Source organism: Ammospiza caudacuta, chromosome 2, assembly GCF_027887145.1.
Source record: "Ammospiza caudacuta isolate bAmmCau1 chromosome 2, bAmmCau1.pri, whole genome shotgun sequence".
In the NCBI taxonomy this organism is placed as follows: Eukaryota; Metazoa; Chordata; class Aves; order Passeriformes; family Passerellidae; genus Ammospiza; species Ammospiza caudacuta.
Genome location: NC_080594.1, coordinates 107,628,439 through 107,772,617, shown reverse-complemented (window position 1 = coordinate 107,772,617; position 144,179 = coordinate 107,628,439). Strand labels below are relative to the sequence as shown.

General features: G+C 41.2%; 3 protein-coding genes and 1 non-coding gene across 6 annotated transcripts in view; 1 reads left to right on the top strand and 3 right to left on the bottom strand.

Moving 5' to 3' along the window:
- Positions 1-36,454, bottom strand: part of POLA1 (DNA polymerase alpha 1, catalytic subunit) — a 184,676-nt gene extending 148,222 nt beyond the window's left edge. Inside the window, 26 exon segments of the mRNA XM_058824903.1 lie at positions 4,179-4,301; positions 4,529-4,678; positions 6,445-6,569; positions 7,073-7,169; positions 8,252-8,371; positions 8,630-8,759; positions 9,154-9,329; positions 10,188-10,304; positions 11,846-11,935; positions 12,692-12,753; positions 13,559-13,643; positions 14,907-15,064; positions 16,107-16,245; positions 16,593-16,667; positions 23,512-23,628; positions 24,070-24,182; positions 27,580-27,758; positions 28,671-28,848; positions 29,070-29,265; positions 30,131-30,229; positions 32,149-32,211; positions 32,458-32,573; positions 33,348-33,428; positions 33,895-33,991; positions 34,894-35,018; positions 36,414-36,454. Coding sequence (XP_058680886.1) covers positions 4,179-4,301; positions 4,529-4,678; positions 6,445-6,569; positions 7,073-7,169; positions 8,252-8,371; positions 8,630-8,759; positions 9,154-9,329; positions 10,188-10,304; positions 11,846-11,935; positions 12,692-12,753; positions 13,559-13,643; positions 14,907-15,064; positions 16,107-16,245; positions 16,593-16,667; positions 23,512-23,628; positions 24,070-24,182; positions 27,580-27,758; positions 28,671-28,848; positions 29,070-29,265; positions 30,131-30,229; positions 32,149-32,211; positions 32,458-32,573; positions 33,348-33,428; positions 33,895-33,991; positions 34,894-35,018; positions 36,414-36,444 — 3,042 coding nt within the window. The 5' untranslated portion in view covers positions 36,445-36,454.
- Positions 6,732-6,862, bottom strand: LOC131555004 (small Cajal body-specific RNA 24). Its single transcript, XR_009274499.1, has one exon. It is a non-coding gene; the product is annotated as a small Cajal body-specific RNA 24 (non-coding RNA).
- A 12,425-nt stretch (positions 36,455-48,879) lies between the features above and the next one.
- Positions 48,880-80,670, top strand: PCYT1B (phosphate cytidylyltransferase 1B, choline). 3 transcript variants are annotated; one of them, XM_058825338.1, is made up of 8 exons: positions 48,880-49,046; positions 61,211-61,310; positions 62,624-62,740; positions 65,884-66,035; positions 66,933-67,011; positions 70,089-70,231; positions 72,384-72,572; positions 77,682-80,670. In XM_058825338.1, the coding sequence occupies exons 1-8, from the start codon at positions 48,945-48,947 to the stop codon at positions 77,886-77,888; spliced, it is 1,089 nt and encodes a 362-aa protein (XP_058681321.1). In that variant the 5' UTR covers positions 48,880-48,944; the 3' UTR covers positions 77,889-80,670. The 3 variants fall into 3 exon arrangements, with proteins under 3 accessions (XP_058681321.1, XP_058681323.1, XP_058681322.1); XM_058825340.1 differs by lacking the exon at positions 77,682-80,670 and adding an exon at positions 76,809-76,999; XM_058825339.1 differs by lacking the exon at positions 48,880-49,046 and adding an exon at positions 51,238-51,410.
- An 8,168-nt stretch (positions 80,671-88,838) lies between these two features.
- Positions 88,839-138,512, bottom strand: PDK3 (pyruvate dehydrogenase kinase 3). The gene is made up of 11 exons (XM_058800444.1): positions 138,314-138,512; positions 121,250-121,391; positions 114,182-114,253; positions 106,439-106,623; positions 104,242-104,331; positions 100,917-100,994; positions 98,740-98,816; positions 97,427-97,528; positions 96,713-96,823; positions 91,575-91,688; positions 88,839-90,570 (listed from the first exon to the last, which is right to left on the bottom strand). The coding sequence occupies exons 1-11, from the start codon at positions 138,417-138,419 to the stop codon at positions 90,427-90,429; spliced, it is 1,221 nt and encodes a 406-aa protein (XP_058656427.1). The 5' UTR covers positions 138,420-138,512; the 3' UTR covers positions 88,839-90,426.
- Positions 138,513-144,179: the final 5,667 nt, after the last annotated feature.

Here is a 144,179-nt window from a genome sequence, read left to right as displayed (position 1 = left end):
TTGGGTTGCCATTCTCCTATTTAAAAGCAATTAGAAACTCTTTGCCTCGCCTTTTGCCATCAAGTTCCATGTAATCCAAAATTGTTACGTCGATGTTGCATTCCCTGTTTAAATATGGATGGCATGCTTAGAACAAGACAAGAGGAGGCTCCTTTCCCTCTTTTAGCAATTCTCCTTCTCCCACAGTACAACATGGAAGAAACCAGGAGTCTGTCAATTGCCCCATTCACGTGACAACCCTTGCAGACTGTATAACCAATGCTTTAGGTGCAATCAAGAGAAAGCAGCTGATGATCATTTTCCCTGGATGAACAAGACTTGAGAAAAAAAAGAAATGCCTGGATTTCTTTACAGATCATAATTACAGTAGACGGCCATTAACCTGCTTACCTACCCTTAATTTTTTTTAAATGAGCTCATCTTTCTCCACTTCATTTTTCTCCTCCCTCATCCATTCTTCTCCCAGACTGCAGCAATAACATGCTTTTATTCTTTCCTTTTGACTGCCAGGGCCTTAAACTAATTATTAATTGAGAATGTATCTAAAGGATCTGAATGAGAAAGTTGGAATTAACCCAATTGCCTCTTTCCCCCTTTTATTTCGCATATTTGAACACCAGGTCTACCTGTCAGCACTGCTGAAAACAGCAAATGTGTTGTTTTCCTTCCAAAGGCAAGTCTGCTTGGGCAAAAATATGCAACAGCAAAAAACAACACAGAAAAAAAAGCAAGTACCTGGAAAAGGCCTCAGCACTGAGTGAAAGCCATTAGCAAGCAAGCTGTCTACAGTGAAATTCTCTCAACAACTTTGCTGTTCTGTAGAACCCTGCAGCAAACGGCATCCTGCATTTAGGAAACCAGACAACTGACACTTCATCAAAAGGCTTGTCCTTTAGAGAGGCTGGAACGGCATGACCCCACAGTGCCTCTGGTGCAGAGCTGGCTGCCTGCACAGCTCCGACTCATCTTGTTTCCAGTTGTTAAATTACATTAAAGGACAGCTAAAAATATATGAAATATTTTCCTATTACTTTTCCATGCGAGCAACTGCTATAGTTACAACAAGAGTAATGTCCAGGCAAAGGTTTAGTAACATGGGAGGTGGAGGGGAAAGTCCAGGAATCCCTCTAACTAATTCCTGATCAAAGGCTTGCAAATGTAGAATTTTAATTTTTTTTAATTTTGCTGAACTGAGAAATGCTGAGGCATTTCTCACAGTCAAAAAAGAAAAATAGTTACATTTGCCAAAACAGTCAAACAGATCTGAGCTACAGTTTTAACTCACTTCCACTGCAAATTTTTGCAGTTTTTTTCTTCCAAAACACGCCAGAACTTAGCAGTCTGCCTGTGACACCTAAATTCTGACAAGCTCACACTGATATGTCCCTGTTAAAGATTACCCACAAATGAAAAACAAGGAAGAGCCGCTCGGAAAAGCCGATAATCAAGGTTTGAACACTGACAAAAATGAGCGTTAATTGCTGAAGGATCTCCAGGTCTCTATCGCCATCTAGCGAACCCCGCCCGCCGCTATCGCACCGTCCCTCCAAGGCGCTCCCTGGACACAGCCAGGACAAACTCGGCGGGACCCAGCCTGCCCCTGCCCGGGGATGCAAGGCTTTGTTACATTTCTATTCCCTCCCTGAAGGAAAATAAAAATCAAGCACTGGCCCGTATCTCTCTACAGCTGACCGAAGAGAACTGAGCTTTTATGGATTACACTGTCACAGAATCATAGAATGGTTAGGGTTGGAAGGGACCCCAAGGATCATCTACTTCTATGATCTGGCTTTTTAAAAATTACTTTTCCACACCCTATTTAATACTTCTACCATCAAAATTAAGTGAACATGCCAAGTTCTACTAATATAGTTCAGAAGTTCACTAATATAGTCACACAAGTTTTTATAACAGCAATGTGCAATTACAAGTATTTTTAGTCACCATAAGGAACCCCATGGCAGCTCCACTGCTTTTACTGCACCAGCATCTCCAAACCACCAAGAAAAGTCAAGAGTCCAGGAGAGGTGGTACTCAGCACTTGGCATCAAGTGCTTGAATCTTCCCACAGCTTCAGTGGAAAGGTTGTCAGTCACACAGCTGAAAAGCATCCATTTACAGGACTCATCAAAACTCATTCTCACCTACATTAAAACTTGATGCTAGGATGAGCTTTAACAACTTCAACATGAAATACATATTTCCCACTTTCAATTATTCTGCTAAGACTCACGATTGAACTGTAATTGTGTTAGTGCAAATATTAAGTTCAGTTTTCATCCCACACAATATTTTTCCCACTTAGACTTCTACAAGCCTACCTGCATTTACTCAGGTGCCCTTGACAACAGTATAAAAAAAGGTATTAATTGCAGATCAGAAAAGGCTATTTAAATTTAGACCATGAATTTTCCATAACAGTTACTTTTTAATTAACCTTTTCTCACAGAGAACCCAAACCTCCAGATACTTAACATTTACTTCTTTTATATTAGAACTGAGTGGTAAGAGGAAACCTATGAATAGAAAGACTAATATAAAAATTTACAGTAATGCTTTTCCAGATCAGATATTTCAACTTCAAACAAACAAACAAACAAACAAACAAAAAAAAAAAACACATTAAAACCAGAAAACTAAGGGGTCCTCATGTCATCTCCTGTCGCAAAAACTCAAATGTGTGCAAAGGCTTGGCAGAAGCCAGCATGGGTCCAGCACCACCAGAGTTTAAGAGATAAGAAATCTTTTTCAACCAAAGATCAACTATGTAAGAGAAACCATCTCTAATTACTTCCTAGCACATTCTGTAGCACCTGTTTAAGATTTCCCCATTTCACCATTACTCTGGAACATAAAGCAGGAACACCAGAATTTCACACAGTTATCTCATGGCTGATACATTACAGACAAATCTGAATAAACTCCCTGTGTCCCTGTGCAAACAACAAGGATCTAAACAGAGGCCAAAAGCTTAAGTATCCATAGAATAGCAGGTTTGTGGCAGGTGGTCCATATCACACATGGAGATCATTACCAAAAAATTCAAAGAAAAAAGTAGAATTTGTCACTTTTAAAAGCTGCTTTGCATGCCAACCTCATAGAAAACATGAGGTTGAATCTTACTTCAACAAGCAGAATAGTTTATTAAAGGAAATACTAACTTCTGAATTCACATGGCTGCATGGCACATTTGCAGTTACCAAACTGGGAAATTACTTCTGAGTTAAACAGATGTGTAAGGTTAAACATAACTGCTTACATAAATTGGGAAGACAACAAATGTGCAGTTCTCTCTAGAGAACTGTTTAGATAGGAAGATAATTAAAAACAAAGATGTGTTACCAGAAATAAAACACCCCAATGCAATTGAGCTGGGAACTGTGAAGTGGGTGTGCCCTCACATCACAGAGAGGATGAGCCTGTCAGCAGGGATGAGACTTCACCCACCTCCCTGATCAACAAAAGGCTGACCAGCCATCCTGACACAACTGTTCCTGGCACCTTTGCAGACTCCTGCTTAGTAATCTCTTTTATAAGAAACTAATACCAAAACATCATTATGTTTTAAGACAATGAACGTATCTCAGTGGTATGTTTTGGATCATTAAAGCTTATTTTTCTCACAGGGACAAAACTGATGTGGTCTGTATTGAGCCACCATCCTAACCAACAGCAAAAGTAGTCTGGCCTATAAAGTCAAGTGCAACTCTTACAATAAAATATGAGGCTAATGAGAAACTTCAAGGAACAAAGAGTCTCCAAAAATAAGCCCTGATACATAATCCATTGGCTCCATTATTAATTTGCCTATCACAAACTTTAGGGTTTCAGGAAGTCATATCAGGCCACAGGAGAGTCTGGCTACAAGCAAGCTCATCCAAAGCTGAAGCATATCACCAAATCAAAGACTAGCCCATTAAACAGAACTACAAATTCATGGAAAATTAAGTGAATTTCATTCATGAAATTGAAAATGAAAGCAGCCTTGATTTTTTGTTGTTGTTGTCACCACAATCTGGCCCATTGAAACCAAACAGTTTCATAAGAAAGATAAACTTAAGAGTACTGAAATCAAAAGCAGGTTCAAGAACAAAACTGTTCTTGTATTCAATGAAAAAAAAGCAGGTGGCTTAAATTCAGCCTTTTTACATGTGTGTACAACCTGTTTAATGACTTACCTCTCTCCCTTTATGTGTCACCAAAGCAGCCAAAGGCTTGGCATAGAATCTGCTGTAGGAAAATCCCAGGCAGCCATACATGCTGTTAGCAGTGAGTTTCAAAGCTTTCTGTCTGATATCATACTGAAAAGAAACACAACCAGAAAAATGATCCAACCACAGCCATCAGGGAACAGAACTTAATGCTCACAATTACATTCACAGCTTTTTTATACAGTCTGCAGCAGTGATGGGCTACAAATAAAGCACATTACAATCACTGCTCACTACTAATCATCTCTATTCTACAAGGCTGATCAGGGCACTTAAGGGGAGAGGGGGAAAAATCAACGGAGTCCTAGAAAACACACCTGTAAATAGAGGTCAGGATTTAAATCTGGCTGTTTCATTAACTGCTTAACTTGGCGTCTTCTCTCCACCAGTTTCCTGATTTCTTTAGGCAAAATTCCCATTTCCAGAGATGGGTCTGGAAGCTCTGGAATTTCTTCTTCTTCTTCAACCTGTGAAATGATCACTGCTGCTTATCATTTTACTGCTTGGAGATTAGATTTTAATGCATTAAGTGAAAAGCTTGGTGGGAAAAAAAACCCAAAACTCTACAGCTTGAGCCAATTCCTGCAGAGCACCCAAAGCACAGTTTAGAGCAAGCATGAGAGGGTTTTTTGCAGTATTTAACAGTACTACTTTGCCCCTGCTGGGGGACAGGGCTTAAGTCTGTTTCACTCTTGGAGAAACACAAAGAAGGCATGGACCAGTAGCAGGAAGGTTTTTGGTTTTTATCAGAGTGTGTGTTATATATTTATATACATACATACATATATATATACATACATATAGATATACACACATATATATAAATACAGATAAATAAATAACACACACACATTCTCACTCTTAGGTATATATAGATAAATACAAAAATATAAAGAAAAGTACACATGCAGCAATTATTTCTGTGCTGAAAAATCCATCCATTTTTTATCATCATGTAAGTATTTTTGGTGTTCAGACCTGTCAAAAGGAGCACGTGCTCTGTGGAATTGATACTTTGAATGATACAACTGACAAAAGTAGAACAAAAACTCCACCCCGAGCAACTCTTGATTACAGCAAAACAACATAGCAGAAAGGACACACCTTCTTAGCATGACTGAAGAAACAGCAAAAATGGAAAGGTATTTCAAGCATAATGAAAGTGACAGAAATGTGCAAAGAAAGGGCAGTACAGACATGGTGAGGGCAGGTTTAGTAAAGCAGTCTGAGGAGAACTGTAACAAGAAATTACATCAAAGCCTGATTAAACATCATACAGTGAGAGAAATCAAAATTAGCTGCTTCAGGTTGAAGCACACTTCAGAAAGCAGGGAAAATCCAAAGACAACTTGAAGGAACTTACTGCCAGAACTCCACATACTTGCCTCCTCATTTCTGCTACTGTGTTCATATTTCAGTTGCTACAGGACTAACTAATTCCAACCTGTGAGCTGATACCAGTTAAAAATAAAAGCCTCTGCTTTAACCTTTAGACCTGACCAGCTCAATGCTTCAGTTTACAACACAGCTCCACCAACAAGTGTTTCAGCACAGCTGAGGAAATGAGAATCTCCAGCCATGGATAAGCCAGAGTCAACACAACTGTTTATAAAACAGCACATCCAACTGTACCTTCAGGAGGTTTTTGTTGTGTTTAACACAGCTTAAACACCAAGAGCTTTTGTGAAGCTGGTGCCACAGCTCACACAGTCACATCACCCTCCCAAGTCACACATTTGATTTTCCTGATGTCTAATAAGGCTTGAGCTCATAATCATATTCTTTCCTGTAGAAAGCATGAGACTTTTGCCTACCTCCATCAGGTATATCTGCATAAATATACAAATAGCAACTTAACTTCAGGAAGCCTCTGTCAAGCTAGGATGAAACCAGTAGAAGGGCTCAGAAATTGCTAGGGTGGATGTGAGGCTGAAAAGGGTCACAGAGCCTCAGTAAAAATCTTGTTTCATGAGGATACCAAGAACAGACGGAAGAGAACTTATAAAGATTCTCTAAGAGTATTACAGAAAGGAAGGTGACAGACACAAAATATTAAAAAAGTAAAAAGTCCCAACACACAAATTAACATATACATCTTTAAATAATAATCACTTTTTATGTGTGAAAGGAAAAAAACCCAGTGAAAAAGAACAGTTTCTTAAGGAGCTGATTCACAGAGAGCACTCTGAAGTTAAGACAGTGTAATTTAAGCCACAAGTTAAAGGACTCAAACCTCTGCCCTTTTCTGTGCTTCTGATGACAGTCTCTGCACAGTGGTGAAGCAGATGTTGAACTCCTGAATAATTGATGGGTACAAGCTGTTGAAGTCGAGAAGCAAAATAAACTTGTCATAAAAACCTAAAACAGAGTTTAAAACAGAAGTCATAATTAATCAAGTCTCCCAGAGGACTTCATACAACTCCACAATTAATATTTAAGTGACAGTAATACATTGTACCAGATTTCCATGATCTAAATCCCTTGAAGCAGCTGCTGAGATGCAGCACTGCCCTTTACAGAAGCTGTCAGAAGTGGAACGATCCAACCCCATTAACTCACCAGAGTTGAACAGATACCTTCTGTGTTACTATAGGACACTTGTACAGTTTTCCCCACATAGAGGAGAAACTGAAAGAAAACTTACGTGTCCATCAGACAATTATACATAAATGTACAGTCCTAATCCCTCAAAAGAAGCAATTCCACAATCAATGTTGGGAATTTTGTTTATGCAACAAGATTCCCCTCACAACCACAACACCAAACTCCCACATCCACAGAGTCCCCACTGCAATCTCTCTGTATTAATGTAACCTACCTGTCTCTAACTTCATTGAAGAAAGAAAATTGCCACATCTTACCGACTTTGGGTTCCAAGACTAAGCCCCCAGCATAAGCTGCTTTCTTTTTCCCTATCTTTGATTTATTCTGATCTTCAAAATCTTCATCTTCATCCACCTACATATGGCATTTAAAAAAGTCATTATGTAGTCTCTAAGATTTCTGTAATGTTAGAGGAGTTATTTTTGGCAAGTCAAATATAAATTTGGGAGCCAGTGCAGAATTCCTTTTAAAATATATGCAAAATATGGCGTTTTCATCATGATCCTTACTAAAGCTCTCTACATGTCAAAACAGCATTCAAACCAACTCTGACAGGGAAAAAACTGCTAACAAGAGATTACAAAGACCTTAAAGTATTGTCATTGTTCAACATGGCACCAGAATGCCTTTTACAACTGGCTGTAGAAGTCCACACTACGAAAAAAATTAACTCATGACCCAGAAGTGGTATGACTGCCCAATTAAAATGTTGGTTTTGCAAACAGAATGGCTGGGCTTGAATAAAACAAATAAAAACATTACTACTGACCTAAAGAATATTCTGTTATTTGTTATAACAAGAATTTTTCTCCCAATTGTTCAATTCTATTCTGAATCATTTAGAATTCCAGTGCTACTTTGATGCAACAATACAATCAACAGAAATCATTGCTTTCAAGTTTATGTTGAACTTATTTAAAACTAAAAAGCAATATATAGTGAAATACAAATACTTTGTCAAATTTTAATTTGTTCACTAACAAACATCTAGATATTTCTATAATTATTATTTACAATGGTATTAGACAAAGGAATTTTTTTAATACCTTTGCATATTTCATAGATATAACAATTTTTTCTTGAAATACTGTTCATCAAAATAACTAAATGCAAATATTAAACAACACAGATTTTCTTCTTTACCGTTTCCCCACACAGACAAGTACTTAGCTTATTTTAATTTTAAACTAACAGAAGAACTGAGTTTTTATAGATCTGTGCTGCAATGGAAAAGCTGTTACACTGTCCCACTCTCATTATGGATTCCACACAAAACCAATGTTTTAATTAAGCATATGCTGTACCCTTAAGTTATATCTGAGTAATACTTGGGGTTCTTAGTTTTCCACAGAACAGCAACATGCAGAAGATGGAAGAATTTTTTCTTTTTCCTTTTTTTTAATAAAAATTTTTAGGAAGAGAAAAACTGGACCCACCAGCTTCTGTGGAGGCTTTCTGAAAACCTGTTTGTCTGGCACAATGTAATCCTTCTCGTGAAAGGCGTGAAGCAGCAGGAACTCGTTACGTTCAGATCGTCCACCCATCATCGTCCTGGACTAAAGAGGGGGTGAGAAGAGAACTCAGAGCAAAGCACAGAGAACACGGACAGCAAAACTCAAATGTGACACTTTTAAGGAAGTTTTACATTATTACTTGATTAGAACATTGAACTCTCCTCATGAGAGCAAAAAAATTTAACAGCATTGTGTATCCTAAATTAGTGTTTAGAAATTAAACCCAGCAAATCAAACACAGAAAACATGGAACTGTTTGGAGGGGACAGTGGAGAGGGGTGGAAAGTAATAAAAATGTACCATGACATTCCCAGAGATGTTTGTTATCTGAAGAGCCAGTGGCAGAACATTCAGCTCACACATGATCTGGAGAATGAACTTGGCATCTGTCCAGGTGTTTTCCAGCATGAACAGTAAGCGAGGAGAATCACTGGGGAAAGAAGGGGCACAGCCTTGTACAGTAAAATCAATCTCCCTTGTACTCTGTAGGCTTTAGACCTATGTGCTATATGCAACACATGGTATCTGTAGCACATGACTGATGAATTTTATAGCAATCTCTTCTAATTGAAAAACCAGCCCAAAACTCTGGCTTGCATCTCCTGTTAGTGCACCTACACCAATGCTCCCACAAATCAATTTCCCTCATACACAATAAGCCACCACGAATAGCTTGAAACATTATTTCATCATGTTAAGACAATGTTTAACTTTGCAAATCCCAGTATGCTAAGTCAGCATCCCCACAATAAATCAAGTAAGCAAATGTAAAATTTTATGTCAGGGAATCAGAGAAGGATTAAAACTCCCAATCAGCAACATACCTGTACATATTTGGAATTTCCTCTGGTAGAATTGTTACCTTCTCTGTTTTCAAAATCTGATGGACCAGCTCAGACAAATGGTAACTTTTGCAGCGAATTAGTTCTTTAGCAGAAATTTCCACATCACAAATCATGCGACCACAGGCAGCATTCCTTTCAGCAAACCCTCCTCGGCCCTTCATGTATTACACAGAGAGAGAAAACACAAATAAAATTAAACATACAAATACTAACAAAAAACATCTACCCACAATGTATGCTTATAAGACTCAGTCAAGCCAAATGGTCACTAAGTACTTGAATATTCTATTAAATATCACTAATATAAGGACTTATAATTATGCCCTAAAGGAATCCATGGTACCTTTCACTGTATGTAGATATTAAAAATAGAGACTTAATTTTCACTACTGGTTATATCTTAACTCTTAAACTATCGTGCTTTTTCTTCCCTTCAATCATTAGAATAGCCCCAACAAGAACCTGGGTGTGGATTCTGTCTTTCTTCCATGGACACTTTTTGTAATAACAGCAGGATAAAAAAGTCACAGAACCATACAGAAATACCCAACTTGGCCTCCAGGAAGAACAGGAACAAGCAAGAGCACAGCCATGTTCAGCACTTCAAGCTTCAGACACTGTCCTCTAAATAAATATGTAATAGGAGCTACAGAATTATTAGCTTAGCAGCTCTCTATGGGATGATTCACCCATCAATCCAAATTGCCTTTTCTCATTTTACAGTTACAGCAGACAAAGACAGTTACAGTAAAGACTATTGCAATTAATCTGTCATTACTATCATCTAGTTGAGATAAGTAAACTAAATTAGCCTAACTTGAAAATCAGTTTATCCTATTACTGTAATAAAAGTCATATAAACACTCATAATTTCTGATCTGGGACCCATGAAATTCAGCATGACCAACAGTCAAAATACATCAGTGTCACATTTACAATTCCTCAGAAAAACTAATTCATTTTTAATCACATGCAACATAAAGGGGCTTAAAAGACTTAAGCAATCTTATTACCCCAAGCTTTGGCATATTAGACCTCCTCAGTCGACCTATCTTGGACCAATGAGGGACTTTGCACAAATTAATTCTTTGAAGCAGCACTTCCAGATCAAATCCATAAATATTATGACCCTTGAAGCAGAAAAAATAACAAAAAAGGTTACAACAAATGCAAATTGAAAGACTTACTTTCACACACTCAGTATTCCTTTGCCCTTTGTGATTTTTTCCAACTAATTGATGGCATTATCTCTCTTGTAGAAAGCACTTTCTAAGAGAATGTTCATCAACAGAACTCATTAGTCTTAACACTAACAATGCTGTTCAGTAGAATACCAAAATCAGCTCTGTAACTGGCTCATTGCACACACAATACAGCTTCATGCTTTGATACCAGAGATTAGGATTTAAAGCTTTCCAGAAAAATTCCACAACATTCTTCACAGAGCATATAAACTTAAGCTAAGAGTAATTCCTTTCTTCTCCACCTGTGAAAGTCACAATAGTGGCATCAAAATACTGTAGCTTTTTTCCTGTCATAGTACAACAGGAACAGCTGTTAAATCTGGATAGGAACACCTTGCAAGCAATATTTACATATCAAAGCACTCCAGCAATATTTTAAACAGTGCTAAATACACTGATGACACTGGTCTGTAGCCTCAGCTGAAAGCAAAATGCTGCCCTGAGGAACATGAGCCAGCCACCAGGAACTGCAGCTCCACTCCAACAGGTACCTCTGTGCAGTGCAAGACTTAAGATGGGAGCAGCATTTCAACAGTACTAATTAAACCAGGTGCAAATTAAACTGCACTAACGCAGCTCTGCTGTTTTCAGGATAGGAGCTCTCACACCCCTGCTCTTGGTATCTTCAATTTTAAGCCACTGGCTGCAGTGCTTCTTCTGATTCCCTGCCATAGGCACCAGGAAGCTTAGGTCACAGGGCAAACACTGGATACCAGCTGCAGTGAGCTGAAAACATCAGGCATTGACTGCTCATTTCATCACATTCTCATCACTTAATTATTTGTATCTACCTACAGAAGTTAGGTAAATACATAAAACTAACAAGTTGTATGTAATCAACCTCAGATTTAAAACCAACTTCAAATTGTCTTCAGAATTTTGTTATGTGAAAGTTAGTACTGCACATTAATTAAACATTAAAAAAAAGGAAAATAAGTAATTATAATAAACCCTCAGCTGCTAAAACAGTAGAAAACATAAGTATGCTTATTGCAAAATTTTTCTCAGATCTCATGTATTTGTATAGATGGTTATTTTGATTTACAGCATAAACACAAATTATATCAGCATCTGAATTGCAACAGGATCTTAAGTATACCAAGAGTTCCCATTTTTCTACAAAACCAGAGTTTTGTTGTGTTTTGTCTTTCTGAGGAAAGAAAAAACCTCAAACTTGTTTCAGGTATTGTGAAAATACTGCCTATTTTAGCTATTATAGGAAATAATAGTATGTATAAAATGCTGTCAGGGAAAATTCTGTATCATCTTTGTATCAAAATATACCTGCTGTCTCATAAGCAAACTCAATTCATAAGGCAGTCTAAGACAAGCATTAAAAAGCCTCTAAGGGGACAAAAGAAAAAGAACAAAGCTGACCAGCTGACAATGTGCTTGAATTTAACTCTCAGAGTCTCAGAACTACTCACCACAACAACATCTGGGTCAATTTTGTGAATCTTCGCAAGGAAAAATCCCAGCAGTGTTCTCTCTGTTGCAGCAATCTCTATTTTAGCATTCTAAAAGGAGCAAGAGAGCACCTGATTTCAATGACCCAATAAGTTTAAAATGGAAGCATCTCCTCTCCCCTACCAGTTACAAGACAATAACAAAGCACCACAGAGTTCTGCTTTCCCTTCTGTAATTCAAGGATTTTTTCCTCACTCCCATAGACATTGGAAAGCTTTTCTCAGAGGCTTTTTCCCTTTCTGCTTTTGAATGCAGGTGTGATATTTTAAGAGCCTCATAAGAATCAAGCACACCAGGAAAATGTTCCATATGCATCTTTCAATCACAGACTTTAAGATCACACAGAAATAGAGGAAAAACAAAAATAAGTTACTTTATTTTTCTGCCAGCTCTCCCACCTCCCCTCAGAAAGGACATCTTCTAAATTTTGAAAAAAATTTTAAATCTTTACTCCCCAATAAAAGAAGAAACAAATTCTCACAGTTTACTATGAGTACCATCAGGTATAATGAAAATTAACCACAATTTTAGGCCTTTTTGCAAAATCTTGCCAAGTCTCCTGCCTAACACTACTCTATTTTAAGAACACAATTAGCAGCAATACTGAAACACACAGAGCACACACCACTTTTTTACAAACAACACAGAACACAGAATAAATACCTGGATTTAAGTTTGCAGAGTGGAAAACTAACTAACTAATAATTCCATTCCTTCAACTATTTCTCTTCACCACTTATCAAAAGCACCATAAAGTTCATATTCTATAAGGTACTGCAATCAGAAGGGTAACAAAATGAAATTACCTTCTTTTTAATGGCTTCTTTGAAGTCATAAGGAAAAATGCAATCACTCGGTTTGGAAACAGCTGCAAAAAGTGATATTTGTATTTACATCCAAGTTCCTAACTGTTCCCTCCCCATAAGCACCCGTTCACAACAAAGTGAGCTGAGAAAACTGACCTCTGATTCTCAAACAGCAGCTTTAGGTGAATACTGTCTTTAAGATAACCAAGTAATTACTAAATTAGTAATTAAATTAACCAAGTAATTACTAAAATTCCAAATTACTAAAGCATTAATAAATCTGAATCAAGTCATATTTGAGGTTATTATTGGACATTAAAACTATGGGCACAGTTCCTCAGAGAGCTTCCTCTCACAAGCATTCAACACTTCTTCACTTTCAGGCAGTGTCTGAATCTCAAGGTTTAGCTGATATTACTGCAATGACACTACTGCAAGATTTTTTACCCTAAGAAAATTTGTTTATAAACAATTCCATTCAGAAGAGCTGAACAGAAAAATAATCAAAGTGACAGTAAATAAATGGTCTAAACTGATGGGCAGAAAAAGATGGAATACAACCAATAAAAATTACATGCATCTGTATAGAGCAGGGTTATAATCTCAAATTAAGATTTTTTTAAATTAAGTTTTCAATAAAAAGTCAGTAACCAGTGAAGTTAAAAATGGGGAGAAAAGCCTGTTTGAGAGTTGAAATTTTGTCAGTTGTCTATTTTAGGCCATTATTGCTGTAGTGACAGAAAGAAATAAAAATTTAAATAAATTAATTAATATAACCCCACCCACAACCAAAAAACCAAAACAGAACAAAAAAAGAAAAATCATGGAATTAATAATTTTTCTATTCAAACTGTTCCAAGTACATACCACAGAAGTGTGTTTGAAAAGGAGGCTGAGGTGGAGCCTTATCCAAAGGAAATTTCTGATGAACCAGAGCTGCAAGAGCCACAACCTATACCAAGGAGATATAGAACACACAACTTCATAAGAACAAATAAGCATGACTACTATCCATACTAATTTCTTCCATCCTTTTTTTTTTAAGTTTCTCATCTCTTTTCTCTTGTTTCTCCAACAGATCTTTCTTATTTTAATTCCAACTTCAAGTAGTTGAAAAGAAGTTATCAATTGATTTCAAGGAAACAAAATAGTACTTGCTCATAAATCATTATAAATTTGAGAGAAAAAATAATTCACTTTGAAAAACTTCTACTTTTATCAGTTTTTGTTCTCAATCTGATCAGACCCCACAATGTAAAAGATTCCCCATGGAGTGCAGGGGAGATGTGAGCAGGGTAGAGAATCCTTGCCTCATGAAGGGCTGCCCCTAAGCAAGCAGTCAACACTGCCAAGAAGCCAAGAGGTTTAGTGTTTGGAAGCCAGAAGCTTTAATGATGCTTCTGACTGCTTGGCCTGGCTTCTCAGACACTGATCAGGAAAACCCAACAGAAAATAAAGCAGAAAGGCTTTAAAGCATCTTGGCAAGCTAAGTCCTGTTGGTACCATGTGTATGTCCTGTTACTTTGGTCAGAAACCCCTTATTTTCCATACTTCCACCAAAAAAAATTTAATTCACTACGAGGAATAATTCTGCTTGAAAAATTAGCCAACATATTAGTCTTCAATTCAATTAGCCAGAAACAACTGTCCTATCCTATTTGTGAATACCAAATCTCTTCTCCCATTAATGAGAGTTATGTTAAAAAAAACCTGCCTAGTGCACATTGCGGTCTGCAGTCTACAAGTGAGAGTGGCCCCTACATCTCTCTTCCTTTCTCAGGAAAGACCTTACAGCAGAATAGCAGGTGCTCTAAGATCAAGACCAAATCCTCATTTTAAAATTAGTTTTATTAGCAGAAAAGCCTGGTTATTTTATCTATAACCTATGATTAGCTCTAGCTTAGTTAATTAATTAATACTAATCCATTAACAACTGTGCTGGGGCAGTCTCATTTATAACTATGAGGCACAACAGAGAAAACAGAAGGCTTGAAAACATACATGGGTCCACTGTCACAGTAAACATTCTCACCAAGCAGGACCCCTAGGCCAGAGTGAAATCCCAGTAAAAATTTCTTTGAAAAGCCCAGAGCAGAGAAACTTTTCAAGAGTAAATATATTTAAAACATGTTTTATGAGGGTCTTCCAAGCCTTAGGAGACTCTTTGTATATGCCAAAGAACAAAACCAAACCAAAATGAGAGCAGATTACTTACCTCATTCTGGTGAGTCTTTGGGTTCTGGATGGTCTTCATGCTGAAGGACATGACCACCAGGGGAGGAGGAGGAGAAAGCTCTTTAACCACGTTCACCAAGCCAGGCTTCATGGCCACAGCCTCCACTTTACACCAGCTGAGTGGCTGATTTGAAGGCTCTGAGGAAACAACACAAACCACCTCCATTCTTCTGGGAACCACAGACAAGGCTTCTCTGATGGCGTTGCTGCACAGAGCACACCCTTCAAATGTTTTGTCCTGGTGGGACAGTCCAAGACACACACTAATCCTGCCCCATTTTTGGTAACTCCCTGGACCTGACTTCCTAGTCAGCAGGAGCTCTTCAACACCAAATAAAAAAGAAAAGGTTTGGATCAAGGTCTGCATAACCCAAAAAATACTTCAGGAAGCTTTCTACAGAGTCATCTGTACTGGTATCAGTTCTGTCAGTGACTGAGCGAGCTGCTGAGAGGAGAATCCTCTGGTGTCAGCATTCATACAGTCAGTTCTGCACTGTGCCCCAAGGATACAGCAGCAACAGATGCAGCTTTTGTCCAGTATGATCAACATCCCTATGATCATGGGAATATGCAGCACACATTGAATAAAGGGTTCTTACCAAACCAAAATAAAGCAGCACAACCACCTCTAAGTGCTACATGCCAATCATGAGGCAGATTTAAAATTAACAGCTCCACACCACAAACTTTTCCAAGTGTCAGGAAAAAATAAATAAAAATCTAATTCACAAAGAAAAAAAAACATCTAGCAGCCATTTGTTCTAAAAATACATATTTGGAGAAAAAAACCCAAATCTTAAGTTATCAAGAGCAGAAAGATGAGACATTTCCAAATCACGTAAGTTTAGCTCCATATACATGGCATCAAACAGAGCTGCTAGGCACTGCACAGTCCCTTCTCATAGGCACTGAAAATTATAGTCTCATCTGTACAGTGCACAACTTTATACAGATATTTGTCACTCCGAAAAAGGAAGAATAACTTAAAATTTGTACCAGATAATGAAAATTAAGCAGTAAATTGCAAGGTTATAGATAATGAAAATTAAAGCAGTAAGTTGCAAGGTTAATGTGCAAAATTGTAATTCATCTGTACAATTTAAATTCCCCCTACTACCCTCCAATCTATAACTGTATGTGTTTCCTGGTAACCAGGTATTTCACATGCAAACCACCATACGTGGATTCTTTATTTCCAGCCAGCAGGGTCCTTTGATCTTCTGATTCATCAAGAGAAGTTCCAGGCTAGAGGTGTTGGTTCCAAAGACATGTGAGAATGTTTGTCCCTTCAGGTCTTGGGGAAGCCGAGGGCATTCAGCCTAACAAGTAACAGAGCAGGGAGTCATTTCACCCCACTGAAGTCTTCAAGGTTGAAAAACCACATTCAGACAGCACCTTCAGTACTGAAATCACCCTCATCCCCCACAAGCAAAGCCCTAACCCATAATACCCTACAGTAATTGAGGAAATCACACTATAAGCTCCACTTAAAAAATCAGGCCAGTAATGTAAAAACACACTGAAGTTTAAGTTCTTCATCCACACTGGACACATCAGCCAAGACTACAATGATCAGTGACCATTTTAATACAGAAACTGCTCACATTGTAAACTTAATTAGATAAAAAAGGAAGGTATGATATTTTATCAGATTAATTATACTCACTGAATATTTAACTTCTAGGTATTCAGATTTTGCTGGTACATCTGGAATCTCAAAAGCGTAGTGTTTTTCCACTTTCTATACAAAACAAAAGTATTATATTTTCATTATCTCCCAACTGAATATTCATTCTGTCCAATAAGAAAGCTAAAGAAAAAAAGGCCAGGCAAAACACACATTTCAAATATCATGGGCTTCATCATATATTACCAATTCTGCAATTCATTACAACCAGCTGAAGACAGTAAGAATATTTTAGTGCCTGTTTTTAATCTCTAAATGTTTTCTTAGCATCAAGAGTTTCTACAGAATTGACTTGCAAATATACTAACTACTACCAAAAAAAACCACCTAGCAGTTAGGCAAACTCAGAAATATTCTTTAAATTCACAGCTTTCAGACATACTCATGAGAACTGGTGCCTGCAGATCACTGCAAAATCCCAAAATGGCTGAGATGGAAAGGGAACTCCAGGCATTGTCTAGTCCAGCTGCCTGCTCAGAGCTGGGTCAATCACAGTGGGTTGCTCAGGGCTCTTTTCAACCAGATATGAATATTCCCAAGGATGGAGACTCCACAGCCTCTCTAGGGCAACCTGTGCTAGTGTTTCATCTCCCTTACAGTAAAGCAGTGTTTCAGGTTCTGATAAATTTCACCTGTTTCAAATGTTATCTGTTGCTCTTGTCCTCCATTGGGCACCAGCAAGAAGTATGCCAGTCATCTTTACTAATGCTCATCAAAGATTGATAAACAATTAAAAGATCTGCACTGTCAATCCCTTGCCCTGAACTTCCTCTTCCGCAGGCTGAACAGTCCCAGGTTTCTCAGCCTCTCCTCACACGACAGATGTTCCAGGCCCTGTAACTATCTTGGTGGTGCTATTGTGGATTTGTTCCAGTAGCACACATCATTCCTCACACAGAGGAGCTCAGCTGAACACAGCAGGTGCTCACCAGGGCTGCAGAGGGGAAAGGACCAGCTCTTGACACTGCTGGTAATGCCCATGGCAGCCTTGTCCCCAAGGCTACAGGGTTGGCTCCTGTCCAACCTCGTGTGTACCAAGATGAGCAGGTCCTTTCCTGCAAGGCTGCTTTCAGCCAGTCAGTCACCATCACCTACTAGTGCCTGAGGCTATTCCAGTCTTCATACAGGACCATTTCCTTTTGTTTTGTATTTGATGGGATTCCTGTAGGTCATAAGATATATCCAGCCTGTCTAAATTCCTGTGACAGCACATCCATCTGGTATATCAGCCCCTCCTGGTTTTGTACTGCCTGCAGACTTGCTCTGTGTGTGCTCCATGCAACCACCCAAATCATTAACAGGATGCTCAGCAGGACTGGATCCAGAATCAGCCCTTGGGGTGCACCTCTAGGGACTGGCCTCCACCTGGATTTTGTGCCAGTGATCACAGCTTTGAGCCCAGTAGGGCAGCTGGTTTTCAGCCCACCCCTGTGCCCACTTCACTGGCCCCCACCCCATCATTTGTCTGTGAGGATGCCATGGCAGGCAGCATTGACAGCCTTACTGGAGTCAAGACAAACAACAGTAACTGCTCTCCTCCTGTCCACCAAAGCAGTCCATGTCTTCCCAGAAGGCTCCAGCTTGGTGAAGCATCTTTTTCCCTCTGTGAATCTGCACCAAACACTCCCAAACACCTTCTGACATTGGCAAGCTCCTTCTGCACACAGGGGTGCATCCCATCAGATCCCACTTGCCTTTATCTGTCCAATTTGTTCAAATGTGCCCTAACCTGATCCTCCTCCTCTGAGGACAAGTCTTCTTTACTTCAGGCTTTCCTTCTGGTCTCTTGGCCATCAGAGACTGCTAAAAGTTGGACTAAGCAGTGAAGACCAAGGTGAAGAAGACATGCAGTATCACAGCTTATTCCATGACCTCTGTCACCACATGTCCTGTCCCTGTCAGCAGCACTTTTCTCCTAGTCTGCCTGTACCTACAGCAGCCTTTCCTACTGGTCTATGTCTCTCCCACCAGACCCAGCTCCAGGTGGGATTTGCCTTTCCTGTCTCCACCATGATGTCCCTTCCAAAAGCCCAGCCTCTAATCCTGACCAGCTCTGTGCCCACCTTCAGGCAGGCTCCATGCATTCCCACTGCCCTGATCCACAAAAGGGCTTCCCCCTCCTTGCTATCCCAGCCTGCCTTAACCACATCCTACCCCACCATGGCTGTGATCCCAGCCAGACTTATCCCTGTAACTGCACACAACCCCTCCCTTTACACTGCAGCTTTTGTGTACCAGCACTTCAGAGAGGAACCCAAGAGAGATGATTTCCCAACCATCTGCCAGCTTTTATCACATGCTCACAGCAGATCATTTCTGTGACACTAATTTATTTTTCATTTAAGTGACTTAGGTTTCACTAGAAAGTAGTCCAGTTTGTTTATGTGTCTCTAACTAAGACAGCAAAGAAGTCTGAAGTTAAGTATCACTTCTGCTTTCCTCAAGAACAGTAACAATTTTCTATAACACAGCTTATCAGTTTCTAAGAATAACTACTTTCATTTTCCAAAATATTACAATATCCTGTGCTCTGGCACCTGCTGAAATGCCATGCTCTACCATGTCATATCTGTGTTCTGCCCTGTACTACTTTACAAACCATCTGCACCATGTTACATACTGTTATTATATTATAACTATGCTAGCACATTACTTTCCTACAGGAATTCCTAGAGGCACCTTAAATTAAAAATCACATTTTTCACTGGACAATGCACTGTGTTCACCACTTTCTACACCAGATTCAGCATAATATGCCACTGGAGAAAGTTCAATAAGAAAAAGCAAAATTACCATAAATGGAAATTAAATTTTTAAATTAACAAATTAACACAGTTAGGCAAACTTGAAGTTATTTGGTTTGGGGGTTGAAAGGCTGGGGTTTTTTTCCTTGAATTAACAGCATCAGCAATAGCTCCTCAGGGTGCTACAAGAGGTGCTGTTGGAAGCTTGTTACTTCATTTGCTACTGCAGGTAGCTGCAAAGCCCAGGCAGGAGAGGCGAGGGACCTCTGCTATAAATAGGAGGCAGACAAATCCAGAAAATACTATGGCATCAACAGTTTCATGGAAACACAAGTGTAACATAACTTGACAGAAGAGCACCACTATGAACAGATCAGCATTGCAAATTAACCATGCAAATGTAGATCTGAACTGCTGAGCCACAGCAGCACCTAACAGGAGCAGATCAGAGCAGTAACATAATAGAAGGCAATAGAAAGAAAAAAGCAATAGATACACTGCTTTTAGCACATATCGCTGCTGCTCCCCTGCCTCTTTTTTAATTTTAATAAAAACCTCTCAGGCTTTAAACAAGTTCTTGTTGCAAACTAGGATGAACATAGTATAAAAATAGTCAGCTGTAGTGTTTCATCTGTGTTATTGCACAGAGCTCAGCTCAATTACACCAGTCTGGTCATAACTCAGTGAATGAATGCTTGCTGCAGAATAATCTGCCCTTCAAGTGGCCCTTCAGAGAGCAGAAATGAGCAGCAGTGATTAGCTGCTAAGTTCCTAAGTGGAGTAAGGCTGCTTTCAAATTGATTTGTGAAGACTTGCTAACTTGGCAGCAGTGCAACCCATTGAAGCTACAATTAGCAGCAGGTGCAGCAGGAAATTATACAGCTTAAGTGTGTTCAAAGGGACAAAGTTGGGTGCTGGCAAGGCCAAGAGAACAACCTGCCTCAATGTCTCCACATCATCACAAAGAGGGATATTCTGAATGAAAGAACTCTGTCAGTAAAAGAACTCTGTCAGGGATGTCAGTAACCCTCCTGATTTCCAGCTAATGATGGAAGAAGAGTGGTTATCAGTTTCACAGAGCTATGCAAACACTGAGACTTCACCTTACTCTGCATTGCTCACAAGTCTCACCTGAGCAGCACAGCCATTTGTTTGAAGTCTTTCAAAACAACAACCCTTAACAGCACAGCACTGAACCACTGGCTGCACATCACAGAGCAGGGGAGATCTTCTAAAGCACAGTAGCCCTTTACTACACAGAGTCACAACTGGGTGAAGATCACGTCTTTGGGGCATTCCTTTAGGTGAATGCCACAAACCATTTCAATTCAGAGCCCTGCACACCCCTATGGACACACAGATGCAAGGGCTATGTAACAACACCTTGTCTCTGGTGGTATGAGTACAATGAAAAGGAGGTTGATGGCTCCTTGTGAAAAACAAAGTCAGGTAAATTCAGGTATCTAAGGGAAGAAGAGAAAAAAAGGAGGGCACAGTAATGGGACAACCCCATTACTTCTACAATTATCTTGCAGAAAGCACAAAGCCTCCCTGCTGCAGAGGCATAAACCTGGCCAGATTTGGTGCCACTTGTTCAATTTTGTGTAATCTGGAATATCTGAGTCACTGCAATATTATCTTTGAGTACTCCTCCTAGGACCCCACTAACAGCCCTGCTCTACTATCCTGTCCTTTCTCTTACCTCCCATATTACTACTGCCATACCTTCCTACTATCTCCAGTTCTTATTAAACCCTACCAGAATGCAGTAACTATCAGAATTAGCAGAATATTACACAAGAAAAATAAAGCTGGATAGCTTTTATCCTTTTAATAAAACCCAGTTTACTTAAGAATTCAAAATAATTTGAAATCTTACTCTTCAGAAACAATTCTGGTAAGTTATTTCAGAGCTTCCCTGCACCAGCTATGCTGCCTAATTTATTCATGAATTAAAAATTACAAGTTCACTCTTTTGCTAAAACTCTCCTTTAAATAGCTCTCTGGCTGTTCATCCCCTTTTAATGTTTCTAGAGAGCAAACAGGTCTGATCATTATTCTTCACTTTACCAGCTAAAAAAAAATTAAAGCTCTTTCACAGTCATCTCTGGTATAACTGTCCTTTTGTCTCATCCTTCTAATTGCCATTTTTTGTACCAGTAGTCACTTGAGTTAATCTTTCCTCTTTCCTTTCACCCTTTAATGATGGTGATCAAGTGTTACAATATTTAAGGGAAAATCTCAACAGTGTCTTAGTGCTCCCACTTCCCCACTCCTGTGTTACATCCAAGGACCTCACATGTGCTGCAGCTGCAAAAGACCCAAAACTGTTGGGTCTTTTGCCCTGAGTTCTGTGTAAGCTCAGTAAAAATTTGACAGGTTTTACCTTGATTTTTAAGAGTCATCTTTGAATGTTCAACTACATTACTCTATTACCTCATTCACATTATTCTCACTTGGCACACCATGGAAAAGATGAAGGTTTCCCAAAATTCTGTAAGCAGAACTTCATCTTTTGAGATCTTTCTCCCTCTTTCCTTTCTAGAATACAAGTGTACTCCTTTCTTTTAATGAAAAATTTTCTTTGAGCTCTCTCCCTCATTCCTGAAAGGATTTTTGAACAGTGAGCTATCAGCAACTTGTTTTTTTATCTATTGTTAAATTTACTCCTTTCAGAATAAATTTACTCCTGATTCCACATGTAGTTATGTTATAATCAAGTATACAAGATAAAAACAGAAAACTGAAAAATCTACATTTACATCAGTTTTGAGAGAAAAAATATGCTAGAGGAAAAAAAAAGGCTTCACAAAGTACTGATGTCACATCCATTTTCCCTGAACTCAGTTCAATAACACACTAAGCTACAAGTTGCTGAAAAGATGTCCTGTCTTGCATGATTTCAGTATTTGAGAAACCTTGCTCACGTTTTCACTTTAACAACTGAAACTTTCAGAATGAGTCTAGCTAGCTTGGGATGAGATGACCTCCTGAGAACCTTTCCAACCTGAATTACCACACAAACTGTTTTTATTTTCCTTCATTTACATATTGTTAAATTCCATTCTTCCTGCATTTTTACTTGTCATCTCACTTGCTGATTAACTATTCAGGAATGAATCCTGTAAAATCACAAGATTGCCAGGATGGGTAAAGTTACATCTAATGAAAATCAGCTTTGCCAGACTAATGACATATTACTTCAAGAAATATAAACTTTTCTGAGTACTTCAGTCAGAACAGATTTTTCCCCTAAGCTGAATGTTTGCCACATTTCTCCACCCAAGCTTCCCACCTCTGCCCTCCCCTGTAAAAGACAAATAGACAAATGCTCTATGTAAGTGGACAATAAAGCTCTGACACTAGCAAACTAATTCAATCCAAATCTGCAACATTCTCAGCAGTATCAGCTCTTTTCCTGCAGACTCCTGACAAGTATTATATTAATGTGCAAAGTTTCCATCATAGCAACATTTTGTTTTTCCAATGTCATTTTAAAGATTTGTTGAGCAAACAGAGCACAGCAAAATAACACCTTTAAGACTGTTGCCCCTCACTCTAAGCACAGAACAGCTTTCAAGACTGAATGAGAGTCCTCACTTGTTACCTCCTGCACAGCCACACTATGACAATCCACACTCTGAGCAGCATGCACTCTGAAAGGTAAATCTGTGAAGGTGAGAAGAAGGATGAGGCATGCCAAGAGATAAAGTTCAATGTCTGGTCAAATGCAAAGACAGTGTAATCCCAGAGTACTGATTTATCTGCTGGACAACACAATCTTTCATTTTAAATTCTGACAACATGAGCTGTTACTAAAGCTTTAGGTATCAGAACTTCTATCTGTTCTGCATCCTCAAAAACAGCTCAGCAAGCCAGTCTGACACTCAGCTCAGTTTTAGAGAAGTTAATGAGTGACTATTTACAAAAACATTGTTTAAACTTCTCGTGGAAAAAACATGTTGCAGATTTACCATTCTTAAAGGAATATAGGTATTTTGGATGATTTTTACAAGCAGGTAAATTTACACATGTCAGGAGTTATATATTTGCAATTTGGCACAACCTCCTTCCCTGGACAATGTTTCAACAGCCTTCCCACCTTACAAACCAGAACAACAGAAAATGACCAAATAGGATGCTTGAAAACAAACCTTGGATTTGAACTTCATGATCTTGTACTTTGGTGAAATGGTGTCATTAAATTCCTTGAAAACACTCATTATAGTTACTGGAGTCTCTGTCTCTTTACCAGAAGATAGGTCGATTTCCTCAAAAACAGAAGTGAGGTTTTACAAATTAACAAAAATGTCAGCAGACATGACAATAAGTTGAATTTTACTTTACTATTATGAATCATGTATCTCTTCTTTTAGGAAGAACTAAAATGCAACCAGCCAAGAAATCCCAAATTTAGAAAATATTACTTGAAACAGAGGGTTAAAAAGCACAAAGTTCTCCAGACTTCACGACCACTTTATTTGCAAAGCAGCAAAGGGTAAAATATTGTGTGCCTTTGTTAGTTAGGGTCAGGGGAAGTCACAGGGCTCTACTTTGCAGCTCACATGTGATGCACACATTGTTTTTGACTTTATCACCTACATCAGACAACACTGGCTTCCAACAACTTCCATAAACACTGCTAAACTCCCAACCTGCCATAAGCAGGATGAAAGGCACTTATGTTTGACGTGTTTAAAAGTCACACTTACTGTTTCACGTGGCAGCAGATAAACAGTTCTCTCAATATTTTTCACTGTCACACAACAGCTGACATAGGTGTTTGCAGATTCAATCCAAACTTTGCCAAACAAAAATACCACACCTAAGGAAGAAGGGCATAGAATTCAATACGCAGTTTTACAATTAATCATTTCTAATCTTGCTTGAAGCAGCTCATAAGGTGTTCTTACACTGAAACACAACCATTGCTGTGTTAGGGCCTTGAACAACAAACCTTTCCAATGCATCAGCACATTCTAAATTGTTTTAAACACCAGCTTTACAAACAGACACCTGTATCATTCTTCCTGTCTCTACCTCCATTGCTATAGTAACACCTGGTATGTAAAATTCAAAATGGCATTTCACAGCCAGTCTCAAAATTCTGTTCTGATATTCCATTGCTGCCTGTATTAGTTTGATAATCCCTGGAGAGAGGGAGGAAGGAGAGAGATGTCAGTGAAAGCTGAAGATTATGAGAATGCCTATGCTGTCAATCAATCCTCTCACATGTGTTATCCCCAGTTTTCCACTCCTCACCTAGACCAGTACAATTGACTCCTTTTCCCTACACTTCAGTACCCTGAGATCAAGACTCAATTACCAATAAAACCTGTAGAAAAACATTCTGAAGACAACAATAGAAGCTGATCAGCTTTCAAGTGAGTATTTTTAACAAATGAGGAGACCAAAAGATGCATGACATTCCTAGGAATCCTGGGTGCCAAGACAGCAGTGTAAGCAAGGGAGACACTCAGAAAGGTTATACAGAGCAGGACTAAAGGCAATTGACTTCACTGTGGACAATGTCTTTACAGTACATGCACACCTCTGAGACCAGAGATCTTGGCAATAGAACAAAATGCTGCAAACTGCTAATCAAATTATGTCAAACTTAAAAATAACACGGTACCAAGCCACTCAACTGTCACAAACAGTTTGCAAATTACAAGTACAAAAAACATCCAAGTACAACTCAGAAACCTGGCTTTACCAGGTTCCCTTCAAGCTCCAAATAATTTGGCATTTGATTATATGGAAGACACTCTTCCTACAGCATAGTACTATTGATGAAAACAGAAATATCCATGGCTGAGACTGCCTCAGAAACAGGGTTTCATGCATAGAATCTGCATTTCTCCTTGGCCTGGCAATGCACAAACAAGTCCTTGGTTAAGAGTTATAGCTTATCTTTGCCAGCAGATCTATCAGACATAAAGGCACCTTTCTTGCTCCATTAGATCAAAGATAAATCAGTGAAGATGCACTAAGATGGATGACAGAGTCAACGTGACAGGCTATGAAAAATCATTTTCTGAGTGCTTGGAATAGATGTGCACAAGACTACTTTTGTCAAGGACAGAGAATGCTGTGGTTTTGAAGATGATGAGAGCAAGGATACAAGTTCCAGCTGCACAAAGTATCTTAAGAAATTTTAATACAGAGGCAATCTTGAAGATTTAGACAGTTTGAATAGAAGTATCGAGAAAGAGCTCCAATTGCAGATCTAAGTGACAGGGAAGATGAAGTTCTTGTCCCCAGCAATCTTTTACTTTTTTGTTAAGGGATAAAAAAAACCCTCCTTAGATAGGTTTGTATCATATGGAAAGATGAAACTGAGAGAGACCACAAAACAGTAACTGACTGCTTGAACAGCCGGAAATATTAAGAGCATGGAGTAGTTAATCTGTCAGAGGAGTACATATAAGCAGGGGAGTAGAAAGAAGGATACATGAGCCAGTCAAAGATAGGGTAAAAAGCTGCCTGGATTACAAACTTCTATCAACTCTAGCACAGAGAAATAAGTGGTCTTAATAACCAGACTTCACAGAATTAGATTAATTTAGAATGGAAGGAACCTTTTGAGATCATCCAGTTGAACACTGGCACACAGCATCACCCCCACAGACAGTAAAAGCAGAACTAACTTCAAACAGTTTTCAGAGACATTTCATGCAAAACAAAAAAAAAAAAAACCCAAAAATAAACTGAGATATATCAGGCCCTATCCCCTGCAAGACTATGGAAAGAATAAAGCAAGAAAAAATACAAATAAAGCTTAAAAATCAAAGCCTGTGAAAAGAAAGATCATGCTACTAAATGAACCAAAAGGTAAGCAAAGTCAAGACACAGGGAAAATGTCTTGCAGAGGGGAAAAAAAATAAGGGCAGGTTTTATTCGTTATTTCTTTAAAATGTTAATAGGATCACAATTCTCGAGTTCTCTGCCTAAGATCATAAAGGGAATTATGAAAAGTAAGCCTCCAAAAAATCATTAAGTTTGAAAGAGTCTTATGATTATGCTATAGTATTTACTCTTCAGGCAATGCATTTGACATCACAGCAAATGAGGCACAAACAAAGATCATGAACATGTTAAACAAAAAGCAATATCAAAATTTTCTCTTCTACATTACTAATTGAAAACAGGTGCAGTCTTTATTATTCAATCCTGAAAAAGTCATAATGAGAAAAGAACACTCCTTGCATGCGAGGAACAGAAATCCTTTCATAATTATGTTCCATTCAGCAATCACTGACTTAAAAGACAAAAAAAAAGGAAAAATAACAATAGCGGGTTCTTTACAAGTAGCAATTTTATATTAGAGCCATTGATTTCATCAAGATATCTATGATTATTACCACTCCCATCACCAAGCTGTTCAGCCCAGCAGAGTCTCATATTTAAGTTTGGCATCCCAACTCACAATAAAAGGTGTTAACAAAGAAATGTATCTCACTCAATGCTTACAGCTTCAACTGAAAAAAACCTCCACCAACACATGAAAGAACCTTCTGGCAAACACACATGAAGCACAAACTAGAAACCCAATACCCTAAAGGTGCTGATGAAATGAGGGGATGGATGGGAAGTGCTCAGAACACGTGAACACAAACTGTTTTGCCAGAGCTGAGATCAGAATGATGCAATTTGAAGACTATGAGAGCCAGCAATCTTAATTTGAAGATAACCTTCAAGATTTAGATAGTTTGAATTAGGGGATAAGCAATACAAGACAGACCTTGTATTTTTCAGACCACCTTCCTTCCTTGACACACATACCTTTCCTTTGCATAAAATCATGCAACTGCTACAGTACAGGCTTTTTATTCATCCACGTGAATTTTGAGCTACTTTTCCAAAAACAAGAAAGCATGCTCAGTTGTTGCATCACTGAGCAAGAAATTAACAACTTCAGCTTGCTCCTGGAGTGTATAAAATTTTAAGAAAGACAATGGGTCACCAACACTGAACAGTGCTAGTAGATCCCTTTTACTTCCCTACCCCTATCCTAAGCCAAGAGATGACCCTCTGACCCCACAGTGCACTGCTCTGCCTCTTCTGTACAGAGGTACAGAAATACAAGAGATCTTAGAACATCGTAGACACACAGAGCAACTGGATGAAATTCAGTCAAGTCTGAAAGCCCCAATTTTCAAAAAAAAATCTGAACAAAAGGAATCAGATTAGCATTTTTCTGCCTTTAGCTGAACAGTTACCTGGCTGACTGAACTGATCTTCATAAGCATCCAGCCAATAAAATCTGAAGACTTGATCATCACTTTCCCCATTCACCAGTGGAAGGAGATTGGGGTCCAGTTGAACTTCTGCTGCTACTAGATCAGCTTCATCCTCATCAATTCTGTCCCAACATGAGAGACCTGGGAGAGAACAACTTCTGCAGGTTTTGCAGAAGAACAGAAAAACAATTAAAATTGTGCCTTTGCTGTAATTACCATTTTGCTTTGTTCCAGGCCTATATTCTCACACCTTTTGTTTCTCTTTCCACTACCAAGCAACATTCCCAACAGCTGGGTTACCTCAGGTTTCTTCTGCAAAGAGGGATGGAGTGACAAAGACAGAAACCCACATTTAAGTATGGGCCTTGAGACACCACACACAGGCTTTGAAAAATCAGTCACCTGCTATTTCAGCCTAGGTCAATTCAATTCTTCACATATCAAATATACCATCCATATCCATATATCCATCCATACAAGTTGCTTAGTGGGAACAAAGGATTATTTCAACAAAACTACCTTTTCTGCCATTAGATGTTTAGGTCTTTTTCATCATTCAACTATTTTACAGTTTGAATATATTGTTATGGAAACATGATTCAAGATTTTCCAAACAATTAAAAAAATCCAAAAACAGGGAAAAGCCCACCTTTTTTCCTATTTCCAAAGATATAGCTGTTCACCATTACTTTTAGCAACAAAACTTTTACCTACATCTGTTACAAAATACTTTCAGATTTAGAGTAAGTATTGCTAGAAATTCCTTGGTTTTGCTTACTGACATCAAAATTCACTATTCAACACTTACATTGAGTCACGTCAGTGTGTGAAATACATGTTGTCACATGCTAGAACCCAAAAACATCAAATATTTTTCAATTAAGTAACTATCAGCATGTTACTATTCTTAATGTAACTATGAAGAAAAAAGCATTGCATAGCATTATTATCATTCTGTCTATATCACAATTATCCCTGTGGCAAAGACAAATATGAAGCTAAATCTAAGGTGAATGGAAACTGAGAGCCTTCTTAGTGGAAGAATAAAAAGAAGCAAAAAAGATTCTTACAAGGCAGAAGTCTCTTTCTTCTCTGATTCCAGCTGCTCTGTCTCTTTCTTCTCAATTTCATTGTCTCTTTTCAAGCTTTCAACTGTCTCAGATATAGTTTCCACATGCTCTGCTTCCATAGGTTCATCAAAGTCCTCCTCATCAAAATCCATCATTCCCTGATCATCATCTGGAAGTGCTGCAGGTAGAACTAAAGGCTTGAATCATCAAAATGACACACTGCATACCATAGCAGTATGCAGAGATAGCACACTATAAGCATCACCATAATATACAGTATTGATAGCTTAAATATGATACTTTGTTCTATCTAAACTAGTACAATTTAACAAGTGTTTTAAAACTACTAGACACTATTTAAAGAGTTTCCAGAATTGGGTTTTCATTTACTTTTGATACCTTTAGTAGCTTTCTCTCCTACTGCCTTCACCATTCTCTCATTTTCTATAGGTTTTTGTATATGCTTGGTGTCCTCATTTTCAGAGACTCTGACAGATTTTGCTGTATTATTGGGGTGCTTAAGATGAAATGAAGCTGGAGGAGGAGTTTCCTTTCTGACATGAGCAGGTGCTTTCTTTGATATAGGGGTGATTGCCTGAAAAACATTTCCACCATGAGTTAAAAATAATCTTGTAAGAGCAAAGAAAAAAATAAACAAAACCTTCGACTTGCTATTTGCAGATCTAGTAACCAGGGGTAGAAGAAAAGTTACACATATTTTGCACCATGATCCTTTCTTACTACATCTCCCCATTTTTTGCAATTGCTTCTAGTTTTGATGACAACTGCTAAGATGAGCAGCACTGGTGATTCTTTTCAACATAAGAGCTGATGTCACAGAAGGTTTCACCAATGAGACGTATCTACACTACTTCATTTTCCTTCTACAGACCATTACCAACTATCTCTTCATATTTCTAGCTATAAAGTCCTTTCCATTTACCAGAAATCCTAATAAAATGCTAGCCTTCCATCCTCAGCAGCCCATCCTCCTCTCACTCCAAAATTTTCCACTAGGGCAAATTTCTACCCATAGCAACAATTTTCCATTTGTTTTCCATTTCTGCAAATGATTGGTTTCTTATCCTTTTCCACACTGCTGCTTATTTCACCTCCCATCCTCCTCTCCTTGCCACAAGGAACTTTTCTACTCTTTGGAAAAGAGACAGAGCAGAAACTCACCCTCATATGATGCACTGAACATTGTAACAACAGTTTCACCTGTCAAATGTACCAGCCACAGACTCCTACTAGACCACAGACACAAACTAATTGTACTGTTTATGTGTTCACATGAAAGGCAATGCAGAAAAAAAGCACAAAGTGACACTGTAATACTGCTATGGAAGCTTAGGAGAAAGTTAATTTCCAGGAGGAGAAACAAAAGTCAACAGTATTCAAATCAACAAAAACACAGATTAGCGCTTATTAGCAATAAAAACATTTTTTTCCCCCTTTACCTTAGGAGTTTGGGACTGTACAGAGAAAGGATTGAGTGGTACTCCAGCAGATCTTTTCCTTTTCAGCACTATAACTGGTGGTGGACTTAGCTGAACTGTCTGAATATTGAAAGAACAGAGAAAGTGACAAAAGTAAAAGTTGTTTAGTATTTTCTTTTGCCTTGGTTAGTAACATTTTCCATCCAAAAGAAAGACACCAATATTTTTGGCTGATGAAGAAAACACCTCCTGATATGAAACTCAGCCCCATAAAATAATGTTACCTGAGCAATGAGCCCATGAAGACGCACACTAGATGTTTTGGGAGAGGAAATGATCTGAGGAAAACTGCCATCAATAAGTGAAACAGTTTTCAAACAGTGAGAATTTCAATAGCTAACTGTGCCTTTATTGCACAAGTATCAGAATAATTTGTGCTGTTTTTCATATCTGCTGAAGATACATGTCTCATGAAAGGCTGAAGTGCTCTTTCAGTACTGTTCCGCTAGAGGAAAACACATTTGAACTTATTTACAGATATTTTATACTTGACCTTACTGACAGCTAGTAACAACAGAAATTTTACAAAACAAATAACAAAACAAAAAAAAAATAGTAGCTAAGTAATATTTAAGTAAATAGAAGCCATAGTGCAATTATTTTCCCTAATCAATGTTCCACAAATTTGACAGCATTAAATTGCATTTCTTTAATGATACCAGGGGGCAGGGGTAGCGTTAGTCATGGGGGGTTTTATAGCCTCAATCAGATGTCATGAAGAGGAGTAAAATAATAAGAGCACAAAACTAAGAGAATAACTTTACATTGGGACATCCTATACCCTTTACTGGGCTGAAAAAACACATTCAGCTTATTATGGTTCAACACATTCCACCTCAGTATCTCACCACTACAGCAGTTTCAACATTTACTTGTGAGCAATCCTTTTGGTTTTAAGAAATCTTGCTCAAAGGGCATCACATATTTGAGACAGTCCAACCCTGCACTCCTGCCTCCAAGGGAGTGTTAACCTGTGTCGTGGGTTGACAGCCTTTATCCCAATATCGTGTGTTGTGTCTGGCAGCTGTGCCTTTTCCCTCTTCCCCCCCCCCCCCGGCCGTCTTGCTGCGGCGGGGCAGGGAAGAGAGGGGGGAGTGTTTGACCAGGCCTTTTTGCTTTTGGGCTTTTTGGCTGCTTGGCTTGGCTAGCCGCTTTGCTTGCTTGCTTTCTGCTTTTTGCGCTGTTTTTTTTTCCTTTTCTTTTGCTCCCTCTTTCTTACCCTTCCCTGAAGATACTGGACCGGCTCCGGACCTGACCTGAGAGCTCCAGGACACCCGAAGCTTGCAACAGAAGCTTGACGCCCTCACAACACAGTCGGTTTTCTTTTCTTTTCTTGTGTTGGGGAGTGTTCTTTTGTTACTTGTAAATAAATAGGTTTGTTTTCCACTTTGCTCCTCCGAGAAATTCCTTCCCGAACCCGGTATTGGGGGAGGGGTGGTTGGAGGTTTGTTTTGTTTTGGGGGGCTCCCTTTTGGAAATTTCCCCTAATTTGTCCTAAACCAGGACAACCTGGTTCCCTGTAGGAAACCACGGGAAGCAGGAGGCAGACAGAGGTTCAGGTTACATCACCTGCTGAAACACTGCTCCCTCAGCTCCTCCCATACAGCTCACATGGAGATGTCCTAAGCTGAGGAGTGGTGACAGATACACAGCACACAACTCAGAGGCAGCCAAGTCTTCTTTCACTCCTGTGACTCAAACCCTGAAGACTGCATTAGCACAGGCTCCACATCACCTTGATATAAACAATCTGCAATCAGGTGACAGAGGAATTGCCTTACCAAGCAATGCAGTCATGCAACATCTGCAGAGTAGAGACAACAGCACACACATGTGGAATATATCAATGAGATGCGCTGTGGATGAAATCAGTCCTAGATTGTCTAGTTTCGCCAAAAAAAAAATCTATTTTCTTAGTGTGTTCTATGACAAGTTAATGGATTAAGGTTGCTTCCAAGAGATTTTATTAACATACTTACTTCAGCACTAATATCTTGAAGAATATCCCCCAGTAAATCATCCTTGGACAGGTCCACAGTTTTCTGTAATGTAAGAGTAGCCAAACAGGTCTCAGTTACATGTGCAAACCCAATCAAGGAGAACAGCAGTAAATGACTAGAGGATTTCCACAAAACACACACAACACTTTCAGAAGTGCTCCATACACAAGAGATCATAATAGAAGTTTGTCTCACTAGACACAAGAAACTAAAGTGAGACTTTACTCCATTCTCACTAAAACTGTGAACAAGTCAGAAATACTTAAATTAAAAAATGTAAAAACTTACATCTGTGTTTTTCTTCCCAGCACTGGCCATAAACATAGACTTAATTGTGTTTGGCTTTGACACCACGGATTTTTTCACATTCTTTTTATCAATTGTAGATGTTCTGCCACCTTTTCCTACCAAAACAAAAAAATTTAAAATGTGAATTTCACGTTAAAAAAAATCAATGTTTACAGGTCCAGTTATTAAAAGGGACAGATAGCCAAGGTAGTCTGCCTCTTCTACCTTTGCACTTCTGGCTGAAAAGAAGCCTAGTCATCTTTCAGCTTTGTAGCAGCTGTCATGCACACACAAAAAATGAAAAATCGTCTCATCACCCTCTCTTTCTTAATCATGTCAGAGATGCCTTTTGCATACTCCAGAAAAAGGACAAAGATACTTCACATGGATTTCCAGGGAATAAAAAATGAGTGTCCAGGAGTTTGGCACTAGGCTAGGATTCTCAACATCAGATTCAGTTTCTCAGTTTGACACCAGATTACATTAAAAAATGGGAAAATCATATGATCCAAGAGTCCTACAAGCATGCAAGTACTTCAGTGGTCAAGAGAAACCACACATCTTTTAGGCACTGGCTTTGAAAACCAAGAGTCCTCCCAGTTGCATTTTTCCTAGAAGTGAATCCCCATTCCACAGCAGACTGAGCAGCAGTGCCCCAGTTGTGCTGAAGCAGCAAACAGTGATGTGAGCTCAATTTGTGAGCCTCCATCCTCTGCATCACTGGGGCTGAATAAAATCCACAGGCACCAGATGACAGAGCTTCGTAAGAACACGAAGTAATCTGTCATTTGGCCATATTTATCACATTTACTGATGGCAGGAGGTTGCCCATTTTGGGCACCTTTTAAAAGACCCTGGCAGACAGTCTCCAGTGGTCACATGCAAGTTACCTTTCTTATTGGAAATAAGAGCATCATCATCCAGATCTTCATCAAAGATTTCCCTTCCATCTTCTACATAACCTATCCCATCTGTAGAAAAAATGTTTAAAAACTGTGGTTTAAATTCTGTCTTCTGATATTCCTGAATTTTTTACATATTTAAACATTTTTCCCCCTTTAATACAGAGCAAAAGTTACAAAAGTAAGTATTAAAAACTACAGCACTCTCAGCTGTATCTTCTATTAGACTAACTATATTCTTACATGTTTAATTAGAAACTATCAAAACCAGTACTTTTTTTGTAAAATTGTAACACAGGTAACTGGAAATAAAATTTCAACAACAGGTCTTCATGGAAAAATATTTTCATTACCATCCCAACAGACTACTATGAGAACAATCCAAGATTAATTTCCATTAAAAGAATGCCTTTGTCTTGTCTCCTAAAACAAATTTTAAGAATGTACTAACAATAACTTACCTCAAAGCATGAACATTATGAAGCCTAATTGAATTATAACACTAGAACCAAAATAACTCTCCAAATTAACTTACCATCATCAACAATCCAGTCATCATCCTGACGGTCTCTGACCATCTTGGAGTATTCATCCTCATCTATTTCATCATAAACACCCGTGAACTCCTCAACCTACAGTTAAGGCATATGAGGATTAACAGTTTCCAGACCATCAATACTGCAGATCGTCAGGCAGAATGTAAAAATCCCGAAGAAGGCCTGTAGGGTTCCTACACTGCTACACTGTTCACAACTTTTGGCAGTCATAAAAGACAAGTTATCAATTCTTAAAACTATCACAGTATACTGAAACTCAAAATCTACTGAAGCACTGGCAGAGATTTCATTTGAAAGCTACTTGCTTTATTGCTCATTTCATTACAAACTAAAAATTTAAAAAATAAAAAACCTAGCAGTGAAAACTTGTGCCCTTGGCTCTAGTCTCAAACACCAATATGAGCTGAATGAAAAGGAAAGAGATTTGATGTACCCAAGCAGAGTGTTCACAGAAAATTTGCATGTTAATGATTTAAGGACTTCTGGTTTCTTTACATTTATTCACCTCAATGAGGAAGTCACTTCCTGTTGGCACCAGACTGGACAATGTTACAGTATCAATGTTACACTGACAGATTTTACTTACACCACTTAAATTGAGGTCTATTTGTGGAAACACAGCATATCAATATTAATGGATTTCAGTCATATAAAGTTCTGAAATTAAAGTTTCATATAATTTGAGATTTTAAAGAAAGGTACTTCCTATCATAACATTAATTATGCAATTTTAAAAGCTGGTCCTTCCCTACAGCATAGTTCTCAAGCAATGGCAGTTAACAAAAATGGGTTAGTTTTGAAAACAGAAAGAAACAAATAAATTATATTAGAAAGCAGAAAACTACAGCTACACTCATAAAAATATACATGATTAAAAACACAAAAGCTGATCTGAAAGGCTTATTTTGGTTCCTCTAACTTTTACATATCTTCTCAGCTCACATGCACTTTTAATTAAGAAGATGACGAATTTTCACCTCATATTTTAATTTTTCCCCAGCTTTGGCTTTTTTCAGACGTTCAAGTGCTTCTTGCTGGCCTCTTCTATTCTTCCTCTCACGTCTAGAACGTGATGCTGCAAAACTTCCAGACTCACTCATAGCTGTAATTAATTAAAAACAAGATAAATTAGTTTAACAACAAGGTCTTAGTTTTGGTACTTAAGTGTCAGTGATGCATTAATAGACGATTGCAGTTTTGCTTAAAACCAAAACCTACTTGGCTAAAAGCTCAGTCACAGATGGCTCTTCCTAAGCCAGTTCTGGAATGATGCTGAGGGCATGGCCTGACAGGGAGCTCAAACAGCCCTCTCATGCCAGCTCACATTCAGCATGAAGCTACCACCTCATTTCCAAAGCACCTCTCAAATCCCATCAGCCTTTCCCTGTAAGAGATCCCCCCCACCACCCTTTCCTTGGGAATTTCCAGCTCCTTTTATTTTGCATGTCTCCATGACAACTCAGGAACACCAGACTTGGAGAGGGCCTACACTGCTACAAAGCAGAGATGATTTTAGGCGATGTTTTTAGGAGGTTTCCACAACGTTTGAGTGTGACCAGATTGAGACAAACTAGAAATCTGTTGACAGCTGTCACCCCATTTCCTCTTCCACTTCCTTCCCTCCCAAATGCTCTCCCCAGCAAGAAGATGCTTTGTACTTCTCCAGAGAAGAAAGAAAGATGCTTTCTTCTTCTGCAGAGGGGAAGGAACACTTATCTGACCAGAGGGAACAAACGGGCCCAACCCAAGTCCTAGCAGCACGCACACAGCCCAGGGACGAGGCTGCGGGCTCGGTGTGAGGAGCTCCACACCCGGTGCCGGCACAGGAGCCGGGCACTCCCCCCTGAGGGCAGCAGGACATCATCACTCTGTGACCGGAGCTGCACCCCGGCAGCGCGCATGAGAGAAGGCCGGATCGGCATTGCTAAAAGGGACATCTGCACTGCCTGCTGCCCTGTGGGGGAGAGCAGCACAGACCGCTCCGGCCGCGTGTATCTGTGTCAGTGCTCCGCCTTTACTGCACGCCTCAGGCAATGCGCTCCTCTGGGACACGCGTGCTCCAGCCCCAGCCGGGGCCACCCGCGCCCGCCACTGCCCCCTGAGCTGAGACGCGAGCGGGCAGAGCCGCCCCAGCCCGCGGGGCTGCACCGCCGGCGCGGGGCCGTGCGGCCCGAGCCCGTCCCCGGGCGGATCTCCCCGTTCCGCGCCCGCCCGGAGCGGGTCCCGCCGCTGGGGCAGCGGGGGCGCGGCCCCGCCGAGCCTCCCAGAGGGACGCGGGACCCTCGCGCGCCGCTGTCCGCCCCCACCGCGGCCGACGGACCGACCGCCGCGCACGCGCGCTCCCGCGCCCGGTACGCGCGCGCTCGCCGCCGCCGCCAGCGCTGCTGCCCGGTCGCCCCCCGCCTGACAGCGAAACGCCAGCGCCTACGAGGGACAGGGACAAGGACAGGAGGACAAGGACAGGGGCCCCGGCCGCCCCGCCGTCCCCGGGTCTCACCGTCCGGGCCCCGAGCGCCGCTCTCGGCCATGGCGCTCGCGCCAAAGGCTCCCGAAAGTGGCGCGAGACGGGAGCCCCGCGCGCCGCCGCCGGGGCCGCAGCCAATCAGCGGGCGCGGGGGCGGGGCCGCCCCGGGCGCGGAGGGAGCGCGGCCCGCGGAAGGGCCCGGCCCGGCAGCGGGGCCCGCAGCGGGAGCGGCGCTCGGCGCCGGGCGGTGCCGCTTCCTGCGGGAGGCCTGCACCGCCGGGCCGGGCCTGGCCTACGCTGCTGCGGCCCCGGCTTGGCCGGCGTTCTTTTGGCGCAAGGGCCCGCGGTATCCCGCGAGTCTGAACCGTCTGAGCAGGGCTCCATCTGCTGCAGGGCCCATTGCCCGGACGGGTCCGGTGCCGCAGCTGGGGCAAAGCCATGTTTAAATGCTTTGTCATAAATGTATCGTGTCTGAATGTCGCGTATAAAATGCATCTCCTGAGCTGGGAGAAGGCGGTGGCCGATGCCAGTTGGAGCCAGGCTGGAGCGTGAGGGATCACCTGCAACAACGTTAATAAACGGGGATTTCACACACGACTTCCATCGACCTGTAACCCTTGAAGGGCGAATAGTGATCATGACAATATTAACTTAGGTGGGAGCCGTGGTCTTCTTTTTGCATATTTATGTATGATGCTCTATCACAAGTTTCAGGAACTTCTTCAGTAAATGACTAGAGTCTTTCAGAGGCTGGTCAGCTTAGTGACAAAATATGTTTATATATATTTTTATATATATTAATTATATATATATTTGTGTGTGTGTGTGTAAATTTTACATGCACATATAGTTTACATATATAAATATATCTATTTTTAATATGTTATATATATATAAAATAATATTGGATGCCCTTCTATTTTCCAAACCCTTTTCCTTTTTATTCTTCACTACAAATGGAAAGAGGAAAAAAAGTAGATTCAGACTAGATTTCTGATATCTCAAGGGCCGAGTGTGTGTAAGGCTCTGAGAAAGGACCCACCAGACTTTTGTTCTTGCATACCCCTGACTTGGTCAGGGCGGGAAGGTGAGGTATGTTCTCTTCATTTTGATGATACAGAGATATCTTCACTCAACTGTGTCAAGAGTACTTACACAACAGCCTTCAGCTGAGGATCAAGGACTGTGTCCAGAAAATTACATATTTCAGTTTCAAGCAAAGATGGGAAAAGGTTTTAGAAGCTTCAGTTAAAACAACTGAAGTGTTACAAGTCCTCTCTTCTAGAAGTGTTCACATCTGTGTGTGTGTGCATTCACCCAGGGCAACTGATGGGGTTCGTGCTGTTTCACCATAGATTAACCTCAATATTTTGTCCAGAAACATCAGTGCTGGCCAGTCATTACTCAAAAAACCTACTACCATCACTTGTAGAATTTTGTGCAGAAGCTTGTGAAAATTTGCAGGCAGTGACTCCAGCTTCTTGCAAAGGCAGGTGGCACCACAGGGCTCTCTCCTTAGGGCTGATATCCTGTTGCAGAAATGTGAACCAATATTATTTGGTCTGAATATACTGATTATTTTCAACTATGTGGTAATAATTTATAAGGTTCTGAAAATGAAAATTACTTTCCTTCCTTCTCTACCAGGGCTCCTTTGCATTAGTAAGATAAATAAAAACCCTCCCAATCCTCCAAACTTACATACCCAGGTGCTAGTACAACATTATCCCACTGCTGGACCTAGTCTAGGTGGAAGCAGAAGAATGACCCCAGCCACCTGTGGCAGCTCCCTGGTGTCAAAAGAGGCTGGACACTGACAGCCAGAGTGCCATTGCAGGGACAGCGACCCCTCTCAGCTGTACCTAGTTAAACAGGCTTAGCTGTGGCAAATGTGCATCCCGGAAACTGACAGCCACAGGAAGAATGTCCCTCTGATCTGCTGCCCTGGTTTCCACCACAACTGAGTTAATTTTCTTCCTAGTAACTGGTACAGGGCTGTGTTTTGCATTCTGGGAATACCAATGCTGATAGCACACCGATGTTTTGGTTGTTGCTGGGCAGTGTTTACACTAAGCCAAAGGTTTTTCAGCTTCTCACTCCACCCTGGCAGCAAGGAGGCTGCAGGGCACAAGGAGCTGGGAGGGGGCACAGCCAGGACAGCTGACCCCAGGTGATATTCCATACCATAAGATGTTGTGCCCAGTGTATAGACTGGGGGGGAACCTGGCCAGAGACCCCTGCTCAAAACTGTCTGAGCTTCAGTCAGTGAGTGGTGAGCAATTGCACTATGCATCACTCACTCTGTAAATTCTAACTACTGTTCTTCTTTTTTCTCCTTTTTTCTCCTATAAAACTGTTTTTGTCTCAATCCTTATACTTTGGGTTTTGCCCCAGTTCTCTCCCACATCCCACTCAGAGGGTGGGTGGGAGAGTGAGTGAGTGGCTGTGTGCTGTTTAGCTGCCTGCCAGGTTAAACCAACAACACCTACACAAACCCTCTCCTCAGAGGAGCGTGGCACTATTTGCTTTACTCCTTTTTTTAAACATGTGCACAATCACCAAGAGTGGTGTGGGGCTCGAAACCAGAAGTTACTCAATTTTTAAACCACAATACATAAACATTTATGAAATAACAATATCTCTAAATTCTTCAGTTTGAATAAAAATGGAATGCCAGTGCATTCTACATATACCTAGCCTTCAGATGCTTTGGATTTTTGAATTGGCTGAACTTTATTGCTTTTGATTACAACTAAACAATACCCTTTGTCAGCTGTCATGTGAGCAGTGGCATGTTTGTCATTCAGGTGGTGCTGTGCTTTGAACACAGTGACACAGTTAATTTCCCCAACGGAAGTTGTTACCATAGCTCCACTGTGGGACAGCACAGACCAAACAAAAGAGTTTTTCATGGATGCTCCTTCAATCCTGACATTCAGCTCTGGCCATAACAAGAATGCATCTGTTTCCCACAGCACAGCATAACAAGCATATTTAAATGCTGCAGGGAGAAAAAAATAAAAGGTGGGGGGAGCAAGGGATAGGCTTTGCTTTGGGAAGGAAAAATAACCCAGCAAGATTTGGGACTTCCTCTGCTACAGGCTTTATCACAGCAGATTGCTTTGAGCTGAGCTTTCCCCTCCCTTTGGACAACCATACAAGAACAACTTGGCATAACCTTTGCTCAGTTGTCTTTTAAGAACAAGAAGTGGGAATTCTGGTGGTCCAGAGCCGACAAGATTCCCTCGAGGAAAGTGTGATAGCTACAGAGGAAAGTGCAAGACAAGCATAGTAACGAAGATGGTGGGCAGCAAAAAACACAGTACAGAAGAAGAACCCCAGGAAACTCCAAGATTTCAACAAAAGGTGACAAAGATGTATTTTTTATTTTGTTTTCTCAGAGCTGTAATTTAAATATGTAAGTTATTAATAGTAAATACTGTAAACTCATTGCAAGCATTCCAAGATAATATAAACAATAGTTTATATTAGCATAGGAAAGTACAAATGGATTATAGTATCAAAACTAAGTTAAAAGGACAAAATAATTACTGTATTGAAGATTTTTTTTCTTCCTTTTAATGACTAGAGTATGCTTGATCTGCTGCAAAAACAGTAGGACAAAAAGTTAAAACTCTCACATTTAGACGTTACAAATTAAGCTTATGGTAGGCAATGCTTTTGATGATGAAAAAAATCTGTTAAAACTAAGAGTGGTGGTATAAAAACAATGCCAGTCAATCGTGAATGACAGCAAAATAGCAAATTCACCTGTACCATGTCTACCTCAAAATGCTTAAATGCTATTATATTACTTAGTTAAGTACAGACTGTCTTTGTGGAGAATTGTGTGTGTGTGCATGCTACTCAAGATATGAGTGTATATGTTCTATGTGTGTGTTTCCTACAAACATGGAGTATTTAATTATCTTACTTTTAATCTTTACATTGATCTGAATTACAGCACATTATCACTAAATTAAATTAAAGTTTTTCCTTCTAATTTCATCCAGCTCTGACCACTTCTGCAGCTGCTTACTCAACTGTCCTATGCATGTGACATTTCAACAAGAATTATTTAACTGTTCGGAGTATTAAACTCCTAAAGAAGTTATTAAAACTAGTTTTATAAATTGAAATGAAAAGAAATCTCAAATTACTAACTTATAAGCATCTTTCCTTCAAAACTCTACACATATAGTTAATTGACAGAAGTATGAAAGAATAGATGCTTCTCTTTATGTTTATCAATAATGATAATGCAGACATTAATGTTAAAAGGGTAAATTCCTTGCTTAATGGGCCTCTAAATGCCTTTTGTTCACTGCACAGCTCTTTTTAATTTCCTACCTGAGTTACTTGCTAACAACAGGATGAAGAGAATAAAGTTGTTATTAGGATGTTAAGGCTCTGAAATAAAAATGTGAAATAGAAAAAAGTACACACACTAATCTCCATTACAACAGAAAAAGTCTGTGGAATGAACATTCAGAGACACTTTTTTTCATTTTTAAACAAACACAATTCAATTCTGATTGCAGTTAAATTACAGCAGATCCTAGTAACTGGACCAGAATTGGTGAAAGTATGCTAACTGGAACAGAGAACAGAATCTCATCACCTGCTTGCTTAATACAATATTCCTATTCAAGCGTAGAAGAAAAGTACAAAATATTATAATGTATATTAAATAGGGAAGACAAGTGAGAGCAAACTCACAGCAAATGAGCCCTCACATAATTATAATGTCTAAGAATTAAGTCTGATACCAATGGTATTCAAGAGCGCACAGTTATTGCCACAGCATGAAGGTCTCTGTTGTAACCACTTTCAGCACTCTCTCTTTACAATTGCACAGAAATGAACAATTAATATATAAGCAGAACATTATTGCAGAGAGGCTGTTACATTTCAAGACCTGGCTGAAGATCAAATGTGCTTCCATGGGTGAATACTCTCAGCATTCACTATTTCAGATCCCTTAGGCAGAAGGGAGGACAGCATCATGAGATGCTGCAGAGTCTTGTTGTAACCCTGACAGCTCTGGGGCTGGGGAAGGCTGTGCTCACACTGGGGGGAAGCAGCAAGGGCCAAGAATGCTCCCTGCAGCAGGGGAGCCTGGCAGGAATCTGGGGCCTTTTCCCCAGCCTGAGGACTATGAGCAGGGCAGCCTGGAGATGCTGAGGGCTGTGAGCAGGGCAGCCTGGAGATAGGAGTCAGGATCAGCTGGGACAAGTCCACGGTGATGACACTGGTCTCAAAACAAACCGAAAATACAACGCAGGGGCAGGTGCAGTGATGGCAGCCTGGGTCAGATGCAGCCCAGCGATCACCAGGCAAGTTGTAGAATGATCTGGGTTTGAAGGAACCTTAAAGGTGATCTAGTTCCCACCCTTGTGTCACAGGCAGGGACACCTTCCACTGGAACAGATTGCTCAAAGCCCAATTCAGTCTGGCCTTGAACACTTCCACTGCGGACTCACCAAACAAGTCCATTAGACAAGGCAGGTTCCAGGTGAGGCTGGGGGGGCAGGGACATGGCTGTGGCTGAGCTGGATGGAGAGCAGCACTCCTACAGCTCAGCTCCAGCAAGGACCAAGAGCACAGGCCAGAACTCAGGGCCCACGAGCAGAGGACAAGGGACCCAAGTGAGGCTTGGTCAGGACTGTCAGTGCCCTCACAGCCTTGACAGCAACTCCATTCCCCACAAACAAGGTGTGTCCTCACACCTGAGGGCTCAGAACAGGAAAAGGGATTTAGCTGGTGCAGGTTGTCAGGGGATAACTTTATGGACACTCAGCCAGGGCAGGGACAATGCCTGGAAAGGGGCCACAGCAGACAGACCTAGAGGGTGTCAGAAACCCTATAGGCCAGCCTTAAGGAGCTGCCAGGTGGGTTCTGAGAGCAGATTCACTCAGGAACTTGGGCTGGACAGGGGGCCAGTACAATGAGGTCACCAAAGCCAGCCTGGCTGATGGCACAGGAGGAGTTGCAGAAGATCCCACATAGCCGTGGGCCAGGCCCCACTGTGCTCAACTCAGGACTTAGGAACGCCTGATCCAGCTGTCAGGGTGTAGCAAGGAGCAGCTGCTCATGAGGACAAGGAGACAATGACATGATAGGGCTGGTAGGGGTGGGCAACTTGACACAGGGGTGATTCCCACAGACCCAGGCAGGGTGAGCTTCAGGCCCAGCCAAGAGTCCAGATCATCATAGAAGATTTTGGACCTGCCTCATCACTGCAGGCAAGGTAGAAACACAAGTTAGGTCAGGCCTAGTGGTGGTGTCTCCTTGTGGGTCACTGTTCCAGTGCATTTGCTCTTGCTTTCCAACACTAGCAAGTCACAAATTTTTAATTAAAGTCCAGCTTTTGATTCTTCCTGTGGACACTAGCAGGAAAGAAACTGTGAACCTGAGAGAAAAGGTATTTCCAGTTAGGTATGGTACTTGGTCTACCTTAGTTCAGGCAAAATGGAAGAAGCTGTTACAGGAAGAGGCATTCAGATAATAACTAGTAAAAGCTATACTAGCTCCCAGATGGTCATTTTACAGTGCATAAAGTAGGGGTTTTGCTTTAAATAAAGTGTGTGTCTTTACCCAGATTATGAAACTGTCCAGTTATTAAGTTTTTGGTACCCAAAATATTAATGTGAATCCCTAACAATCACTCAAATGCAGTTTACAGTATGATTTCTCATGTTTCACTTGGCACGTTTGCATTTGGAAGAGTATGGGCAAAAAGCTGTGAAGGCCCTTACATGAAACATCGACAAATGGAAAGATAAAGGTTGACAGGAACAGTGGAGAGGAAAAAAAAAGTATTGGAGACTTTGCTATCCTGGAAAAGATAGCATGACAGAATACTGATGATCAGTCCAAGAAGTTTGAAATTGAGCTGGTGGTAAAGGAAGGCACCAGAGAGATTGAAAATGGATAGAAGTGAGTGCAATACAAATATGTTCAAGAAAGGCAGTCTTAGCTTTGTGTGGATTTAAGGAGATTGGAGTGCTTATCTGGAAAGCCAGGAGAAGAAAAAAAGGGATAGAAGGGATAACAATGCACTTTAAATGTAAATAGTAAAGAGATTTCTCTTAAATTATATTTTATCTATAACAATAAGAAGGAGGGCAGAGAATATGAATCATTCAAAGTTTATACTGAAATGTATAAAGTAGAGAGATCTGTAGCATTCAGCATTGTATTTCTTGTATTCCTAGCAGTAAAGTTGCAGCTGTAGTCCTGTGCTTGCACCACTCTGTAAGAAATCTACAGAGAACCCAAAACAGAGCAGGGAGGATAATGCAAAGATTATAACATGTGACCTATGAGAAATTACTGCAGCTGGGACAGTTTAACCTAGAAAAGTCAAGAGACCTGTAACTAAAGTACCAGCCTGCCTGCTGAATATCAGCTCTCTACTCCAAATCCTCAAACTATTGTTTCAAAATCTTAACCATAGTAGTCATACAAAAGCCGAGGAGAAGAAATCTGTTCTCCTAAAAATGTGTCCAGTAGCAAAAGCAAGCAGTAGCAGTAGTTTGCAGCAATGGAGGTTCAGATTAGACATTCAGAAAAACTTTCTGGTAAGAGTGAACAGTGTTGAGTGGATTAAATAGATAATTTGGGTTCTGGGAAGGGAAGGACCAACAGAGGTTAGCTAATCCAATTGCTTTCTAACCTCTGAGCATCCATCAGTAAAGTGTCACTGCTGAGAATCCCTCAACCTCCCCTAACAACATTTCCTCAATAAGTAAAAGCTTGATTATTAAAATTATCAAGGACAATCTAACATCAGGACAGACTGACTTAACATTTCCCACAGTAAGTGACCATCTCTCTGACTGAGGAAGAGTGAAATGAAGACAGACACCCTCTTGGTCAAAACCCAACCATGATTTCTCCAAATTAGCTTCAGAAGTGCTTATAAAAGTAGTTCATGAAAGAGCAAGAACACAAAGAACATCTCCCAAAGTGAGTAACTCTACTTATTCCAAGCAGTGCTACAAAGTACAGATGAACAGCATCACCAAAGGCCACTATTTTCAAGAATTTGTGTATTTCAGATGATTTACATGTAAACCATATCAGAATTAATATGATATTTTTAGTTAAAGTCTTATATAAGACTGACTAATTTGATTCTATACAAGCATCCTAAGAATATAGATTTTATCCTACCTTCACTAAAGAATTGAGGAAAGAACCAGGTATAAAATCACACTGTATGTAAAAACAAATACTATGTTTTTACTTTTCATAATTTATGGACTGTCATTGCATATAGAAAAATTTGGAGGATTTAATCTGCATACATCTTATAAGACTATTTCATAAATAGTAAAAATTTTTTATTTATTCTGACAAAAAGAGTATAGTTTATAAGCATTGTGAATTCCACTGGAATGATGAACTGCTTTTAAAAATCAATTAAAGCTACAGTATCAGCCAACATTATATGGAAGCAGCCAAGGCGATGAAATCCTATAGGGTGTAGTTTAATTTATACCTTTCATTCTCTACCTTTTTTTCCCACCTACACAGGAGGGAAAAAAAATATCAACCATTGTGGGGTTTTGATCTCAGTCTAAAAATAGGTGATTTAACTAATTGATCATCTCAGCAATAAGGTATCTTTTTTCTGCTATTTTTAGCTATTAATTCTAGCAGGTCTAGAATTAGCATGACATTGATGGATATATAGATATATAAATGCAGGGATTCATGCATACACATACACATACATAGAAACACAGTATTTTAATAAATCTGCTCCAGACATAAACCATTCCTTCATCTTACAAAGTCTTGCAGTTGACCTTATGAAGTCTTTCAGTTAAAACCTTCAGTATCCAAAATATTTCCATTGAAGCAAAATTTATTAAAGCTTATCAGTTAAATATTCAGTAATTTATTCTGTTTTCCTTTAGATGCTTGTTTTTGAAGTCAAACACTATTTAACCACACAGGTTTTTTCAGTTTCCTGATGACTTTTGAACAGAAATTATGTGAGGGTCTGCTTGTCTTCATTTTGACTCAGTTATAAGTCAGAAGACTTTTGCAGCCTCTCTCAGGCAAAGACCATTTTAAATGCAACTTCTGCTGTGCTAACTGGTGCTTGAGATCCATGAAGCTCAGAGAGGGATCACAGTTTCCCTTTGAGAAATGAGAGGATTTAAATATATTATTTAAACAGATTTTTTTACTCTTTTATAATTAATTGTTGCAGTTTGAGAACTGAAGTTCTGTATTAAAAAACCCCAAACCACTATGTATCAGGTGGAACCCTCCTAACAACTGAAGTTTTTCCCTGTTTGGTGCCTGTTTATTTCAGACCTTGAATTTCGTGGTAGGAGGATTGGGATCATGGTCTCCTGGCTTGTTTGCCTGTAATTTGCACACCCTGGGACAAGATTTTTATGCATCAGATGTCTGTTAAACCCAAGCAGCTGTTGCAAAGGGCTCAGTGATTAAAGCCTATGGTGATATGTCCCTGTGCCTTGTGAAGAAGTGGCAGGAGGCTGCCCAGGAGACCATGATCAGCCTGGCACAGAATATTGGTTACAGAAAAGAAATTAGATGCATGAACCTCCCCACCCATGCCTCTTGCTCCACTGTTCTTTTAAAAGCTGGCTGACTTGTAAGGATTCACAGAAGACCATCTGTTGAGCTTTTCCAATCCAACCTAATTTGTATTTATTTATCTTAGAGAGTAGAGAAGACACATTCAAGCCTTTTGAAAGCTCATTTAGCCCCAACAGCTAGAAGATGCAGTTTAGGATATGTTACTCAAGATATCCAATATGTTGACTAAGATTTTTAGACAAATTCCATTTGGACAGACATGACAGACCCTACATCCTTCTCTCTGCGATTATTTCAACTTCCTCTCTCTCTTGTAATGAGGTGCACAATATTTCTTTTCATGCTCTTCAAACAGAAGGACAGAATACATGAAGCATTTACCAGAGATAGAAATTAAATAAGCAGCATGAAAAGTATTCCACTTCCACTTTGAAATTCTGGCCCAGCTTAGATAGGTAATAACACTACTGCAAGAGAGACATCACATGTATATGGAAAAAAACTATCATTCTGTAATGTTACATGTATATGGAAAAACCTATCTGTAGAGAAGATAAATCAAAATGCATCTGGAGTCAATAGCACACTCTCAGCATGAAAGCAAAGATGAAATTCATCCTTTCATACTCAAAAGAAATAGAAGGCAAGGGAATTTACATTTCCAGTACATTGGCAATCCTCCAACTTGAAGAACGTCTGCTTTCCTTTTATCTCTATTCCCATTGCTGCCTGATCAGGGAGGGCTGGGCACTCACCTGGATGTGTCCATACCTGCTGCTACACCTTCAGGACACCAGCACCAGTCCCTGACGAGCTGGCATATGTGGTTGGGTTTATAAAAGGGCTGCCTGCTACCTCTGGCTGCTCCAGTCCTAGCACTGCTCATCTGTGCTGTCCAAATATACTTCTAACAGCATAACACTCCTGCAAATATTTCTCCTAAGAAAATGAGCCACAAATTTCAGGCCGAGTGCTGCATTAATCATGGTTTAATCATTTCCCTTGAGTATGCTTTCCATAATGTGTGAGTAGTTCTTGCAGAATCACTGATAAAGGAACTTAGTTAATAGGGAAAAGATTCAGCTGTGAGATTCGCTTAGTTTGGCTACCTGTTTTTCTTGTTTAGCCACCTATTTTGACACATATTTTCCCTTTTTCTTGACAGCTGTCTCATTCTTTCTTTTTACATTCTCTTTTCTTTCTACTTTCTTTCTCATCTCCTCTTATTTACTTATCTACCCCTTTCCCTTTCACCTAGTTCATAAATTTTTGTATTACACTTGGTTTTCTTTGAAGATGTGCAGAAGATAAATACATTTGAAATTCAGGTCTCAAGGGGAAAGACCCTGAGGCACAATTCTCTTGTAACTCCTCACCGTCTGGATGGCCTTAGATGCTCGTGTCCTCTGATGAAGTCTGATTTTTAAAAACAACACTGACAGTGCCCACTGAAGCTAAGTATTACTGAAATCTATTTTTGATTCTATCAAGGTTAACAATAGCCAATGGAGCCTCTCTGTTCTAAAAAGTTTTGGCTTTATATTATCCTGGTCATATTCTCATGCTATTTAAGAGTAAGAAAGATGGTAATTTCACTTCAGCAGTGTAGAAGCTACGGTTGTGTGTTGAAGCAGCTGTACAGCAGAACCAAAGATGTAGTCGTGGTTCCTGGGCAGGTGTCAGCCAGGTTCCATGTGAAGGGCCTGGGAACTCTGAATTTGCCCATGATTAGAAGCATTTTGCTGCATTCAGAGAGAGCTGCTACCATTACAGCCATGTTCTTTATCCATCTCTCGGCAGAACAGAACGACTCTTTTGCCAAAACTGTTATAATAGCTTTTACTAAAAGGCAATTAATTTTTTCAGCACCAAGAATTTGGTACTCGCTGCCCCGTGCTCCTCCTGGGAGCGGAGCGGGCAGGCGGGAGCTGTCCGGTCAGCACCGCCTCGCCTCCGCTGCTTCTGAACCGGCCGAACCTCACCGCGGGTGGCTCTGAGGGGTGACCGAGGCCGCCCTGCCCTGCCCTGCCCGGCTGTGCAGCCCGGCCCGGGCTCGGGGCGGACACGGCGGTGCCGGCTCGGAGTGCGGCGCTGCCCGCCCAAAGCTCCGGCACTGAGAGCGCCGGCCGTGCTCGGAACGCGGCTCGGGCGGGAGCCAGCAGTGCCCTGGGGCCGAGAGGGTCAGTGGGATCCTGGGGTGCATTAGGGACAGCAGTGCCAGCAGGGCAGGGAGATGATCCTGCCCCTCCACCCAGCCCCAGAGAAATGAATGTGTCTGGAGGGCTGGGTCCATTTTTGGGCTCCTCAGCACAAGAGACCTAGAGTGGGTCCAGTGAATGGGGACAAATATGGTTAAGGGACTGGAGCACCTCTCTAACAAGGAAAAGATGAGGAAGTCGGGCCTGTTCAATGTCTACATGAGACGACTGAGAGGGAACCTCATTAATGTGTATAAATATTCAAAGGGGGGACGCCAAGAGGACGGAGCCTTTTGGAGGCTCCTCTCGGGCTTGCCAAGCTTAGGACAAGAGGCAGCAAGGAGAAACTGATGCACAGGAAGTTCGACCTGACCATGAGGAAGAACTTCACTGTGCAGGTGACCGGTCAGTGAAACAGCTTGCCCAGAGAAGTTGTGCAGTCTCCCTCACTGGAGATGTTCAAGAACCTCCTGGTGCCATGTGCTGTGCCACGGCCCTGCCCGAGCCGGGGTCCGGAGCCGCTGCCCGCGCTCCCCTCCGGCCGGGCCCATCCGGCCCCCTGAGACCCGCGGGGGCGGGGCCCGCCCGCGGAGCCGCCGTGGGCAGCGCGCGGTGGCGCGGCGGGGCGGCAGCCAACCAGGAGCCCGCATGCAAATAAGACGGCCCCGCCCCCGCGCGCGCAGAGAGGGGCGGGGCCCGCCGGTTGCCGTGGCGACGCGAGCGGCCGAGCCCCCGGGCGGCTCCCGGGGAGACCCCCCGCGCCGGGCGGGCCCGGGCGGCGGCCATGCCAGTGCGTGCGGCCGGTGCTGAGTCAGGAAGAGGCATCCCCAAATCCCGGTCCGAGACCATGGAGGAGCTGGAACACACCTGCCCACAGCCGCGCCTGGTGAGTCGGGCCCGGCCGCGGCCCGCCCGCTCGAGCCGCGCCGGGCGCTGCGGGGCCGCTGGGCCGGGGGCGAGGGAGCGAGCCCGCGGGCGGCCGGTGCCGCCTCACGGCGGGTCCCTTTGTGCCCCGCCAGGGACAGGGCCAGCGAAGGCTGTCCGAGGTGGGCTGTGCCGTGCCGTGCAGGAACTCGAGGCAGTGCGGTGACAGCCAGGCAGGATCCCTGCTCCGCCCGTTAGAAACCCGGATCCCCCGCGCTCCCCGCGGGTCCGGGCGCGCCCGGGCACCGGCGCGGCTGCCACATGTGTGCGGGTGGCGGGAGCGGCGGCGGGAGGCGTGTGAGGGCCGAGCCGTGCTGCGATCGCAAAAGCTGCCAGTTTCCAGTGGTGGATGCAGAGGAGCCGCGGCGGGGGCCGATGGCCGGTCCCGGCCGCTCCGGTGCCGCTCCCGCTCCCGCCGGCACTGGCAGCGCCCGCGGGCTCCTCGGTGAGCGCCCCGCGCTGCCCTGCGGGCCGGGTCCCGCACGGGTTACTGCGCTCAGAACGGCAAATCCCGCTTTTCTCAACTTCAGCAGTCCGGTGAGGAGTTGCCGGTTCGATTCAGGATGTGTAAGAAAGAAGAGTCTCGGAGAGCTGCGGGTTTTGAGGGGACAGGAGAATGAGGGAGGGCCGGGAGAGTGATACTTAAAATAACTCCTCTGATGTTCATTGCTTAAAGACTCCCTCAGACCGTGTAGGCAACTTCACAAGGATGCTGTACCCCAAGAGTTCGGGTTCTGAGAGCTGTCCTTCTTTTCATGTGCTCGTTTAAAATTTGGAATGTTTCCTTCTTATTTAAATCTGTTATTATTCCCACCAAGAAAGATCTCTCCTTACTTCAGCATGGTATGCACCATTGGTAAGGTGATAGAAAGTTAATAACAGCAATACATAAATGCAGTCACAGAATTGTGGAGGCAGTGTCAAGATGTGAGAATGCATGATGTATGCAACAGTTTAGTACTAGAAATTAGATCACTTTAACACCAGAATTCAGTCGCAGGGCTAATTAAAACATATTTAAACATCAAACTTCAGTAATTAAATTTAATACTATAGTTGAGACATTGTTCTGATTTGACAAGAAATAGCAACAGTCAATGGAGCTGACCTAAATTAATGTTTTCTTCTTGCTCATGTTATAATTAGATTCATCTTTAAAGAAGACTGTTAATTTGTTCATGGAAAGCTTTTGGAGCTGTTTTAATAGGGAAAGTTAGTTCAGATGTAGTTACTGCACTGTGTTCATATAGGCTGTCTGAGATTTCTCTGTCAAAAGCTCCGATATAACAACCTGTTTGAATATATTACTCTGTGCAGTCTGACATTTTAAAAGATTTTAAAGAAAGAAGTGACAATATGATACTAGTATTTACAGTATCATGCATTCTGGTATAATTTCTGTGGAAATTGTACATGAATGTACATGAATTCATGTACATGAATGAAACAGAAATTCATTATGATGTTTTAGATCTTCCTGAGTACCAATAATGGACAATGGAGGCATTTTCAATAAATATTTGTGGAAGGTGTTTCCTTATGAAGTGATACCCCATCAATCATCAGATGTGTTATCTTCAGGCTAAAAAAAAGCTTGCCTGGTGAAGTATCGTGCAGTACACTGAACTCAGAGCATAGGGAGTGAGGCCAACAAGTGTAGTCAAGCAGTGTCTGAAGTGAGAAAAATTAAGAGTTAAAGTGAATCACCCCTTGACAGACAATCTAATAACATGGACATCGAGTTCCTCTGAGAACTTTTTTAAGATCTCCAGTACCTGATCTGATCTCATCCTTTGCAGGCAGCATGTGCAGTGGTGGGGCAGTAACCTTGTCACCTAGATTATTAGTGTCAAGGAAAAAGGGTGTCTCAGGTAACATTTTAGTATTGTTTGGACCTCAGGATGATACCTCAGGGATGGCTCTGGTACTTTAGAGTTATACAGCTGGTGGCAGCTCTGTGATATTTACAGGTGACTTCTTAATGCTGTTCGTTGGTTCTCACACATCTCTAAAATTAATTATCTGGGCTTTCAGGTTATATCTAGGCTAAGTTGAAGGAAGCAGTTTTTCTTGAGAAATCACTTCAAATTTTAGAAGGTGAAAAGGGGCTGGTTCTTTTCTGAAACTCTTGTTGTCCTTTTCATTTGAAACAGGAATTATTTCTTTAAAGCTGTAAAATGTGAACATTTTTAATGGATATGTGCCATTAGAGCTCTGATTTTGGGCTATGAAGTCTGCTAGCTTGTCAGGAGCTGTCACATTAGCACCAAACAACCTGTGTCCTTCAAAGATCAGAAAATCAGGGGACATTGAAGGCAATTCTAGGGTAAGTTTCAATGTGTATTGAAACCTGATGTTTTCCAGTGCCTGGTACTGTTGTCATTCTAAATTGCCATTAATTTTTTCCCAAGCCACTCTGTGCATTTTCTTAACCAGCTGGAGCATTAATGAGCGTTTGTGTTGCTTCAATCAATTCCTCTGCTCCGTCTCTGACTTAATCTTTGCCTTCTTTATGTTCTCAACTTCCATATATCTTAATGTCAGAAAAATGTCTCTCTGAGAGACCCCACAGCTCTTGGTCTCCATGCAAACAGAGGAACAAACCCAGAGTCACAGGTTTTACCTGTAGTGGTGATTTTAGGAGTTCTTTGGTCAAGAAAAAACCCCTCACAAATAGCATTTCTCCAATGCTGGTTTGTTCTCATCTGCTGCAGTCCCATTCATACTTTTAATCCTCAGAATACCCGTGGTCATGGGGCCTTCACTGTTGTCAGTGGGACAAACATGACCCCAGTCATGTCATGCACACATTGATGGCATGGTAGCTGTCCCTGGATAACTTTCAGTGGGCTGCAGAGTTCTGCTGGGCTGTGCATCTCAGCCTGGGATTCCTGCCCTTAGGGTTTGCCCATGTGCATCAGTACTAGAAAGGAAAGCTCTTAGTCTAACTGAGAGATACCACAGCAGGAAATACCAAGGAGGAAATACAAAACCCTGTGAAATTATGTGCTCATTTTTTTATAATTTATTTATCTCACTTGGGATTGAGAGTTTCACTTTGGTCCCACGTGTGTGTAGCTCCTTGAAGGATTGGTGTGTCCTTTGAAAATTACCAATCTTCACATGAAAGAAACAAACATTTCAGCACACTTTGTTCAGGAAGACAGTTCCATGTGATATATTTCATAAAAGAAAATAATGGCAATTTATAAGGACAGTGCTGCAGATAAGGCAAACCCAAATACACATTGAAACTTACTTGAAAACAAACTTCAGAATGTACTGCTTGGTCTCATATTTCCCTTGAACATACCTAGAGCTTCTTTTCCTTGTATTTCATGTCTCTGTCTTCCAACACAGGCAGCAGTCGAAACGTGATAAAGTACTCGTAGGACCAGGGAACCAGTGTCTTCTTTTGAAAACTTATCAGAGCCTAACTGAGGGTTAGATATGTTGAGGCAATGCAGGGCATTCTAACATACATTTCCATCACAGTACTTAATTTAAGAAACCAGATAAGCAGAAACCCACCTGAGTTAGCTGGGGTGAATTACAGGGGAGGAGAGGAGTAGATAGGTGGGAATGTGGTTGGTTTGGCCTGTGCTCACAGGCACATCAGTGGGTAGAGGGCGAGGCAGGAGGAATTAAGCAGCAGTTTCATTAATTTAAAGTGAATCTATCTTTAAGATGATGTAAAACACAGGTAATTGCTTTTTGTTCTGTCTGCTCTGCCCTAGGCAGTGCTATCCCCAAAATACTGGGCTGTTCAAGGGTGTGACATCCACACTACCCTTGGGTGTCTGTTCTCAGACAGCTGAAGCTGTGGCCAGCTCTCATTTCTTGTACAGGAGGTGGCACTGGGGCCTGTGTGGAAGTACCCAAAAAGTTTATTGGGGGCTTTTTTCCATCATCATTGCAAGGACAGACTAGCTGGACACTCCATCTGTCCATATGGCAGATCAAACCTGTTCTGCCAAGGCACTGCAAGTGTCACAGCCCCATTTGGTTCACCCTTGCAGTCCCAGCACTGCTCCAAAGCCCACATTTACTTCTGGAGTGTTGTGAGATTCAGAGGCTACAGGCTTTTACAGGTCAGTAGGAGTTGGGTATTAATTAAAAGATACTTCTTGGGGCCACTGAATCTACTTGGAGAATGAGACTCAAGTACAACTGAATGTGACAGATCTCACATAATTTTAGGTATCAGCTGCTTCAGCCATTTTGTTGATTTTCTTGATTTTTTTGGAAAAAATGAGTACATTAATTCTATTTTTTTCCAATTATTCAAGTGCATTTGGAAAACACTTATTTTTTATTTTCTTGAAGAGAAGAGGAGAACATTTTAGTGTTTACACACACTGGAGCTGTATAATGGTTCAAGGAGTCACTCTACTTTAGACAATTTTTTGTTGCTGCTGTTAAGCAATGAACTCAAACACAGAATCTGAAATAATTGCAAGGAAAGTGTGCATGCCTCAGATTCCTGTATTTTCATCCCTTCATATTTACAAAGAATGTTTTAAGAGGTTCTGATGCAATCCCTAGAATCATTTCAGTATTTTATTTCCATGAGCTTTCATAGATCTTCATATTCATCTTTCCTATATAGCTGGAAGGCAATTTTAATCAGAGGAGCCAATGATTAATGCAGGGGAAGTTTATTGTGGTTAAAAAGTGTCCCATGCATCTGTTTCTCTCACGTGATGATATGACAGGGGGTCTGCCATCTGTTTACTTCAGTGTGGAATTAAGCATAAATAATTATGTAAATAGCTTTACATTTAAGGAACCCAAAATTGCTTTATTTGATTAAATATTTATTTGGTCCTTTAGAAGTTTGGCTTTTGCTCTGGATTCATTTTCATTTTCATAAATGTTGGCCAGTATATAAAACCACAAACACATAAAAATGTGCCAAGTGAAGTTTGTGCTTGAGGACATGTAGCAATTTTTTCTGCACTTAGAAAAACCTAAATTGCTCATAGACATGAAAAATCTGCTTAGATTTCCCCCTATTACATCAGAGGACATGCAGTTTATATACCTTCTGAAATGCTACAGTTTCTGCAAAAAAATGTTGCAGTACGTATTTTTCAGGTACAGAGAACCACAGATACCTTTTCAGGAATCAGAAATAACCCATAAACACAGGGAGAAAGCACTACATTCTATATTTTGTATTCTGTGCTTGAAATGCAATGATATTTTAGAAACAGGTTTTATTAGGAGAATATTGCCAACTTCTTAAACTGTGCTATTGCCATTACGACAAAGGTTTGTATCATACCTTTAAAAAGGAGTGGAAAAATATTGTAAATAGATTCTCTCTATTTACAATATTTCTCCCTCCTCAGGAGCATAGACAACATTATAATATAACATATGTATAAAGTGTAAAAAGAACTCAGCACATGCGTGGATACGGAGCAGAAGAAATACAGAATTAGGAGGCAGATTCTGACTACACAGGAAAGAATATGTGTAGTGTGTACTCACACATCCACAATCATGCACAGACATTCAGCCATAGCTGTCTGTCCCAGTGTGTCCTTTGTTTCCATGTAATCTGCTTCCCTGTTTTACACACATACAGATGGTATAAGTTGAAAACCTCTTGAAAGGCACTGGATGAATCAGGGATCTTGTAAAGAAGCCCATCACCCTCTCTATGGGAAAATAGATTTTCCCAGAGTTTTTCTGCTGACAGCTGAGAACTGCAGAGTATGTGTCTCCTGTGCAGGAGGAAAAAATGTTTGGGTTTTTTTTGCTTCTTCATAGCTCTGTCTCTGAGCAATGGTTTGTACACAATGCTGTTGTACGTCTGACATTGAATAATTGATAAATGTAAAGTATCTCCGTAGAGAAGCACAAGTAGAGATTGATTATTTGGCCAAGTTCACCCAATAGTTTAGCTGTATAACTGAGTTGCTTTCAGAAAATTGGCCCTTGCCTATGTTAAAGCAGAGTTGGGTTCTTTTAGCCATATATCAGGTGAATTTGCACATGACACTATGTGGGGTAGGAGTGTTGGTCTGTTTGAGGGTAGGAAGGATTTCCAGAGGGACCTGGGCAGGCTCATTAATGGGCTGGGGATAGTTGCAGGAGCTCAGTAAGGGGAAGTGCCCTGTCCTGCACTTGGGTCACAACAGCCCCCTGCAGCATTACAGGCTGGGGGAGGAGTGGCTTGGAAGCTGCCCAGCAGAAAGGCTCCTGGGCTTGCTGGTCACCAGCCAGCTGACAATGAGCCAGCTGTGCCCAATGGCACCTGGCCTGTGTCAGCAAGAGTGTGGCCAGCAGGACCAGGGCAGGGATTGTCACCTTTACTCAACAATGGTGAGGCCACACCTTGAGTACTGAGTCCAGTTCTTGGCCCCTCACTCCAGAAAAGATACTGAGGTGCTGGAGTGTGTCCAGAGAAGGGCAGCGAGGGTTGTGAAGGGTCTGGAACGTGTCCTGTGAGGAATGGCTGAGGGAGCTGGGTTTGTGCACTCTTGAGGAGGTTCAGGGGAAGCTCATTGCTCCCTAGAACTGCCTGAAAGGAGGCTGAGGTGAGGTGGGAGCTGGTCCCCTCTGCTGTGCCTACAGTGAGTGCACCAGAGGAAATGGCCTTAAGCTGAGACAGAGGAGATGCAGATTAGATATTAGAAAATTTTTTTCAGTGTTAGAGTGGTCAGACATTGGAATAGGTTGCCCAGGGATGTGCAGAGTCACCATCCCTGGAGGTGCTCATGAGGCATCTGGATCTGGCACTGGGTGATGTGTTTTGGTGTCTTAGGGGTTATAGTGGTAGTGCTGGGTTGGAGTGGATGATCCTAAAGCTCTTTTCCAACCTTCATGATTCTGTAATTCTATACACAAAATGTACAAGTAAAAAGAAATGTATAATAGACATTCAAAACAGAGGAGCTGATGTTATCTGCCCTGGATTGATCAGTAAAACACAGAGTGGCATTAGTTTTGGTCTATTGACTATGGTCAACCTTCAGCACTACTCCTGGGCCAGCAGGCAGCTGCCACTGGGCATTGAGTTGCACATGCTCCACAGCCAGTGTGGTTCTTGCCAATGGTGTCTGCAGGCTGATGCTTGGCAACTGGTGCTCCTTTGAAGGAGCCAAAAGCTTCTTTATCCTGGAATGCTGTATCCCTCCTTGGTGCTGGGATGTCTGACAGCTTTCCTGTCTGCAGCCATCAGGACAGGAGAACATCCAGGCTCAGGGGCTGCACAGTGCCCTTGCTGCAGTTTGCCCTTGCAGTGAGTCCTGCCTGGATCACTGGCGTGCAGAGCTCCTCCCATCTCCTTCTGGCTGTGCCAGGGGAGCAAGCTCAGGTGGATGAGTTCCCAAGGGTCACGTTTCACTTCTAGCTGGTGTTCATGGAGGCTGAGGTGCTTCGTTGGCAACTCTTTCACTTGAACTCTGCTTAACTTGGGGCCCATCCCACCTCTAGGGATGATTTTGTTTTCTAAATAACGTGTTCCAGTTCAGTCAGAAGTCATGGCTGTCATGCAGGAATCTTGTCACAAAATTCTTTGGCCTTTTGCAAATATTACACTAGATTACATAATAGTTGTTCCAGTTTCATAATCTATGAATCTCTACATATATACACCATTATGCTTCTTGAAAAGGCAGTGGAAGTTTCTTTTCTTCTGCAGTATCTTCAATTTGTAATTACATCTTGCACTTAATAATTACTTAATACAAATGATGAGCGAAGTATATTTGATTGAAGATTAAGCCCAGAAAGAGCAACAAAGTTAATTTGAAATGCTTGCAAACAGAATGCTGAAGTTACTGTTCTTATGAGGTTAGTTTGCCATATTTTAGTTTGTATCCACCTTCCTGAGTCAGCAAAACTCTAAGAGGATAGACTTTTTTCTATACTGGCATTTGGAGTAGAACAGTTTGTAAAAAGTTTTCCAGGAGACAACCACCAGTAACATTCAATTACAACTTCAATGCTCATAAATTTAGGTTACTGACCCAAACAGGTAGGAGACAACATGGTTTTCCTTTTTGACAGTGTTTGCTCCCTGAACCTCTAAGAGAAGACCTTGGTAGTCCTTAACGTGGCCTTTCCACTTACAAATAGTGTTCATACCTCAGAAACTTGGCACATACTTATTTTTCAACAGTTTTGATTGGGCTTTTTGTTAAATATTCCTTGAACTGATGTCATTGTTTCCTGCTCTGTAATTACTGTTTCCCAACATCAGGAGCAGGTTCCCAAAATAATTGTTCCTCATATGAGCAGACCTTACCCACGTGATTTGTTCCAGTGAAATCACTTACCTGTTTTAAATACTGCCTCTGAGACAAAGGGTGGTTACAGCATCAGACCTCCCACGGAATTTCCCTGCCAGTTTCATTTGTTCATAAGCACAGCCCCAGCCTGCTTTATCAAGTGTTGCCTCTTTAGCTGTACTGGTTCATGATCTGAAATTTCATTGATCTTTGTTGATGGCAAAATCTTAGCTACAACTTCAATATAAGAGGAGGAGAGAATGTATTGTAGTTGCATGAATTAAAAAAAAAGGCAGTAGCTCCTTCCATTAGATGTATTTCCTGCAGTCACCCTGCAGGCAGGGGTATAAAGGCAGGTGCATTATGGCTTGGATGGGTCTGCATTTACCTACTTACAAGAATGTTTCTGTCTTCCTTGCTTCTGTGTAAAAAACCCAGCCCAGCTACCAAACACAGAGAAGCAAGCAAGCAATAACACAAAGGGCTGTAATCAAAAGAGAGGGTGTGGAGGTGCTTGTGTCCTTGACCTGTTATTTCAGGGCTCCTCTTCCTCTACAAATCACCATCAACTTTCCTTTTAATTGTTAGAGACACAAGTATAAGTGTTTACCTTATTCCTAGGAGCTGAGCTAAATGGCTCCAGTAGCGTAAGAGACTGTGAAGAGAGACAATAAAAAGGCAGTGTCAAGATACACCTGAAAATAAGGTGCTTCTAGCTGTCATGTAGGGTTCCTTCAGGGAAGTGTCCTGGCCCCAGAGCCAGCTCAGGGATGCCAAGCACACTGTGCTCCTCTCTGGGCTGCTGTCTCACCAAATAGAGCTGTGGGTTACAGAGACATTGCTGGTGCTTGTGGAGCTGTGAGGTGCTTGCTGGGAAAGCCTCCATTATCCACCTTCCATCTTTTAATGCCCTGATGTTTATTGAGCATCATTCAGTTCTTTTGCAAATTTCCTAGAAAGCAAGTAAGACACTGTTTAAACTTCTCATAGAATGAACAGCTTCTAATATGCAAAGGTTACTAAATATGATGATTTCCTGTACCCTCATTTTACTGAATGCTGTCTTAATTTCCAGGAAACAGGACTCTTATTGCAAGAGCTTTTTATCATCTTCTGAAGTAAATATCATTAATAAGTCCTAGTGTTACAATGACTTCTCCATTTGTAACGTGATAAGCTTTCTCTCACATATTACTGCAGGATGGTGCAGCTCTCAGGAGCTTACCTTGGTCCAAAATAGAAAGCAAATTTCACTTGCTTGAGTAATTGCAAAATGTAAATGCCTAGAATATAAGGAAGGCAGAGATGAAGGGAAAATCTGTCAGAGAAAGACAGAAGTACAAAGTCTTTGTCTAACCATATGATTATTGGCAAAACTATAGCAAGCTTCCAAAAGAACTTTAATGGATTAACCAAAATGAAAAGCTGCTATATAAATTACTTGCTGTTTTCTCACAATTCTAATTATTACCATCGAGAAATTGGAAAGAATGCAAGTAATTATATATACAAACTGAAAAGATTTCACAAATTATTTCTGAGTTTTAATAATTTCTTGAAATATTTTCTCTTATGGGCTTTTATGCAAACCAAATGGTCTCATTTTACTCATAAGATGTTTTTGTTAAGCTTAGCAATAATTTTTCTAGGACAGATAAAATAAAATAGTAGTGAGTAGTCATTTGGAAGCTATTGCTATAGCTTTCATCTGTGAGCACATGGTGTTTATGCTTTTCTCTGTTGGGTTTTGACAGAATATGGCTGATTTTAATGTATTGCATTTGATGTATTTTCATATCTAGTAACTGTGAGATCAGAGAGTAAAGGGAATATTGACAGGTCTGGTTCTAAGCCCTGATCTGTAAAGTGAGCTTTAATGACAAACATTCATAAAAGCTGGACCAATGGGAATCTGATAGAGGTCGTTCTCCATTGAGCAGAGACTGAAAGAAAAATCTCAGTGTTGCAAAGGTGGTTACATGGATGAAACGCACCACTGTGTTTGCCTGGGGGGAAAAAGAGATATCTTCCTGCAAACCAGGTCTATTTTCTTCAAATAACCTTCAAGGAAACAACCTCTGCCAAGCTAGGAGCTGATTACCAGTTGCAGGGCTCAGACCATAGCCATTATTGTTTTAACATTTCTGCCTTCCTCTTTATCTCAGCAGGAGCCAGGCTGTATGGGCTGCTGTGTAACTTGACCTTCCTTGGAGATAAAAAGACAGATTAGCACCCAGCAATGGCAAAGCCAGAAGCAAAAAGACAGTATTTAGAAAATAAAGGAAAGATCTGGCACTGTATGATTATGTGTAATGTTCTACACTGTGCAGCGTGGGTGGCCTGATGAACAGTTCCCCTCCATGAAACCCAGACAGAAACTTGGGCTTGGTAATAGTTTCTCCATTTTTAACCTTGTCTGTGCAGAGGTGCTGTGATTTTCATCATGAAGATGCTAATGATGATGATTTCCTTTAACATTTGAGAGTATGGGAAAAAATAAGGAAAGAAAAATGGAAAGGAAAAGTAGGAAACCTACATAAAATTACATTACTTGTAGTAAACAAAATGAATAGCAAATCAGCAGAAAGAACTGGATCTGAATCTTTAAGTCTTTGTTGTTGTTTTTGTTGTCCTCTGAGCTTTCCATGCAACAAACCAGTGAGCCCAGAGATCAGCCAGCAATTAGGCATGACATGCTCTAAGGTGTCTCAGGGATGCTAAAGAATGCTAAATGCTCAGTGATAAATCATTCAGCATCAAAAATCTGAAAAACTGTGTAAAGGCAGAAATGGTTGCTGTCATGATCATCCATGGGTACTCAAGCTGGTGTGACAACTGTACATTGGATGGTCACTGTCAAAACCCAGCCAAGCCACAGCTGCACAGCCATGAACCCCCAGTTAAATCATGGAGGAGGCACAGTGACAGATTTCCTTCAGCTTTTCTCAACCACTACTTCATCTCAAAAACAAAGCAAACCAAAACTCAGCTATATTTTTGTAAAGATTTCAAGGCAGAAGCTGTAGAAGCTGTTTTTCCTATCAGACTATATGGCAGATAATAAATACCTGAGGGTCTGATGGCTGATAACTTCCTACACAGACATGGGCAGAAAACACAAATTCAGTAATCAAGTTTCCTGACAGATAATGCCATGTCAGTCTTCACACATCCTCACACTGTCTCATGTATCTTTAGGTTCTAAGCTCCTCAGAGCAAGTACCCTTGTGGTGCTCTGATCACAGTTAGAGTGTTTTAGTATTTTTACAGAATGTCAGACCAGGAAGGAGTTGCAGCTCAGTCAGCTCTTGTTAAATGGGACTTAAGGTTGCATCCTTGCCTTTATTTTGAATGGCTCCTCAAAATTATAGGAGATTCTGACTAAAGCCACAGCAAAATAACCTCTACTCCCAATTATTTGTACTGATGCCAGTGGCAGGAAAGGATGCTTGTTAAGAGGTGGCTCATTTGCAGCTTTCTAAGTCCCAAGTATTTTTTCCAGCTGTTACTTACAGGTAACAGAATACATTTTTCCTTGGGCCTTCAGAGTCACTGAGAAGTGTTAAGCTGCTCACACCATCCAACCTGACTTTGTTCTGCAAACAAAAAAATTGTGTGCCTTCACCCACCTCAAAGATGACCAAGCTTCTCTAACAAGGGACAAAGAATTCAGTCACATGACGTGTTTAGAAATCTTTATTTTCCTCACCATCCTACCTTGTGTGACTTGTGTGTGCTCAGGGGTGACCAAAAGGCAAAAATCCCCCGAGAACAAACTGGCATGAAGTCTGGTTACAGCATTCTGCCACAATTAAATGGTTCTTTTATAACTACTTGGTGGTGAAATTAAATTGACTTTCTTTGTGCTTTTTCCTCCTTCCAGACTCTGACGGCACCTGCTCCATTCGCTGATGAAACAAGCTGTCAGTGCCAAGCACCCCATGAGAAGCTGACCATTGCACAGGCGCGCCGGGGAACACCAGGTATGTGGAGAGAGCTACACCCACAGGATCATGGGCACTCCCAAAGCACTGCATCTTCCATACAAACATCTATTAATGCTTATTTGTGCCTTCTACTCAAAAGCAAAAGCCTAATGTTCAGTGCTGTCAGGTTATGAGAAGAAACCAGCAACTACAGAGCCATGATGTTCTCTAGAGAAATAACAAGAGAAAACATTTCAAGTTAGAGTTTTATGTATTTGTGGATGTTGGTTGGAAGGAAGGCATGCCAGCCCACTCCAGCCAGCCTGAAAATTGTGTTACGTAGTAGCTACCTTCTGGATTCTCATCTCTGGAAAACTCTTCTTTCACTGATGTTCCTGATGATCGCATCAGACCTTCAGTGGCCTTAAAGGTTACTTGCCAGTTTCTTTGTCTGGGCATCTGTGATTGGACTGGGGAACCAGGATGATTTCCTATGAAGTCCCAAATGTATCCTTCAGCCCCTGCCCCATATTTGAAGAGATTATTTTTTAGAAGGCTCTGTTGAGTTACTTTACTTATTTAAAATAAGCTTTTAAAGTATGTCCACATTATAGGAGCAAGCTGCAGCTTTCCAGTCAGCTGTGCAAGGATCAGTGCTCTCTCTCCCACAGACCCTTGGATGTCCTGACTGCAGAGACCTCTCTCTGCTGTCACTGAAGCACAGTCCATGGAGGTTTGAGCTCTGTTGATTCCATTTCCACTGTGCTTTTGCTTGGAGGTGGCAAAGCATGTCATTTGAGAAAGGAAGTCCTTTTTCAGTCTGGAGGCTGCTGCTGAAGGTGCCTGTACTGAAAGAGTTATAAGGGTGGTAGCATGAGAAAGAAAAGTTACAGGCTCATTAGAGAGAAGAACCTGGGGAAAGTCTGGAAAAAGTGAAGTAAAAGGTTTGCATAGAGGAGGTAAGCAATTGATTTTTACAGCAGTAAGGTGTGGAAAAAGTCAAGGCAAGAGGGAAGGAAAGGGAAATGATGGGAAAAAAATCCATAAGGCATATCTGATTAGAAAGGCAGAGAGAAAAGAACAAGACATATGGTGGAACTCTGAATGAGGCAGAAAGATGAGTTTTTTGCTAAATTAGAATATGGGGATGATGGATGATAATAAATAGGGTAAGTCTGAGAGAAAACAGCAGAGAGTACAAAGAACAAGTGCAGTATCAAAAACTGCAGGTTTACCTGTGGGGCTTTTGAATATCAGAACTGGGGTAAATCTGTGCAATCATCTGATCTGGGAACAAAATGCCATCCAGCAGAATTAAGTGCAACTTGTTTGGGATCTGAAAAATCACTGTTGTGTTTCTTTTTCCACAGTTGACAGACCTGTTAGAGTGTATGCAGATGGAATATTTGACCTCTTCCACGCTGGCCATGCTAGAGCTCTTATGCAAGCCAAAACTCTATTCCCAAATAGCTACTTATTAGTAGGAGGTAAGATCAGAGTTATTTATTGCACTGAATTTTTGCTTCTGTGCTTCACTATCAGAAAGTTATTGCTGTGCTCCCACCCCCAGCTGTTTATACACTATGACTTCAATGCTGCTTTCTCTCAGGGGCTTTCTATAGGTGATTTGCCTTAAATTACATCTTACAATTGCATCAATTAAAGTAAAAGTCAAATTCTGCCCTCAGCAGCACAGGCACAATTCCCATTCTAGTTAAAGCAGGTGCCTGCATGGCTCTGAGCTTAAAATAGCTCCATATGAATAATTTACCTTTTTCAGTTATTTCCTCAAAATTGTTCAAAGTTGGAGATGAGTGAATGAGAGCAACCATTATTTATTTCTGGCTCATTGGTCCCTTTGCCAGCCAGGCACAGACCATGACCTCTGCCTGTCAGGTCCAGACCCAGCCTTCAGCATCATCACAGAAGCTAAGTCTGGCCCATTGTCATTGAAGGCCCAAATGTAGGTCATGAGTGGAATGTCATTTCAGTTCACAGGTGTCCCCAGGCAGGTTACTTTCTTAATCTTTTTTTTTTTTTTTGGCTAAGAAAATCTTTTCTTGGTGTGTGCCTGGCTACCAGCTGTTCAGCAGTTGGCCTGTGCCAGAGGAGTCACTGGAGGGTGGCTCTTTCCTACCTAGCTGGCTGTGCAAGCCCTGCTCTCATGAAGCCTCAGAAATGTGCAGTTTGGTTCCATTTTCCTTTCACAGCAACCTTCTCAGCAACCTTCATTCAGCTGCTCAAATGCTTTACAGTGAACATGAGTGCAACCTTCAGGTACTATAAGGTGCATTGTTTTGCATATTTGTCCCAAACAATTGCAGGGGTGGGAGGTGGAGGGGGAAGACCCAACACAGAGGAAAACCAAAATCTCTTTATAAACACATATTTTAGTTTTATTCAAGTTTATGAAATGTGGCAATTCCCATGGAACTTCCTGTGAGGTAAAGGACAAGTCCCTTTGTTAGGAAGGAAACATTAAGGAGTCTGGTTTCCAGCTGAGCCAGACAACTTGCAGAAGCAGCAAGTGGAAGTGCAAGACTATGAGGTTTAAAAAAAAGGAAGTTATGTACATTTTGTTGTTGTTTTCAAAGGATATGGGGTTGCCCCAGATAAGGGAAGGAGCTTTGGGGCAAATGCCTGACTCCTTTGAAATTCATGGCATAGCTTCACTTTGCCCCTATTTTTGGTGTGAAGGACAAAGCAGCCAGCACTCATCAACACCTTCTCCCAGCAAGGCACTGTGTGTTAGCATGTTTAAAAAATGGACACCTTCCCACACCCACATACAATTTGTGCTGCAAAAGCACCAGTGTCATATGTCTTTGTGGGCATCACAACAAACCCCTCCTATTTTTCTTGTGAAGACAATTATTTGGACCTAAGATAACTTTTCTTTTTAAAATGGACATTTATACCTTCCCAAATCAGTTATTAGAGCAGGATGACAGATTCAAAAGAAGTACAAAGAAAGATACTGAGTCTGCATTGTTCATGAACAAATAGTAATCAGAAAATAAAATCAAACCTTTCTTCAGAATTTGAGCAAAAATTACTATTTCCCAATAATTTTGGTAGACTTTTTCTTCCAGGAGACGGTAGCCTAAGGATGTCATAAAGGCTGTAAATAAATACAAATACAGTCTCTGAAGGGATCTTTCTTCTGAAAATGCTTTGATCACCATTAAATTTCTTGTCAGCAGGCATCAAAACTGACATAATGGGACAGAGTAGCATTTTGCTTGCTGAAATTCATACATATGTTATTATGTGGCTTTGAATTTTGCACAAGCTTGAGGGCTATCTCAGCCTTTCTACATTTTTCCTACTTTGAAAGTCCTTAATGACCATCACAGCAAGAACATCCATTTCAGATCTCAGAAAAGACTGCATCTTTGCCAGTACCTTGCCTGATAGGTTGATGTTTTCAAATTAGAAAGAAACAGCAACTGTAGGGTTGCTCTCACACTTCACTGCAGCACTGGTAATGTTACATTTATCATTTGTCAAGTACATTTACAGACAAAGATCCAAAGGCACAGGTTTGACCTGTGGTGAAGGACAACCACTGGCAACCCAGCTATAAATGGGTATCACATTATTCCATGTGGGGTGTCAAATGACTGTTGTAGCTGTAATGTTGGAAAGAGGTGGTTGTGGAGAAGGTCACTGGTTTTTACACAATGTTATGTGGGTAGAAAGATAATACCTAACTTTTACAGTCCTCTGGTAATGTGGGTCTTGCTGCCCCTCATTTTAAAAGCAGTGACAAAGTATTTGTGCATCCAAAGTTAAAGATGCAGGATTTCTGGACCTTTAACTTTGCTCATTTCACTAGAGCATATGGCTTCTCCCAGTCCTTTCCTTGGGGCTTCCTTCAGCAGTTTACATTTGAACATGGCACAAGCTTCACTTTTCTTCCTGTGAAGCCTGCTGAACTCAAAGCTAAACTCAGACACAGATTCCTACAAAGTTTTCTATGACTTGTTTTCCATCAGGATTTATTTAATGAGAAACGGTCCCACTGTGATTTTGAGCTTTGTTGGCAAATTTACCTTTTAGAGTGTTGTTTACATTAAAAAAGCAGGAAGTGGAGGCCCAGAGAGGCTGAGGGGTCTCCATCTTTGGAAATCCAACTGGAGATGGCCCTGAGCAACCTGCAGTTGACTGTGTTGGGAGGAGGGGGTTTGGATTAGGTGATATCAAGTGGTTTTCCTGCCTCGACCATTTTGTGATACCTGAAGATAGTGAGCACTCTGTGATTGTGCTCACAAAGCATGCTGTTCTTTGATTGCTTTCAAAGCATTGTCCATCACCCCTGTAATATCACAGCCCTTGAAATCTCCACTTAAGAGTGGGATTGGTTTACCTTAGCATGTAAAGGATCCCACCTGAAGTGTCTTAAAATACCATACTTGGCCTCTGGCTGCAGCTCCAAAAAGAGAAAGTTGTCTCATTGTTACACAGTTGTATCTGCCAGCTCCAAGCAGAACTCTTAGATGCATTAGAACACCCCAAAAATTGCTAAGCTAATAACTAAGTGCTTAATGGATTTACCTAGTATAGTCACTCCTGATCATGCTAATTTTACTGAATGTGGAGCCATTTTGCTCATACTTGTATATTTTAGTTTGCAGTGATGATTTAACTCATAAATTCAAAGGCTTCACTGTGATGAATGAAACGGAGCGATACGAAGCCCTCAGACACTGTCGTTACGTGGATGAGGTCATCAGAGATGCACCCTGGACACTGACACCTGAGTTCCTTGAAAAACATAAGGTACATTTGTTCCTTATCTCTCCCTTCCCCTTTGTAGACTGACAGTTGAGAATGAGCAAGTCTGAAATCCTACTAGGGGGAGCAAATTATTTTATTCAGTTAATTCCAGTCACTGAAATTAGGTACCTAGCATTCCTTGCCTCCGTCTCTGTCAGAAAACATGATGTTTATTTTGCCTTTTTTTCTCAATATGCTGAGATGATTTTTCTACTGGGATTTTTTAAAGATAAAATAACACTGAAAAAATTACTGATAAATTGGCTTTCAGAAAAGGAGAGGGTATACCAGGAAAGTTGTTACTTAGTGACTGAAGTCCTAAATTAAAGGCGTGTTTCTTATTAATGGCAACAGGTGCAATATGTAAAAATACCATGTGCCCTCTAAAAGGCAGGATAGAGTGTTTTACATGCTATTGATTGCCTTGCAACACATATGAATCTTAATAAAAGCATAATTAAGTAGGATGTATTTTAGTGTGTACATCACTGGGTGACAGAAGGACAGCATGACAGTACTAGGTGTACATGTATATATGCACAGCTCTAAGGACCCAGAATCAATTATCCGGCCTCCGTGGTTTTGAAAGCCAAGGCTTCACCACTTGCTTTTGCACTATGAATAAAAGCAGGAGCCTGTGTCTTGGGTTTTGTACTGCACATCACACTGAGTCAATCAGAGTGATGTGGTAGTGGCAGTGCTTTTGGAGAGAAGATTTCTGGTTTTTTATAATTGATCATACAACACAGCAGTTGCTGGCCCAAATCTAGTACAATACACTAGGTGATGGCTTTAGGATGAGAATGTCAAAAGCAAGTTAGCTGAAGTCAAGAAAAAGATAACAATCCCCCAGTGAACAAAATTTGGTGATGGTGATGTAATTCTTCTGTTCCCTGGCAGATTGACTTCGTAGCACACGATGACATCCCCTACTCTTCCGCTGGATCGGATGACGTATACAAACACATCAAGGAGGCAGGTAAGGGCAACTTCACATTTTTAGCACCTTCCTTTTTAGCCTCAGCTGAAATTCTTATACTGCCTTTTAACCAGAACTTCTGGGAAAGAAGCAGTAGAGGTAATATCACATTGTCTTACACCCTCACCCTAATGGCAGGTACTGCTGAGTTGAGCAGAAAGAAAACCTCAGAGGATATCCTTGGCTGAATTCCTGCCATAACCTCAAGGAAACCATTCAGATCTAGCACAAAACAGACCCATCTGCATTTTTAAAACAGTTTTATAGTGCTTCACTAAGAATTTTGAATGGATGAAAATGAGTTCGGTTCCCACAGCAGCCCAGCCAACTTTAGTCAGTTCTTGATAACCACAAACTGACACCTCCTTGATATATCCCAGTCCTGAATATGGGCAAGCACAGGCAACCTTCAGAGCCATTAGGATCCACTTGCACTGAGGGTTCTTTTCATTACACTGGCTGAGGGTTTAAATCAGTATCAGAGTTATTAATTTCCATTACCATTTAGCAGTTTGGTTGACTGCCATATTATACTGAAAATGAAGATGCTGAACTCATTAGGAATTTGTGTCTTTTCAGTTCAAGGAAGATGAATTAAATTTGAGGAGATAACATTAAGCCACTGCTTGCCAGTAGTACCTATCAGTGTATCCACCTAACAGTGGAAGGAGGAGGAGCAAACCACATCCTTCTTCTGCTGCTCCCTGGAGATGCTGCTTTGAGCCCTGGCAAATCCAGCCTCTCTGTTCTGCATAGACATGTATATTGGAGGCTTGAAAAAATTCCAGAGCAATCTGCCTGATGGTATTATGCCATGCAAAGTGACCTCAAACTTTACTATGACAGCTATAGAGTAGCTATTGACCTGAGCTGAGGGAATAAGCTTTTTATAGCAGCACTTCTTGATCTTTTTCCACTTGTGAACCTCCCTGTGGTATCAGACTCACAGCCCTCCTTTGGGAATGGCTGTTCTATAGTTTCAGAGCCAACACCAGCTTCCTTCAGTAGGCAGTGAAAAAAGGCCCCTCTGGTAAGAATGGGTCACCAAGAGGACATACTGCACATGTGCTGGACAGGCAGCTATTTTACTTTTCTTCTGTAAGGTGCTGAGTGCACAGGACAGCACAACAGGAACTCTTGGTGTCACTGGATCATTACCAGACTTGGTGTGAGAGTGCCCAAACCTGGCACTCCCTTCTCTGCTGTCACTGAGCACAGGCACAGTGCACACACAACCCCATGAGAAACTCAAAGCTGGCAGAAGAGAGTGCAGGCTTGCAGCTTCAGGGAGCTATGGTCCAATGTGTCTGTCACCACAAGATACCAGAGGAGCATCTTGGGAATAATGTTAACTTACTTGTGATGAGTTTTGAGACCTAGTGCTGTAATAGTCCCTAATGCTCCAGAGCAGCATTATTACAATAATGATTTTCCCCTTTCTCCCAGAGGTTTTGTTTGAAATAGACCATTTGCACATTTTTCTGTAGTTCCAGTACTCCCATTTTCCCACATCAGGTTGTTGGAGAGCAGAAAAGTGGATGAGAACCAGGGAGCTCCTTGGGTAGATTCTCATGGGCTCCCAATTCCCCACTACCTTCAGTGGTGGGCTCCCAATTCCCCACTACCTTCAGTGGATGGGAGGGCATATGGGCAGTGGTCAGCTCATGACAGTGCAATGACTGAAGTTGTGCACATCTGTGAGCAATTAGCTTGGAAAACATGGATCAGTCCAACACATGGAGCAGATGAAAGCAAAGTCAGTGACTAAGGGTAATGTCCACCTACAGTTCCACTTTCAGCTTAACAAAGGTGAGGTTTGAATTTTGTCCATGTATTCATGTAACTCTAATCTATAAAGGTTTCTGGCTCAAAGTGGGTTTCATTGCTTCCAAAAATAGTTTCCTGAGTGACTGGTGGAAGCCTGAAAAGCAACAGTCAGGGAAACATGTCTGCTCATGATTAAAGTAATCTGTTTTTTTAGCAGAGTATTAATTAGAGATCAGAAGGAAAAAATATCACATAGCATTTAGTCACAAGAGGCTGCTAAGCTTCTTGATTCTTTCTCTGAGTCTTTTTCCAGCCCTGTAAAATTAAGTACCAATGCCTGCTTACTTTAAGTGAACATGTGAGGATTAATTTGCCAGGAGCTATAACACCATTTTAAGACAAAGCACTGCTTTCTTTTCCCAAACCATTGCCAGTCTTCTCCCTCTCTTTCATCAGCAGCTTCACGTTGCAATTACGTATAAGTGAGAGTAGTAATTTTTTTTGTAGCTCTAAATAACTCCTAAACCAAGGTGTGCCTGAACTGTGCTACTATTGCATTTGTGAATTGCATTAACAGTTTAGGTGCTGCTGCTTTGGTGGGGAGCTGTTAGAAAGCCACATATATCTCAGTTGTGTTGAGGAAAACATGAGCAGTATTGATAAATGGCCAGTTTTCTTAGGGACTGATTTGTCAGAGCAGGGAGGATGGTTATGCAGCCACTGGCATGGCTGGATGGGCATGGAACCCTACACTTCACACACATGACACTTCATCTTTCTGATACAAACCACTGGCACCTCCAGGGTGTTTTCCAGTTACTGTAATACATCTTTTTCCTGGCTTTTGTCAAGGCCAGAGGCTAGTCTGTTCTACTCAGCAGAACAGAGACTGTCAGGTGATGCAGCACAGAAGTGGAAATAAAGGAAAAGAGCAAACTTCCCTGCTCCTTTATATAACATTAAATAAGGGCTGTGCTTGTGGAAAGAACTGCTCAGTGAATTGGCCCCAGCTGTGAATTTTGGCCTTCCTGGCTCAGGAGCCCCTGCCAGTCTAATAACTTCCACATCACAGCTGACAGTGTACAGAGGGCAATTTTTAGTCTTTCTAAAGACTTGAGAGAAAAATGAGTAGTATAGCAACCTTGTCTTCCCCAAACTCACACATAAACAACAGGAGAGAACTCAGAATGAGGCAGAATTGCAAACCTCTTACCTTTGTCAGGCATTTTGATGCTCCTCCTCAGCTATCTGCCACAGTGGCTGGTCCTGCCAAGCTTTATCAGCAGGCTCTCTTTTCCCACTTTGCTCAGGAATGTTTGTACCTACGCAGAGAACCGAAGGCATCTCCACGTCGGACATCATCACGCGCATCGTGCGCGACTACGACGTGTACGCGCGGCGCAACCTGCAGCGAGGCTACACCGCCAAGGAGCTCAACGTCAGCTTCATCAATGTGAGTGCCTCATCACCTCTGCTCCTCAAACACTCTGCTAGCACCCTCAATGCAAAGGAAAGGTTAAGAAATTACATCTTCCTCATGCTGCTTTTAAAAGAGCTGGAAAGAATTTAAAAGACACTGGTAAGCTGAGGGTAGTTTTAATTGCTCCTATTAATTAGCAGCTTAGTTTTCATCTTACACTTTTAACAAAGCTGCTGCTCCCTTTTCTTCCTTGAGCTGTAGGTGACAATGACACACTAGGAAGGAGCCCACCCTCCCACCAGAAGCTGCTCAACCAATCACCCAAGACATGATTTCTTTCTATATTCCTATTCCAAGAAGGCAGCACAGAGAGCATGGATTTTGAGATCCAAAGTTTCTCTACAATGTGATAGGATTAAAAAAATCAAAACAAATTAAAAAAAAACACAACAAAAATGCCTAAATTACTAGGGAAAGCTAAAATGGTTTTCAAAAGACAAGGAAATATGCTAAGAAGCTAGTACATAAATGATGCTGCTGTAGAGCTCAGAAACCACAATGGCAGGAGAGCCATGTGGTGGCTCAGATTATTCATCTTCCACATACAGACCTGAGAAGTAAACACTTTATGGAAATTAGACTTTACCTTCCTTCATTTTCTGTTTCAAGTCTTGACTTAAGACCTCAAGATAACCCACATAACTACATAACTGAAAACTCTGTTGTGATCTCTGAGATGGCTCACAGCAGGACTTCCCACCTCCCTCCCTGGCGCCTGGAAACCCCCTTGTGAACGACTGAATTGTGTCATTTCATTAGAGTTTATCTCTTTCTTATTTTGAAGTCTGAAGATAAACCCCAGATCACAGGGCATAAATATTTATTTCACTGTGCTTTTTTTGAAAGTCTTCTACACCTTTAAAAAATCTTGCTTGTAAGTACTCCACTCAGAAGGATCACTGTTGCAAATATCCATTCAAATAAGGCATGTTGGATGCCTTGAAGATTCTCAAATTTATCCTAAATTTATCCTTGAGCAGCTGTGAGGTTAAGATACTGTTGTATAAGTCATGCTTGCCCCCATCTCAGACACTGATGTCTCCTAAATAATCTCCTAGCATGATTGTTTAGTTTGCAGTAATTTAAATGCAGAAGTACTGATTTGTACTGGAGACTGTTCATCTCAAAATGAAACCCCCAGGATTTCACAAGAGCACTGGTCTTGTTTGCAGAAGGGCACTGGTTTCCTCATTAAAGGGCTGATCACCCTTTAGGTACAGAGGAAGTGAGGTTTCTTTGGACCTTGGGGATTTTGTTTGTGCTTGTGGCTTGCAAAGACAGTTCCTCTGGTGATTTGTGAGCTAGAATAAACCCCACTTCAGTGCTTGTTTTTTTTTAAATAAATCCAAGTGGCCATTTAATGGAGTTAACAGAAAATTAAAAGCCAATAGTGATCTGTGCTTCTACATAGACCACCACACCTTCAAGAGCACAGCCTTGCTTATTTGCTTGTATGAAAAATTTGTGGAGCACACAAGCATTTCAAGACAAAAGCTCTTTATTCCTGAAGTATTTCAGGAGCTTTTTCCAGGAGCTCCCTAATATTATCTTCTTTCTCTCTTTTTTTCTGTGTGACTTAGCAATTAGGAGTTCTCTCCTTTCTGTGAAGTTTGCTGGCCACAAGCCATTGGCCTACACACATCTCTGTTGCAGCCAGAAGCTCCTGTATTAGCCAGGCTCAGAATTTATGAGTTTTCCTTCAGCTCTGCAGAAATCCACCCAAGGAGACATTTTAGTCCAAGTAGACATCCAGGCTGGCAAGTCAGCAGCATTTGCTAGGAAACATAGGGAGATTTACCTTTTGCCTACTCCTAAGTTTGAGCTGTTAATTTCCCACTCATATCCTTCACAAGATTCTTATCAATTTCAAAGTACATTCAGTTTGAAAATACAGAAAGATTCATGTAGTGGATTAAACACAGTAATCACACAAGAAACCTTTTCAATATGTACCTTCTGCATTTCATTCCACAAATGTTAAACTTGCATTTATAAAAATAAAGTGGGAATAGCTAACCAAGGCCATATGTATTAGGATGCATTAATGCATTTTTTTTCTTCTTCTCAGCTGTGTGTGGCTAATTATTTCTGAGTTTTTCATTAATCTTTGACACTTTTAAAACAGGAGAAGAAATATCGCTTTCAAAACCAAGTGGACAAAATGAAAGAAAAAGTCAAGAATGTGGAGGAAAAGTCAAAAGAATTCGTTTACAAGGTGGAAGAGAAGAGCCATGACCTCATTCAGAAATGGGAAGAAAAGTCCAGGGAATTTATTGGCAACTTTTTAGAGCTGTTTGGACCTGATGGAGCTTGGGTAGGTATTCTGCCATCCCAGGAAGTCTGAGTGTTTTTATTTCTCCTCTCTAACACAGGTGAAGAGCAGATACTTTTGCTGCAGGCTTTGTCTCAAAAGGCAGCACAGCAGGGTAATGGCAAACCTGGCTGCTGAAGCCATGAAGCAGGATTTGCTGCTTCTGGCTGTTGCTTGTTTGGGATATCTGTATTTTGTGAAGGTGTGATGATGAATTTAATACTGCATTCAGCAGAGCTGCATCACAGCACCACACAAGCAAACAGGCCAATACAGTCTGTTGGCCCTGTTAGCATTAAATGGAACCACTCCTACATCAGGGATCTTCAGTGGAGGTAGTGAGGAAAAACAGGACCATTGGAAAGGTTTTCAGTAGTTCTCTTCCTGGTCTGTATGCAGCAGTAGATTATAATTTTCTAACTTCAAAAACTACTGATAAAAATTCCAAGAAGTTATTTTACTTGTCGAGTTCAGGCTCATCTAACTGACAGCAGGGAAGGTTCAGGTGGGACTGTAGCACTTCCAAAGCTCTTCTTGGTATGTTGGTATGTATTCAAATGGCTGCCTTCAGAGAGCCATGTACTAAAGCTGTAAGTGCCTTGGAAAGGCAGTTCAGAATTTGCAACAGCATCTTTCAGGAGAGAAACCTGCTCAGATCAAACTCATGCACTGAGTGGTGAGCTGGTGACACTTCAGAGCCCCAAAAGAGTCCTGGCCCCCATCTGTCAGTTCTGATAGCTTGCCAAACCTCAAGAAGCTTTGTTTGCTTGTATGACTTTTCTTTGCTGCATTGAAAGCAGTAACAAAGCTGAAATTGAATGTAGAGTTTGTCTGTGTTGGGATGAAAGCCCAGACCCTCCAGTGCAGGCACCATCTCAGACACTGCTCTGGTTGCAAACTCTGAGTGAAAAAGGGACCTTCTGCTGGAAGGAACTCAGCAGGGATTTTGTTTGTAAACAAACACATAGAAGAGTCACAAAGCTTTTGTGAATTAAGTAGCTCCCATCAGTGCTGTGTCACCCCTCAGTGCTACCAAGTCAAGCAGTGCCTGCCTCCTACTGCCTGCCTCCTACTGGAGTTCTCATCTTTGCACTGACTTGCCATGTTGATTACCACTCAGTTGAGAAAAAGCCAAAATTAGGCTGTGAAGGCTTCAGGACAGAGACTGTCATCATACAGGTACTTCTGTTACCCAAAGGCAGTGATCACTGACCAACACAGGCCCCAGCCACACCAGCAGTGAGCTTAGAACAGATTGTTCATTGGCACTGGCATGTTCCTGGGGGAGGGCAAGAAGGCAGCTCTTCTGATGAAAGGCCCAGGTTTACCTGCATTGTCCACATCCACATGAAGATTCCTCTGAGAGTTGTTGCCCATAGAGCTTGGTGTGTGTTCCCCATGTGAGATGGGCCTTTGGCCGTATGTGCTGGATAACCAAAGCTGATGCTAACAGAGTATGTGGAATTCACAGGAGGTGAGATGAGTTTAGCTGTGCAGAGACAGGGAAGGAGTTCAAAAGCATTGATCCTATTTCCTGGCTCTGCCCACTCAACAGTGCATGCTAATGGCATTTTTAAAAACCTTTGCTGATAAAACATTTTACCAAATTGAATTAAGGAAAAGGTGCTCTGCATATGTCTTTTAAAATTAGAAACTCTTGTTTCCTGAGCAAGTGTTTGACCGCAGAGTAGGAAGTCTGGCACAATCACAGGGACCTTTGCTAAGAACAAGAGGAGTGAAATCTCTTCACAGTGTTGTAGGAAAAGCATCAGTGACAGCAAGCTGAGAGGTGGTGTAGCTTTTTTAAAATCAGTTTGAGCCTTGGCAACAGGAAAGACTTTAAAAAAATGATAACTTACTATTAGTGTCAAAACTGTTATTAATGCTAATTTGCCTTATCACTGTTAGTTAGCAGTTGCTTTTAATGTTGACATTAAAAGTACAGGAATCGTTATGGGCATGCTGGATTCCTAGATCAGTAATTTGCATGCCATTAATATGCTATTATTATTTCACAAATAATTATTATAATATACTTTATGCTAGCATCAATTTTCTAAAAGTAAGGGCTATGTAACCCACAGAAAAATGCCTGCTCGTGAAAGAGGTCAAGATGTCAGTTTTCAGATGTCTGGATGTCTGTAATTCATTGGCAATTTTGCCCACCTGTGCAATCCCCCTGTGCATATGTTTTCTGCAAGAGAGTCAGAGAGGTCAGAAACAATGATTAGTGTGGCATGAAACTTGTCTGTGATGTGAGACAGGACCACCACACAGTCTGGCACACAGGGCCTGATGGCAGAGACACCACTCCAGGGTGCAGGAATCCATTCCAGCTGCTCTCAGACATGTACAACAGGCACCTACAGCTGAGGGCAGAGGAGAGAAAGCACAGCTCACAGGGCAGGGTTTCTGTGCCAGACATTCGCAAATGTCCCTTCAGACATTCATAAGTGTCCCTTCAAGGGGCTGGCTTCTCCCTGCTCAGCACACAGGGATGCTTGGGGAAGGTTACCTTCCAAACAGCTGACACACCTCAGACATCATCAGGGGCTCAGGTAAGACAGGTTGCAGCTGGAACCTGGGGATGGTGTTTAGGCCACACCACCTGTCTGCAGCTTGGACCTAAAGTGGCCTTGGAACAATCAGCAGCTCAAAAGGGGACACCCAGCTGGCACTTGCTTTGTAAAGCAAAGGGATATCAACATCCAGGCAGTAAAATTCAGAAACAGGCAAAATATTTATTCCCAGTAGCGAGTTTGCCAAAAACAAACCCTGAACTGATTGGGTGTACCTGAACTTGCTTGAGTCAAGGCTTTGAAATCATTTCCCTATCTGGAAATCCTACCTACCTGAATTGGTAAAGGACCACAGTGCATCCAGCCTTGTCTCACCCTCCAGCACTCCTAGGAAGCCATTAACACTTGTTCTACTTCTTCAGCACCCAATGGCCCAAGGAGCTCCTTGCCTGCAAAGGGCATGGCTTACTGACCCTGCTAGGGCACAGCTGGAGAGAAAGGTGTTCTGAGGCAGGTGAGTGACACCACCTCCTCCTCCTGCAGAGCTGTACTTTTAGCCAGCAGCCTGCCAGTTCCAGCTCTAATGCAGGAGGCAACGTGGAGGGGCTGGGCCTTGCCCTGCTCAAGGTGTGAGTGCATCAGTTTGTTCAGCAACAAACTCTTCACTGAAGGCCTGGGAAGCAGGTGTCCTACAGCCTGGGCTGAGGAACTTAGCAGGAAGGTGGGATTCTCCTTTCCAGACCTGGCCTCTGTCACTAAGGCACAGTCAAGTACTCCACATGGGATGGTGCAGGCCAAGCCAGCCTGGGGCACTTGGATGTCCTCCAGCACTGCCACCACATCACCACAAAGCGCTGCTGTGCCACTGAGTCATTAGAAGAACAACTGTTTGACAACAGAAGGTGATCAAAGTATTTTGAGTGGCCAGGAAAAATATATTTCATATCAAACATGGGGTTCTTTATTTGTTGGGAATTTTCTTCAGTGAGAGGGTGAAACAAGCCAACAGAACCTCACATTTCTGTGATCTCAAGAGAAATTTTGGACCCCTACCACTGAATTATAAACAGGCTCTGGGGCTTTGCCAGCTCTGGTGACATCCTTGCTGCTCTCAGCTGCAGAAATCCTCCCCCATCCAAATGCTTCCTGGCATCATTTATCAGGAGCAACCTCCATCTGCTAATTATTGAGATTTTAGAAGTCTTGACTAATTTGGACCTAGCAGTAGTGCAGGGTAGGTAACACACCATGGGGTTTTTGCTCAAGAGCCTTGAGAAGTAGCTCCAGGCAGGATCTGTTCTGCCACTCTGCACTGCAGTGAAATCCAGGCTCTAAGTCAATAAAGGCTAATGTGATGAAGATGTAAATTTAGGAGAGGGAGCTCACAGAGGAACAGCTAAGTTCAGTATTTGTGCTTGATTTTTAAGCCCTGGGATTTAGCAAACACCCAGAAACCTGAGGGGTAAACCAGCATCTGCCTCTCTGCTGGCAGGGAATACTGAGTTGCAAAGAGGAGGAGAAAGAGCAAGATGAGCACCCAGATACTGTCAGCACAGGGCAGAGTCACTGCAGAGGGAAGGGGAATAGGAACAGGATGAAAATTGGGCAACTGCAAGCTGGATCTCAGCTAAAACAGGCAAAGCCACACATTCTGCACAAGAATTTTCCTCTCAGACCTGAGTGGTAACTTAACTTTGTCGGGGCTGGATCTTCCTTTCAGCCGAGCATCGCCTGTGACTCAACTGCCGGTCCTGCAGCCAAGGTTGAGGCCTCTTACCCCCCATGCCCAGGAGGAGCAGCAGGGCACTCGGATTTGGCACTCCCCATGTGAAGCCTGCAGCAGCTGCACAGCACACACCACGTCTTCCATAACCCAGCGTGACGCAAGGCCACATTGCTGCTAAAGAGTAGGGGCACTTGCCTTAGTGTAGCAGATTGCTTGACTGCAGAGGTGGCTCTTCCACCCCACCAACTCTGGCAGGCCTCCACTCAGCTTTCCAAAGCAAAAGTGACAATAAAGCTCCAAGCAAAACATAGAGCCTGCAAGTGTTTTCTCTTTTCAACAGACACCCAAATTGTGACATTCCCAACCTCAGTTTATGGGTTTGGGTCGTGCCTGCTCCGGGCAGCTGGGGAAGTGGCTGCCAGCACCTGGCAGGCACCAGGCTGTCTCCCTTAAGAAGGGACGGAGGAACAAAGGCTGGGAAAGCCAAGAAGCTCAGGAGGAGAGGGCTGGTCCTTCCCAACATTCTAGAAGGAAAAGGATGTGGGAACTGGAATATTGGGTGTTCAGGCAGAAAAGTGACCTTTGGAGATGAGAGTGTGACCAATACGTGCAAAACCCACAAAGAGAGTGCCCCGTGTGTGGCTCAGGCCAGTACACACGGTGTTCCCACACTGGGGGTGGCCCAGCTGAGGTAAAAGCTTGCATGCCAGGACCAGGTTATCATGAGCACAGCAGAGCAAACCAGCCACGCTCCGGGGCTCTGGCTCCCTGCTCGCTCCCCGGTGAGAGGCACAGTGCAGCCCCTGCCTGCCCCAGCCTCCCCTCTGTGCAGTACTCACAGAGCATCTTCTCACTTTGCTTTTGCAGAAGCAGATGTTCCAGGAACGAAGCGGCCGAATGCTCCAGGCTTTTTCTCCCCGGCAGAGCCCCAACAGCAGTCCTACGCGAGGCCGCTCACCGTCCCGCTCGCCATCTCCACCCTGGGTCATCAATAAGACCTCCCCTCCCTCTTCTCCAAAAGCTGCCTCTGCCTCCCTCAGCAGCATGAGCGAGGGAGATGAGGATGAAAAATAAAATATATATTTTTTTAACCATGAGACAGAAGAACAAGCTATGAACTCAACCACCGGATGGGGAGAAGCGTGAGGAACACCAGGGGTATCTCTGGCAGCAGGGATCGTGCTCTGGGAGATGTCAAAAATGAACTGGAGCACAGCAAGGGAGATCTCAGGAAGAGCTTATCCCATCCCCACTCCCTCACGGTGCTGGAGGCCCAGCCAGCAGCACTTGCCAGGCACAGCCCCAGGGACTGGCAGAAAACCACACCCATGTGCAATTCCTGCCCCTGTCCTGCTGCTTTCCAGCTGCTGCTCCAGGCACCGAGGGGGGCTGGCAGGAGCAGCCCAGCTGGCTCCTGATCCAGACCCAGCACACAGGGAAGTGCTGGCTGCAGCCTGCAGAGAGAGAAGATGCAGTTGTACTCTGCTGACCTTGAGCTCTTCTGGCACATGAAGGAATGGCATTGCTGCAGCAAATACGTTGAGAAACTGGGAATAAAGTTGGTTTTTTTTTTCCTTTTTGAATAACATCTACCCCAGAGCCCAAATCATGCACTGAAATGAAGAGATCTCCAGGCGAGTTGGTGGAAATCCATTTAACATATTCAGTGCTGCTTGTTGACCAAGCCTCTGTGTGGGGTGTAAGGAGTTGGGCTTTTTGCTTTATCAGATCACTCTCCATGTTCCTAGTGCCTGAACAGCTGCCTAATCACTTCTGGTTTGCTCCCTGGCTTTGCACTTTGAAGGCAAGAAAGTAAATGAAAAGACAGCCATAGCTGGAATGTGGTGGTGTAGGAAATAAGACAGTTTGAAGATGCTGATGGTTTTTACTGATGAATTACAAAATACCCCAAGGCCTTTGGACGTGGCCTCCTAGGAAAACCTGCTGCTCCCATCTATGTATCAGCAAATGACAAGCAAACAGTGCTGTTGTCACATGGCATTCAGCCAGTACAAACTTCTCATCAAATTCCAAACAAGATGTGTTCACAGACACACTGCCCCTGCAGAGGATCCCAAGGTTATTCCTCTACACTAATATGGAGAAAAAAAATGAAAAAAAAAAGAACAAAGAAACTTTTTGAACAGGATTAGGCACAACTGTTTTCTTTCTCTGTCCATGACAGGTGTACAGCCTCAAGCAGAAACACAGGTGAAGCTCTCAGTGTTGATCTTCCTAGCTGGCAAAGCCAGTCCTGCCTGACACCTGGTTCCAGGTTCAGTCCCTCAGCTGACACCTGCTGGGGTGGCTGCAGGAGCTGGCAGGATTCCTGAGCCCTGGGGCTGCCCCACAGCTGCAGGAAACCCCCAGCACTGTGCCACTGATGGGGCTGTGCCACCGAGGCCACTTGGCTCCCCAGCTTGCCTGGCACAGCTGCCTCAGCGCACAGGCACGTTGGAGGCTCCCCAGCCCAGCAGCAGCTTTGGTGCCAGGCCAGCAGGTGACAGCTCCCACCTGGGTAGGGGGCTGCAGCCACAGCAGCACTCCTGCAGGACACGCTGGCTGCTGGGGGCAGCAGCAGTCAGCATTTGCTGGATCCCTGCACAGGCAGCACAGGAAATGCTGGAGGAAGGAGGGCTCTCTTGGGAAAAAGCTGAGGGACCGAGATGCCCAAGCACGTGAGGTGGCTGTGCTTGCTGGCAGCAGCACCCCTGGCTGCTGTCCTTACCTCCCTGGGTGACCTGCTCGGTAGGTAGGCACCTTTCCAGATACTCTCCTGGGCAAGTAAATTACAGACCTTGGTACCAGGCACCAAATTAGCCCCGCACTCTGCTCACTCCCTACAGCTTTCATCCCTCCTCCACTACGAGGTGAGTGATTTTTCTTTGGCAGCGTTTTGCCAGACACTTCTCAGACCACCACAAGACCAAGTACAACATCTCATGCACTTTGTCCTCTGGAGTCAAGTTAGTTCCTTCACAGCTGCAAAAACAGGTGAGCAGGAAATAGGGTGGAATGTGCAAAGGGACAGCCACAGATATTTCAGCTGCCACCAGCTGTGTGCCTGATGGGACGATGCAATTAAGACCTTTCTCAGCCTTAGGCAACCTGTTACTGTAATTTCATACCTGGGATGCACTTATCAGTTTTTCTGATCCTTTGCAAGTCTTAAGTCTTCCCATCACAAACGACTCCTCCGCCACAGGAACTGTCTGCTCTTACTGGTGCTGTTGATAGACGAGCCATATCCACATGCAATGGAGGTGGGCAAGGATTTGTTGTTCTTGGCTTTTCCCATTGTTTCTTGTTCATTTTAATTTCCTAGCAGTTCCTGTTCAGCAGCCCTTGCTCAGTGGGTTAAGTGGAGACAGCACCACGACTTGCACATGGGAAGTAGAGAAAAACTCACCAGTGACCTGTTCTTAACAGAATGTTTCTCAGGGTCACAGGTGGCTACCCAGCAACAAAGCCATATTCTGTACCAGGTGTCTTGTTTGCATTTAGGATATCACTAAGCTGAAGCCTTTGCCCTGCTGGTACATTCATGTGCTGTCTCCTGCAAACCAGACCCTCATGGTGTCTGGACACGTGGAAGACAATTTTGCACTTCTGAGTCATGGTTGGGTTTTCCTTTTCACAAGTATTACTTTCATTTAGTCCTATTTATCAGGCAAGCTCCACATGAACAATAAAGTGTATGACAGACACAGCTGCCTCTCCCCTTCATTTTACAGCATCTTTGGACAGCTGAACACAACCTGCAGAGGAAACCCCAGTGGTGGCACAGTGACTGTCATCCCCATCCTTGGTAGCCCAGGGCTTTAGGCCCCCATAAAGCCACGAGAGCAGCTCTGCCAACATGTCCAAAAGGCTGCTGCTTGTTCTGCTGCTCTCTGCACTAACAGGATCACCTCTCCTTGCCTTTACCTTGCAGCCAGAAAAGTGTGGGGGAAGGTGAGGAAGTGCTTGCCCCAGCTGGGAAAGTGCAGCATTAGACAGCAGCAGTCTGATACCTTCTTTACCCTGCCCCAGCACAGTGGAATCAGGAGTCAGTATTTTATTTCTTACTTCAAAGTGGAAGCAAGAAATGGTGCTTTTGCAGCCATTCTGGTTCCACTGCTGAAAACCATCCCCAGCAGCAAGAGTTGCTCTCATGGGTGCCAAGATGATGTATGGCTGTGCCAAATGGAAAATGGCAGCAGCAAATATGAGCCACAGGGACAAATCCTCAAATCCTGACACTGGCTTTTGGACTTTCTCTTCCCTGAACCAAGTCAGTCTGGTGTACAGATATTCCTGCTTTGCTCTCTCCCATTTGTCCTTTCTGTGAGAAGTCAGTACCTGCAGCAGCTCTAAAGATTATTTATTCAACAGTCCTGCCTCAGGCAGGGAGAAGCTGAAACAGCAAATGGAGGCTCAGGACTTCCTGGCCAAGACGTTTTTAATTACAGAATAAGCAAATTTCAAAGTCATTGAGCATAGGAGAGAAGCTATTTAATGGCACAGAGTCTACACCAAAAAGCTCCCACATAATCCAAAGCTCCCTGTATCACCTGAGATGGATTTGGGTCTGTTTCCAGCAGTGCCTTGGTAGCACTTGGGAGATGTGTAAGAACATCCTTGGGATCGAGCTTACAGTGTGCAGCCCAGCCCAGGGGGAGCCTTGTTCTGGTTCATGGCAAATCCTTCAGGAGCAAGGCAGTCCCTGAACCAACACCAGGCCTGTCAGCCCAGGAGGAAGGAAGGTTTGATGCTACATTTGCTTGTAAAAGGGTACCAAAACACCATGGAAAGTCTCCCTGACCTTCTTTGTAAAACAGAGCTGAAAGTGAGGCAGAAAATGGAGCCAGGGCTTTGCCTCTTGCATGGAGACCCTTTCAAGTATCAAACCATCTTAAGAACTCCTCTTCTGACTGGATTTTGACAAGAGCTCACTTTCCTCTCACAACACAATGTGTATTCCACAAGCACACACACACACACAGGTGTTCTCTGCCCTTTTCTTTCCAAAGGGAAGGCCTTTTCCTGGTATAAGGAAGGGCAGCATTAACATTTCTAATCCAAATGGAAATCAAGGCCACTGCCTCATGGCTCTTCCTGAGGGGAGAAGGGACAGACACAGACTGAAATAAAAACAACTGAAAGCCTTTGGACAGGCACTTCCACTGTGCCAAGTGGGGAATGTGGGACTGAGACTCCAGCAGACCCTGAGGTGCTCCCCAGGACGAGCATTTTCATTTCAAAACTAACACATCCTCCCAGCGGAATGCAGCAGGTTCCTGTGTTACACAATTCCTCACATGTGGCACCTGAGCTCCCCTGCCCCAGCGGGGATTCATGGCCAGGTCAAACAGCTCTTTCACACCTGGTATCTCCATCTCCTTTTAGATGCTCTCTTCAACAGCATCAATCTCTGCTTCAACAAGGAATGGGAAGTTCTGGGCCAGGTGAAGCAGTTTTGCCTTTTACATAAACACAATTTAATTTTTTTAATGTTTAACAGGATTAATGAAGACAAAAATGTTCCATTATCTCAAAACAATTATTCCTGTGCCTAAGCACGTGACAGCAGGAACACTGAAAGGGAAAATCCTCCCTGGTGGCACCAACCAGGCTGCATGTGCACATCCAGTCTCACACGTATTTCACATTCTAGAAACAGCTTTGATAGAATAAATTATGTCCTCTTCAGCACATTTTGTGGTATTTTTTTTACCGTATTCCTGTGATTCTCTAATCATATTTCTCTACAAGCACTGGTTTTCCATAAAATAAAGTGACGGTGAACTGTAAAGGCATCATCTGTGCAGTGAGAGCAGATTAATTATAACCTGCTCTTCACGAGTGACCAGTTCTGATTACCAGCAGGGGATATTTTAATGTTCTGCACACCATTTTGGGCTCCAGCTTTTTCATTTCAAAACCAACACATTAACCAGTAGGGATCCAGTTACTCTGCTACTTGGCCATACTTAAGACAGTTTATATCATCATCAGTTCAACAGTTAATGAGCTTCATTTTTACCAGTGTCCTGAGTTTGCACTTCTATGGTATGTCATTAAAAGCCAAATGCCAAAACAAAATGGGAAACTATCCCTAGGAGGAAATTTTCATTTGTGCCACTCATCCCCCCTTGGTTATCTAAAAGGCCTCTCACAAATGAGTACATTTATTCTAGAAAAGAACCAACCTAACATTTTAAATATTCATATTGTTCACATGCAAACAAAACTGCATAAAGCCATATCCTGTGTAAGAATTAACAAAATGCCCCCAGAACAGCTGGTTCCAAATTAAATATAATTCAAACAGTATCACAAATCTTGGGTGGCTTGTTATAATTTCCTTTCTCCTCCTCAAGATAACCTTTTCTTCAAACACAGCACAAACCTGGTACCACAGCAACAGAGAGAACATGTTAGAAAACCCACAATCTCACAGTCTGTATATTTTAAAGAAAAGGGGAAAGAAATATTGCTATGAGGTCAAACACCTCTATTCTGACACCTTTAAACTTCCACCTGGGGAAGTCAAATCAATTTGTCCTTAAGAATGTAGAGCTAAACGACACAGGAGCTAACTAAAACCCAGCCATTATGTAATGAGTGGTGGTGGTACCATGCCATCAGCAGAACTGACTCTGGCCATTCTGACCTGGATGAAATTGTACCCACAGAGAACTACCCAAGTCATCTTCTTGCATGTTTTACTCAACTGTTTACCAAGAACCCAAAGCTGAGATGCATTATGTGTTTTAGCACTAACAGCAAGACAAAATGCATTTCAAAAGAGCAGAATAAAGCATAAGTCCAGCCTCTTCACCCATCCCAAATGGCCATTTGTGAGTGGCAGCCTTGTCCATTATAACCTGCAGGACCCAGGGGTTTTACACAGGCAGCTCTCAAGTGCTGCCTCACACTGACCCTGACACCCATTCACTGAAGGACACCCAGTTCTGAAAACCAAGAAGGAAGATTTGCTTCCCTGGGAGGAAAACTTAACCTTTAGTGCAACAACAGAGAGAAATCACCCCACAGCTGTGACTCACACAGAGCCACCTTCCTTTACCTCAGTGCAAACCTGACCGTGCCTCGAGTGCTGAGCCTCCACCACCCCAAGCATCCCATTTCAAGCATTCCAGCCCACAAAGAGATTTATTAACCAAATAATAATTTATTGACCACCTGGATGAGGCAAGGGAGGTGCTCAGGGGCAGCCATGCACACCCACAGGCCTGGGTCTGCCAGGACAGCTCATGGCACAACGTTCAGCATCAGCTCCCACAACCACAAGCAGTTCAATGATCTCCTCTGAAATATCAAAACAGTCACCATGGGACCTTGAAAATGGGAAGAACTGAAGCTTTCTTCTGAAAATGATCTTTTAAATCAGTGTATTGCAGGTATCTGCACATTTATTAATTTCAGGAAAAGAATCCTTAGTGGCAGATCAAAATGGAAAATGAGTTTACAATGTTCAAGTGCTGGCTCCAGCTGCACTGCCTTTGGACTAGGAGACACATGAGGGGAGCAGCTTGGGCCAAAGAAACACAAAAATTAAGCAAGGCACTAGGACAGAAAAGGACTTTGGGATTGCTGTGGCACCATTTCTAAAGGCTGCTGCTCCTAGACAACACATAGCAGGCATTATTTACTACACTCCTTGTAACTCCCAGAGAAGACAGCACAAAAGCTTCAAGTAAAAACAGCCTCTGAGTTAGATCATGAATATAAACTGATCTGACATTTTAAAAACGTTTATTTTTTCCTGTCAAGCACGCCTGACATGTTTTGTATGTCTCACTTCTTTTAAAAACTGTCTACTGCAAGACTTCTTTCCACTGAAAACAACAAATTAAAGTACTTAGTAAGTCTACAGCCATCTAAAAAAGGCATGAATTGTACAAGAAACAGATCCCTTATTACAAATTGTTCTCCCACATATGCCTGTGTCCTAAAGCCATAAATCTTCATTATATTGCTGCTGCAACTGTTTGCTTTATCTTCTACAGGCAGCAACTGTCAAATATGCAGTACATGCTGACAGATTTGCAATTTTGAGCTACTTAATTAACTACTCAGCTCCTGTGAATACTCTGTCATGGCAAATGGTAAGCAGTGAGAAAGTACAACACACAGATTTCTTCTCAGCTGAAGTTTTAAAATAAATTCTTAATCTGAAAGAAAATTATCTCAGTTCTAGCAAAATCCTGGCCATCTGGAGCCTCATTTATTACTTAATAAGAAAGCTAACAAGCCAAGTAAGATGGGTCCCCAAGCATTTTCCTGCTCTGGAACTGCTTGGTAACAAACTTTGGGTTTTTTCATTTTCTTGAGTAACTTATGAATGCATATAAAACGTCATGGAATGCTGAAGAATTTTCAAGGTAGAAGCTTTGGGTGTTATATATGTTTCTAACAGCTATTTTGGCTGTGAAGAACAATCTGAGAATTAGCTTTTGGGAGGTTTATATAGCAGAAAAACACCCAAACCCCAAAGCTGCTCATATGCTAAAATTCCCCTTGAGCTCCCAAGTGAGTGAGCTGTCTGAAGGTGCTCCTCTGTAGGCATGTGAGAAACTGCCCAATCACAAACTGAGCTCCTTATTGTGTGAAACCAAACCAGGCCCTTAAAAATGTCAACATGTAGTTTTTATGTAATTTTATTTGTCAACCATGGAAAGAAAAAAGGAAAATAAGAGTATACACAAGTCAAATACACAGATAACAGACTAGAAACAAGACAAGTATCATAAGATCCAAAAATAAATTTAAAATATCACCAAGTAATCTCATGAAAAAAATACCTTCTCACCCCTCCATTACAGGTTTAGTAGATTAAAATGATGCCACTTCAGAGCAAAGGCACCACAGGACCCCTTTCCCTCATGCCTGCCAGGTGCAGCACAGAGCAGCTCACCAGAAGAGCTGTCCTGTACCTGACCCTGGGGACAAAGGGATTTAACTGCCACCCTCATGAGGACAATCCCTGCCCACAGCACCCAGGGCACTGCCTGGAGCCTGCTCTGCCTGATGTCACCTGCACAGGGTGGGGATTTCAAAGGATTGTGTCCAACACCTCTTGGCAGTTTCATTTCAAAGGAAAAGTTCAATGAAGCAATTAACACCAGAAGGACAATGTCAGAACTATCACACACTCATCAATCCTTCTAGTACCACATGAAAACCCCTCCAGATTTAAGAAGCAAACAAGTTCACTATGCTGATTTCTGAGGACTTTTAAGGCAACATAATGCTTCAATTAAAGCACATGAACTTTAAATTTTCTTATTTATTTTTAATTAGAAAGCCACTTCAATTACACAAATCTTCATTGTTTCAAATTGATATCAACAACCTGAGTCCTGATCCTGAGAACATTCGAGTGGCATCCCTCTCATACACTGTTGACTTGTGCAAGTATTTGCAAGACTCAGCCCTGAAGTCACTGCACAATTTATAGCTACATTCCTCATTTGTGAACAAACTCAATCTCTGAAGTCAGTAACACATTGTTCTGTCATGTGCCACCATATTCTCTCAACTTCAGCAAAAACACATTTACATATGTGAATCCATAGACAGGTGTGAAGCCAGGAAGAAGCAAGGAAGAGAAAGCACAGCAACCTGGAACCAAGCAAGGAAAGGGACCACTGTACAATGGGGATGTTATCCTCAAGATAAATACTAACACTGAACATTGAGGCTGTTTTCTACAGAATTATTTCCATGAATCTTGACCATGTTTGCAGCACCTCACACACAAGGATCCAGAGGTACCCATTAATAAGGTGAGGAAGGAGGAAACCTCTTCCATGTCAGTGAGGTCAGGGTATCACCTTAAATACGATGTCTGGGTGGAGGTGAGCAGGAGATTGCACTAAAGATCACTCTTGCTCACTTCTTGGAGAAAGGGAGCAGCTCTTTCAAAGCAAATGCTTCTGAGGACAAAAAAAACCAATACTACCCAGTTGTAGCAGTAAATGCAGCCTTTCATGGCCAAAAAGTAGCCTGAGTTTTCCAAGAACACTGTTATTAATATCCATGTTCTTTAAGCATGTGCCAATGGACCTGCTTTGAACACTGCCCAAGAGGTAGCACAGACTGCAGCAGGACAAAGATTTCTCTGTGCTCTCCTAGGTCATCATAGTCAATTACACAGGCAAAGACTGCACCTGAGTTGCAAAAGAAGCAGTTTGGTATCTTCTGAATTTTTCTCTGAAAGACCCCTTGTTGCCTTGAAACAAAGCCTAGAAAAGCAGGGAGCATACGTACATTACTTGGAGACACTTCTATTGATATTAAACTAGGCAGAGGATTAATAAAATTACATTCAAGACACATACACCAGAAAAATGCACAACGGACAAAAAGTAAACTGTTTGTTACACTATGACATACAGAAGTTGTTTGTAAATTCTCAGGAAGAATCGAGGAGCAAACATCTCTCGTTTAGTTTGTTAATCATAAACACAACAGGTAAGGAACAATTTCACTGAAAACTTTTTTGTATTTCTGTGTCCTGTAAGTCAAGACGAGCAGGTTGCAATGACATCAGCAGGCCATAACTCTGAAATTCATAAAAATTGTGTATCATCAGAAAGTTTGGAATTAACAGCCCCAAGATATTAAAACATAGTTATTATAAGAGATTCCAATCAAAGGTGTAAGTAACTGGAAAAAAAAATCAGTATCTGTAGTTAAACCAGCCATTTTAAGAACCTAGCCATGCTCATTTTTCAGGCACAGCTATTGAAAAACCCTCCCTTAATTGAAGGTCTGCTGTTGCTGCTTCCTAAAACAGTTTTCAAACTAAAACCCCTTTGTAGAAACACGGCCTAAGGACAGTGAGTGGGGAACAACTGATGGCACACCTGGATTGCCACTAAAGCACAGGCTGCCTGGGCAGGGCTGGAGAGCAGAAAAGTTCTCTTGTATTCATTGTAATGCCCCCATAAAGACCTTGGGATATGGAAAGAAAATGAATTCCTTGTGCTCCAGCTGTTTTGAGGTATTTGTACAAGCTCAGGGTTCTTGGAAATGGGTGCCATTTCAGGGGAGTTCAGTTTTCAGGTACTGGAGCACTCCAGTCCTGCAAGCAGCCAGCTGTTCTTGTGATCAAGTGACATCACTCACACAGCACAACACCCTCCACAGTAACTTCAGCTTTTCTTCAGTTTCCATGGTTTACATCCCATGGCCACCATGGAAACAAGTCCAGTGTGTCAGCATCCTTCCTTTGCTTTCTGCTCCCTCTCCTCATCACGTAAAAGGAGACAGCCAAAAACAAGTACCAGGTCAGGATTTATACTTCAAAATGCAATTTCTAAGAAAAGCTGAAACTCAAGTTTCTTATGTAGACTACCTCATTCCTTGGAATGTTTTGGGTAATGCTCTATAAGAAAATGACCACATGCAACTGAGGAAATATTAGTTTCATCACAGGTTTCTATCTTTAAGTAAAATCTCCTCTGCAATTACTATGAAACAGACACAACTTGAAATAATTTAAAAAAGAGTGTGAAGTTACAGGTGGGGGCAGAAGATAAATGACTGAATTTTAGTAGATGTGACTTGCAACCAGAGTTTCAGTCAAACCATTGCCCTGGTTTCACCACAGCTGTATTGCTTGAATAAGCAGCTGCCTTCTCTGCAGCAGTGCCTGCAAGGTGCTGCTCTGGAGGCCACAGGTGTCACACTCTCACCATGCCCTGCCAGGATCCTCTGGCCAGGCCCCAGCAAGCCCAGTGTGGGATCAGGAGAGCCCCATCAGCCCCCTCCTCCTGCTGCCCCTGGCAGAGGGGGCTCTGGGAGGCTCTGGGGGCAGCACTGCCCAGCTGAGCACGGGGAGAGCCTTCACAGCTGCCCCTGATCCGAGGGAAGGGCAGCAGCCCATGGACAGCAGGAGCCACTGCCCCAGGGCCTGATCCCACCCCTGTGTGAGGAACAGCCCTGGGAGCTCAGCCCTGGCACACAGGTCTGGAACTCACTGCAACAGGCAAGGCAAGAACTTCAACTGCTCACAAGTGGGGCTCTATGGAGTTTATTGCTCAAAGCACTTTATAATCCTTCAATGAGATGTGCTATGAAGTGCAAAGTACTATTGTAAAGTCAAACTAAGATTCTTTTTCTTTTTTTAAAATACCTAGGAATTTCTCAGCATTTCCCTAATAAATCAGTTCTTTATAAAAATAAATACTGGGAGGACAAAAGGGACAGTTCCCCCACAATTTTAGTAAACAAATTTCATTTTTCCATGCTAAAATCTCTATTATCTTTCCAAAAAATATCAAAACACTTAAGAGAAATTGAGGGTGCATCAGAGCAGCTTACAACTCATCTTCTTTATTGCCACAGCTAATGTATCACCAGAGCTTCTAAATTTCACAGGTTTTTCTGAAAGGCCATAGTATCAGAAACAGCATTTGGCAAAGACTTTGTGAAGAACAGTTTTCTAATAGTAAGGAATGACCCTTATGATAAATTTAAGGGAAAAATACTTGGATTTTTTTAATCTTTGATATTTTTCAACTTAAATCAGGTACTGGCCACATTTTGTCCCTCCCATTTCTACTGTATTTCCAGTTTCATGTACTTAGACCAATAACATGTTCCAAAGGCTGGTGTACAACATCTTTATATACACTACAAATTCAGATTACCAGACTGCAGTCAGACATTGAATGTATAAATAACTTTGCAAACTATTTACAGGTTTTAAACTAATCAGGTTTCAAACAACCAACACTCTTAAGGCAAATTCATTTGTATGACTGGCTGTCTGGCCTCTCAGCATTTCTCTCCCCTCCCCAATTCCCCTAAAATGATAAGCAAATAGGAACTTGAATTACCCCCTGCCCCTGTATTGACAGAATTTCTTGTATGAAGAGATGATCTAACTACTTAGGAGCTTTCCTCAAAACAAGGAAAAATGCATAGAAATGCATTTCTGTGTCAAGAAAATCATTAAGCTGCATACCAAGGAGTGGAAGTCCTACCGTCTTATAACAACACAACTTTTGTATGCACATGACAAATGGCTTTGGGAATTTGGAGAAAGCATCAGTTTAAAGCTGCACAACCCTTTTTAGAACTATGCATTTATAAACTCACTAGAGATAAGATCTGAAGAGCTCAAAGGGATTTTCTCTTAGGGGTGACACTGTGCAATACAAATGCTGCATGAAGCACACGTTGAACTATGTCAGAATTTTTCTCTTACACCATATTGCTGTGCAAGATACTATTCACCACTCAGGGGTTCTGCACACCTTGCCAATCCTTACATTGGAATAAGAATTGGCCACTTCAAATAGTATCTTTTTGTTACAACATTGTGTTCCTAAGTGCAATCACAGTGCAATCCCTTTTGTCAATGCACGACTGAAGCAACCAAGCATATTCTGGTGAAGTACACAGGATTCACATACCAAACGTGCTCAGTGCCTTCCTGCAAGTCCCAACCATCACTTTGTTCTTAGTATTTTTCAATGCCCTGATCAGGTCTTTGTTTGGAAGTAATTAGCTACTGTGGTTTGAAGGATTTTGGAACAAAGCAGAGACTTTATACTGAATGCAGAGGTCATCTCCAACAGAGACAAAAGGTGGCAAATTATCGATTGGCTTTGTATTTAGAAGCATCCCTTGGTTCACTGCTGGGATTGCTCCAGTCATCTGCTTCAGGGGTGGTCTTGTAGTGCCGCCATGCTGACTTATTAAAAACAGGAAGTCTTTCAAATGATTCACTTGAAAGGGCCTGTGGAAAAACAAAAGCAAGGTTAGGCATCCCTGGAGATACACAGCAAGGTGGTACTCTGGGAGTTCTACAGTTACAACTTCTGCACCCAGCAAGTGTCACAGTGTTACACGTCACAGCATGACTTGGAAAATACTTGAGCTGTGACTATCAGCTCTAGCTATACTCAAAGTCCCAGTCAAAGTTAAAAGAAAATAATAGCATTGAAAAATACTTCCCTTCTTTCCAGGGAGTGGCGTCTACAGAGATGGCAAGAAATAGATTTTTGGTCAGAAACATTTTAGTGAGATTTGTCACTGCCATAAAGCAGAGAGCCACTCCAACACTTCCCCTCTGCCAGCACACTGACCTGCTCAGTGCCCTGGGCCACCTTTTTCCTCTGAGAAAGGCCAGACAGTTTTCCTACACACACACATGCAGAGGATCAAACCCATCAGAAGCAGAGGAGTCCACAACTCACTTGCTATATTCAGCAGGGCACAGTGACAGTGCAAAGCCAACAACCTACACACCTATACACTCTGTTCTTTTAAACTCCCTGATGGAATTCAAGCAGTGTCAACCTTTAGTCCCTGAGCAGCCTAGGCTGTCTCAAAAAATGCCAACAGGATCAATACAGTCTATTGCATCAAGAACTGCATGGAAAAGAACATATTTACTACTCAGGAGCTGGCCAATAGCCTTGTCATTTCTATTGTGACAAAACTTAGAATCAAAAAGCATTAACTAAAATGATCTCTTATCAAAGTTCTTGGAAGATTCACTACTTATGACAGATTAACAAAATGCAACAATCCAACACAGGGACTGAAAAAAAGCAAACTATCTAGTGTTAGTGCCAGGTTTCTATATATAATCTTGGGGTTTAGGATTTTATGTAACTGACTCAGGTAAAAGTGTCAAAGATAGCAAAAAGAAATTTGAAAACAAGCTGAAGAGTGAAGAGAACCTGCTACAAACAATCTGCACTGCATTACTAGTTTAAAAAACGGTGAAATTCATACCTTCAAATAAATAACAGCATCTGTACCCACGCCCTCCATTGAGTAGAGTTTAAGGTCACCTTGAAAGTACCTCGCATACAGACGGGAAATTGGCAATCCATAGCCAAACCCAGCCTGCAAAAACAAGAGAACAAATTCAAAACATGATGAAAAGTTCAAAAAAAATGCAAAATATCTCTGCAATAATTTACAAAAGAGAGGATATCTAAATATTAGATTTGTATCAAACTCTTTTTGAAGCTTTCCTTTATTTCTCAGCTCATATTTTAAGTCCATATTCAGCCTTTTGAGCAAACTCTCTCTCCTGTGCATTAATTTTTGGTACAAAAAGGGCTGAGTCCTTTGCTAGAAGCCCCTTGTCCATTTGCACTTTCTCAGAGGCAGGCAGGTACCAGACATGCTGCCAGCAACCAGCAAAGCAAGCCAATGCTCTGCACAGCTTCCTCACTGTGAGGACCACTGCTGTAGTATTGTATTCTTCCTTTGGAAAAAAATCAGAGTTCTGACATAGATTTTTTTCTCCCCCAAGCCTGCAATTGTTCTCTCAAATGTCTCCAGACTTAGGAGAACACACAAGAAAGCCAGAGACAACTCCTGTTGTCACACTATTAAGTGACTGCTGATGCCCCAGAGATCAGCAGAGTCCTGCAGAGGAACACACAGACTGACAGAAGGCAAATTATCCTCTCTGTTTAACAAAGATCAGGATTCCACAGCACTGAGTGGTCTCCTCAGGACTGAGATGCAGTACAGTCCACACAATTTTCAAAGCATAATGGACTTGATGGGTCAAAAGTTTAGATTTTAAATTGACAAAACCAATATTCATAACCATGCCTGCAACAAGATCAATCACATGGCACCTCTTCCAACCCTCCCTTGTCAGAAAAGCTCTAAGAAAACCCTCCAAGTCTCTCTCACTGGAGCCAGGGAGTAAGATTTTGCTGTGTGCTGAGAACCACAGTGGCTGGTTATGCACCCAAATCTCATCCGAATTTTTCAGGACTATCCAGTGCAATAAAGAAACTATTCCAAGCATTTGGGAAAAAATCCCCCAACATATAAAAGGCAAGGTAGTATGGGTGGACTATGAGAAAAAATAAATACTTGAAGCTTTCAGAAAACCAGAAAATTCATTCCACAATAATATTTCTACAAAAGCAACCTGATAGAAAGTGACAAACATGCTCTGAATTTTATAAACAAAGGCCTAAAATTATACCAAAAAGAGAATGCTAAGGAGAAGGATTTGCAAGCATTATGTACAGCTAATATGTGTATCACTTTATAGGAAATCCCTTGAGGGAAAAGTGAACATTAAAGAACTTGTACTACAGTGTCCATCACAAATTCTCTTGCTGTCATCTACTACAATATCTTTAGGTCATTTTCCCCTTGTTTTTACAGAATTCTAAATTTAATATTAAATTGGTTTACAGTTGCTCACTTAATTCTTCTGGACAAAATGAGACACTGAAATGCCAAATATGCCCTTTTCCCACTGCCTGTCATAGCTATTAGTGTCCCTTAACACAGTTGAAACAGTTGTTTAGCTGCACTTTTCCCAACACCATGTTTTAAGTTTCCCAAAGAGAAATTTCATCTCCCACTAGAGACACATGCATCACTTTCAAACAGCTGGCCTTGAAATTTCAGAGATTTCTTTCTTAACCTCTAAAAAATTTATTTGGCTGCCTTAGAAAGAACTAAAAAAAATAAAAGCTGATTCGTCCTCTGGAGACTGGACAATAAATATATTACAGAAATTATAAAGCACAGCAGCCAAAAGGCAACTTGTGGACAGTCCATACCCCAAAGATCAGCTCAAGTAAAGGGCAGCATCAAACAATACTGAAAACATTTTATACTTGCCTCACTCCAGAACTTCCCCTCCTTAAAAGCCCATTCTGTTTGTCTCCTGTTCCTTTATGCCCTGTGCTAGCCCACATCACTATTTCACACAGCCCTCTCAAACATTTCCTGTCAGCTCTCTGTGCACTGCCTTCAGGGTGCTGTCCAAACCAGGTAACTTCAAGAATTTGAGATAAGAGACCCCAGATGGGTACCTTGTTAAATCCTGGCCTTGCCAAGGGTCTACTTTGCAAGAGAATTAACAAGAGGTGTTTACTACATAGATCTGTGCTTGACCTAGGGGACAGAACAGTCTGTGAAGGCACACCTGCCTTGGGAAAGGAAAACTCCTTAGAGCAAATTTATCATTAAATGTTACGGTATGCATTAAACAAAAAGCAAGTTATTACATTTCTGTGTTACTAGCATTGACAGATTTTAATTAAAACTAATTTAAGCCACATTTCTCCTACTATAAACAAATGCTGTCAGAGAGATAACCATTAAATTCCCTAAGAAAACTCACTATCATTAAACATGACCATGTGTTTAATCTGTACTCTGTGCAGTGCAGATGAACCTCAAACCCGCTAGAATCTGAAGGCTGCCATGGTAACAAGGTTTCTCAGCAGGATTTAAACAACATTTGCAATGACAGGGAGCAAAAAATTTTCCCCAATCAAGAGAAGGATACCTCTCTTCCACTGCCCAATTGCATGAATATTTCATAAACTAGACAGGGGATCATATAACAACAGGAGAAATGTTAGAACAGAAAAATATGTCTGCTTACACTTCACCCCAGCTTAGCTTAGAGTATTACCTAAGTCAAAGATGACACATTTCCAGCCTTCTGCAGCACTATAATTCTTTAGTGGTTTGGTCTTTGTCACTAAAGAGACTCCTTCTGCATGGACATCAAAGAGGATTTATGTGGAACCTTTCTGCGGAAGGATTTTTATTTCCAGACTGACATACAAAGCACTGCATAGTTGTTTTTATAACTGGATCTGGGCAATAACACATAACATGTCAAACTTCACTGCTAAGTCCTTGTTCCTGTCAGTGGCAAGAATTGGCACAGACCCAGAGTTTATGACATGTTTCTTTCTGCACATACATATAAATAACAGAGCTGAACAGCTTTTCTCAACTCTCAGTCTTGTGCAGGCATTGGTCAGACTCACAGGCAAAAGCTGCCAGACTCACAAGAGAGGGGGATCCTCTGTAGGTTTGACTACAGTGGCACAGACTGGGAAAGGAAAATAAAACCTGAAAATGGGATACAGAAGAATACCAAAGATAAATGCCACAGAATCAAAGTAAGCAGTTTTGAAGATGAGGAAGTAAATATAGCAATGCATTGCTAAAGATGCACTGAAAAAAAGAAAAAAGAATTGTGTCAGGTATAAGATGAACACATTTTACAATCAGAGCTACAAAGGAAGAGACAATTTAATAGTGAATACAACTGGTAATCAAGGTGTAAGTTTATCCTGAGAATGAGTTTCAGGAAATCCTTGCAGACTGATAGGGTAAATTGCTGATCAAAAGTGAGACAGAACAAAGGCAGATTATGCATCAAGAGAGATTCTACCATTTGTGACAAAGAAAAAAGCTAATATTTGAATTAAGGCCTGTTGCCTCTCACCACATTTAAGAAGATTTTCTATGAAAAAGCAGAAGTTTGAAACCTGAGACTGAGATGTGCTGCAGAGGTAGGAGCTGTGAAGGATCAGTACCAAGTCAGTGCAGACACAGGACTGGGTTTCACACCTCCCACAGTGCAAAGGGGCAAACCCAGTGCAGTGCACTGCCATGCCACAATGGGTACCCACTGTGGCCAAGGCAGCACCATAAACACCTTCTGCTCATAAGCTCAGAGGAACTTTATTACCTCTGAGTCACTCTGAACTGATTTTGCCCTCAGTTTACTGTTAAATATTTTATGTCCAAAATAGTCCCGTGGACAAGAGGGAACAGCCCCAAGCTGTGCCAGGGATGTTCAGGTTGGACATCAGGAAGAATTTCTTCACTGAAGGGATTGTCAAGAATTGAAACTGGCTGGCAAGGGAGGTACTGGAGTCAGTCACCATCCCTGGAAGTATTAGGAAACAACTGGACATGGCACTTGGTGCTGTGGCTAAATTCACATGGTGGTGCCTGGTCAAAGGTTGGACTCGATCCTGAGAGGTCACTTCCATTCTTAATGATCTTAATAATCATTCTTAATGATTCCATACCCTGCCCCATTATCCATCTGAAGGCACTTGAAGCACAGAAAAATCAGCAGGGGAGAAAAAACCCAACTAATTAGGAACATGCTAGATGAGAATGCTCCTAAGCAAGGAAAGGAAATTTCTTAGAGAATCAACTCCTCAACAGGCTTGGAGAGAAAGGATTGCATCAGCAGCCACAGACATGAGAAGAGGCAAAATACAGTACCTCTATTAATCCACTTACTGAAACCAGTCAAGTGGAACAGCAGCTTTACAATTTTTATCACAATGAGCCAACATGCAATTTAATAAAACAATTTAGAAATAGTATTTTAATATTTTTTAAATCATGCTTGCTAGAAGGATCTACACACTCACCACTGAAATCATTTCCCTGCCTAAAAGAAACTATGGGGAAGTATTTTTACATTTGAAATATGGCCTTGGTGCATATGAGAAAGGAGTATCACAGAAGATATTTCCAATTAAATAGGAATATACCAAATATGTTCATATACCATATGCAGGATTTGGAATTTTTTTTATGTGTTTAAGTCCATAACTTCAACAAAAATGATCTTCAAGCTTCAGTATAAGCTTGTGCATTGCCAGAAGGTGCTTCTCAAGTGCTGAGCAGTGTGGCCCAGCTTTTTAATCAATTTATGATAGGGAACTTAGATTAAGAGTAATTTATACATCAAAGAGGAAGTCATTAGGTCATTCACCTGCTCAGTAATATAGCACTAATGATCCTGCCCATTAACCTGTGAAAACACTGTGCTTGTGCAGATTTTTTAATGCTTGTTTCCAAGAATGTAATATCAAGACAAAGCAAAGTAATTTTCTATTCCATAGACTAAGTGATGATAACAGAATTCATTTTCTCCTGTTCTACCTGGAAAGATTTGCTAATGATAAAGCATTTCCTTCCTCAATGGAAAACCTGATCCAGCAGACTGCAGCAAAGGCCAATCAGAGTATTGTAAAGGGACATTTAAATACATATTGCTGTACTGTAAAATCAGAGTATTGCAAAGGGACATTTAAATACATATTGCAATTGCTTACCAAAGGCACAGCCCTCGAGGGCTCCAGACTGGGCCTGGGTGCTGTTGAGTACATGTAGTTAAACAATCTGTCTATTTTTCTTAGAGGTACACCTCCACCTTTGTCACTTATCTGAGGAATGAAAATTGAAGAGTTTTAAACATTAGGTTCTGAAAAAAATCCACAAAACATCAAGAAAGCATTATCTAAATTACTTTAGAAATTAACTAGAGGAGCAGTTAGGAACTTTGGGGCTGTCTGGTTTGGAGAAAAGCAGGCTGGGAGTGACCTTGCCATTGTCTACAGCTTCCTGAGGAGGGGAACTGGCAGGGAGGTGCTGATCCCATCTCCCTGGATCCAGTGATGGGACATGTGGGAACAGTTCAAAGCTGCAATCAGGGGCGGTTTAGAGTGGACATCAGGAAGCATTTCTGTTTGGGAAAGGCAGTGAAAAAGCAGAACAGATTTCCTGGAGAGATGGCCAATGGCCCAGGTCTGTCAGTGACCACGATGCACTTGACATTGCCCCTAAGAAATGTGCTTTGGCTACTGGTGAGCCCTGAAGTGGTCAGGCAGTTGGACAAGATGCTCCTTGTAGGTCCCTCCCAACTGAAAACATTCTGTTCTCATGAATATGAAGCAGATGATACAATAATGAATTTGCTTTTTCAAATTAAAAGTCATTCTACTCTAAACCTAGCAGGTTTGCAATGTGTATTGTTTATAGGCATTTACCTTAATAGACAGATCTTCTTTCCCCAAAGTGACTAAGGTTTTGATCGATGGATAGGCTTCTTTCTTACCTTCATGCAATTCCACTGTGGCTCTCATTGAATTCTGAAGATAAAAGAAAACACAGTCTCTTTGATTCCAACTTTAACATATAAGGTTTTTCTGACAGGTTAGAACTTGAACTTATTTAGTAGCATCTACTCTGTCCTACAGTTGTGTAGAAGATAGAAAAGCCTGTATTTAACACAAATTCAATGAATTGCCCAGTTAAATTTTTACATTACAACTTATTATACATACCTTTTATTTATTTGATAAAGTCAGAAAAAAGAAAGCAAGACTTTTTTTTTTTTTTGGTCCTGTGTGAAATCAAGTAAATATATCCACAGGATGAGAACATCCTCACCTCCATCATCACCACACCAACAGTGACATTCACCACAGAAGGCTAGTTTTGATTTTCTCAGCCTGGGTCATGTGCAAATTACCATCTGTCAATCTGACTTCATGTTAAGAGTTTCCAGTGCCAGTCTCAGTTCTTACAGCTACAACTTACTGGCTTCAGCCTGTTTCACAACTTGGACCAAAAACATACTCACGTGTACTGTACAAATTCTCATCTGTTGTGCTCCAAAACTAATGTTACAAATGACAAAATGGGAGAAGACTTCAATGAACAGAGTTTACAAATTTCAGAAATCAAACCCCAAAAAACAGTACTTGGAAGAAGTTTCTGGCCAAATACAAGTTTTCCTCTCGATTTCTGGTGCTCAGCTGCACCACCTAGAGACCTCCTCTCTTCTTTCAAATGATATAGCAGCTCTCACATGTTCCATTTGCACTCTTGTTCCAATTATTCAGAAAACATAAAACCAGAACAAAGCATGTCACCTACACTATATAAAGATACAGGGCCTGTTTTCACAATAAAGACAGTGATCCTAACCTCAAATAGGTTGGGATCACTGATCCTAGTCCTCAAATATGCAATAAAGAAGCAAGCTCATAAAAATTGCAATGTTATGAATATTCCATCACTGCAAACCCAGACTGTCATGAGTGTTCTAAGTTAATCAAAAAAGCTACAAAAGCACAACAGGAGAAGTGGGAAACCAGGCAGTTTTTAAGTACACAGGGTCATAAGAGAGAGGTTTAAGTCTGGCTTTTAAACAACTGAACAGTGTTTGAAACTTAAGAATAAGTTTAAGAAAGGAAAACTGAAATAATACTTAAGAGCTGTAACTGAAAGGAATCACAATTTCAACAGTAACAGGGTCACAACCCCCCCCCCCCAAATATTAGCAAGTGCAACCTACCTTGAATAATTCAAATAACATATGAAACAAATGAGAAGGTACATAGACTACTTGAATAGGCTTGTTTGGAGCTTTAGCTAAAAAAAAAGAGAAATAAAAACATCAAATAATGTTTCTTCAGAACAGTATTTTGTAGCATTGCTGCTTACCAGAATAACACAAACATGTAGGCACAGACAAGTATGTAAGCATGTTCTACTTTTCCCAGGGCAAAATTAGTTCCATGAAGTAAAACCATAAATTTTAGTCACTGCTATCACCTGAAAGAACACATTATTATTATGATCTTCAAATCCATCCAGTCAGCAGACCTTGTTTATATACAAAACTTCACTAAGCAATAGTTGGTTTCCTACAACAATGTACACTAACCAAGAAAACATTCCTACTTAAGTAGGAAACTTTCACATGCTCACATACTATTTAAGCACAATATTTGCTGCACAGAAAGATTCGTAAAGAAAAACCCACTGTTTGAATATTTTAAAATCAACTACATGTTTTCCCTTCATTAAAACACACAAAATAAAAGTATTCACAAAAATTTTCAATTATACTTCAAACAATATCTCAGTTTCCATATTCCAAACCATCCCTGAACTGTCTGTCCACTGCTGTCCCACTGTGAGTGTTCCAACAGAGGGGTATGGCTTGGCACAGGTCTGAATGCCAGAGTGCTCATTGATTGACTGGGCAAGAAATAATACAGCTGCATTTAATACATTCCACTTTTGGGGCTGAAGATGAAGTCATCCCTGAACATTCAAGTATCTACTGGCATTAAATTATGCAGTTACAGAGAGTCAGACTGAGCAGCAGTTCAGACTGAAGGGAAGTCTCAAACTGTCTGCTTCATAAATTCCAGGAAGATTTAAATATGCACAAAGAACATGACTGGAGTCAACTTCATTCCTTTTGGCACTGAGGGCTGGTAACAATCCCAGCCATTATTTTAAGAAACATGGTAATGAAAACTCCTAGGAAAAGGAGAAGACCAAAACAATACTCTGCAAGGCAACTTGATATTTTATTCTGTTATTTTTGTCTGTCCATACTCCCATTCCCTTATGCTTCACTGAAACCAAGGCAAACTGACTCACACTTGTCTGAGGCACAGAGATAGAAAATGAGTCATTGTTGCTCTTGCAAGGTAATTTGCAAAGCTGCTTTCCTCATATTGATAAGAAGCTGATTTAAAGGAAACACGTAATTCTTTATTCACTTTTTTTTTTTTTAGCTCCAGCAGCTTGCTTTCTCTACTGCTGGATCTTTTTACTTATGCCTTCAGATGAATTTTGCATTGATTGATTCCTCTGCTGCAACACTCAGTACTTTTATCTGTAGAATCACTCAGTTTAAAAGGGGAAGGTTGGGTCCTTTGTTTTTGGGAGAGATGGGTGGCAATGCATCACTGCTGACACTGTGTAGGGAAATATTTCTACACTGCTCAGTGGTACTGTGAGCAACACACATTCCAAGTATCACACTCTCCCACTGAGTGTTACCTATTTCTGAGACTTTTGTAATTCTTCTGCTGAAGTTTGGAACCATCTCAGTCTTATGTTTGGCTGCTGTCCAAAATTTGGGAGAGGATCAGTCAGGAAATTTTTTTAAATAAAAAAAAAACCTTTTGTCAATAAAATAATGAACAAAAAGCAGCCAATATGCTGACCCAGCCTGTCTCATCAGTTTGGTGTCATCCAATTATCATTTCTGCAATCAACTTGAAACAGATTTCCATGTGAGAGGTTTATGATAGGATTTGAAGCACAGACTACCTAATAAAATTCCCAATTTTGCCATCTTACACAGAAAGGCTCACTACTGTGTTGAGAGTGCCAGTGGAATTCATGGGTTTATAAGCACATTTCAGAATAAAACAAGTTTCAGCTCTGCTAGAAGATGAGAAGGCAGGCATGTTTACTTCTCAGTTATGAGGAGTCTTGGTTTATTTTCTTTAAAGTGGTAGTGAATTTAGCAGATAAAGCTCTGCTTTCAGCACAAAGAAGTGCACATCATGATGATAAACTACAGTACAGGTGCCCACATAGACACATTAGAACAAAAGTAACTGCATAGCTCAAATTATAACTTACAATTAAATAACAAAACTAAGAATCACAGATACCAGAAATGCATTTTCTTACACACATCAGTTAAATTAATTTCATAATTACCATTGAATTCTTCAACTTCCAGATCAGGTGCCACTGTATAGTACTGTTCACATAACATCTTAGCTGTTTCATAAGCATCTACAAAACAACAGAACAAACACTGATTTATCAAAATCTAGTGACCAGCAGTGTCCACCCTCCCTGTGAAGGACCACAAACAGAACACTCACTTTGAGCACCAGTTTGCAAGGATGAAGCTGAAATCTAATCCCTTTTTCTCTCTACACTCATAGCCCAGTTGTCAGGAAAGGGAAAACTCTATCTAAAGCTCTACAAAGAAAAGCACAGTACTGGAGAGAAGCCATTTTTCTTCTTTGTTCAGGGCTTTAAAACCAGAAGGATGCAATCTTAGGCTGACCATAAAATCTACTTATTTTTTATTTCCTAATCACAGTTTAATACTTGTTCTTTCCATCTAAAATAAAAAAGGATGACATTACAGCCACAAATTCAGATTCTCCAAACAAAATACTATTTACAGTACTTAATTTTCAAGGTCTCTTGGAGAAAAGTTGGAGAAGATTCTTCATTTCTTCCCACTGAACCAAAAATGACACCCCCAAAGCCAAGTCAGGCTTTATGTATTGTTGAAACACAGGCAGAAAGTGTAAATTACCCTTTGTCACTAGAGGTGCCCCCTAAGGTTCAATAGCAGGCAATATTGTTTAACTTATCCATCAGTGTCTTGCAGGAAGGGGCAGAGGCCTCCTCAGTGAGCTCCCTGCAGACCCAGAGCTGGCAGGAGTGGCCAATACCCCCAGAGCTGGGCAGCCCTTCAGAAGGGCCTGACAGGCTGGAGAGAGGGGCAGAGGAATGGTCTGGGATTCAGACAAGGCAAATGCAGGGCCCTGCACTGGGGAAGGACCAGCCCAGGCAGCAGCACAGGCTGGGGGTGCCCTGCTGGAAAGCAGCTCTGCAGAGAAGGGCCTGGGGTCCCATGGACAATGAGCTGTCCATGAGCCAGCAGTGCCCTGGGGCCGAGAGGGCCGATGGATCCTGGGGTGCATTAGGGCCAGCAGGGCAGGGAGGTGATCCTGCCCCTCCACCCAGCCCAGTGAGGCCTGTCTGCAGGGCTGGGTCCAGCTCTGGGCTCCTCAGCACAAGACAGAGATTTCTGGAGCAGGTCCAGTGAAGGGAAACAAGGATGAAGAGACTGGAACATCTCTTTTATGAGGAAAGTCTGAGGGAGCTGGGCCTGCTCAGCCTTGAGAAGAGACAACTGAGGGAAGCCCATCACTGTTTAAAAGTATCTGCAGGGGAGCTGCCAAGAGGATGGAGCCTTTTGGAGGCTCTTTTCTGTGATGCTGAGCAATAGGACCAGAGGCAGAAATTGATGCACAGGAAGTTCCACCTGAACATGAGGAAGAATTTCCTCCTTCTGCAGGGAACAAGCACTGGCACAGATTGCCCAGAGAGAGTTTGGAATCTCCTTCACTGGAGATGTTCAAGAACCACCTGGGTACAATCCTGTGTCTTGTGCTCTGGGATGGCCCTGCTTGAGCAGGGAGGGAGGTTGGACCACAGGATTTGCTGTGCTCCCTTCCAACCTGACCCATTCTGTAATTCTGTATTTTAAAGATTTCTCATTCTTTTCTTAGCAAATCTGGGTCAAACACTTAAGTGCAGTCTAACATTTCATCTTCCTCTAAAAGCCAGCTCTCTGGCAGAGTCCTATGACTGAAGAGACTGTGAAGTTCAAAGCATGCTTCATGATGTGGGTGGAGATTAAGTAGCAATAGCAGTGAGAGATCTAAATCTAAATTCCTGTGAGTGGCTCCAGAAAAAGCTCTAAATTCACTGTCAGCTCAAAAGTCTCACTGCAGGACAGTCAGCAAGACAGAGCCACCTCAGGCAGCACAGACACAGCACTTGGTGCAGCTGCTTGAAGCAAGATGTGACTGTTTAAATCATTTCTACATTGTGTGAAAGGCATATAGGGCTTGTAACTGCAACACACAGTACCAAAAGCAACATTTTAACTGATATACTGCTCAGAATGCTGCCTGTGAACCAGGACATTTGGGAACTAGCACAGCATACAGAGCATAAATTAATCCTTCCACCAATTCTACACAGAAAAGGCCTCAATCACCTTGACAGGACTATACAGCCCCTGTCTTTAAGGCCATTTGGTTTCTCTGAAAGGCAACACTGGACACTGGTCAGTGTTGTGGATGATCTATTTCAGCTACTTGTTTGAAAACTGGACTTAGCACCTTCTGACACTGTGCACTCCCCTGTCAAAGGCAGCAACTGTGAATCTGATGATCAAAATTGATTCAAATATTGCTATTAGAAGGCAAAGCTAAATAAACAACATGGCTGTAACATATAAAGTGCTGAGGCCAAAGTACAATAAGGTCAATCAAAAGAAAAAAACTGATGAAAAAGGCCATCTTAGGAGCTAAGAAGGGGTAGAAAAAAGCTGTAAGAGCTGTAAAAAGCATTACAAAGTGAACTATCATGCAGGTCAGACTTTGAGATAAGAAAGGTTTCCCTCTCACTTCACCAAAGGCTGAGAGAAAGTGAAGAGGAAAAACACATTCTGCCCCCCTTTGCAGCTGCACAAACAGCAGCAAAGGACAGACCCTGGAATTCTCTCCTACAGCAGGACCTGCATTTGCAAACAGACACACCCAGAGTGTGAACCCTCCATGGAGATGTTCCTGAAGCAGGAGGCATTGCCTCATGCCTCCCTGCTAACATTCTGAGAGCAGGTAAACATTCACAACCCAGAGCAAACAGGAGCTGCAGTGTGACTGTGCCAGCTCAGTCAGGTACAGCCATCACATCCATGTCCTCTGCAGGAGACAGAACAGGCTCTGTGTGACCAGGTGACAGAGCAATGTGGAGTTTCACTGGGATATCTGCACACCTGAGGACATTTTACTAAAAGGCCTAACTAAACAAAATTGAAATTTCACTTACTCTTAGCTTTCTGTAATACCAGAACGTGATACAAGAGCAGTACCTGGGAACCTGCTTCAAAGTATTTCAGGAAGAAAACATCTAAAGTTTAACAAAACATTTAGACACTTCATCTGATATTTCAAAGCACAGATTAAAGCTATTAAAAATCAAATAGTGTTCTTAGTTCTGTTAATAAACCAAAAGCTTCTCTCCTCTCAATAATGAAGACATTAGAAAGTCTCAATAAGCCCAGAGGTTTATTGGGAGGAGAACTTTCATTTAATAAAATAAGAAAAGAAGAAATGGATTTAAATCACCTTCAGTTTCTTTTATCTCAACAAAATATTTCTGAATATTTTAAATTAGGGGATTATCTTCATCTTTTTTAATCTAATTAATCTTAACTTCATCTTACCTTTAACCACCTCTGCCACATCACAATTAGGATCAATACTTCCAATATGCTTGGGATGAGCAGGATTAATATCTCCACCAAACAGAAGTGCTAAAACAAAAAAGAAATGGTAGTAAATTATTTATTACCCTTGATGCAGGCCAGAAAGTTGGAATCTGATGGCATCTGAGATTTACTGGATATTGCATCATTTTGTAAAAAGATACTCCAGCAAATTGCCAGAATCCTCGCTTAAGAAGACAACTGGTCTAATTTCTCATCTTCCCTCCCTTTTTTTTTATTTTCAGTTTTTACAGTCAAGACTAGTTAAAACAGAATTCATGATGTGGGAGGGTTAAGGTGAAAACCTGCATTTCAAAGCAGATTATAAAAAATTAGATAAAATTAAAATGTAAAACACTCTATCCATACTGGTATGTCAGAACAGAAGCACTCACAACAATGAAAACATTACAGTACAAAGGGCTGTGGAACTGTAAGGCATCAATCAGAAGCCTTTTACACCCACCTAAGCTGCAAGCTCACAGCTGGCACAGAGGTCTCCCTCACTCCACTCCCTGGATCTCGGCAGTATGATCCCCACTCCCTCTCTGTACAAGGGTCTGCTACTCACCAGACCCTTCACCAAGAGTTTAAAGACAACTCCCAAAGAAGTAGAAAGGTTTTGTACTTTATTTCAGGAGTGATGTTCTGCCATTTTAGCAAGTTGGTGAGGTCTGACGTGAAGCAGGTGCAGCATGAGGTGAGCAGAAGTCTAGCTCTGAAAGCTTTTCTACCCTGGGCACAGCAAGCTCACACCCAGGCTCTGTGTCCTGCAGAACAGTTCTGCAGGAAACAAACAGTCTGCCAGGAATTTGGGAACAGAAATGCAAACCATGCAAAAACCTGGATTTGCATTCTGCTTTCCAATTATCTTTTTCTTCAGTGCTTCAAGATGAGTATTTGCCATCACAGACAGAGCACTAACACTGCTAACACACAGACATTATACAAGGTTAACTAAACTTCAAGCATCTACAAGCAGTTTTAAGCTCCAACCAGTTAAAGAGGAGGATCCGTAGGAAAAGCTAGTTCAGTTCAATGAATCAAATTTAATATTTTGGGATTACTGCAAAATACAGTAGCACTCAGACCAAGAATTATATTAAGACAATGTTTGTACTCTATTGCTAGGATTCTTCTTTGAAAACCTTTTTACTTGGTTTTATGTCTGTCACTCTTCTGCCCAGGTGCAAGCAAAGAAAAAGCTGTACATTTATCTCATTTTCTATGCTTTGCCACATCCAAGTTATCTCTACACACACAGCAAGGCATTTGTTAGTCACATGAAAGGTTACTGGAAAGACACACAACTTATAGTAAAACACCTCATACTCCAGCATCTGCATTGTCTGCAGCATACAACAATTTCTAAGAGCTCAGAAAAGCAAAACACTGAGCAGAGAATGAAGCTCTAGAGCTAAAAGGCACAAGACACACTAAAGCAGATCAGAAGACTGTCCTTAACTTTACACAGATCACTTTCTGCATGGTTGCACATGCTGGTTAATAGGAGCTGTGCAAGTAACTCCCTTCACTCTGTAATATGAATATAAAAAAAGTGAGTTTATTAGTAACAACAAATGAAACAGAATCTGTTGACAAAGGATGGCTAATTCCAGTATTTATCCATAAATAAGAAATAGGAAGTAAGGGAAGACAAGATATAATTTAACACTTCAGTTAGAAATACTCAACCCTCTTTAGAAGGCAAGAAAGTCTAGATAACTTGCTGGAAAAAACAGGATGTATAGTACTTAACCTATTAAAAATGTATGGCATCTTTGCATTTTATTATGAAATAAATGAGCTCTACAAACTATGTTGAAAGCTTTGTGAGCAGGAAGATACAGCTACTCTACTACTCCCTAAAAATACTTTATGGATCACTTCACAAGCCATCTCAGCCAATGAGACTAAAAAGCAACAGCCACACTAACAAAGACTGACAGCTCTAAAAGAAAGCACACTGGTGTTTTGGATTCATTTCTGATCATTGCAAAGTACCAAACTGCCAGTAACCAGCTGCCAGTATCTCTTTTGCCACAATTAGCACAAAATAGTCATGAGTAAGGAAAAAAAAATACAAAACAAAGCTTCATCTTCAGGTTTACAAGCAATAACTGAGTTTCCAAGGAAGAGAAAAGCAATTACTTACTGTGCTGGTTAATAAGCATACGGAAAGAGATGCGGTTGGTGTAGAATCTATCTAGGAAATACTGGATGTTACTGCTAACAAATGGATCAAAGCCATACTTTTCCTTGTACTCAATCACCCCTTGTGCCATGGTTGGAACCACGTCATTGTGTCTGTTCCTGACTTTAATTAAAACATCTAAAAAGCTGGAGGAAACAAAATTAGAAATAGATTGTTAGAAATATAATTAAACTCAACAACAGCATAACCATATTATCTGTTTACTATGCCTCCCAGTTAGTAACAAATATGAGAGGGAAAATACAAAAATATAGTACCTAAACAAGCCTATTTAAAAAGAAGTATTTGCTCACCCTCTCACTCACAAGACTGTGAAGCATTTAGAGCCCCAAATAAGTTATTTCTCCCACAAATATTCATTGAAATTAATTTAATCTCTCTTCAACATTGATGGATAGCAAAAGATTCTCCTTCATCACAATCATATGCACTACCATAACTCTCATGCCCTGCAACTCCTAACAGTAGCTGAGAGACTGGAAAGGAAACTCAGGGAAAAAAAAACCTGACCACCCTTTATTATTTCCTTAGAAAAATGTGTGTTTTCTTCCCAACGCCTCAACCCATGCAGTGAATTCTGAATGCATTTCCTTCACCTGGCATCTCCTGGGCTAAGTTAGAATCTCAGGACAGGTAATTGTGTGAGTCCTGTTCAGTTTCCTCTGCCACCACTGGATGGCAGAGCGAATACAACGGAGCTCTCGTCCGGAGCCCGGCAGCTTTTAGAGAACACTCCCATTGCTTTTAACAAGCATCTCCTTTCAAACAGCTCGCAGGATTTCTGCTTCTCCTGCCAAGGCTGCTCAACACCTGTGATCTTCAATGTGCTCATCCTTTTTGCCCCCACATGCAAACCCATACATACAGGAAATATCAGTTATTAAGAGCTTTCTAAAGAGGAAACATGGAAAAGCAGTACTACTTAATTCTGCTGCATTCTCCAATACTAAATTAATGTTAACACCACAGTGTTTATATAATGCTGTTATAGAAAGTACAAACGGTGAAATGCAGCTTTCCAAAGAAAGCAGAGCTGGAACGCTTCTTAAACTATGCCTGCATCTGCAACTCTACAGAGAGTACAGCTTTCAAAAAAAAAAAAAAAAAAATCAATAGAACATTCTTTGTAGATTTATAACAAATACTGAAAATAATAATTATTTTTATCAAAAGTAGACTATACACCTGCTAATGAAAGAATCACAGAAATCATTGAAAGGTCATCTAGTCCAATCCCCCTGCAAATGAGCAAGGGAAAGAACAAAGACCACAAAAAGTAAAAAGGACCAGTTATTGGTCACCACATGTAAGATCTTTTCTTCCTTTTCAGCACCACTTAGTCAAGACAGTAATTTTTTATACCATTTTTAACAAGTGATACACTTTTAAAATAATTTCTCCCACCCTACACTGCCACCTGCAAAGGAATGTAGGATCCCTTTTTACTAGTTTTTTCCTGATCCTAAGTCTAGCAAGCAATTTTTGCCTGTGTGTTAACAAACAGTTCAGCACTCTTTCAACACTACTCTGTTGCATAAAAAAGAGGAAGTTTTATCTGCCTAAATCTCCATTCCAAATACTATCACAGTACAGAATGACTGTTCTCTTACTTACCAGTCTTGCTGACTGGGCAGTTTAGAACATTGAATGCTTAAAAGGTTTATAGACTTTATGTGTTTATTGAGTCCTGGCTCTGTGGGATGTGTTACCTCTGAGAGGGGATGTCAGAGCCTGGTGCCTGCTGTACTTGTGCTGCTGCTCTGTTTCTGAGCAACAAGGCCCTAGCAAAGAGCAGAGCTGGAAGCAATGTTTACAGTCACATCTGAAACACAACTGACAACACTCTCTCCTGACTGTTGTTTGCTCTGCTATTTGTTTTTAAATACCTCCACTATCCAAAATATATACCTGATGCCAAGAGGGCAAATTGTTCGCTGATATCCCACTACAAAAGTGCTTCAATGCACAGAGCATGCCAAAGGGCAAAGGGCTTAGGTTTATCTGCTGCAGACCAGCAAAATCATAGCTGAAGCTTAGTCAGCATAAAACAAAATATATAAAAAAGGAATGCCTGATTATTGCACTGATATGAGAGTTCCTGGTCCATCTTCCAAGATAAATGAGTTCACTCATGTTTCTACTAAGCAGATGTTTTTAAAGGAACAAACACAAGAGGAATACAGGCAAATCTCAAAGTGGCAGAGCAGAAATCAGAATACACCTCCTTAACCTTAACACTCATTCCTTACAGTCCCTCTACCTGCTACACTCCCAAAGGCCACAAAGCTTTTACTGTACTCAAACTGTGGGACACTGTATCAAGGAATTTTAAACTGTTTATGGGATTAATTAGGAATACTCCAGAACAGCTCTGAAATTTTTTTACCAATTACATTTTCTGACCACAAATCTGTGTATTTTCAAAACCACAAAGAATAAATAATGCAGTTGGTTCAACAAATGAGAAATTATTAATCAGAAGCTACTTTAGTTCAGTGAGCTTCAGTGGTTTCTGCCTTAACAAAAGAATACTTAAAGCATTACCACAGGTGTTAAATGAAGGCTAAAAAATTCTGCAAATACAAGAAATAGCTTCTGTTGTGGCATTCATTAATTAACTTCCTAATAACCTATATATATTATACTGTTTTGATCCATCACTACAGTACAAGAAAACAAGCATAAGAAAGTCAATATGAAAATAAAGGGATTTTTTTAGTGTTTTATGGATAATATTACCTGAAACATGAAAAACACAAAAGTGATGAGTAAAAATCCTTTTAAATGCAACAAATGCAATGGTCTGAGGTTTTTCTCAGTGGCTGCTCTTTTTTGAATCAGTGCTAACTGGCAGCTGAGTATGACAAGAAAGAGGTAAAAGTTCACACTCTGAAAGATTTCTCTACTAGAAAGTCTATTTACTTCCAAAGTTCAAAACTAATTAAAGCAGCATTTCACTTTACCTAAAAGTAACAAAACGGCACCTCCTTAATCAGATGTACTCCAATATTTACTTAGCTCAAACTGCTTACAGAGCCACTATTTTAACTGCAACTCTGCAGAGAGGAAGGTTCTTGTTTACCAAGTTCCTTGTGCACGTTATCTCAGACACGCTGGCAGCTGAGGGCCGCAGTGGCTGCCAGCTCCAGGACACTCCCCACACACCCTCCCCTGAGAGGGCCACAAAGAGAAAAACCAGCAAACTCGGGGGTGTAGAGGCTGCACTTAATGTCCTTTGAGAGCACATGTGAACAGTGTATTTTACAAACCCTTCAATTTTTGAAACACAGCTTAAACCTGTGTGTTTACTGGACAGTGACATCTTGGGAAATTCCCAACACTTCTGCTGGCCTGCACTCTTCACCAAGCGTGGACACCTTATCTTAGGGCTCCTGTTATCACACTGTTTGGCAGGACTGCAGAAAAACTTCCACCTGACCCTTCTACAGCTAAAAAAGATATCTGTGTTATCAAAAAGGTAAAAGTAACCTACCATTTTACAAATGCCCATACTACTGACAGTGACAGCAATGTGGCAATGCTGCACTGGGGCTTCATAAGGTTTGCTAACCAACAGAAGGCAACAGAGAAACTGAAACACTTGTGAAATGCTTCATTAGAACAATGCTAATGGAAAAAAATCTCTTCAAAGGATTTTGTCCAACATTCACAAAAAGATAAAACTCATGCACATCCATCTACATCCCAATTCATACACTAGGAGCAGAGAGGAGTTGGGCCGCTCTGACAATCAGCTTTAGTTTAGTCTCTGCACCAACTCCTATAACCTCTCACCCTCTCCATTGCAGGGGCACTGCTGCCTTTGCTGGCCACACCAACATTTTAGGGAGCACAGAGCTCAGTGGGCTACTCTTCCACTACATCCATTTCCCAGTTCACTCACTGTGTGGCCTCACACACAGCTGTGCCAGTACATGGATGACATCTATAGTACCATAACATTAATACAGAAAATGGTTTCCCCAGAAAGAGAGCCCAAACTCAGAACACCACAGCAGGCTATCCAGACAAGCAGTGATAAAACCACAAATAATCAGGGGACAGTTTTCTGTTCAACTGATAAAAGCATTGCACCATTTTAGAAAGCAGTAATTGAAGAACTACTGCCAACATTGATAGAGCACATCTGTGGATATCCAACCTCCTTGAATGATCAGTTTAGCTCCCCTTCTCTCCTCTGCTACTGTTACCCTGATTAGCCAGAAGAGAAATGTTCACCTCAGCTGACAGAAAGTCCAACAAGGCACTCTTAAATTTCTAAAAATCAACTGCCCTGTTATTCTTCATGTTTTTGAGTGTCTGAGGTGGACAGGCATGGATGATGTTCAGCTCCAAACAGAAGCTGCTGGGATGGCACTGGAACAAAGGCACTTCCACCCAGGCAAGATTCTCATCATCCTGTGACACCAGTTAAGGGAGAAGGGATGGGAGCCATCATGAAATGCCTAAATCACCTGATATCCTTGGACAAGGATGGGCATCCTTTGGACAAGTGACCAAAGGATGCAAGGCTGGGTCTTCTGTACTATAGGCCATATACCCTGTAACATTAACATGTAAAATGTGCTGTTCTAGAGCCTGTTCCACACAGGAACAGGACAGTGGAAAGGAGCCAAGAGATGGAGCTGCTCCAAGCCCTCACAGGCTGCTCTTGGTACTCAGATTCCCCACAGCTACTGCCTGCAAAAGGGGCTTTGGTCCAAAGGACCAGACATACCTTATCATCTGCCAGGTTTTTCTTTAAGCCAATCAATCTGGTTAAAGAAAAGAACTATTCCTATTTATGCATCCCTAAAGACACTTAAAGTGTCTTCTAGGACTTAAATGTCCTAGATAAAGGCTCCAATTCCATATGTAATGATATATGCAATCAGAAGAGAACAGAAAACTTCTATGCAAACTTAAATTAACTCAGAAATGTGGGGATTTTCCCCAGTGAAAAGCAGCATTCCTGATACTTTCTGACCATACTGATGGGCTTCTGACCACAAGACATGAAATTAGGATATGGCTAGGTAGCAGCAACATGGAATACTGACACAGGAGTTGAGAAATTTGTTAGATTTATCTGTATAATCATAAATATGGACATAGTTAAGAGTATTTTTGAAAGACACAGTTTGTAAAGAATATTTTAAAAGTCTAATTACAGCTCAATATGCAATTAAATGGCATAGGCTTCAGTAACTTAGGAATAAATGACATCCCAGAGCAGGAAAGTAAATCTGACTGTCTAATCTTAGTCTATCCAATACTGCCAAAAAGAACAAATCTGCTTTTTAATCAGATAATACAGTTTTAATGTCTTTTCAAAGGTCAGATGTGGTACAGAAGACAGGTCTTACTGTCAAAGACCCTAGCTGAACTTCACCTCAACAGGTAGCAATAAATTCCACGCATATTATTTTATGTACTTAATTACACAGCATACAATAAGTGCAAGATTTCAAAGCTTTTAACAAACAGCTAATCCTGAATGATTATTATAAGAATTATCCTGAATGATATTGATATTTGCTTCATTATGAGATATTTGTTCTCATACTCATTTAGAGCATTGCAAACAATATTTGCAGTTGCCATGAAACAGTATCAGGACTGCCATATCCATATGGTAGAATCAGATAATTGATGTGTTAATTATGAGACTCTCAACTAGATCTCCAAGAGAACTACTCATCAGCCTTTATTTATTATACTGTGATCTACCTTGAACCTCTGAAGTTCATAAAAAGCTGAAATTCAGCTACCTAAATACTGAAAGATGGTTTCAGAAGTTACAAAACCACAACCTCAGCCCACACATCCTGGACATGACAGGATTAAAAGGACCTGTGTTACATTTGCCAAGCTCACTCAGGTGTTTAGGACAGCTCATGCCATCTCAAAGGGCAACAGACACCTAAGTTTTGGTAACTTAACCCCATAAAGGAAAGCCTGCTGATAAACTAGTCACAAACAGAAATTCCTGTGTCATCAGCAAACATGCTGATGATGTAAATACAGAATCACAAAATGTGACAGCTAGAGGTGGTTGAAAAACTGATTTGATTTATCCTCTACAGAATAAGCACACCTAGAATGTCACTAAATCTATCTAATCTATTTATAAAAGCTTTTAAAATGGATGCTCTACAGCCTTCAATCTGTTCTCATTAATATTACAATCTTTACTTTTTGCCCTGCACACATTCTCAACTTTAATAAAAACCAGACATTTTTTTTAATTCTCCAGTTCTTCACTTAGAGCAACCCATTATTCCTTATTACAGTGACCTTACTTCTTGGCACATGCAGACTTCCAGCGTCTCCAGTATCTGTTTTTGCCAGCCTAGACAAATGCCTTCAGCATCATTCAGAGGTGGAACTATCCAAGTCTCTAAATCTTGTGCCTTTCACATCAGTACTGCCCATGAGTGTTTTAATTTCTTAAGAGGCAGTATCCAGAATGAGTAAATGGTACTCACTCTGAGTAAATGGTTACTTTCCCCTTGTTCAATAGCACTACAATTCAGCCAGTCTTTAATCCATACAGCTCCTTCTACAGCTCTGCCATGCAGGGAACTTTGTATTCCTGCACCTGAGCTTCTTCTACATGTACTGGTTGAAACACAAAAGCTGAAGTGTCAAGATCTCAGGTAACATGCTCACAACCAAAAGTGCACAACATTTGAAATGCAGCACCTCCCAAAGCCCTTATTTAACCTAGTGTAACAACACAATGTATGTATATGAAGTTTGCTGAAGGTAAAACACCATTTTTGCACAACACAGGCTGCATGGTGCACAAACAGAGCAAGGCATTTGATGAAACTCTCTTTAAAGCACTGCTTGATCATGAAGGATTTCAGAGCTTAAAAAGAAATCCAGAAGACAAACTACCCTAAGAAAGTTAATTAATGGAACAAAACCCCTGCAAGAAGTAATATCCTGAAACAAAGCTGACTGCTATAGGTACAGGGTAACTACAGACCCTAGTAATGGACAAGTGTCTGTATGAGTGTGTGTGTATTTGTGTTTTAGTTGTTTTGTTTTCAAGTCTCTGATGCATATGTTTCACCTGCTGTTCTCATATGAGGGGTTCTTCTCTGTTTTATGCATACACACTTCAAGGAAACATTCTAATGGCAATTTCAATGTTATTTTGTTGATAAAGAAAATTGGCTAAGTTTTCCTTTCTTTTCAAGTAATGTTACTCAGTGAGGTAGGTGAACAACACTAATTGAAGTCCATTGAAAAAGCTTTTAGATAAAAACAATGACTGACACATCAGAATGCTTTCAAACTGAAAAGAATCTCAAACCATTCATGTATTAACATACTTTATTTACAATAGAGCACTAAGCTCAATGTATACTAAAATGACATTTTACTCTTATGTATCTGATATGAAAGTATAGTCTCCTATCCATGTTGTTTTCTCAATACAGTCTTGAAGGAAGCATTTCATGCCATTTCTTAAACTACCAATCTGCATAACTACAAAATATACTGTTCAAAAGCACTTAAGATACCTACATTCTACTCTAGATTACAATTTTAGCTTTTGCAATACACATTCTAACTTACAATTAAGGTAACTGTTTTCCTAGAGTACAAAACCACTTGGTATTTCAGACAGATTATCTGAAAATGAACTGTTAGGAAAAATAAGTTACTCACTCATCCAGAACATGAGGATCCTCAGGACTTTTATTTTCATATTCTAAAAGCTCAAGGAAACTCTGCATGTACCTGAAATAAGTGAAAATTATAGAAAGAGAATTAAAATACTTAAACATAAAATACTCTGCATGTACCTGAAATAAGCAAAAATTATAAAAAGAGAAATAAACATAAAATACTTTTTAATTTCATAAAAATACATAAAATACATAAAAAAGATAATTAAACATCAAATACTTTTGAATTTCTTTAGTTCTAAGACTACAGGGTCACGTAAAAGTAACAGATGCACAGTACACAGTTCTCTTTAAAGATTAAAAGTAAGTGGGATGCTGCAACAAAGGGAAAGAAAGCAACTACAATATATTAAGTGAAAAAGTATTACTTATGACCTTACAGTTTGCAATTCAGGAAAATTGCTATGTAAATGAAACTGGAGTTAACAGGAGCAAAATCTCTCCACAGGTACATGTGTAATTTCAGGTAGTTTGCCCCTGTATTTTGATTTTTCCACTCATCTACTCTATACTGATGTTAGTTTTCTCCCATATTCCTCAGAGAGCAATCCAAGTTTTCTTTCAAAAGCAAGCTCAGAGGAACACTCCCCAAAAGGCACAATAACAGGACTGCACCAAGCTGGTCTTACCAGGGCTCTCCAGGGGAGCACACCCTTCACACACTCCCACTGCTCCTCTGTGTGACACAATCCTTGGTTTCACAAAAACCCCTCTTACCCAACACAGCTCTCTCCTGCTCAGACCTTGGGTTCACAGGAGATTAACTGAGGCTCAGAGCCCCGCAGGTACCACACAGGACCCAAAGCAGAAGGCCTCAAGATGAACGTGGCCAGCCTGCTCTGTAGGACACGGGCACCACCAGTACAAATGTGCCACTCACACACAGCTCTGTGCTCAGCACCAGCCACCGCCCCTGGAGCACATTCAGACACATTCAGCTCACATGGAGCTTTAGGGACCACAGAACCAGGACCTGTTTCCTGAGTAAACCACACAAGGAATCAATCACACACATAAAAGGCAGGGTTTGTACATTACCCTCCCTTCACTCCTGGTTAAGTGTCACAGACATATTTTGTGAAAAATCCTTTCTTTAGGAATTTTTTTCTCCTGAGAAGCTAAGAGGCCTCAGGAACAAAATGTAAACATTGATTATCTGCTGCTATGGAATGCAACTGGTGCATCTGTGATTGGTCTCATGTGGTTGTTTCTAATTAATGGGCAATCACAGTCCAGCTGTCTGGACTGTCTCTGTCACAAGCCTTTTTTATTCATTCCTATTCTATTCTTAGCTAGCCTTCTGATGAAATCCTTTCTTCTATTATTTTAATATAGTTTTAATATAATATATATCATAAAATAATAAATCAAGCCTTCTGAAACATGGAGTCAACATTGTCATCTCTTCCCTCATCCCTAGACCCCTGTGAACACCGTCACAGGTAAACACTGCCACTCCACCTACAGCATCAACACTAATCAGATGGTAATCACGTGTGTGTCAACAGCTCCAACTCCCAGGAGAGGTGAAATAGACAGAAGAAAAACCAAACAAACCTTTCTTGCACATGAAAACTAATTGAAAGGTTTAAACAGCTGAAGCTAACACAAGAGAGAAAAAGTAACCACAGAGCCTACACAAGGGAAAAGCAAAACACACAACCAAGCCTTTCCCTTCTCAGTAGCAGCTACCCACTAGATTAGGTCAGCTCAACAAAATGATCTATGCATAAGCTCTTTTGGTAGCAGTTCTATGTTAAGACCAGCTTAAGAAGGCTGTGAAACTTCATCCTGCATCTTCAAGCTACAGTGAAGCTTGGGCCAGCACTGTTGTCTGACTCCCTCCAGAACCACATGCCACTTGGTCCACCCCCATTTCAAGCTTCAGCCATAGGTCAGTGTGACATTCCTCAGGGACACTGACATTTTCCCCATGGTCAGCACAGGAACAGCAGCTCCTGTCCCTCGGTGCGTCTGTGCCCTCCTGCAAATACCAGGAACCATTACAGAAACCCCTCAAATATTTGTCACAAGAAGGGCACGAAGCTCACGCCTTTAGTAATGCTTATTTTAAAAGATGTTATTTTATGCTGCTAAGAAATGTCACCAGTTCACAACCATCACACTCTGAATTTGGCTGATTCACATGCAACAATGAAATCATGATCATGCTCACTCATAGAGGTACACATTCTTCAACCCCCACCTGTCATTGTACAATACTATCAAAGTCCTGGTTCTGAAACTTCACCACACTTGGGAAGCAACACAAAGATTGTTTTTAATACAGACCTCCTACCATAAATGTCAAACCACAGCAATCCTGTGCAGACACAAGGATAAAACAGCAATGAAGGCTGCTGGTACTGAAGGCAGCTGACACCTGATTTTTGTACTGTGTGGATTTGACTGGTTGCCTGCCATTACTGGAGAAATTAGGGAAACAGGCAATGCTTTTCCTTTATAGTTCTCTCCTTCTGATTCTAAAGTAAAGGAAATGCTACTCTAGAAGTCAAGTTCATTAGCAAAAGCACAGAACCCAGCAAGTTAGCTCAAAGAAAAGATGAACTTCAAACCCAAGTCACTCAAATTTCTTCCAAGCCCGTGATTAAACCAAGCTAGAAAAGTGTCATTTATTGTCAAATAACCCTAACCCACTGCTCAGTGCCACACTGTACATCACCCAGTCTGGGGTGTGTAATACCTTATGTCCTATGTCTCTGAATAAAAACTCAGAGGTGCAAATGCTGTACAGCTTTTTCTTTTATACAGGTGTGACTTCCAGTTTGTACACAAAATTCAGTCCCCCACTCCCTCTCCCAAAAAGCTCAAAATTAGAAATTAAGAAAAAATATGTTTAAAAGGAAATTCATAACTCTGGTCTTAATGACCGCTACCACCATTACATTCTGAGGAAGGTGAGCAGCCAGCAATACAGTCCATTCCTGTAAAAGTGTGTGTGAAAATGTCATTCCCTTTTCATATAATCCATCTACTTCCTTGCATTTTGTTTGAATTTGAATTGTAGGTGCAGAGAGGGATAAATGAAGACAGTAACTACAGGATTTGTAAAGCAAAAAAAAAAGCAAGATCTTGTGATGTTTAAGCATAGTTCACATACAACTACCAGCCAGAAAGAACAAAAAAGTACCAGAATAATGCATGAATTACTGTATCATTAATATATCAATACAAGTATTGAGAATACAAACTTAAAAAAAAAAATTCAGCATATATGAGAAAAAGAGAATGTCAGTTTATTTTGCTATATTTGGTGAGTCATCAAAAGCAGAAATCAAAGTCCATGCCCTTCAAACATATTGTCTTTCTGGTGTTTAATTTTTTATCACAATCCACTACAATTCATTGGGCAAGCTCTTTGGTTTCAAGCACCCCTTTGCCTTGTTATTCTGTTAATTACTGCTATGTAGATTGAATTCTTGTTAGTCTGCCAAATGCAATAATTTTAGAATGGCACATTTCATACATGAAAGCACTACAAAGGCCCATAATGTCAGCTCTGGGTTTTCCTTTCTTAAAAAAATCATGCAAGATACTTCTGCTTTTTTCCTGATGCGTATTTCACTAAGATTTTCCTTTACAATCATTTTAATACCAAAGCACTGAAACGATAAAACAAATCTCCATGGTAACACAATCTTGCTAACATAGTCTCAGTGTAGAAAATAGAAAAAAATCCAATTATTAATCCCTAAACTGCACATATTTCTCTAATGGGTCTTTCCCAAGAGAGGAATGGAAATTTATAGCATTTTCTAAGGAAAAGCACTAGAAAAAAATAAGAGAAATTTGTCCAGGGCTAAAAAAAGGAGAGAATTTTACATATAACTGAGTATCATAGTCTGCAAACCTCATGCTTACTTTTGATATTTTATAATCTCTAACCTTATCCATTGTAAGGTTTTATTGTAACTATTTTCCCTCATCACATTAGTAACCGTACCCAGAATTAAACAATTCTGCTCTATATTCAATATCCTACCTGCACTTTAGCTATTGTTCCCTCTCAAAGCTGGCCAAAAACAAGCCCACTTCTTTGGGTCAAGCAAGCTGCCCATTGATTTTAGAAGCTGAAAACAAGGTGCTGATTGTTGATCTGCCTGCTGTTTGGAATCACTGCAGTGCACAGCCAAAACATATTAACTGTGTTTCAGTCTAGAGTCACTTTATTCCTTCCCTACTCCTTGCAAAAGATACACACAAATTAAGCTATGACCTCAAACTGGGACAGAGCTGATGCTCTGCCTTTACTGAAATGCAAAATTATTATTTTTGGTTTGTTCAGAGTTCACTCTCTGGGTAATTCCAGCTTTATTCAGGAAAGAGTAGCTGAGCAGTACAAAGGAAGGAGAGGGGTCTTGCTCAGTGCTGCACACATCAGGCTGAGGAGCCCAGAAAGGAAGGAGAAAAAACCAACAGAGCCCCTCTCCCAAGAGCAATCAAGCCATCAGTTGTAAAATCAGATTGGCAGCCAAGCACAGGAAGCAAAGTGCCTCCAGCATGGCCATGGAGATGGATGGGAGAGGGAGAGAACAGGCCTTGCCTGCAGCAGGGAGCAGCAAACCAGGCTGCCTCCCAAGGGAACCTCACGGGTGAGACAACTGAGCAACCCAGAACGTTTGATGGCTGGAAGCAGAGAGGATTGATGGGAAAGGATCCATGCTGCACTGCAGGCAGGCCTGATTTCTTATTCCTCTATTTACAGAGCCGCCACTTTAAATTAAAAATCTAATAAAACCCATCTTAAAGATTAGGACCGTTTTGTATTAATTTTTGGCATGCTGGCATTAATGAATAGATTGGGAACTCAAATGTTAAAGCTCCAGCTAATTTGGAGTCTCGCCAAAAGCACACAAAAACATAGGTTTTCTAGTGTAAAATCATAGCAAAAATGAAACAAACATGCTTGTGACTAGATAAATTACTGAATATTATCAAATATATTGAGTAAGGAATTAAATGTTTTTCTAACTTGTGGCAAATGTACAATAGATTTTTGATTGCCTATTAATGAACTGACAAGCTTTCTGAACCTATGGCAGAGCAAAAACAAAGGATCATGAAATCTGACCCTCAAAAAAGATTTTCTTGAAGTAGTTCTGAACTGCATTAAGAAGAGAGTTTTTTTTTCATTTTACAAGCTCATAAAACAGCTGAACAACTAAATTTATATTTATTTCTTCTACTACATAAAATCCAGGAATCTCACTCTGATAGTATCTCTAAACTTTAGGTTAAGAACCTATAAATGTGTTTCAAAACCTGTTATCAACAGAGCTACATAACACTCAAGGTCATTCACACTGAAGTTAATAAAACCTTTGGTTTGGTCTTTTTAAAAGATAAATTTAAAAGTAAATTTTTCCCAAGGGTTATCACCAGGACTTACAAACTACAGGTAAATGTTTAATTAAGCAATTTAAAACCTCTGAACAGAAAAATATGAACTAAGCTCTTTGAAGTCCACACCTAGAATCAAGGGGAAAAATGCTACAATTACTTTCATTATTTTTGACATAAGATGATAAAAATATTCTCACATAATCTCAATGAAGACACTCCTTCCCACAAAACCTCTTGGTTAACTATAGATCACAATCAGAAGAAAATTACTGAAAACACTTTGATTTCAAACTTCCATCTCTGGGCTTGATGTCCATTGCAACTTCTTCAGCACATCACAGTCTGGTGTTTTAGCCTGTCCAACACACAAATACTGGTCAGCAGCTGTGATGGTGCAAATCACATTGTCATATAACACATGATTCTGCTTTTTCTCATTTGGAGTTTTGGGCTTTTTTTCCTTTTTTTTTAATCAGTAATTATCTATTGTGGCCATAGAAATCATCACAAGTCCTCAAATCTCTTCAGCAAAAATTCTGAAGGGGCCTCCCCTCTGAACACCCACTCAGTTCCTTTGCCAGAAGGATCCAGATGTTGCTTAGCTCTGTAGAGGCAGGGCAGAAGGGCAGAAGGACAAGGCGCAGCACAGACATTTGGAATAGAAATATTATGCTGCAGTAACTACAGAAAAATTATTTCCTTTTCTTCATTCACCTTCATTCACCATTACACTCACTTGAAGCTGTCCATCACTCCATCACTGTACTTGAAGTGGTCATCAAGACATCCACTGTTACCATGCAAAGACAAACTCAATTCCATACATCCTAATTTATATTTTCTAAGTCTGAAGCTTGATAAATAAGAGACCCAAGCCAGCAGTCAACATACAGTCAGCACAGAAGCTCTTGGCTCAAGGGCTATGACTGAATTTAACACAAGCCTACAACATTAGCTGCTTTTACTGTTAAATAAGCTGTTACTCACAAAGCGACTTCTGTTGTATACTGCAAAAATATTTTTACAAAAAGTGTTTGGAAAAGATTAACAGGTAAATGAACAATAAATAACCCATGAACAATGATTTTTTTTTTTGCTTATACATCCAAGGCAGCAGTCTCTAAATCTCACCAAACATGCAATTAGGCTAGAAATTAATTACTGTGGGAAAGATGGCAGGGCTTGAAATCACTTTACATCCATGCTAATTATTACAATGGAGAATGTTGTTTACTGAATGACACCAGATTTTGACCCATTCCATAACTTCCACCGAACACCAGGTTGTTTTTAAAGATTTAGCAGTGAGAAAAACAGATGAGGTCTTAACTTTCTCTCAGTGTTTTTGCAAAGGAAGAATAAGGAGAAAAAGCAGCTGTTTCAAGAAGCCATGAGTGCAATACAGTACGGAATGTTTAAAAAGCTTGCTCTTATGGACTCATTTTAATTACCTGGGAGACAACAGCACGTTTTTACCAACTTACAAATCCTTAGCTAGGATCCACATTAGGGTATATACTCAACATTAGAAGAAAATGAAACTTCATTTGACAAGACACACTATAAACAATTCAAGGCAGAAAACTGACCGATTCAGAATTCAATGACCCTCTGTTGCAAGCAGAACAATACAAACAGTGTTAGTTTTACAATAACTTTCCAATCCAATGTTTTTTACACTTACCAGCTCTGTACCAGCCCAACTGAAGGCCTGTTGAGTAAATTGTCAGGCAGCAAATTGACTTCCCTCATGGTGTTCGCCAGTCGCACAGGAAGCTCCTTCCGCAGGAACATGTACGAGGTCTTCTCGCAGGCATTGTCACGGCCTGGCAGAGGCAAGGAAAAACATTGTAGCACATCAAATGTTAGACTTCCTAATGTTAGGAGCTTTAAAAAAAAACCACTTGTGAAAATAAGAAGTTTTAAAGCAATTTCAGTACTCACTTTCTTCTCACTCATGAGACCTATTCTAAACTTTCACCTTCCTAGAGTTTAACCCTTTTTGTCTGACATTCTTCCACCATTCACATCATCCCATTTTCTCTCCCATAAACAAAAATCTCTCATCATATAAATAAAATTCATCAAATATCAAATACTTGATATTACCTGGAAATAAGACCCCAAAACACTAGCTTTTATCAATACAACTTTAGTATGTAAGCGAGCCTTTAAAAAGTAAATGCTGCACACCTAAGAGAGGGTAAGGAGTGCAAACAAAAGGACAAAACAAAATTACAACAGTTTGCTGATGTTTCATGCCACAAATTCTTCAGCCTTTAGTACTTTAACATTTGAGCAGCACCTGGTGAGACCAGCATAGGCCATCATCCCTCCTAGGACTGCCCTGTAAGATTCTCACTAGAGACCTGGAAGGAAAGTCCAGAGCTTATCACAGCACTCTCATTTGGAAAGGCCTCAGCTAAGATTATCTTTAACTTTCACTTTTAAAACACATTTTTATCAAGGCTAATATTTTGAAAATAGAACATACACAAAAATCCCAACCATACAGTCAGAAAGCAAATAAATGGATCCAGCAAAATAACAATACCTTCCTGCAGACCTAGTGGTAACAGCACTCATTCTCTGAAGCCATCCCATACAAATTGAAAGACTGATATGACTAAGAGCAATCTTAAGCTACAGTAGTTAGCTTAAGATTAAAGGATACTGCAAACAGTTAAAAGCAAGATATTAAGTCATTTGCCCAAGATGGAAAATCAGACTTTACTCAACACAGATTTTTGTGTTTTGCATCCTTTGACAAGTGGAGAAAGTCCTACCATAACTAATCTCTAAAGATTCCAGGTAAATTATTTTTTTTTAAAGTCTGTGCTTTACTTGTAATGAACAGCCAGGATTCTGCTTTCATCTAGAAAGAGAGCAAAGGTCTTTTGTGATGATAACCAGTTCAACCATCTGCAAAATTTCTGAGTGAAGGCATAATGTGAGAGCTAGAAATTATGTTCAAGCAAACCAGAAAGTGTTAAAGCACTGCTAGGCACATAATCACTGAGATTTACAATTTGCAAGATTCAAGTACAATGCAACCAGCACAATCACAGAGATACTTTTTAAGACAGTCCCATTATAATCACAGAGTTTGCACCTTCTTTGCATAGGTAACATGCATTGATGGATTGGTTCCCAAACCCTAACATTAGCTTGGGGAATATGCAGGAAGGAGTAGGATTTCCCTTTTTTTCTTGCTCACATAGGTACCATCAATCTGGGGCTCATTGAATTCTGATAGTGCTACCAATTCCCTTACAGCTCTTCCAGTAAACATTTGGAGCTATTTTACTTGCTCCCATTTTCACATCTCAATTACAAATACACACACCCTGTCAAAATTAGCCAAAGGAAACAAGATATTACATTGTTTTCTGTGAAGCACAGTAGTGACTTCAGAGCTCAATCTTTCAAGTAAACTAGATACCAATACACCTACAAGAGAGGACAGACACTTGTTTGTTCACAAGTCACTGTATACAGCAGGTCTTCAAAGACGGAGGCTGGGCAGCAGGAAAGACTCTGACTCAGCTCAGCCTGAGCAGGAAAATCCCTCAGAACAAAGACAACAACTGCTTCTTCCCAAGAGTGACTGAGAGCAGTGATTCTCTAGGTGATAAAAATCAAAATTAATGAAAGACAGCCCATGCAGAAAATTAGAAAATTATGAACAAGAACCCGCAGCTCATGGGTTTGTGCAATGCAAACAAAAGCTGCTACAGGCAAGCACAGCTGGCTGAAGAGACCCACATCCTCTCCTCCCACATGCAAGGGCACATCTCTGTTCAACCTATTCACCCCAGCAGCTCTAAGCCATCTCTTTGTAAGGAGCTGCCTTGCCCTGTTGTACAGTGACCTTTTAGGTACCTACATTGAGAGCCCTTTGGGGTCCCTTTGCATGTTCAGTGCAGGAAGAGGAAAAGAGGCTCTGGGTTTTAAGACTTCCCTGCTTACAAGCTTACTTCAGCCTGAGTTCAGTTCTTCCGCTTGGTTTGGGGCACATGTCCTTGTACCAGCTCCTTAGGTGCCCTCAGGTTACCTGAGAGCCTCCACAGAGCTGCTTCAGCACTGAGCACCAGGTCATGCATGGCCAGAGAGAATGGCTGGGAGCAGCAGTAATCAGAGATCCTCCAGCTTCCAAAGCAAAAGCAAACTGTGTCCTAGCACTGCTCCTGGGCTGCTGTTCCTGCAACCACTTCCATCAAAGAAGGGACATCACACTAAGAAAATCCCTTAGTCTGTATGTCAGGTATTTTCTTAAGGTAATTTATTATAAATGATATTTATAATTTATTATAATTATTATAATAATTATATTATAATTATATTATATAATTATATTATAAATTATATTTATAAATTATTATAAATTATATTGTAATTGCATATATGATGAAGTCAGTCTAAGTTCTATAGATATTTCCAGCAACAGCATTCTAATAAGCTGCAATGAAACTTCTGCATGTTTAGCCATGGTCAGTTTAATTTTTTTTTCAAAGTCTACCTTTGATTTTGATCTAGTCATTCCATCTATTTTTCAACATATACTGCAATCTTTCTTGATTTTGTTCTGACTCGAGCTGGGTCAATACACATTGCCAGCATCAGGCTTTTGTCTGAAACAGCACAGGCTAAAGCCAGTCTGAATCTATCAGTTTCAAAGGAATTTGAAATCACTCTCTCAGGGTTAAAGCGCAAGTTAAGTTTGTGAATAATCCCTCCTTGATTTACACCTCAATACGTTATTTAAGAGCATAAATATATGAAACAATGACCTGCTTACCTTTGTGTGAATTCAAATGGAAAAAAAAAAAGTCATCCTATGCCCTAGTGGAAACTACACTGCACTAGGCATCAAGGGCTGTATTTAGCTTTATTTCAAAAAAATTAAACTCTTTATAAGTATGCTTTTAAGAAACTGAAAATGGAAATACTAGAAGACTCAAATTGAAACACTTCCTATCCACAAAACCAAGAAGAAAGTCAAGCAAGGCATCTCATGATATATAGGGTTCAGAATTTTGCAAACACCACCACCATTTCTCACTGTCTCTAAAACAGCAGTACTTGATTGCAGTTGAACAACAATTCAGTTTTGTGGCTTCAAGTGGAATAATTGTGCAGACCAAAGTCAGGCACTGAAACAAGTTTCTTTCAACAAGAATCACATTACAAAAAGAACAAATAAACCAGACAGGATGCAACTTCTTTGTTACAGGTCTGCTCTACTGCAGGCAACAAAGCAATCCCATCCTATTCTTCCTGGTTATATATTCTTCCTGAATATATTAGAGTTTCTGAACGTAATACCAGCAGAAGGGAAAAGATTGAAAGTAGAATGTTTTGGGGTTACACATCAATATTATCACTGGTGGACCTTCCATTCAAAGGAAACTCAGGAAACTGAGCTGTACTCTCAGCTTTCTCTGTAACTCTTTTCTCCTCTCTGGATTCAACTCTTCTCTAACATTTACTCCTCTCCTCTGTTTCTCACTTTTACTCCACAGTGCTGAGATATGGAAAACAAATTTGACAACTCTTGCAAAGCTCCACTTAGACAAAACTTTTGTTCTGGTTCCTGCAACAAGAATCACGAACAATGCAGAGGCTTTTCACACACATGCAGCACGCCCTGATCCAATTCTGGCAAATTCTACAACTGCCAGAGCAATACTGCACTGTCCAAGATGCACACCACAAAAGGATTAGTTCCATACAGAAGGCCTTACATAAATTTCCATTCTGCTGCAGAAGAGGGCAGAAATGTAGAACAAGACCATGAGCCCTGGTTCCAAAGCTCCCAGCTCAGCTGCCAGATTCCCACATTCATGAATACCCATTTGAGAGCAGACTCCACAGTCCTTCACAGCAATGGTCAAAGTCACCTAGTTCAAACACCTGATACAATTGCCACGTCCCCAGGCTGCCACTGGACTGCCAAGGTGACATCATAAAAGCATCAGTAGTTTCTGAATATTAACTCATGTGTCAGAAGAGGCAGGAAAAGAAGAAACAAGAAGAAAAAGAAGAAACAGTCTTTGCACTGCAGGCAGAGGTCTGGTTCTCTCCATTAATTATGTACTAACAGTAGAGACAGACACTGTGCTACTTTAAAACTCAAAAGCAAAGTCCCACCTGTTGTATACCAGAGACAAGGGACTCCATCAGAATCTATAAAAACAAGATCAGAAACTACTACAGTTGCTTTTAGATAGGGCAAAATAAAGGAAGAAGACAGCAAAGCAGGAGTGATCAGCCATATCTACTCTCTTCTCTTGAGCTTCCAGAATATTTCAAAACTCCTGTATAGGCAAACAAAATCAAGTGAAGCAGAAGGATGAATAAATCCTCAAAAGAATATGCAGAAAGATGAGTGCATCAGAGGAGACTGAGCAAAAGCTAAAACTAATAACTTGCTGCTGAAGCTAGGAAAACAGAATTTTACAAGAATAGTTGAATTTCAATGATTACACACCATTTCAAGAACATGGGCTATTTATTAAAAGATAAACAAGCTATGCTTGCACAGTCCCAATAAATGTGGCTACAAAGCAAAACTCAGCAAAACAAGTTTGAGTTTAAAATCATTCCTATGCCCCAATTGAAATTACTGTATTTTCAGCATAGTCTCTAGATATTTATCTCACCAAGCACTAAAAATACAAAAAGTATACAGGGTTTGTTTGCTTGCTACCAGACAGGGCTTTGTAAAACCCAATGAAGATGATGAAGCAAAAGGAACACAGAGAATATAACAGCAGATGTTGACTCCTGCTGACCCTCACTCCCTACCACAGACTGCATCTAAGAGATCTGTGTTTTGAAACTGGACCTACCATGCTGTGCTACAGAATAGCAACCACAGCCTGCACAGCTGTTCCCCCTCAGGCAGCCTGCAGACAGAGGGTCTGAAATTTAAGGATCCAAACTTCACTACCTCAGCTATTCAGACTCTTTTTAGATACCTCAGCATTAAGCTTTAGCCCAAGTTCCATTACTGCTCTCTAAGGCTACTTCCACCAAGCCCTGCAATTGTTTCATGCAAGTGTCCTGTTTTAAGGGCATGCTTTCACCCGGCACATTAGGAGATTGGTTCTACGTCAGTACAGAAATCAGAGAAATTCCAAAGTTTCAAAAATGAAACTTGAAGAATTAGAAACAAAAAATATTTTTATATCTAACCAAACTATAATAAACATATTAATTTTGTGAAGTCAGTTAAGTTCTGTCAAACAACTAGTGCCAGAAAACCAGCCTAAAGCCAGAGGAACTGAAGTCTGCATATAATCTTTCCCAAATGCTTTTTTCTCTTCCTCAGCCCAACTCCCATGACTAGTGGGGCCCTTTCAGCCTAGGGGAAAGCACACCAACAGGGGTGCTTGAGTCTGCTCAACCTACCTGGTTTGTGTTCCCAGCTGAGAACTCAGTTATTACCACTGAATGGCCAGGGATCTGCACTCTGAGCCATTTCACTGCTAATGCAATCCCAGCTAGGAGTCTCACATGTTATTCAGCTTTCCAGTTCAATTTTCCAGCACTCACGTGACACAGCATATGGATAAAACAAGGGCTGAAGTACTGAAACAGTTGAGCTTAATAAACCATTTCCAATTAATGCAATTCAAATACCATATTGAAGAACTCTTTGACTGGCATGGCCACTGCAATGCTCACTTTCTGCTCCAAAGGAAAATTTCAGTACAGCATTCACTCAGGAGAATTCATTAGCCTATATCCTGTTGTCTGAATGACCAAATCCCATTCATAATCAAGGTCTAGAATTTTCAATTTAAGAAGTTAAAAATTAAATACAACTATTCTTGAATTTGTATACAGAAAAAAAATACTTATCTCCACTTATTTCCAAACCCCTAAGAGTGAGCTGGTTTGTGTCTCATGTGTATTATTACTATGCCCATGTTAAGGAATACCACTGGCATTGAGAAAAAGTTCATGTTTTCATATAAACACAGGTAAAGAAAAAATGCCAGCTAGCTGGCCTTAGCACAGCAGGACAGCTCAACACAGAGTGAATCATTACATTTACTATCATATTAGCTACACACTAATTTAATAATAAATAATAATAACAACAATATATAACTTGTCAACTCCAGTAAGCCTGTTTCAAGTAAATGGTGCTGTGTATGAAACTGACTGTGCTGGAAAGCAGCTTAACTTACTGCCGATCTGAAACAGACCAACAGGAGGAATTAACAGTGCACAATACTCTAAAATCATTCATTTTAACTCCAACAGCCACAGCCTTCCTGTCACAGAAAAGACCCAAGTGAAGCCACATCTGTCCCTCTCAAGAGGAATGGATCATCAGATAATCACTTGTCAAAGCTGTAAACCAACACTGGGTACTGTCAAATAGAACAACCCAAAGTAAAATAAAAGTGTGAGTTTTTAAAATAGGCTTCCCTGATCTAAAACTAATTTTTAGGTGCTTACCACTCTGTTCTAACAAAATCACTTTTCGAGTATTTTAATGCATTTGCCAAGAGACCACACAATAATCAAAAGCATCTATAAAGTTTAATGCAGAGGCACTCAACCAGTTACCAGTACTATTTTTAGACACACAGACCCAAGGCTGTATTTCCTCTGAGCAATTTGGGAGCAGGCTCCAAGTCAGGTGAATCATTCCAGCAGCCAGGCTCTGCCTCACCACCCTCACAGGCACTCCCCACCAATAACGACAGGCAAGGAGCCAAAATGTTCTCAGGAGAAAGCATGGCCCTGATCAGGTTGTGGATGTCAGAACAACCTGTGCAACCCAGCCTCCTTCCCTAGCAAGGCACAAGGGGCTTCTCAAGCAGACAAACAGGACAAAACACCGAGGCCCTGCAGGCTGGATCATCTCCTCTGCAGCAGCCCTGCTGAGACCTGAGCAGGGACACACAGGTGTCCCGGAGCCCCAAGAGGGGAACACAGCCCTGGCCTCCCCTGCCAAGGGCTCTGGGCTTTCAAACAGGACACCCCAGATGAAACACATCTTCTGTTTTGCTCTGGTGAGATGCAAAATTTAAAAAAAATTTATAACTTTTTTTTTTTTAGATGTAGAATGAGGCTTAAAGCACCAAGCCAAAGAAACCTTATTCCCCTTTTGATGCTCCGATGAGCTTCTCTTACAACAAACTGACCACAAAAGACTGGGTTGTGCTTCTTTGGTCTTATAATCACCTTTTTCTCCCATAAGAGGTTAAAATGTATATCACATTGAAGATTATAATTAGATGTTCCAAATCTTTAACACTCTCCCTAAGCTCTCACAACTTTGACACCTTCCTTCCTAACCTTTATGAAAAACTTCCATAATTCTCTCTAACCATTCCGGAAAAATACAAATCCCTGCTTTATCCTCTAGTTCCTGACAACCTGCCAAAGAAAAAGCAATTCCAAATCCTTGGCATAAATAAAATTAATGTTTATGAGCAAAGACTCACACAGTTAAAACCAATTACATAAAAATACTGCCAATCCCACATGCTCCAGTTTCCCTTCAGTCTCACTGAGGTGAAATGTATTAGACTGTTAAACATCTTGTTTCAAAACACTTTTGATCATTAAGAAACCACATTATAAAAAAGGTTAGAGGATTCTTCTATGTCATTGCTAATTATCAGTTTGAAAATATTTTTGCAATCTATAAAAATCCTTCAGAAAAGCAAAACAAGGACTAAATCAAACAAGTAGCAGTTGAAATGTAAATTATTTTTAGCAAAAAAAATTTTGCCTTTCTCTCTATTCAGTTTAAACCTAATTCTGAAAAACACCAATTATTTGCACAAGCTTACTATTTTCATGAATTAGGTCAGTGAAAATATTTATAATACTGTGTCACTTTTTTACATTGACTACAAACTAACAGAAAATTTAAACAGAACAAAGAAACATGGGAGAATGTCACATGTACATAGAAAGATTTAAAAGGAAACAAGAGCCAATAAAATAGCCTGTTGTAACACACAAAGCATCAGAAAAAGGAGAACTATACCTCAAGAGTCATAGTTCAGCACTCTAATTCATCCTTTTAACCTAATATTGCCAAAAAGAAAAATTACATTTAACTGACTCCAGAAAAACACAAAAACCCAAACATTTTTAAAAGGATAAGTAGCAGCCTGTAAAATATTTCAGCAGTTTTGAGAAAAAGGGTTTTTTTTAAAAAGGCCATTATATTAAGCATAATATAATGCTTATATATATATAATGTTTATAATATAATGCTTATATATAATGCTATACTTGGCAACAAGTAAAATGCAAGTAAAGCACTTCTAATATCATAACTGTGGAATTAGATAAAACAATTGCTAAATCTATGCCTAATTTTATGATGGATTATGCTGATTTGAGTTAAGGGGACTGGAGACATACCTTTCCCTCTTCACAGTGCAGTGAAGATCAGTGACTGCCAGCACAATGCAGAGTATTTGTGCAGTGTTCTCACCATCACTGTGCGAGCTGCTGGGGCCAGATGTGCTCTCCGTGCCCAGGAGGGGCTGTGTGTGTATGGCTGAACGGGACCTGCAGGACCCGCTCAGCTCTGAGGGGTTTCTGTCTCTCCTGCACTCAGTCCCTACCCCAGCAAGCAGGGCTGGGGGTGGGTACCAGGCTGGATGGGGACAAAGGGATGTTCTATGTGACATGATGCCATCCCAGCAATAACAAACTGCTTGGCTTTGTCCCCCAGGATGTCCATCACACAGTGACTGGCTGGGCACAGCTCTCCTGGGGCTGCTGAGTGACTGCCTGTGCATCACTTGTTCCTCTTCCTCTTTGCTTTATTTAAACTGTTTTGTTCTCAACCCGTAAGTTCTCTCATTTTTGTCCCCCCTTTTCTCTCCCCATGCCAGTGGGGATGGAAGGAGGGGAGCAAGCACCTGGTGGGTGCTCAGCTGCTGGATGGGGTCAGCCCACCATAACACTGAACATCTGATACAACAACCTCACCTTGTAGTTATTCCATTGTTTTGTACATTGAGCTTTGTTTGTTTGTTTTTAATTAAGAACATCACACAAGGTTGTGCCAAACTTCACAAAAAGCCAGGTACAGCACTATTGCTACTGCCTTAGCATACACCAAATTAACATGGAAATTAGACCAGGTCAACACAATCTATTGTCTCTTTACTACCTCACTATTTCTTGGTGCTTATCTATGTATTACCTCATTATTAGCTCCATCTCTTTTTCAGCTACTTCAGACAACCTGATTTAACTCCAATTTCCTCTTCCTTTTCTCAGAAAGACAAGCAGTGTATTTTCCCACTTCCAAAGCCCTGGGGCCATCCCCATTCATTATTTCCAGGGAGCCCACAAGCAGGAGCTGTGCTGCACCAGGCCACACTCATGTGCAGCAGAAAGTGTTCAGCTGCTCTCAACACACAGAACTGATTTACATCCACTGGAACCCACTGAGCCAGGAGGATACAAACACATTTCAGCTTATCTAAAATTTGGGTCAGGGGAGAGCTGTGATTTCCTTTATGTTTCTGGATACAATTCTTCTTTTTCTGAAGACCAAAGCAAAGATTAATTCAACAGTCTTTATCATTATGTACTTACTTTCATCAAGTAAATGTTTCACTTCAGCATTCTCCCCAATTACTCTAAATTATCTCAACATCTCTTTATCTGCTTTTCTATCCCATGACTTTTCACCTTGGCTGTTATTTGTACTGCAACCCAAGACAGGATGTCCTTGCTTCCAGCTTTCATGGGTTTTTTTAATCAACATTGCTCTGCTGCTTTCTATCTTTTGTCTGCATCAGAATTGCTCTTTCTCAAACTGACAGATCATCTTATCCTCCTCCTTCTGTCTTAGGAGAGACCCCATCAGCCTGTTTTCTTGGCTTGGAGAAGGTATGCTATTTTTAAAACACTGGCTGTCAGTTCCTCCATTCCAGAGAAGGAATGCTACCAAATTCACGTTCATTTCAACCAAAATTTAATTTCAGATTTTCAGTGCCTCCTTAATAGTTTACATCTACTCTAAAGAAGGCATTTCAACAATTTCTATGAGTTGCTAGAAGAAAAACATATCCCAAACATTCTTAGATCTTCAGGAGCTACAAATCCTATTTTTTGCCCCTCTAGAAAGAAGCTTCCCAAGCTCTTAATTTCTGCCAAGCAGCATTCTCCACTGCTTCTGCTACTTGCTAAAAAGAAATAAACAAACCCACAGGCATTGTTCATTGCTTCATGCAGATGGGGAGTTCTTGTCCTCTCTCTTTCACCCAAGGCATTCAGCTGTGTGCTCACACACCACAGCATCTTCAGGGAATACAAAAAAGCTCAAGCATGCAGACACATCCATGTGCAGGGAAAGATCATTCCCTTCTCAGCATCCCAAGGCAGAGGATTGCACAGCTCCTCTGATCAGTGGACAAACAGAAACAAACAGAACCCAGACTGAGAAATGTTCTGCTGCTATGGGAAACAAACATCAAGCAATTCCATCAGCTGAAGGATGCTCACTTGCTCACTACTAGTCTTACAGGCAAGAGTGGCCAGCCAAACCAGGTACTGAAAGCAGAATTTTCAATGCTTAGGCTCTGTGAGGAAGGAAAAACAATTACCTTGGTGATCCAGTTTGATCATCTACAGCAATTTATTGAATTTGTACTGTAACCATACTAAAATACTGAATTCAGAATATATGAAGTGTCAATAACTCACAGAAATTAAGTACTCCTTTACTGAATAAACAGCCTGTAAAAGTGACTGATAGAGAGAATTCTGTAAATGAAATGCATTGCAATCTGGTATTCCACTATTATTAGCACTCCCACACACAGATATGTCTATCACACCACAGTTCAATAGTGGCTGCTGAACAAAGTTACCTAACCACAATGACTCTTCCAGACCTTCCAACAATCAATAGCAGGCCCTATAAAACCCCTCAATATTATATATAGTATTGGAACACCACTGCCTGCCAGCAACTGGCAGTTGTAAATAGGAGCAGGTTATAAATAACAGTTGCATCAAAAAGCTTCCAGCTTACTTGCTGTGCTACAGCCCATTCACAGGAAACCCTTTTTAATGTTCTGAAATGTGAACTTCATCCATGCCCAAATCTAGGGAATGAAGGACTTCACATGGAAAAGTGGTAACTGCAAAAGAATTCAAGAACAAAAGCAGGCAGACAATCCAGCTTGCACATCAGCTGTCACTGGTAGCCTTTCAAGGTAAAAACTAAACAGCAGTAAAACAGTTTTATCCCAGTGTTTTCCAAAACTCCTACAGGGATTCTATTTTAAGTTCTAAAAGACATATTTGAAGAACAATACTGAAAATTCTGGAAAAGCCACAAAAGTTAATTCCATGGTATTTTTGTAAGGCTACAATAGTTCATTTAATGTATTTATCTTTATGAAATCAAGAAAGATAACTCCATCACAATGTCCATATACCACACAGTACAAATATTCCAGGCATCAAAAGATCCCCATCTACCAAGAAAAGCTCTAATGGAACTGCTGGATGGAAGCTGAAGCCAGTGAGATGAAAATAAAGACAGTAATGTCTGGCTAGCATTCATCTTCCTGATCCCACACAATGGCCAGCATACCAGTTAACATTTGTGCTAAGAGGACATTTTTGTCTTGAAGATGCATTTAAATCAAGTGTAAGGTTTTAAGAACAATGCACAGAGAGCAGCAGAAAAAGCACAGCCACAACCAATACATAGCAGGTATTTAATATCTTGTAGCCCTAAACTTTTCAAGTGCTATAAATGCACAATCTCTCCACTAATGTTCTATTAAATAAAACTCCAAAAAACCAACAGAAATCTTCCAATACATTTTTGTGTAGAAAAATCTTCCAACAGCCATATTCTGTAAGAAGATTAGCAATCATATTTGGAGACATGAGGCAGGTTTGGATCTCTACTTTCCTACCTCTACACTGTTGTTCAAATTGTACCTGAAAGTTACCTTTCCAGGCTTTCAGCTCAGATCCAAGCCTCTACTAAGAAGGCAACATGAGGCATAAACACTCTTGCAAAACCCTCATTTAATATTGCTCCTACAAATGGCAGCAACCAACAGCAGTGCTGATACCTGGTTTGCTCTTTATGTCATTTTGGAAGAGGCCTACATGTTTCCCCAAGACTGTAAGTTTAATAATTATGACATAAACAAAACAATTCCACACCAAAAATTGTATTTGAAAAATGAGAAGGATCTATTGATCATGTTTTCCTCCAGATATGCCCCAGGGCACAACAGTTCCATGCACTCATTGTGATTATCTGCTGCCTGCTCAGCTGTTCTCAGTACAGTAAAATTACTAAATTACAGCCTTTGTGATATTTTTCAGTGCCACTAACTGCAGCAGCCACCACAAATATTTTGATTATAACCCGCAAAATCAGGATCTCCCAAGTCACATTCCACCACAAGAATTCACTGTGATTCACTATCCTCTGTCTTCAGCACAAGCACAGCTTTTTTATCCAAACTCATTAGTGGTATGTGAGCACTAATATATGGCATGTTCAAAGAGCTAACAAAACACCAAGTTTAACCCCTTAGGTGCACAAATCACCCAGTGCATTTGTTTGAAACATGAAACAAAAAGGACAGAATATAGCTAGGTACAGCCGGCCAAGAGAGCTCAGTAGTAAACAAGCCCCCAAAGCAGCTGGTTGATATTTCTGACAAAACACACCTCAGGCCTCAGACACTCGGTCAGCTGAGCAGCAGCAATGAGAGCATTACACGAGTTCAGCATCCTGGCACACACTCCCAACACAGCCCTAACACAGCTCCAAATGCCTCTTTCATGCATGATCCAAGGATTACACCATTTATACCTCACTCATCTCTTCGTTTGTGCCTAATTACACGTAACCTCTGCAGCACAACCATTCACTTGACAGAGCACTTGTCAGTGACTTCACTGCCAGCCCAGCACCCCACGAGAAGGAGCAGCTGTGTGCTGGCTGCCAGCTGGGGCAGGGTTCAGCACCCTGCAGCTCTCCCAGGCTGGCCCATGCCAAGGACAGGCTGCAGGGCAGGCGGCAGCAGCTCAGTCTCGGGGTGGTTTTCCAAATGCTAAGACACTCCTAGAAAAGCAACTCTGCTTTCCTCAGACAGGTTATTAGTTCCCCAGGCAAGGGATTGACCAATTGGTCACCCATGTGTGTGGCTGCTGATTGAGCATTGGGTATTTTGGATTAACCTGTCACTGTCTAAGGCCCACCTTACATGCTGAAGCAAGGCTAAATTGAGATGCTCCATCAGTATGAATCTCCAGAATGGGCATTTTTTTTCCTCAAACAGTCTAGCCCTCAAAATGTACAAAGATCCTGGACCTGAATGTTAGATGAAATCTCCATTTACAAGTTCATTTCAGAAAAGATATTTTAGTAATTAATTTAGTCTGGGTCATTAAGGTATGCCTGCACTTGGAAATCTACCAAAAAACAACTTCCAGAGGAACTACAGAAGCCTGGAAGTGTAGCTGAATTCAATTGGTAGATTTTGTACTTTTTTCCAGAGCAGAATAATTATGGAGGCCTGGATAAATCTGGAGTGACATGCTAGTATTAAACAAGGTCAAAATTTGTTTATATTGAAACACATTTACAGAAGGTCATTCTTTTGAAAAGGAATGAAATTGTACAAGAACCTTGGGAAATGCACTTTGTAATAAAACAAACTGCCTGAGCAGAATTCAGGAGTGTGCAAACAGACAGCGTACACAGAGAAAGAAAGGAAAATGCTGCACAGAGTGAACACTCAGACTTTGTGCCACAGAGGTCCCAAGCCCACGGCACAGTAACCTCTGACACACTCACAGAGACAGCTGCAGGCTCACCAGAACATGGGCACCAGCAGGACTCAGCTACAAAAACCAAGCAAGTGGCACTGATTGAACTGCTGCCTTCTGGCTTGCTTCACAGGCTTTCAGTACTGGCAAGCTACTTTAAACAAACTGTCTCTTATAGTGGTTTAAATAGCTGAATAAAGCAGAGAAAGTTTTAAAATAAATGTCATTCGTTTATATCACTGGAAAGAAACAGAGACTGTACAGCCTCACTATGCACACAACTGTGTTCCATACAACCCCCACTGCCAGCCAGTAACTTAGAAAAGCCCAAGCTGTACCTCAATATACATTGACACCAATTATCTTTGAACAGACTCTGCAGCTCACAAGAAATACAAAGTTTCTCTTCCCCAGCTCACCAGAATTTTACAAATTTCTAAGTCAACTTAGTCTAAACCAATACAACCGATATAAAAAAGACATAAAGAGCACATTGTGGTTTCACTATTGTCAGAAATTAAGTCAAAAAACTTTCTTCACAAAAATCCAAATCAGAGTAAGTGTAAATTCCATATGAGAAATGTGCATCAGACAACAAAATCAGAAGACAGGAGAGGATTATTCACACATTTCCTTTGGCCTTACTCTTCTTCAACATTTGTTGAAAATTCAGCCACGTTTTTGTAAAACTAGCACTACATTCATGTAGCTCAATTAAAAAGACCATTTCTTATGAAGTGAAACACTAAACAGCCTCCATAAGCTGACCACAAAACAGTGTCTCCTTCACACCAAACATCTTTACAAATGACCAAACACAACTGAACTGCACCTTGAGTACTCTGCTCCTTATGCTTGGCATATTTTCTCTCTTGAATACTCATGTCCTGCAACACCAGTAAATTCTTTTTTGGCTAACTCAGATATAAGTAACACAGTTCCCTGACATGGTACATGCTGTCCAGGCCTTCCACACCTCAAGTGGGAAAACTCCTGCACTATCACTTACATTTTGATGTCAGTTTTTCCCCCAGGCCTATGAAGACCCCAGCTGAACTTGAAATTACCCAAAGCTGCAAACACTTAGGATCACGTAAGTTAAGTAACTACACTGGGTTCCATTTATTTGCTTAAACTGCTGTAATTTTCCTAGTTGAGTTTTCCCAAATAAATATAGGAACTAAGGAGTAAGCAGAGATGTTAAGTGGCCCATAAAACTTATTAAGATCAAGGTGATAGGTTTAGCAAGGTTGATACAACATAAGCCTACTAATTTTAGAAACTCCTGGTGACCTTTCAAGACTAAACTATGGACTTTTTTTTCTTCAGAGGTTTTAAATATCAGTGACTAGATAGTTTCCCATCAGTCTTAAGACATGAAGACCCTTAAATACATAGCCACACACACAGAAGATGCCAATGCCACATCCAGTGACAACTGGAGCACGTCTAAAGACCAAGGCTGGCCAGGCTGTAACGTCCTGTTCTCATTCTGCTCACTTCCAGTAACAGAAGCCAGGCTTAAAATTGTAAAATGAAAATACTTCTAAAGAATCACGAGACCATAAAGTAATACAGGAACTACAATGTCAAAACAAATGCAATATTATGAAAAGGCTGCCACAGAAGAGATGTCCAAAAACAATAACAAAGGGCAACATAAAACTGTAGAAATCCTTACCAAAAAGCAAAGTTTAGTCCGAACATTCAAGGCATAAAAGCAAATCCTGAAATCTTTACACCTCTGTAGTCACAACTGAAAAGGTTCACAACCCCCAATACTTCTCCAGCAAAAATTCACAAACCCAACTTTCAAACAGGCTAAGGTGACACAACGTATTTAGTGCCAGGACTGAAATAAAGATGTTCAGAGCTTTAGGCGATTGTTCTTGCCAGTACAGAAAAACACAGCATAAGAAGCAGCAATGCTAGAGAAGAAGCCCAGCAGCACAGGAAGGGGTGGGGAAGAGGGAACAAACTCAGGTGAGAAAGCACAGCTTCTAGTCAGGTTCTCCTTTAAGTGGAGACAAGGGGTTTTGTTGGTTTTTTTTTAGTGGTACAAAATCCTGTTTCACTGAGACGATATATTACTGGCTTCCTGTACTTACAGCATTCTTTCACTAATACCATTACCATAATTGTGCAATTGTACTCACTTTTAATCACTTTCTGGCTAACACTAGCTTATTTTTGTCCTTTTGTACCCTTACTGTAAGAGTGGAATGAAGAAACACTCTGTTAAGCTTCACGATGTTACACACGGCCTTTACATTGACTCTGCCAGCAATATTTATAGGATAATAAAATCTCAACAACTTTCGTGTCAGAGAGCAAGAGTCAAATAACCTCCGACACAGATACGGGTTTATCGTTATCTAGATGGAAGCATGTTTTTTAACAACAACACAAACCACTCCTGGATTTCATTCCAGGGCTTCTGAAAAGAAAAATGCTATTTATGAACAGCAACATCTCCTGAAGTGCTCCTGAATGTTACACAAACAGGTCTCCCATACAAGTGCGGATAAGAGCTCATGCCCGAGCTTTAATTAAGCCGATCTCAGCACGGCAGATTCCAATTTTCACGCTAAGACCATTAACTTACTCTCCCCTTCACTCACTAAGCTCACAAAACGTCAGGCCAGGAGCCCTTATTTTGATCCCCATCCCAATGGCAGCGGTGTCAGGGATAACGCAGGCGGAGGGGCAAGCCCGGCTCTCCCGGCCCTAGGCGAGGCGAGCAGCGGCTGTTTGCCGGCCACCGGCAGCCGCCACCGCGCCCGGGCCCGGGGCTGGCAGCGCGGGGCCTGCGGGGCCGGGCCCCGGCCGCGCTCCCGATGCGGGCCGAGGAGCCGCGGCCGCGGAGCGGGCCCTGCGCGCCGGCCAACGCTGCCCGGGAGCGACCCCCACACCCCCACCCCGCGGCCCCGGCACTCACCGAAGTCGAGGAACTGCTTGATGGAGAGGGGCGAGGGGGAGAAGCGCGAGTAGTACTCGATCTGCTTGGGGATGGGGTTCTTGAGCAGCGCCCCGCACAGCCGCATGGCGCGGCCCGCCCAGCTCCGCTGCGCTCCCGCCGGCGGCGGCTCCTGCCCGGGCGCGGCCGCTCCGCGCTGCCCGTCGCGCTCCGCGGCCCGGCCCGGCCCGGCGGGAGGGGCGAGCGCCGAGCCCGCTCCGCGCACGCGCACGTCGGCGCGCGGGGGACGGGGCGGGACGGGGCGGGACGGGGCGGGACGGGGCGGGACGGGGCGGGACGGGGCGGGACGGGGCGGGACGGGGCGGGACGGGGCGGGACGGGGCGGGACGGGGCGGGCGCGTGAGGGGAGCGGGAGCGGAGCGGGGCCCGTGTGGGGAGCGGGGCCCGTGTGGGGAGCGGGGCCCGTGTGGGGAGCGGCGGGTGGGTCAGGCCGGCCTCGGTGTGACAGTCAGTGTCCTCAGTCCAAATGGCCCTTGGAGTGACAGTCAGTGTCCTCAGTCCAAATGGCCCTTGAAGTCACAGTGCCCTCAGTCCGAATCGTCCTTGGAGTGACAGTCACTGCCCTCACCGAAACGGCCCTCGAAGTCACAGTCACTGCCCTCAGTCCAAATGGCCCTTGGAGTGACAGTGCCCTCAGTCCAAACGGCCCTCGGAGTGTCAGTCACTGCCCTCAGTCCAAATGGCCCTTGGAGTCACAGCCACTGCCCTCAGTCCAAATGGCCCTTGGAGTCACAGCCACTGCCCAGTCAGGTTGGAGAAGACCCCTGGGACCATCGAGTCCAGCCTGTGCCTGACCACCACCATGTCAGCCCTACCATGGTGCTGAGCGGCACATCCAGTCTTAAACGCCTCCAAGGACGGTGACTCCATCACCGTGTTGTCCACAAAACTCGGATTCATGACCTGCTTTGTGAAAAGCCAATAATAATATTAGAGAGAGAGATATTATTTTGTTTCAGGATTGGGCAAGCTTGTGTGCTCTGTGGTATTCTATGAATCAAGCACATAAACTATCAAAACTTTTTACTAATTATACACTTTAGTGAACAAAAGAATTAGTGGTCATTGGCTACAAGTTACATAGCTCTCTTATTAATCAGTGTTCTTCTATTGGTTAATGATTCTAATTAGACCTCTCCTCTGGTACAGTGGCCTTGCTGGGTCAGTGGGCAGTGAGTCAGTGGTCCCAATCTCCCCCTGCCAGAATTTCCTCTTACCCAGCTGGAGCTGACTCAGCACAATTGCTGAGTTAGCTTTATTAGTTTCTTCTTCGTGTTGGGAGTTCTGCCAGATGTCCTTGTGGCCTGTAAGTTCTGAATTCTTTGTGCCCACTATCAATGGACATCCTTCTCCCCAAGTTTTGTTAACCTCCCTCTACATCTCAGATCATCACAGCGTGTCAAGCCCTAAACCTTAACAAGGCAATTCCGCCAATTGTTTTTCTAAAGTTGTTTTTCTGACAGCTGGGCATCACTTAGAGCTTGCTTGCTAGCTGCTGTTTCACAGATTAAATCTCCTGCTTCTTGATTAAGCTTGAACATATACAAGTCAAACATCAAAGAACATCCTTTCTTGAGCAGATTTTATCTATTCCACATTTTGCAACAACACCTTGGCAGTCCACTCCATTGTCTAATTACCCCTTCTGTGAAGAAATTCCTCCTGATGTCCAACCTCACCCTCCCCTGGCAGTTTAGGACTATGTCCTCCTGTCCTGTTGCCTGGGAGAAGAGCCTGAGCCCCACCTGGCTAAAACCCCTGTTCAGGTTTCATATGGACCAGTTAATATGTCCCTGCTGGTCCATCAGAGGTGCCTGCCCAGCTGCCTTCCAGCCAAAATGCAGCCCTCAGGTATCCAGTGAGTTCTACAGCAGGTGTGAGGCTGGCAGAACAAAATTCACTGTGTGTGACAATAGTTGAAATTTTCTGAAAAAGTCCCATTTTTATCTGAGAAAGCATCTGAATACAATTAAAATTAATTTTGATTACTAAAATCAAAAATGAAGCGAGGTATTGGAGAATCAAAATGTATCACTGAATGCAGTCACTGACTGGTTTTTGCTGTGATGTGGTTTAGGTACATTTAAGACAAATAACTGGTGACCAATTCCTTATTTTTCTCCAGTGAATTCAATATAAGCTTCAGCAGGTACAAGATAGTATTACTGTAATTTTATAACTGATTTGCAAAAGAAACCAGTACTCTTCAATTACTGGAAATCTCTCTCCATCCTTTCTGTCATGATTGTCCTTACAGAATTTGAGACTGAGAAATCCTGACCTAATGTACAAAATAACTGGAAAGCATTTTAAAATCACTTCAATTGCAGCTTATAGGAATGACTGGCTTGAAGAGGCATGTCATGTAATCAAGACTGACAAAATGAATCATCTACTGTAATTCTGAAGCTTTTTTGGCAGGTGGGAAAAAGTGTTTTAAAACTTTTGTTATATAGTCATCAGGATTTGATTGTGATTCATTTAGAGCATAACTCTGAAATCAGTTGTGGAATTATCCGGCAGAAAACAATATCTTTTTTTATTAAAGACAGAACATTTCCCAAATTAAGATGAAATTAGCAACTTCAAAGTATGATTCATTATCAACATTGAAGCCAGTTGATTTTATTACTTTCACATTTTAAAGTAATTCTAATGTGATTTCAGCTTCAAAAAGTAACAAGACAATGGTTAACTAATGTATTTTTAAACACAAAATCATTTTTGCAGTATAAAGCATCACAGCATCATTTTTTGGAAATTTCTTAATCCTATGTTAGCCAACCCATGTGAAAAATTGGAATTGTTTTTGTCTATAGTGATACAGACACTATAAAACCGCAATGAAGACATGCACAAAGCCACTGCAAAACAGAGGTGTGCTCTTCTCATCAAACAGACTCCCAACAGCTTCTCTAAGCTCTGGAGAAATTGATGACATAACCAACAGATGGAATTCTCCAAAAACTGTTCAAACACACACTGCAGAGACATTCAAACCCCAGAGCCACCCAGCAGCTCTTCATGGCCTTGTGCTTAAGAAGACTGCAAGACTTGCTTGAGAGAACATAAAATGCACATGGGAAGGGCTGTGGTTTTACCAATGCAAGACAGCAGCAAGCATACACATAAACCTAGTTCTTAAATTATCTACCTGAATAAAGAGATGTTAGTGACATAAACCATGCAAATACAAAATGTCACTGGGATTTATAGGATTAAATGATAAACTGAGTTTTGCTTTTTGGACCAGCTGAATTTCTCATACCTCATACCTGCCTTCTTTATGTATTTCAGAACATATTTGGTGCAGAAAAGATTCCTGAACTCATTCTCTGAGAGCCCCCCTGTATCTTTGTTTAAATGTTAAAAAACTTCTACAAGCATGCAGGAAAAAAAATATTTACCCCTTAAGAAAATTTGATTTTAACGTTGATAACACCTAACAGTGCTGAACTTCTCTGGTGTTTTTATCATCTCTCTTTTACTGAAGGTATTGTTTGCATATTTTCCAGTTAGATTCAACTCTGGAATAACTAGAATTAACCAAGGGGTCAAAGATAACTCACGCTTACATGGCCATTTAGTAGCCAGAACAACTTAGTCCCTTGTTCAGTTAGAATCTCTGAGCATACAGACAACTGGAAGCCTCAGCACCTGTGAGGGCATGAGGGTCTGGGTATGGACACTGGCCAGAACCCTGCTCTGAGGACAAGTGCCTGTGGTGTCCTGGCTTAGGGAGCACCACCCATCCCCACTGCCCCTGCCTTGCTCCCAGGGAGCCCCAGACACAGCATGGAATCTGGTTTTGTTGGGCCATCACTGTGACAAAGGAGATGGATAATTAAATCTGAGTAAACAATCTTGCCTTAATAATTTTTGATGGTTGTCTGCATTGGAGTTGGTATAAAATCAATGATTCTAACTCACAAACCACAGAAATTCTGAGAGGGAAAAGCAGCAGAGGTTTTGCTGCAGAGTGATTCCCTAAAACAGAGGAACTGATGTAGAGAATATTTGCAAAAGCAAAGCTTTTTGGTGTTTCCTACCCTCAGAAATTTCAAGCACTGACTGTTTACCACTGGATTTAGTAGAAATACTTAAAAATTGGCCTCTCCTGTGTTTGTGTTTTAGCTATGGTGGGAGGGAGGGACTGGGTACCCTACTGACAGAGTGTACATGGGAGAGCCTTTGCTCTTCCTTGTATGGGACTCGTCTTTATTTGTTAATTCAGTGGAGCCAGGGAGATAAATAAGAGACCCTTCTATGACTAGTAACCAGAAAATTAAGTTACCAGAAAAAAAAAATTCTCCCTACATTTGAGTTTTCTTAGCCCTTAAAGTGCTAAGAGAGAGAGTGCTAAAAAGTTAAAATTAGGAATTCACTCCTACAGAAATTTATAGTCAAACTTGGTATGGAGATTTTAAAAGATGCATTTTTGTTCCATTTTCAGATCTTGTTCTTTATGGAGTTTTATATTACATGCACTTGTTTTCAGAGATCAAAGCTTTTGCATGTAGTATTTCACCCAAGTAACATTTATTGACAGTGAAAATTTCAGACCTTTAAAATACCAGAGCCTTAATCTTCTTAACAAAGCTTGTTTTATTTCACTGCAGAATACACAGTAGGTCTATAAACTAGCTGCAGGGGGATTCAGCATAATGAACTTCTTTGTATGGATGTCAGAGGAGGGGAAAAGTAATGCTAAACTGTAAAGCAAGAAAACATGGTTATTAGTGTTTTCTAGACACATTGACTTCATGGAATTCATTGGATTTTTTTCTTTTTTTTTTTTTTTACCAAAAAAATAAACCTATATTGAAGTTAATATAACCCCTATTTCTTAAAGTTCAGAAGCACTGATTGAGAATGGGGATAATACAGTTGAAATATAAACAATAATAATAACCAATAACAGTTATTTGGAAGAAATTTACACAGAAAATTATACTCCCAAAGTATCTCTTACAGGATGACAGAAAAATCAGCACAGAACAGGAAAAACTAGAGGATATTTCATACAAATTCCTGCTCTTCACAGTAGTAATATTTGTCAATAACCCCATTGTATTTTCCTGCTTGGCATTATATGCTCTTAAGGTTGGATTCAAGTAGTGGGAACACATGGAGTGAGAAAGGGATAAGGTTCTTTACTGAAGCAGCTTTCCTGAACTTCAAAAAGGATCTGGTTTTATTTTTAATAATTTATCACTTCCTAATATTTGTGCACTCCAATGGGTAACTTTGGAAGGACTGTTACCCACAATGTTCAGAAGACAGAGTTCTTGCATTTGGGAATGTGCATGTAGTATAGTCTCTTGTTGCTAGCACGGTCTACATTTTCAGCCATTCTTGTCTATTACCCAAGAAAATAAAGGTTTTTTTACCAAGTTTTTTGCCAGCAAAAGCTGGTAGTCACTGCATTTAGTTTCTCATCCTAGTTAGTTGACCAGCAGAGTTCAGCAGTTTTTCTAAAGGAACCATCTGAAACTATCAAAGACTGTACTCAGCAAATCTAAGAGCTGGCAATTTGAAGAAAATCTTGATTTTCTTTGCAACCAAAAATACCATGGCTTGTCAAATGGTTTATCTGGTTTAGAAGTCTTAGGTTTTTTTAGAGTATGCACTCCACAATTTCTTCAATTGCAGAGTTGTCCTCTGTAATTTGCTTTAAATTAAAGCTGGTGCCCCCATGGAGCTGATGTTGGCTCTTTATCAGATGATACCATCTGTGTGTCCAGCTTTAATGGACAGACTCTCCAATAGACAAAAAAACCTTTTCATGTCTAAAGAAAAACGAATAGATTATTTTCTTTTGAAATTG

Coding starts and splice junctions, on each gene's coding strand:
- PCYT1B (XM_058825338.1), top strand. CDS start 48,945: ATGCCAGTGCGTGCGGCCGGTGCTGAGTCAGGAAGAGGCATCCCCAAA. Junction 49,047..61,210: donor CCTGCCCACAGCCGCGCCTG/GTGAGTCGGGCC, acceptor TCCTCCTTCCAG/ACTCTGACGGCACCTGCTCC. Junction 70,232..72,383: donor TCAACGTCAGCTTCATCAAT/GTGAGTGCCTCA, acceptor CTTTTAAAACAG/GAGAAGAAATATCGCTTTCA.
- PDK3 (XM_058800444.1), bottom strand. CDS start 138,419: ATGCGGCTGTGCGGGGCGCTGCTCAAGAACCCCATCCCCAAGCAGATC. Junction 97,529..98,739: donor TGTTATTTGAATTATTCAAG/GTAGGTTGCACT, acceptor TTTTATCTTCAG/AATTCAATGAGAGCCACAGT. Junction 90,571..91,574: donor ATGCTGTTATTTATTTGAAG/GTATGAATTTCA, acceptor GTTTTTCCACAG/GCCCTTTCAAGTGAATCATT.